Source organism: Cololabis saira, chromosome 19 (assembly GCF_033807715.1).
Source record: "Cololabis saira isolate AMF1-May2022 chromosome 19, fColSai1.1, whole genome shotgun sequence".
Taxonomy (NCBI): domain Eukaryota; kingdom Metazoa; phylum Chordata; class Actinopteri; order Beloniformes; family Belonidae; genus Cololabis; species Cololabis saira.
The window spans coordinates 33,635,266-33,779,444 of NC_084605.1; the positions used below are offsets into that span (position 1 = coordinate 33,635,266).

Genomic DNA, 144,179 nt, shown 5'->3' on the forward strand with positions numbered 1-144,179 from the left:
CAAAGTGGTGCTGTTGTATTTCTATGGCAAAAAAACTATCTCAAACTTTATCAAACTTTAAAGGGGACCTATTATGAAAATCACATTTTCTCTTGCTTTAACATATATAAAGTGGTCTCCCCTCAGCCTGCCAACTCAGAGAAGGAGGAAAGCAACCAAATTTTTCGTAGCGGTGTATCGTGTCATTCAGGCAGCCAATCAGCACAGTGCCTCATTATCATAGCCCCGCCCACTCAGAATCCTGCATAGATAATGAGGTTAGAGACTGGGAAGATAAAGACATAAAGGCTCAGAGGCTGAATTTCTAATTTATTTAGCAAAAACAATCAAAAGCTTGTTTTTAAGACATTCAAGGCCTGTTTAAAATAGGGATTAGATGCCATAATAGGTCCCCTTTAACTTTCAGGGACTTCAATTATGTCATAGGATAGTCCCAACTGGTCGGATTCTACCACCAATTAGAGGAGCGGGACCATTCATGAAAAGGACAGCTCTTTCTATGCATCATGTTACCACTGGTGCCTCCAGTTTGGGCTGTTACCCAGGCTGATGTGGCCTCTTACCATCTACGAGGTCCCAATCTCAAAGGTTGAAAAACTGGAGAGATTGGTCAGCTCATTTGCCAAAAAGTGGCTGGGACTCCCTAGATGCTTTAGCAACATCGGGCTGTACGGAAGAGGCATTCTGGAACTTCCTGTTTCCAGCCTTGCAGAGGAGTTCAAATGTTCCAAAGTAGGGTTGGAAATGACACTGTCGGAATCCCGTGACCCTTGTGTAGCCCAAACAGCTCCTACCCTAGTGACCGGAAGGAAATGGACCCCAACTGCAGCTACTCAGCAGGCGAAGTCAGACCTCAGACACAGAGACATTGTTGGCCTAGTGAAACAAGAGAGAGGAGGCCTTGGCCTGGGTGAGAGTATGCCAACCTGGCAGAGGGCAACTCCAGCTCAGCGCCGATGTCTGGTCGTCGATGAGGTGCGTCGGCAAGAGTAGGCAACAAGGTGTGCAAAGGCTGTCTCACAAGCCAAGCAAGGACAGTGGATGAGATGGGAGGGAGTTGAGAGGAGAAAGTTCTCTTGGAGGGAGCTGTTGGGCATGGAAGCATTTCACACCAGCTTCATCTTACGTGCAACGTATGATGTCCTGCCTTCCCCCTCTAACCTCAACCAATGGTACGGAGAAGACCCTACATACCCCCTCTGTCCATCTCCTGCAAACCTCAAACACATTCTGGTTGGCTGCAAGACAAGCCTGTCACAAGGCCGTTACACCTGGCGGCACAACCACATCCTACGGCACAAGTTCACACAACATCAGTCATCGGCCAGCTCGGAGGGGCACAAGACTGGAAGTTGGTAGCAGACCTGAACCACAGGCTATGCTTCCCGCCTGAGATCGCCAAAACAAACCTCAGACCAGACCTTGTGCTCTGGTCCTCCTCACTTCATACGGTCTATATTATAGAGCTCACTGTTCCTTGGGAGGCTGCTGTTGAGGAGGCCTTCAAACGCAAGAGTCTTAAGTACAGCGAGCTCGCAGCTGATGCGGAGCAACGCAGTTGGAAAGTCAAGGTTTGCCCAGTGGAAGTTGGCTGCAGAGGCTTCTTGGGCAAGTCTACCATCAGGCTGCTTAAGGACTTGGGGATTCGAGGCCAAGCCCAACGCCAGACCATAAAAGCCCTCTCAGGTGCAGCAGAAGAAGCAAGTCGGTGGCTCTGGGTGAAAAGGCGAGACTCCTCCTGGGCCCCAAAGTAATGACACAGGGGGTTGAAAGCAGAGGGGGCACAGCTGGGACGCCAGGTGTTGCCGATGAGCCCTCTGGAGGTGTTGTGGGCCTATTATCGAAACACCGGGGAAAGAGGGTGCCCACCTGATGACCCCAATGAGGCTTACAACCCCCACACCCACCCCTCCTCACACACACCCACCCCTCCTCATACACCATCGCAAACCACTCTGATGGATGCACCGTCACCACTCATGTCTCACCGTATATGTTCATTTAAGGGATTGTTTCACCTAGTCCTAAAACAGAATTGGCCCAACAAACAGTGATAACAGTGATATAGCCAGTCTAGTGTCCAGATATCCTCTCACCAGCCACCAGCATCCCTAATCAAGTGGCCGGTGAGGGGATATGGACCCAGTGCACATTTTAAAATGAAAGATTTTGACCGTGCACCAAGGAAGGGGCAAAGTGTTTCCATAATGTCTTATATTTACTTGTGAGGGCACAACAAACATTTTCCAACTTACGGGTTTTACAGCCACCCCAAACAGAGCAGGTAATCTTTGTTGCAGCGGTTCCTCCAGTGGACAACTTTCACACTCCGGATCCGAATCCGGTTTAAACATGTATGGCTGGATCTCTGGACTCGCCATCGTTGGGAACATTAGAAATCTCTCCAGATCTGAGTTTGTAGCTCTGTGTTTTATTCTTGAACATCAACAGGAGTTGCACAAGTTCATGAGGCACGCTGCCCCTCAAGGAAAGCTTACAGAAATTTGACCAATCAGAAGAAACTCCATCTCATTTTCAATCAAATTGAATACTTATGATACTTTTCTTTATCATTTTAAAGTACCGGCAATTACAAACCATTTGCAGGTATGATGGGTGCAAAACTAAAGTATGAGTGCCCTGGAAAATACAAAAATGACTTTCTTCAAGTTATATGCAGACATTCATACTTTTGTGTATCTGTTAAGTGATGGATAGTTTTGACTAAACAGGGAATTTAAAAACAAGATTGAACAAGATTATTTCATTTGTGCTGCACTGATGTTTCTCACCTGCAGCCATGTGAATAAGGACACTCTTGCCGGGCCTGAGATTGGCCATCTCAAACAGCATCATGTAGGCTGTCATGTAGTTAACAGGAAGAGCAGCAGCTTCTTCAAAACTCATCTCCTCTGGCATGAGGAATGTGTGCTCAGCGGGAACAACAACCACTTCCTGCCACATCCCACTGCGGCTCATTGCAATAACACGATCTCCCACCTGGAAAAAGAAAGAAAAGAAGAGGAGATGAAGAGGAGGCAAAGGCAGGTTAATATGATTAAATAATGCTGTCAAACAACAAGGCAGTAAGCGGTTCACAAGAGGTTAGATTCTTCCTGCAGTCACTGATGATAGTCAAGTCTGGATTAATCTTTACATGTGAGGCTTTAGGCCAATTCAATAAAAAGTAAAAAAAATAAAATAAAATAAACTCTGTGGCCCTTTCAGATTGGATGTGACAGTCATAATTCCAGCTAGGGCTGGGCTATATGGACCAAAAGTCATATCTCGATATTTTCTAGCTGAATGGCGATACTCGATATATATCGATATTTTTTCTGTGACATAATTGGGGTTTCCCCCAAAGCATTATAGCATAGCATCTCTGTTAGCTTCATTTTTTTCTGAGGCAAACCCTTAAAAAAACAGTCAGTTTTAATCCAAAGCCTCGTGCCAAATGTCACACAGGTTCCTTTATTAACAGAGGTCTGCACAATATCAAAATGTATAAAACAAATGAAATAAAAATAAACTGCCTGCATATATAGAATAAAAATGCTTCTTGAATAAAAGAAAACAAATATCCCTTTCCTGCATAACAATTACATTAAAATACACTGTGCAATTAATACAATGTAGACAGTAACAGGCAGACTTTTCCACTGAGGTTGACAATTGTGCAAATAACAAAACATTTGTGCAAATCTCAAATAAAACATTCAAGTCGATTTGTCACAAAATAAGCTATATCAAAATCATGAAAAAAAAAAAAAAAGCTATATCGATATAAACGATATTGTCTCGTACCATATCGCGTTTGAAAATATATCGATATATATTAAAATCTCAATATATCGCCCAGCCCTAATTCCAGCATGATGGAGGTAAGTGGAACTTTTTTCACCTAATGCTTAAAGTTTCTAGAGATCAGACTCTTGCCATTTGGACCCTCTGACATTGCCTTAGAGAAACACAAATGTATATCTAAAGTGATAGGGTCATTCACGTTCATTGCACTGGAAGGAAGTAAACCCGAACAAATCAGCCTGTATGGCTGAATACCGCCTGAAGCAATGGAATACGATGTTCTTACAATCCAGCATACCATTCACTTGAAAAGCATTAAAATACAAGAAAAAAATGAGCCCATGAACCTTTAATAATCTCAGTTTTTCTTGCCTCTATTAAACCCACACATACAGTAGCAATAAGGGGCACATCAAGGTCAAGTGGGGCAGGGTGAACTAAAGTATCTTAGATGTTGAATGACATGAGGTTCCTATTACTTTGTTAATATGATGGCAAGGCTATGTAGGCACTAATTAATGTTTTACAGAGCGGCCCCTAGACAGTAAAAAGTCAACATCTGGCCCACTGGTGGGGGTTCGTCCTGTAATTCTGCAGAGTTGACAGAAGTAAGTTCATGTTCGCTTCTTACAAAACATCTTAGGAGTTTCCCAAATAAATAAGAAACAGTTTAAGGTGAATTATCTTTCTCATTTTACCATGTCATTCTTGGATCTTATAAAAAAGGGAACATTTTAAAACAAAAAGTTTTAAAAATATAATTTGACACAAGATATCATGTGGGTTTTATACAAATGATTACTATATGCCACAGTAGACAGTGAAGTTCTTTAACCCGTCAGAGATTTGGGGTCACCAAAGATGCAGCTTCCTTGCAGTAGCTGGGCCAGAGAAGTTTATTTGAGGACAGTTTTGAGCAACATCCTCCTCCCCTTCCAACAACCACACGTTTCCTATTTGAAAAAAGTCGCTTGGTTACAGGAAACAGCGAATACTGAGCTACAACTGATTGATGATTTGAATCTTGCAGTGAGGCGGGCTGTTTGTTTCTTTTGCTAAGTGGTTGTAAGGATCTAGGAGGATTGTCAACAACATTTGAAGGGACTTTCTTGCATGTTTTATGTTCACAGGAGTCAAGGTGAAGCCTTTTTTGGGGAGAGATGGGCAGGGCCATAGCGGTAGGAACCAACTCTGCCCAACCCTGGTGAATCCAAAAATGGAGAAAAGGGCAAAACAGAAGACCTGTAGACTGCCTGGAACATCAGAGCTCAGTTACCACAGGTCTATCTATCTACAACAGCTGGAATTCTCCAAGGGGACACGCTTGCACCCTTTCCGTTTGTCATCGTGGTGGACTATACTCTGCGGCAATCAGTGGACAACATCAGAGACAACGGACTCATGGTTGGAAGAAGATCTGGTCGTCAAAGCGAGAAATATCTGACCGACCTCAACTATGCGGACGATGTCGCCCTGACCGCAGAGCACACAACATCTGCCCAGACCCTGCTCATCGCATTTGAAGAAGCCACGGCCAAAGTCGGACTCAAGTTGAACTCAAAGAAAACAGAATGCATGCTTATGAACGAGGACTCCAACCACCCAAGTATTACATCACGGGATGGATCACACATCAAATAAATCAAGGATTTTAAATATCTGGGTTCATATGTGGCTGACAGCAGAAAACACTTTCTTGCCAGAAAGGGACAAGCCTGGAACGCTTGTAACAAACTCCTCAGAGTCTGGCAGTCAGGTATTTCAACCTCCATCAAGGTCTCTTTCTTCAGGGCCTGTGTTGAAAGCATCCTATTATCTGGTGCTGAGACCTGGAATATGAAGAAGGAACTACAAGACCGGCTCAACGGCACATACACAAGACTCCTCATGTGTGTCAAAAACATCTCCTGGAAAACTCATCCAACCAAGGAACAGATCTATGGTGAACTGCCACCAATAACAACAACTGTAGCACGCCGTAGAGCAATCTTTGCCGGTCATTGCTACCGTGCTATGGATCAAGTAATATCCGACATCCTGCTATGGCGGCTCCCCCAATCATCCAGAGGAACCAGGCCTCATACTTATCCTGACACAATCTCTAGGGACACAGGACTTACTCTCCAAGAACTGGGAGCAGCAATGGCCGACAGGACCCGATGGAAAGAAGTGACATCTAGGATCTCCACGACAGTCGAAGGATGATGAGCTATCTATTCTAGCTTGACTTAGCTCATCTTGGGCTGTGATGTTAACTTGCATTATATTATACTAATTCTGACTGAATCTGTCCATCTGTATTTCGTTTGTCTCCACCAAAATGACATTTTAAGTAAGTAATGTTGCAGTTAACATCAGGACTGGCAGAAAGCCGATTAAAGCGGGACCCTTGTCAAGCTTACACTAAATGACTGCAGCAGGAGCCTCAACAGACCGAAGATAAATGACTGCAGACTCGGGGGGCTTCGTCACACCTTGCTCCCAGCTCCCGGCCTGCCCCTTTTCAGATTCATTAACTTTGCCCAGACCTCGGCTGAGAGATGGAGCTGAAGCTAAAGGAAAGCGTCTATTTGATTTAGTCCTGCTGCACACCCCCTTACGAGTCGAGAACCTTTGGGTGTCATTGGAGATAAACTATTTTTTGGAGCCATTTTTTGGTCAGTTGAAGCACTGCTAATTATAAAAATAAAATGAATATTGAAAAGAGTTAGACAACCAAACTGGATGTAGCCTCTTGGTGCAGCCAGACCATTTTCCAGCACCATTACAGCACTATGGAGGTTTAGCCAAACAAGAGCTAAGGTTTTGCCTTAATGTCATAATTGACTTGGACTTAATGTCCTTTGATTTAGCTGTCCAAAAAACTGTATCGCAAAAAATAAACAAGGGGCGCTGCATTGACAACAGACTTTTTTCCTTCAGTTTTCAAGACATACTTTTACACGCTTGCTTTTAATTGATCTTTTAAATTATTTTAAAATACTGTCTGTATTTTGATTATTTTAATCGATCTTTTGGGTTATGTGTTGGTTATGTCCTCACTATGCTGCTTTACTGCTATTGTTTTTGCTTCCACTATGCTGCTTTGATTTTTGTTTTATGCCCTCTATTTCTATGTTATGTTTTATGCCTTAAATTCTTCTTTTTATGTGAAGCACCTTGCGTTGCATTTTATGTATGAAAGGTGCTATACAAATAAAGTTTATTATTATTATTATTATCATTATTATTATTATCATTATTATTATTATTCAGTTAGTGATTCCAGCAGTACACATTCTCCAACCCTTCAGAATGTTTATATGTAGAACTACGTCGTACAAATCCAGGAGCTTCATATGATCCGAGATAGTCACTGTGCCACTTAGTGGAATACTCTGGTATCAGATTATTTATTTTTTTAAATGTAAAAAAAAAAAATACAATAAAATAGGCTAGAGGTTATTTGCGAACAATACTGCAATTGACACAGTTGCTTTGAGTCTGAGAAATGGGAGAAATATGAGTTACCATTCTCGAAGCATGAAAGGTGGGATCTTCAAATTGCTTGTTTGGCTGATGAGAATATAATTAAATCCTTTCCATCATTGTACAAGATAAAGTAATGACATCTCAAATTTAAACAAGAAAGTAAACTTCTAAATTACTGAATGGATTTATTTTAAGTCAAGTATAGCCCAATTCAACAACAAGGTTATTTAAAGTAGGCCTACCTTACAGATACATTAAAACATCACAAAGTAGAAATAAAAAGCATGATTCAAAATCCATCCATCCATTATCTATACCCGCTTTATCCTTTGCAGGGTCACGGGGGTCTGCTGGAGTCTATCCCAGCTATTTTCAGGCGAGAGGCAGAGGTTACACCCTTGACAGGTCACCGGTCCATCACAGGGCCACATAATTCAAAATTTAAACAAGATTAAGTTTTGAAATTCAAGGTTTAAAAGTACCAGTGCAAATTTGGAGCTTTATTCAAATGCAGCTGAAAATAGGTGTGTTTTCAACATTCAAATTTTAAGATTTAAGGAAAGCAATTATAATCCAACTCCAACTAAATGCTTTTCTCTCCTAGTTCAGCTCCAAAGAGGCTCGAGTCCAGTGTAAAAATATTGTCAGTACTCAAATAAAAACCTTCCAAAAATAGTGAAGGGTGCAGGAAAAGTGATCTGATTAGAAACGCTGCACTGCTTCCTTTTAAAAACAGCCTAAAGTGGTCCAAGCTCCACCCACTTCCTGCCCCACACAGCTCATGACATTAGACAGATCACACACACACACACACACACACACACACACACACACACACACACACACACACACACACACACACACACACACACACACACACACACACACACACACACACACACACACACACACACACACACACACACACACACACACACACACACACACACACACACACACACACACACACACACACACACACACACACACACACACCTTGTGTATGTTGTAACTCCACCTGACCCAGTTTTTAGGAGTTAATGCACATGTTTTAACTTCCACTTTCAGATGGCACAGCCCTTGTTGATCAAATGTCCCGATACTTGGATTTATGACACACTTATATCTTGCTGGATGAACTTAAAAATGCTTGATAACCAGTTTTTAAAAAGATAAGCTCAGTTCCTGTAAACTTGACTTGAAGTGAACCAACTGAAATAATGTGTGAAGCAGCACGGTGTCTCAACAAAACACGTCTCAACAAAAACTCACCCTGCGAGGCATGTCACTCGATTACAGCATTTATATTCTCACATCCTGCTGCCAAATAAGAAACAAACAAAACTTTACTGTTTTGTTTTTTTTCAGTGTGTTTTTTCAATAAATCACATGCACAAATGAACAGCAGTCTGAACTACACAGTGCTGCAGATGTGCTCTCAAAATTGGAAATGTACGGCAGTGGCGTGCAGACAGCCCGCAGAAGACGCACGTCATTTATTGACATCAAAACCATACAGGACTGTCTCAGAAAATTAGCATATTGTGATAAAGTTCTTTATTTTCTGTAATGCAATTAAAAAAACAAAAATGTCATACATTCTGGATTCATTACAAATCAACTGACATATTGCAAGCCTTTTATTATTTTAATATTGCTGATCATGGCTTAAAGTTTAAGATTAAGATTCCCAGAATATTCTAATTTTTTGAGATTTGAGATTTTTTAAGCTGTAAGCCATGATCAGCAATATTAGAATAATAAAAAGCTTGCAATATTTCAGTTGATTTGTAATGAATCCAGAATGTATGGCATTTTTGTAATTTCATTACAGAAAATCACAATATTCTAATTTTCGGAGACAGTCCTGTATGCATCTGAATGTCTCCAGCTAGGGGAGATCAGCATACACGTCAGTAAAGAGGTGTAAGGAGGAGAGCTCTTGCCAGCACACACTTGCAGTAAGTGTTCTGAAAGACTGACGGCTTCATTCACACACTGTTTTACTTGTTGATCTTGAGGTCTTAACTTGAAGGACTGAGTGGAAAATATCTGTCCAAAGCAAATGTGGGTGGAGAAAGAAAATCTCACAAGGCAGTGACCACCCTGCGGCGATATAAAAGTCAAAATCAGCACGCAGAAAGAAATGACTATGGTTCTTTTTGTTAAACCACAGCTTTGAAGATGTGCACAAGATGTCCCAATCAGCACCCATTTCTGCGACTGTGTGATGTTTCATGCATCATATGATGAGTTAATGTTGAATCAACTGATACTAAAGGTCACAGAAGAAGGTAGGAGGAAGTGTGCTAAAAATGTTTTTAAAAAAATCATTGTGCTGATGAGTTCGTGTCATCATTCCCTACACGGGACTCCCCTACATAATAACGGCAGTGTACTGTGCTAGAAGTGAGTAGTAGGTGATCTTGGACACAATCTATGACACTGTTGTTGTGCAAATGCCCTTCTGCCTTGACATTCATTTCTTTTATATAAGCAGCCCTTCACTATGGCCGAGGACTGCACTGCGTTTACACTTCTAAAAGAATGTAACCACATATGGACATGACCAAAAGTGGTTTGAGAGACTGGATCTCAATGCTCCCCTAAAAATGCACCATTTACACCACTTAAGGCTGTCAAGATGTGACTACTCAGGATAGAGTGTAAAACCACGTATAAACCGAGCCTTTGTCTGTGAGACCTACATTTAAGTTTTCAGTGTTGCCCCCCCCCTCCTTGCTGGCACGGACATGGGTGTTATTGGAGCCCCAACATATTTGCTTGGGATTGAGAAATAATCATCATTTGACTTAAAAAAAAAAGAAGAAGAAAAAAACCCTCTTACAATGCTGCCTCTTCCTCACAAAGTCCCAAGTGTGCAGTGACTCAGCACCATAGCAGTTTGACAAAACAATACCAGCATTTTATTTCAGCTACTGGGCTGAAAAGCAAGATGGGAGAATTTTGAGCAAGTTGCAATTGTTAGTCATATGAGTGTCGGCGACCCACCCGCCCATCTGTGAATCAATAGGCCCGTTAGCAGTTGTATCCAGTGCTTATTGATTGACAGATGCGCAGGTGGGTCACCGATACTCACGTGACTAATAATTGGATCTTGATGACCGACAACAGCCTATAAGGCTGGTACTCTCCATCATTAGGGCCCGAGCACTTACAGTGCGAAGGCCCTATTGTATCTGTAGGAATTCTTTCTTTATTATTCTTCTGACGAAATGAGGGCCTTTTTGCCCCCCTAAACGTGCCCAAAAAGTCACCAAATTTTGCACCCAAGCCAGGCCTGGCAAAAATGTTTATATTTAATGGTTTACATTAATGGGCGTGGCAAAATGGCTCAACAGCGCCCCCCGGAAAACTTTGTGCCTCAAGCCCCACAATACGGTTTGACGTACATGCACGAAAATCGGTACACACCTGTATCATGTCGCAACTTAAAGAAAAGTCTCTTGGCACCATGGCCGAAACCGAACAGGAAGTCGGCCATTTTGAATTAATTGTGTCATTTTCGCGAAATTTATGCCAGTCCTTCGGCAGTTAATACGGCCCGAACCGTAACGTGCACCCAGGTGTGTTATACATCAAAATGTGCGTCTCCGTCCTGCGACAACACGCATTACTTTTCTCTTTCAAAAGTGTTACCGTGGCGACGCTAGACGCCAAAAAGCGCACCCACCCTTCATCTGATTGGTCCATATTTGATAGTTCCCCAAAAGTCACCAAATTTTGCACCAAGCCAGGCCTGGTGATACATTTTATATTTCATGGTTTGAATTAATGGCCGTGGCCTAACGGCTCAACAGCGCCCCCTAGAATACTTTTCTCTGCCATAACTTTTAAATGGTTTGACATAAAGAGTCGTGGGTGGTGTCATGGGACTCAGTATTGAGTCCTTGACCATAATTGGTGAAAATTAGCCCCGCCCCTTCTTCTGATTGGTTGTCCCTATTTCCTGCTATAACTTTTGAATGGTTTGACATAGAAAGTCGTGGGTGGTGTCATTTCTGATATGCTTATGGGGGACGATGGCCATGAGTGCGAGGGTCCGTTCATCGCTGCTTGCAGCTTTAATTCAGTTTAGAACTGAAGAAGCCTTTTGGATGAGAAGCGAAATGTCTTCAAAAACCAGGCGATGTCCAGTCGCCTTCGTTTCAGGCCCCTTGGATTGCCATGAGCTGGATGATTGAGAATCTACACCGGCATGTACAGTAGCCCTACGAGCTGCTTAAAGAGATGCTGCTGCTCTAAAGAGATGTCATGTCAATGTTGTGAACCAGCAAAGATGTTGTGATCACGGCAGGTGTCTTGAAGCGGAATTTGATGTGAACTTTAATGTGTAATGTGATCATAAAAACCACTTTGAAAGCAGCAGCAAAAAAAAAGGGGGAGGGGTCTCCTGCACATGTTTCCATTTTTCAGAGGTTTCTCAATTCTTTCGTCGTATCTATTATTTATTCAGGGTTCAAACTGTTTTTAAAAGAAACAAAACAAAGTCTTTCAAAAGTCCCAGGGACTTAAGGTTACATTCTCACTGCTACTGATCCCCTTGTGTGATGTGGTAAAGGCTTGTTTTGACAGTTTCCATTAATCACTAGAAAGTATATGTCCTAAATCAGACTGATGTAAAAACAAAAGTCCTTTGGAAGTAAATGTTTGTAAAGCGAATCACTTTGAGCAGGTGCCATTTTTATAGTCCTCTACAACAATAGAGAATGGTTGTATTTGTGAAACTGTATTGGAGATTTGACTGAGGCGAAACGCTGACCAACAATGGCCTGTTTCTGGTGATAGAGAATGGCAAAAATTTGCCCAGCTGCACAGGAAAAAGTTTAAGGATTACTAATACCGTCCTCCTTTATTGCCATTTGATTTTTGACATGCAGTCAGTGCAAGTTGTTGACAACAGTGCAGTTATGCGTAAAGTAGAACAAGGCAAATTCCCATGAGAAATGTACAAGTACAAAAAACAGTATTTCATTTAAAAAAAAAAATAAAAAAAAATTCTTGTTTTAAATTGACCCCATAACATGAGGAAAAAGTGAACTGAATAGAGTTTGCTGCGATACAGAGTCTCATATCATAAGAGTTTTATGCAAAAGATGAAATACTTCCTTCTCTCAAAGCAACCAGTTTAACATAGAAACAGTTGTTCCACTTCTCCAGAAACATAAACGTGTCCAGGTGGGAGTTATAATCATGAACTGCTGTTATCTTGTTTGGAAACAGCTGTGACAGAATAGTGTTGGCTGCAGAATCTGGAAAGACAAGCTGTAATGGAAACCTACACAACGCATCTAATCTGTCTGTTTCCCCAAGTGTCTTATGAAACAGCCACACCCTGCTGTCCTCGTCTGGAGAAGTCATGCTACGGCTCTGCTCCGTCTCGTTTTCTCCAAAGACACTTCAGAGATCTTTTGTGTCAACAGTGACACCTTCACACACTCATGCACTAAACTTCACCAATCATCTTCTCATCATGTCCAATTTCCGTCTGTTCTTCAAACCTTTTTTTCATATTTTTCATTCTTGGCCTTAAAATCTGCAGGGATTTCACCCCTCTTCCTGCATCACTGGATCTGGGGTTTGGGGGCATCTTGTGTCTTGCTGCTTCCTCCCAAAAAAGGAGGTGATGGAACCAAGCACTCACTCTCTCTAAAGGATTCCTGCTCTCTGGGAATGGAGGGAAGGGTGGCAGGAGGAATGAGAGCAGGAGTGTAGGAAGTGGTGGAGGAGGAAAACTATTCCGACACCGAAGGGAGAAGGAGCAGCTTTAGTAACGCTCAGAAAACATATGTTACTCGTGTTAAGAGGCCACAATGACCACAGTGAAAAGAAACGCTTCAGATGGAAAAGAAGGTTGATAAGAGTCCAGAGAAAGGTTCTTATTGGCACGTCCTTTTATGTGCTGTCAGGAGTAGCTCTCTAGCTCCAGCTTCTGACATCATTCATTGGCCCATAGTTTTCCTCTCTTCTCTCTTTCAAGTCCATTGAGGCTCACATGAGGCATCCCCATATTTCGCATACAGGACTGTCTCAGAAAATTTGAATATTGTGATTTTCTGTAATGCAATTACAAAAACGTCATACATTCTGGATTCATTACAAATCAACTGAAATATTGCAAGCCTTTTATTATTTTAATATTGCTGATCATGGCTTACAAGAAAACTCAAATATCCTATCTCAAAATATTAGAATATTCTGGGAATCTTAATCTTAAACTGTAAACCATAATCCGCAATATTAAAATAATAAAAGGCTTGCGATATTTCAGTTGATTTGTAATGAATCCAGAATGTATGACATTTTTTTATTTTATTTTTTTTATAAAAATTGCATTACAGAAAATAAAGAACTTTATCACAATATTCTGATTTTCTGAGACAGTCCTGTACATTGAATTTCATAAAGAGTCCTTTTCATAGAAGGCTAATGTTCTTCAGAACAAACCCTCAAAAAACTGATAAGGATTTTTCTTTTTTATACCAGCCAACTGAAATCAGTGGTAAAGCTTTGGTGTCGTTTCTTAAGAATTTGATCTATATGGACCAAACTGTGCAAGTAACTTTCATTGAATCACAAAAACGACTGCGTCGTGGGAGCCAACCCTTTTCTTTGTTTGTTTTTTTCAAGGTTTGTTTGTGGCACTAGTGGCCGTTATTGAGAGAGTAGGTAGACAGGAAATGGGTAGAGAGAGGGGGGGAGGGCATTGCAGTGCAGTGCGACAGGCCGGGACTCGAACCTGCACTGCCTGCACGAGGACTACAGTCTTTACAAATGGCGCCCGCTCAACTCACATTCATCCAGGTCCCCGAGCCAACCCTTTTCATAGGTCACCAGGTTTTTCCAAAAAGGTTGGAAAGGAATAGCCTGGAAATCCAGACGCTTTCACTTCACAGAAGGTACTCTAGTAAAATGGGTCAGGTAGGCCCCCGGTACCCGTCGCAGCCATTTTTACCCATAAACAGACTGAACTAATTGGAACAAGAAGGGGATGATGATACAGGAAGGTCCAAGAGCCCCTAATCAAAATAAGATTGCTGCAGGATCGCTTACACCACCTTGGATCAACAAGATTGTTCTGCAAAACCAACAACACTTATTGACCAGCACTTAAGCTTGAGTTATGGTTCTGCGTCAAAACGACGCCGTGCCTACGGCGTGTGGTACGCGTCGACACGTACCACACGCCGTCACTGACGCCGTCACTGACGCCGTCACTGACGCCGTCACTGACGCCGTCACTGACGCCGTCACTGACGTGCACCTCCCGAAAGTTGTAACTACGCGTCGAGGCGACGCAGACCAAACGCAGACGAGAGTGCTGTGATTGGTTCGCTTGGTAGCAACGCATTTCCGGTTTGAAGCAGTCGTGAACTTTCAGCGCTCTTTTCTTCGTGTATGTGTGATTTTTTTTGTTTTGTTTTTTTGCACAATAGTTGTCCTTATCTCTTTGATTCACTGTGACTGGAAAAAGTTGGATAAACAATTCAGGAAAAGATTGCGAATTGCGGTCACGGGGGGTACTGCACCGCGGAGAAATGGAGTGATGGAGAAGTCCGAAGGGTTTACGACAGCGTCACGGCGACGGCGTGTGCTCTGCGTTGGTTTGACGCAGAACCATAATTCAGGCTTAACACTCCACTGCATGCAATTTGGATGTCTTTTGCCCTTTCTGGTTGTCACTCTACCTATGTCACATGCTCTTTTACTCCGATTGGTCGCATGTCTATTCAAAGGTGGTCAGAGGCAGTTTCAGCCGTGTCCGCTGGTCCTGGTACTGGCCAGGCTGGGAAAGGCAGGGTGGAAGAAGGGAACTCAGTTGCTTGCAATCTTTAACTTCACCACTAGATGTCATCAAGACCCACAAAGGGGAAGTTAAACAAGCATATTTGTTTTGTTTATAAAAACAAACTGAGGCAACTGCCAACAAATATCTCAACAAAATGTTCCCAAGAGTTCTTTATTTTTTCCCTGTCTTTGTTTGAATTGGTTTATAAAAAGCCTGTCTCCAGCTGCCAACAGAAAATTAAACCACCCCTCACCATGTATTTAACCTTACAAGGCCCATCAACACTGCATCCTCCCTTGAGGTTGTCACCAAAAAATTGGGTCAATCCAAAAACAACAAAAAGCAGCATAAAATAAATGTAACACAGACACAATTTGACAAAGACGCACATTGACAATGTTTAGGAACATTCAAGGATTCCAGAAATACTCCAATAATGAGTACTAATCATTTCAACTATACACAAATTATAAGTGACTTTTAAATTTAACTTTTTTCCTGCGAAATGCAGATGCTGGAAATTCTGCCAAAAAGATATTTCTTTGGCAGGAGGTATAGGAATCTGGTTTGGGGGAAATTAATGAATAATAATAATCATCATCATCATCATCAGCAGCAGCATTCCTGTTAAAGTTTTGCATTTAAGTAAGTAATTTGTAAAATTCACACACACAAAGCAAATAATGGACCTACTGAACCCGATTAGTCATTAAAATGTCAATGTTTTCTGTTTTCCACAATCATGTGCGTGGTTTCATACACTGAGAGCAACCGGCTGTACTTCACAAACATGGTGGGAGGTTTCAGCTCTACAGCTTTGTTTTCTTCATTTACAGTCATGGAGGTATGAATCATTTGGTTTAATCTTCAATACCCGGTTGTAAAAGAAATAGAATATTCTGCAGTTCTTTGCTCGCTGTACCAATAAATAACATTTCTGAGAACAAGCTGGTGCGGTATTACTGCAAAAGGATGCAGGCTTCAAGCAAACCAAAAGCTATTTCAATTGTGAGCATTCACAACCAAAAATATCACCAAATAGACTTAATAGTCTCTGATACGTGCAGATACAGTTAAGAGCTGTTAATTAAAAAGGAGGCACACACAAGCAGTGCATTGAATACGCTGTACCCGTTTATCTAAAACCTGATAGTGAACTAAATGGATTTATGGAAAGTTAATATGTGAGGAAGCAGAAAACGAGATACTATTGTGCAAGGAAGAACATTCAGGGACACACTATAAATCAAACAGTAGCAGCTTTCATAAAGCCACAATGGCAGATTCTGCAGGAGGGCTTCATCCCACGCAGCTCTCAGACACACCATATAGGCTTTGTATAAAGTTTAGCTGTCGGTTTATTACCGAGATCTACCTAGACTTCTAAAAGGATGTTTTTGAACTTTTATCAGGGTGGGATTTGAAAGGGCTCCAAGTCACTAAAACAAACAGGGATACAAATTATTAAGGCTGATTTATGGTTCCGCGTTACACCAACGCAGAGCCTACGCCGTACGGTGCGCGTCCTTGCGTACCCTACGGCGTAGGCTTTATGCCGGCTTTATGTCGATTTAACGCGGAACCATAAATCAGGCATAAGAGCAATCTGGTGAAAGCCTGCAGTATTCATACAGGAACCACCAGAGGTGTCAAAAGTATTCACATTCATTAGTGTTTAAAAATACTCCTGTAGAAGTTGAAGTATCAACTCAAGTTTTTTACTCAAGTAAAAGTATAAAAGTACTGGTTTCAAAACTTCTTAAAGTATAAAAGTAAAAGTAATGTAAGGGGGAAAAAAGCCATTAAGGACAAAAGCCATTGAAAATGAATGCATCTTAGTATAATGCAAATATATTAAAGAACCATATATGTGTACTATTGAGCATTAACATGTGTTTCAGAGAGCAGAAGATATGATGACTAGTTGCCTATAAGTATTGTAATGGTTCAAAAAGTCAAACTTCAGAGGCATGTTATCATTTATCCTAACCTTTATTGGAATGTACATCCAAGTTTAGTTGCAGGAATCTGAGGGAACGGATGTAAGAACAAAACTGGACAAGAACATCTGAAACAACCACAACCAAATTCACTCTATCCGGATGGAGCAATTTAACTGGATAGTTTCTTTTTAAAGGCCGAAATGAAATAGAGTAACAAGGCTGTTTTTAAAATGTAAGGAGTAAAAAGTACAGATAATTGTGTGAAAATGTAAGGAGTAAAAGTAAAAAGTCGTCTGAAAAAGAATTACTCCAGTGAAGTATAAATAACCAAAATTTCTTCTTAAAGCAGCACTATGTCACTTTTCCACCTTAATATCATATTTCCAGAGTCATTGTCTGAGGGGTCTGTATCTCCTTCACTGACACTATGTAACTTGGAGGTGGATGGTGGATTTTGCAGTCCACACTACTGGTAAAACACTACCGCTTTTGTCCAAAGGAGCCGCCAAACTCAACAAAAGCTGAAAGTTACATTGTGCTGCTTTAAGTACTTCGTTACTTGACACCTCTGGGAACCACTCATCTGCTCCTGGTATTTTGTTAGTGTATTTAAAAGCATTCCCTTTTTGACTCACTTTCCTGTCCTTCACATCCTCGGCCACCTCCTCCACGACCCCGGAGCCCTCCATCCCCATGGTGACGGGCGGGGCGGGCAGCAGCTCGTACAGCCCCTGCTTCCCCAGCAGCTCGGCGAAGTTCAGCCCGCACGCCCTGACGCGCAGCAGCACCTGGCCGGGCTGCAGCCGGGGCTTGCTCTGCGTCTTCACCTGCAGCTTCACCTTATCACAGCCCCCGTACCCGGAGAGGACCAGGGCCCGCCAGGAGACGCTCTCCTCGGACTCCTGCGGGGCTGCTGCTGGTGCTGCTGGAGCTGCTGCCGGGGCTGCCGGCGGGGCTGCCGGCGGGGGCTCGGCGGGGCTCCCTCCACCCCTCACCTGCTCGGGCTGCTCCTGCTGGCTCGGAGCCTCCTCACCAGACATGATCACCACTTTTATAAAAAAAAAGATTTACACTTTAAAACTAGATGTCTCTATCTTGGGGCGTTTCTGTATCCTCTGTGCACCCCAGAGAAGCAGAAAGAGTGGCTCGGTTGCAGAAATTACTGTTTACAAAAAAAAAATCTTCCTAAAACAGATGCTCCTTGCAGCCCTATCTCCTGCAAACGTGAGCGCTTCTCTGTAATTTCCTGAGTATGAGCTGCTCTGATATCAACAAGTGGTCTGTAGCAAGAGGGAAGCATCAATTAAAGGACATCCGGTGTGGGTTTTCAGAATAAAATACCTACCATAGCTTGCCATCCATCCATCCATCCATCCATCCATCCATCCATCCATCCATCATTTTATTGTGGCCTTAAACAGGATTTGTTTGGGGCCTTGTTTGTTTCCGTGAAAGGCATCAAATTGTGGAATTGCTGTGATAAGGATTTAAGAATGTGTACCTCAATTTATGTTTTCCAAAAAATTTTTTAAATATAAAACGATAAACAGTTATAAAGAAATCTGTTAGATTAACATGAAAATAGCATCACTATATACCCCTTTTTGCATTATTGGTATTACTATTTTTATATAATATAATGCAATGACAGTTTCTCTTTGTTTTCTTTTTATATATTTCTTTTCTTATTTGTGTATTATCATCCACCGGATGCCATATTGTGTGAATGATACACACTGCACAGGATAGGCTATAATAAGCCCTTGGCTTCAGCCTACTCCTTTTTCGGACATTTCTATTTACCTTTTATTTTATTTGTGAAATGAACATGTAAATGTCTCAATGTATTCTGTCCGAAATAAACCATTCATTCATTCATTCATTCATTCATTCATTCATTCATTCATTCATTCATTCATTCATTCATTCATTCATTCATTCATTCATTCATTCATTCAACAGACGAGTATAAAAGTCATGCAGAAAGGAATTATCAATATGTGATATAATATCAATTTTGTGCAATTTTACACAACACTTTTTCTATCCATATAATTCTTTTTTATGGCACCACACTTTTTATTTTTGTTCTTATCTTTTATTTTTATTTATATCTTTATTTTTAATTTTATTTTTATCTTTATATGGGTGTTTGGCTTTTGAGGTATTGATTTGTAAATGACAGTGCTGTGTGTGTGAGATGGAGTCGTCAATTTCCCCGAGGGAACCTCCCAAAGGGATTAATAAAGTCATTTGAATCTGAATCTGAATCAACAAATCTCTTACTTTAGTTGGGAATATAAAATGATTACTTGAATTAAGATTTGGAAGAATATGTCCATGTTAAATGAATCAAGAACCCCAGTTGAGACCCTTTTGATCACGTGTCCCCCCCTTAGCAGCTATGACCCTAAACAAATGCTTAGAGTTTATGCCAGGAACTGCCCCTGCAATCATCCATCCATCATCTATACCCTCTTATTCCTGTTTAGGCTCACAGGAAGACAAATAACCAAATTGTAAAAATCCAAACAGATACCAGGAACATCACATCAGAGAAGCTGATAAAAGAGGAAACTCAGATCAGCCCTATTATAGGGACCAAAGGAACTGTTGTCCTTAGACTAAACAAATAACTACTAAACCTAATAAAACAAAAACTCTTGAAACATCACATCACATCACATCATTGAAACAGCTAAACACCCACCATAGTGAACTACAATACATTAAATTAGTCATTGCTTCTTCCACGAAGGGCTGAAAGGTGTAAAAGTCTTCCGTAAAATAAGGGCTGATGAATTATGATCATGTTATGAGTTTCAGATGGATAAAATATTTACATGGGGGTTGTATTGCATTTCTGGAAGCAGTTAATTCTCTTTGCAAAACTTTTATTTCATTAAATACATTCAACTTCCGGTCTCTTCCTGCCTTTATGTATCTAACTTGACATATCTAATTAAAAAGTCCAGTGTTTTGCTGTCATAAAGCTGAGAGATGCGAGGCACAGACCAGCAGAGAGCTGCAAACTCCGGACAGCGGAGTCCAGAAGGAGAAGTGGGATTTTGATGATGTCACAGCTGGAGGGAAAATGAACAACTCAGTTAATTACTTTTTTCTATTGGATAAAGTGATTACATGAGGATTGAAGGTGCCCCTTAAAATGAAAGTATAAGAAATTAATTCTATTCTAATATAACATTTGAATGCATTTAGGATCTTTGTGGTTGTACTTATAGAAAGTGGCAGAAAACTAAATTACAGGTTTCATTATGACATTTATAAAAAGAGACCGAGCACATACAGTACAGAACTGAGGAATGCTAGGCATCATTGCTCAAAACGAGAATAATGCATGCACTTTGTTCTCTGCTGTTGACAGGATAACAAATCCCCCCAAGTCGGTAAGATCCTGAGCTTCTATCCAACCGGGCCTGCAATGAGTTTGCCTCTTTCTTTACAGACAAAATTCAGACAATCAGCCAGCCAGTCAGTGCTCTTATGCTGGATGCAGGATATGTGCTGCCTCTGTGTCCATTGAGAAAAACCATGACACAATTTTGTCCAGTCACCCATGACAACTTAGATGACATTTTACATGACCTGTTTTCCCCCACTTTCTGCCTCGATATGCCTACAAGCAGTACTCGAGTTGTAAAGAAAAATCAGGGGGGATGGTGGATTTTATCATATGGGGACAGATAATTTGTGCTGATTACAAATAATATAATATATTACAAATAATAGCACTGACCAAAACATCTGCAGAAATACTGCAGGAATGACATAGCAGCAGTTAAATGCAGCCTTCTGTAAGCTTTAAATATCCACTGGGCTTACATCAAATACATCAAAACACAACAATAAAAAACACTTTTCTGAACTTATCAATATGACTCTGTCCTTCACAGGATAAGTAAAATGGATCTTAACAAGAATATTTGTCTTATTTCTAGTTAAAATGTCTCATTTTAGTAAAAAAAATCTCATTACACTTAAAACAAGACTCGTCACTGGAAAAAACAACAATTTTCACCTGTTTCAAGTAGATTTTCTCTTGAAATAAGTAGAAAAATCTGCCAGTGGAACAAGATTTTTTTGCTTGTAATGAAAAGATAAATCTGATTTTTCTACTTATTTCAAGTGAAAATTGACAGGTGAAAATTGTCAAATAAGTTATTTTTCTGGTGATGACTCTAAATGTTGAAATAGCAGTAAAACCACATTCATTGATGAAATGACATAAGGGATGGAAAGGGGGGATGACAGTTTTACAGGGGGGATGATTTGGACCGTTTTTATTTCAGGGGGGATGCCATCCCCCCTCATCCCCCCTCAACTCCAGTACTGCCTACAGGGCTTTTAAAAAATGTTACACATGGCATGGCCTCAGATCTTCTAGATAGGCCTATTATAAATACATCTCTGCTTTCAGGTATCTTTCCTCTGTGCCTAAAAACAGCCGTCATTAATCCACTTTAAAAAAAGAATAGTCTAGACAGGTCACTCATGAATAGCTTTAGGTCATATCAAACCTCACATTTCTTAGTAAAATCATAGAAAGAGGCTGTTTTTCAGCAGCCATATAACTTTGTGACACTAAATGACTGTTTTGATGTCTTCCAGTCAGGTTTCTGGCCACATCATAGCACTAAGACAGCTCTAGGAAAGGTCTTTAATGACGCTTCTATTCACTTTTTATATTAATAGTCTTGGTCAAAATGTTCCCTTTTACACTTTTCCGAGCATAGATTGTGCAAGCTTTTGAAGGAGTTATCTCCATGACAACGTTGTTATAGTGACCTGTTTTTTAAATTCAGTGTATGTGCTGATTTCATGAGGGAAAGGCTTAGACAAACTTTGGGAGATGGAAGAGAAGCTTAATAAGGTAAAACCATCCATTTGTTTAGCGTCAGTAACCATATTTAAAGGAAAACAACCCGGGTTTCCTTGAGTTTGTGCAAATTTGGCAGACATCTTCTGGTCGTGATACACGTCACTCCAGGTGTAAGACGTGTTTACTTATTTTGGTCGAGTTATGCCTCCGCTTTTCTCAGTCTTTTTGTTTTTTAAATGAAAAGTTTGTTCGGTGACATTCTTTGAAATGTGTTTGTTTGTTTGCTTCATGAAGAGCTGAAGCCTGTGGTGGGCTAGTAATACTTCTGTTACGATCGCTCACACGTTACTGAAGAGGATTTGAGAACAGTGTACAATGTTCAAAAGCTGAACCTCTGCTGGATTTAGGTCAGAGGTGATCCTACCATCAAGTTTTAACAGAATATAAACTATGTTTCTAACAACAAAATCAAGTCAGGAGCTTTTTCTCATGATGGTATCTCTTATAAGAGTTTGTTGCAAAGCATTCCTAGTTTTTAGAGGGCAGATTCAGGAGACATATTTTGTGTTTTTGGAAAGACAACATCTCAAGTTACAGCCTAATCTGTTAGCATTATTTAGTTATTGTTTAACTTAAAGGCCAATCCATCTTTGAAGGATATGCAAAGTGATGCACCGTGGGTTGGAACCTGGAGGCCCCACCGGCCGAGAGTGCCGATATCTGCTCTCTATGGAACCCCCGGGCCAGAGTTTTCACTGCCTGCACTTACAGGTAAATCTCAAATGACCTTTTTTTTTCATAAGCAGTATAATTATGATTTCATCTCAGGATTAAGATTACCTCCCTTCAACCTTTGATTAAGATGCATACGAACATGATCCCACCAAACCGAAAGCACAGATGTTCTCTTTCGGACAACATTTTTGGGACAAAAATACTGACCGCTCTCCAGGACCAAAACATTTGATTCCTTCCAACATCACAAGACATGGCCACAGTTGTGCACCTGAATTTTCCCTGCACGGCCGTCCAGAAGAATGACAAATGGTTGAGACCCCTGGACCAGGTCAGTGAGGCCCAGTATAACAGTCTTCAAACAGATTTTGCAGTGCTGATATCAACATACAAGCAGTTTACCTGTTTACCTGTCAGCTGTTTCTCTATGTACTGTTTTTTGGGGGGTTTCAGGCCAGTACTACCCAGAGCATTCAGCGAACGTGAAATTTCCTTCAGCTCCTGCATATTCTCTAACTGGGAGGCGCAAGCTGGACAGTAATAATGGCGTCCCAGGTAACAAGCATATTTGGTGTCAGCTTTATATATGAGGAGAATATTAGCGTTTCACATTCAAAAGTACATCAGCAAATTGTATCCATTGCTCAGGTCCAGGTACGTACCAGCTGCCCCCTATCTTTGGGTCTAAAGCTGTGACCACACCTTCAGCACCCAGCTATACAATGACCAGTCACCTTGAAACTGGGAGCTTCTATAAGGACCTGCAGAAGGTACATATAAATAGTCATTAAAGGAACAGAGCCTCCCCAGTGTGGTGCTGCTCTCAGTACTGGGGTTTCTCCTCCAGACCCCGGGCCCAGCTGTCTATGGAGTTGTGGACCCGTACATGTCCAGGCAAAAACCTCCACAGTACAGCATGACAGGCAGAAATCTTCCTCCTCTTGATTCCAAAAAGACACCGGGTCCAGGAGCATACTATACTGAGCGTGTAAGCAGCATTTCAGTTGATCAGAAACTCCTTGAATTTTCAACTTTTGTTCATGTATCAACATTTCTTTCCATTTTCACAGCTTCACAAGCCCAAAGGCTCCAAGCTTTACATTTGGACTGTGTCATTCTCAGCACATCTTACCAATTTCCAAATAGATGTTTTTAATAAATCAGCAAACCTCTTAAAACTACTGCCTTAATCATTATTTCTTGCTCATTTTCTCTAAAGTCACAGCCTGGATCAGTTTTGACAATAAGTAAAAATCCCATTGTAATATGTTTCTTTTTGAAGCACAGATCTTTTTATCCTTTTATTTTCCTCATCATCGAATGAAAAAACTAGGGGTACTTAAGTTTCAGATCTATTTGCATGTCTTAAATCTATTTTGCCAATTATAAGTAACTTATGTAATATGAATAAATACATGTTTCACTAAGTAGTGAGGGGGTATACAGTAATGAAGATAAATGATAAATAAATGTATAAATGATATGGTGTTCTATTTGCATGATACGATTAAAATCATTTATCACCTAAAATGGTCTCTCCACATCGACACTATCAAGAAAAAGGAGCTGCTGACACTTTCTGTCGTCTGCAACTGCATCGCTGTCTCGTTTGGGTCTGCTAACAAACGGGACAGGGCCAGACTGCAACGGACAATTACAGCTGCAGAGCGGATCATTGCTATTGAACATGGGAAAAATGAACATTAGTTAGGGTCAGGCTTTATACCGTTACATTCTCACCGTGGTGGATGTGTTCAGTCGTTACATGTGGCTGAAACCATTGAAAAGAAAAAGTAGTGTTGAAATTGCCAAACACCTTAACAAGATTTATCGTGAACATGGACCACCCAAAGTGTTACGACATGACAAAGGGACTGAGTTTAAAGGGGCGGTGAAAATTTTAATGACATCTCTGCAAGTGAAAATACAGTTCAGCATGTCATCCACAAAGCCAAGGAAAGGTTGAGAGGACACATAGGTGGCTAAGAAAGAAGATCATGTATGATCTGGTGAAATTTCAAGGGAACAGAGTTAACTAGGTCAAGCACCTACCGGTCTATTCAAGAGTGCTAAATGAGGATCTTAAAGAAGTTTTAGGCTGGAGTTCTCCATTTGAAGTATACTATGGAAGAAAAAGCAACAGCATAAGGCATCCTTTATGCGGTTCTCCATCTTCTGTTCGTAAGGAGTCTGTGAGGAATCAACATTCAACTTTACCATCCTTGAGACATCGAGAAAAATTTGATACCAAATGAAAAATGGTGAGAAGAATGGCACGGAAGGCCTCTGAGCAGTGTGCTAAACTAATGATCAAGCATGCATTCAAACAAAACCTATCACAACACTACAATGTTAAGGACGCTGTTTTGGTCAGAATGAGGGATGATGCTCATCGAGTCTCCAAAAAGTATCATGTAAGGCGTGGTACAATTGTGAAAAGAAATCGAAAGCTCTCAAAATACAAAGTGAGTTTTAGGGACCCAAAGACCCTCCAACAGACACAAAAATGGTTCTTAGTGTCGAATATAACTAGTGCTACCCGGCTGTGAAAAAAGACACACTCCAAAAAACCCAAGACAGCACCATCAAAGAGAGGCCTAAACCCACTTTTGTTTCAGTACACACACACGGACAGAGGTATTTATGTCCATGGAGTTAAGCATTCGCTATGACCCTGACCCAGATGGAAATTGTCAATTTGCAGCCATGGCTGACCAGCTATCCACCCGTGGAATATTTACATCACCAGAAAGCTTAAGAGATGAAATTGTCCAAGACCTCAGGAATTATCCATACAATGGAAATGGAACACTCTTGTTCAACTTTGTCGAGGGCAATGACTGGGATGGATACTTGGAAGGAAGGCCCAAACTGGAACTTACAGTATGGTGACCACATTACATTGCAAAGAGCATCGGAATTTTTCCAGGTCCAGTTTCTTGTGATTTTCTCTTTGGGAATCAATGCCTCAACTATTGTATCAGAGTCAAACATATATTGTCACAACAATCCAGTGCTAGTACTTGGTCATGTGGGAGAGGGGCATGGAGAACATTATCTGAGTTTGGAGGGACCAGTCACACCATTTATAAAGCATGTTTTGGATGCTCAAGCAGGACAGTTATATTTATTTATTTATTTATTTATTTTTTATTTATTTTATTAGTTTGCACACAATAAAAGTAACACTTACAATCAAAATAGTAGAACAAATGTGACAGGAGAGGTCAAAAAGCCAACAGGCTTATGCAGCGGACCTCCCCTCAATTTAGGAAGTAAAACAGTAATTAAAAAAAAAAAAACAAAAAAAACACAACAAGACGAAAACTATAAAAAAAAATAGACAACAAAAAAAAAAGTCAACAAGAAAACTTCTGACATTTTTTAAATGTGAATTAAATGAGATGATAAATTTCTTTTAAAAATCTCTAGAGAAGCAGAGCTTTTGATAATGTGAGATTTGGAGTTCCATATCTGTTACCACGATATCTGAGGGAAAACTGGCCGTGTTTAGTTTTATAAAAAGGAAGATGAAGATGATTGACCTGTCTAGTATTATATTAATGTATTTGAGAATTATATTTGAAAAAATTACTAAACGATAGTGGTAAAGAAAAAGGCAAAAACATATGTTTGTATAAAAACACACATATCTGATGAATATTTATGACATATACTGAAAGAATTTTGAGTTTTCTGAACAGAGGAGTAGAGGGTTCCGTAGAGTCAGAAAAAGTTGCCAGTTTTACAAATCGTTTTTGCATTAAATAAAGTTGATGAAGACTGGAAGGGTATGTATTTGCCCAAACAATATTACCATAAATCAAATAAGGATAAATCATAGAATGATACAGAGTTAATAAGCAAGAAATATTAACGAGATTTCGCAGTTTGCTGATGATGCCCAATGACTTCACAGTTTTATTATGAATGAAATTTATGTTTTTTCCAATTCAATTTCTCATCAACCAAAATTCCTAAAAAAACGAGTATGTGAGACTTGGGAAATTTCATTTCCAGGACAGTTATATGACAACAGCACCCTTTCACCGCTGCAGCCTGCCTCACCAGATGAGTCTGAGCAACCGATCCAGCCTGATGAGCCTGTGGACCCTGTTCTGTTCAGCCTGTCCTACCAACTCAAATGTTTCAGTCTATTATCAAAATGACCCTTGAGGATGACATGTCAATGCTTGGGACGTTTAACAGAGCGTCTCAACATTTTAAAGACATTGCAGATCGATTCCATCCATCAATCTAAGGGAAACATTAAGCTGAAGCCTTGGGTTGGACGCACACAATTAGATAGATAGATAGATAGTTCTTTATTGTCATTATAACTTATGTACAACGAAATGAAAAGTGCTCTCCAGTCAGCGCATCATATATAAAAAATAAAATAACTGAAAAATAATCCAATAAAATTTAATTTAAAATATATAAAAAAAAAATATATATATAATATATATATATATATATATATATATATATATATATATATATATATATATATATATATATATAGACACATTCACCCTTCCACATCAACACACGGACCCCACAAGAACCTTCATCAGCATACAATCATTTTTGTTATTGTTATTGCACATTAGCTTCTGTTTTTGTTAAGAGTGGTTATTGCTGTTGGATAAAAGCTGTTTGAGTGTGTTTGTCCTCGTTTTCATGAGTCTCCTCCCAGATGCAGCAGTTCACACAGCGAGTGTCCGGGGTGTGAGGTGTCTTTTATTATATTTTGGGCTTTTTTCTGGCAACGGGAGGTGGAGGTGTTCCAGTGTGGAGAGAGGGCAGTACTACAGTACTACAGTACTACAGTACTGCAGTACTACAGTACTACAGTACTGCAGTACTACAGTACTACAGTACTACAGTACTACAGTACTACAGTACTACAACGGGAGGTGGAGTACTCCCGTTGTAGTGGAGAGAGAGGGCAGCCCATGATGTGTACAAAGGTTGTACAAAGCAGAGGGCTCTTTGGTGGTGCAGCATTAAAACTCAAGGAGCTGTTTGGGAAACATTCCAAGTGGTTTATGGCTTGGCTGGTAATTAGACATATTAGACATGGACAATTTGAAATTACGGACACATTTTGGAAATAGAATTTCATATTTGTTTAAAATGAATCTTACTGGAGAAATGTGCTGGTCACAGCAGCTCTCTAAACAAGCAGAAGACACTCATGTAGTTTAAGGTAGAACTTATATTCATTGGTTCATTATTATTTTAAATTGGCCTCAAGCCTGCATGTGTTGGTTGCATTTATTGTTGTTGAAAGGTTCTATAAATGCATAAATAAATCTGTTCTTTACCTATTCATCAGCGTTTCTATTTTGTATTTGCATATGTTAATGTTTACGAATGGATTACATTTTGATACCCAGAGTTTTGTTCTGTATTATAAGAAGCATAATAAGGTTTGTTGTATGTTTATAACTATTCTTGATGTGGTTTTGGTATGCCTACAGTAGCTTTTACCAATACTTTAAAGTAAAATAAAATACAATTATCAAACAAATAAACTATGCTTTAGAATTGTTATTACATAATGCACCATGTTATTACATTTTCTAGAATCTAGAGAATAAAAAAGTTGCAAGTGCATTTTGAAATAATCTTCTCAAAATGTAATAACTTATTACATAATGCGGCAAAATTTATTACAAAATGCGTTGGGGTAGTTTATTACAAAATGCGGCAGTTTATTACAAAATATGGCTTTATTACAAAATAAAATGAAAAAGTTATTACATTTTGGACGTTTATTACAAAATACACCGTTATTACAAAATGTGGCTCATCAGGGCTGCTGAAACTCTCAGTTGCTTTAAATTGAGGTTGAAAACCTTTTTATTTACTGCTGCATTTCAGTAATCTACCACAATGCACTGCAACCTTTATTTCCTGCATCTCATTTGTTTTATTCTTTTCCATTTATTTCTGTCTGTCTTTGCCTTGCCGAGAATTGGCAACCGTGCTGGCTCCCAATAATTTACGGACAAGCTCCTCACCATGAACCAAACTTGTTGAGTCAGCCACATGTGCTCACTCAGGTGCATTGACACACGTCCTGCAGCTGGAGCTGCTCAGTCTCTTCTTCATGCCAGTTCAGTTAGGCTGGCAGGAAGTGGTGGGTAAGGCAGAGCTGCTTTACAAAAAGGTATAGAGGTCAGAAGTCACCATTTTACTCAGAGACAGAGAACATGAAAGTGGGTCGTCGTCATGACGACAGTAACCTCTGCACACGAGAGGCTTGCTCAGCCAGGTGATCCATCTGCCGCTCATGAGCTGTCAAACTGATAGCTCTCTGTTTTTTAAAGTTTGTTTCATGTTTCACTATTAGACAAAACCCTCAATGTGCAGTTGAATCTAGTGTTGCAGTCCCCTTTTTGACCAGAAGATGGAGCTAAAATACTTATCAACAATTAATTCAGATGTGCCGGGCCATGTGTCTGATGTGATTGTGGCCGACAAAACACAATAACTGATCATTCTGTCAAAACTAATGATTATAATCAATAATAGTCAGACCAACATCCCGCGTCAGAAGAACTGCTATGAATTGTAAAGTTCAGATACTTGTAAAGGAGAGCTGTCTCACATCTGCGCTCTCATACCTGTGATTAACTCGCTAGAGATGAAGGAAACTCAAGGTGGTGCATCAAGTCAGCCGCAGTCAGGGAGAGAAGAAGCGGAAGTGCAGTGACCTTGCCCTCCAAATTAAAAGAAAATTTGATAAAAGCTTTATTATAACTATAGCAGAGTTCAAATATGCCCTGAAAATGAAAGTAGTGTTCGTTTAAAGTATTTAATATGATCACGAAACTCCACCAATAGCAGAAAAATAACACAGACAAACTTTGGCCACTTTGAAATTAATGGGGTTAGGTTTAGTCACTGATGTCAACACAATTCATGGCTTTTTTCCCCATCAAATCCAACATCCTAAGAAGGGTTGACAGAGTAAGCAAAGATGCCACAATTCAGGATGAAACAATGACTGTCGACAAATATCCATAAACACATTGAGAAGATGGTGCCTGATGATAAACTGTCAAGTGAATGTCTCAGACAGCAGAAATACAGAGAAAGTAAGAAATGGAAAAACCATGGAAGCCTATACACGTTATGCACCATATTACCACTCCATTTTCTGTTTGTAACCAAATAAAAAGGGTGCTGACATGAGAAGTGCACACTGCTCATCTTGTCACAGAGCAATTCTGGTTCTGGTTGGAAAACCTGCATCCTGGCATTCACGTCAATGGGATTCATTTGGGCACCTACATTTTAGCAGAGCAGTCACAAACCTCCAGGCAATATCATTCTCCTGCAGCAGCCGCCTGCCTCAGCAGGTCAGCAGAAAGAGTCTGAGGTGTTCGTTTGATCTCCAAACTCCTCTGATACAAATCTGATGGGAAATGATGGCAGACAATCCAAATCCCCCTCAATCCCCAACCCATCATACTCCAGGACATCAGATGTGTCCAGAACCTCAGGTGAGAACTACAGGACTGTCTCAGAAAATTAGAATATTGTGATAAAGTTCTTTATTTTCTGTAATGCAATTAAAAAAACAAAAATGTCATACATTCTGTATTCATTACAAATCAACTGAAATATTGCAAGCCTTTTATTATTTTAATATTGCTGATCATGGCTTACATTTTAAGATTAAGATTCCCAGAATATTCAAATTTTTTGAGATAGGATATTTGAGTTTTCTTAAGCTGTTTTTTTAATTGCATTACAGAAAATCACAATATTCTAATTTTTTCTGAGACAGTCCTGTATGTTTGAGAGCACAAATAACATCTTGCTCAATATGAAGTACAGGACTGTCTCAGAAAATTAGAATATTGTGATAAAGTCCTTTATTTTCTGTAATGCAAAAATGTCATACATTCTGGATTCATTACAAATCAACTGAAATATTGCAAGCCTTTTATTATTTTAATATTGCTAATCATGGCTTACAGTTTAAGAAAACTCAAATATCCTATCTCAAAAAAATTGAATATTCTGGGAATCTTAATCTTAAACTGTAAACCATAATCAGCAATATTAAAATAATAAAAGGCTTGCAATATTTCAGTGGATTTGTAATGAATCCAGAATGTATGACATTTTTGTTTTTTTAATTGCATTACAGAAAATAAAGAACTTTATCACAATATTCTAATTTTCTGAGAGAGTCCTGTATGTTTGAGAGTACAAATAACATCTTGCTCAATATGAAGTAGGGGAGCGCTGTAACTGATTTTTGTCTATGCTTTTATATTGATAAGGCCAAGCAGGAAAGCACTTGTAACTGACGTCAGCCTAACAGAAACAGCGTGACTGGGTTGACTGGAGCAGCAGAGAGCGCAGCTCTGCGCGCAGTATGAGGCCGAAACTCACAGAGTGAGCTGAACTTTTACTCCGGAGTGGTCCATCATTTGTTTTAGGAAACATTCACAGCTTGCTCTCCGACCTTTATACTCGCCTAAAGGAGCTAAATGACAAGAAGGCAGCGACCCAGAACCACTCAGTGACAACGCGGACCGAGATGGAAAGCAAAGGATTACTTCACTGTAAGATTGTGGTTGTCGGCGATTCCCAGTGTGGGAAAACGGCTCTGCTTCACGTTTTTGCCAAGGACTCGTACCCAGAGGTGAGTGAGGGTGTTTAGTAATGAACATGCGGCTGCTCAGGTGCGCAACATCCCTGAAACACCAAAGTACAGTCTCAGTGATCTCAGCCGGACATAAAACCACATATGTTTAAGCCAAATGGTTGCATTTACTGAGCATTTAATGTCTTATAGATATCTTGTTATGTAGTTTAAATCTTACCTGGTTATATTACCGGAGCTCTGATGTTACTTGCAAAAAAAGAAGAACAATGTGATGTAGAAATGTAAAGATTAGGCTGATCAGTTGCGGCTGAAATCTCTCCTCGGTGCGCTTTTACGCATGGCTTGTATCTGAGTGCCGGTGTTGTGCCAAAAAGTGATTGCCTGCCAGAATCTGATTTCTTCTGATTTTTTCATTAACTGTATTTGGCCTTCAATCAATTTTTGGCAGGTGAAAATGCCTATTTTATGTTGTAATGGTCCTTTAAAAGAGTTAAAAGCAATCCTGTGAGCTCTAGTGTTTATATTATGAAGCTCAAGAATAAGATCAAATCATATTTAGGTAAAAAACAACCTTTCATTAACTGTATTTGGCTTTCAATCAATTTTTGGCAGGTGAAAAGACCCATTTTCAGGGGAGAAATCAGATTCTGGCAGGCAATCACTTTTTGGCACGACACCGGAGCAGATCCAGTCAAAACACACTGGAACGTGATCGATATTTCTAAATGTTTCAGTTTGCATATTTTATCACCGCCTGTATGTTTCAACTGCATGTTTTTTTTAAATTTAATGCGATTTTTTACACTCGTCTAGTTGAAGCAGGGGGCATAAAACAGTGACAATTGAACTTTAGTTGTAAAAGTTACAAATGCCATATGAAGTGATCAGGAACAATAATGGTTTGGCATTTCAAGAACATTTAATAACTTAAGATTTTGAATGAACTAATACGATAACTTTTTTTTCAACCTCACTACTCTCAGTATGTTGATGGAAATTCATTTTCAGTCACCTAACAGCAGCAAGAAATGTTGTCAATTTCTATTTTGTATAAAAAATAAATGAAATAGAAAGATATGTTATAAAATGTTATGTTTTTACACAGTCTGTCTTCCAGCTGGAGCTCTTGAAGTGTTGAGGATAATAAAGTCAATGCTTGTTGACCTACATTTTAGAATTTGGAAATGGGTCAAAGCTGAGAATTGGCTTCATCTGCTTTACACACATGCAAATAGACACTCGTGCACACACACTGTCTCCTGCCTCTTGATCCCCACACTTTCCTCCACACCACAGCAAATTTGATTTAACGAGGAATTTGAGCGTCTTATGTGCAGAAAAACATCACCACATTTTCCAAGGTCCTTATCTCTTCAGAGCTGTGATCTCATTTCAGCCACATGTCTTGTTTCAGAATTATGTTCCCACGGTGTTTGAGAATTACACGGCCAGCTTTGAGATCGACAAACAGCGGATCGAGCTCAACATGTGGGACACCTCAGGTAGGAAACATTTTCATCCTTTTTTGTTGTCTCTTTATCAGATTGGTGGAATCTTCCTTTTTTGACGAGTAGTTTATTGTAAAATTCCTCCTGACACATCTGGACCAGCTGAGTCAAGTTTGTAGACCTTCTGTTCTTGCACTTGCCTTTTTCTTTAGTTTTGAGGTAGGAATGTTTGATGGTCACCTTAATTCCCTTCACTTTGCTGTCTTTACATTATTTTTCAACTAATTTGAGCTCATTTGGAAGACCGATCCACTAAAGCATTGACCTGTTTGGCTGATGCCTTTTCATTTTGCCTCAGTGTTTCCCAGAATTCTTTTCAATGACAAATATTTTGTGAAGTGCAAATTAAGTCCTGGCCCAGCCTCACAATTTGATGCACTTACCTGATGCCACATGGTTTTGAGCCCCCCTTCCTTCACACAAACATAACTATGGCCAAATGCTTATATTTAACCTACGCCGTAGGTTCTGCGTTGGTGTAACGCGGAACAATAAATCCCTTTATTCTGGCGTGATCTTCGGCAACTTTATGTGAAAGTGTGTAAATTACCCAGATAACAGCTGGATTACTTTGTGGTTTCTGAAAACTATTATATCAGAAACATCCAAAACAAATCTGACAAGTCACAGGATTATTTCTCTCTATTTCTCACAAAAAAATGCTTGCTCCCTCGGTCACAATCTGAGACGAGTCTGCCTGTTTGCCTTCGGTCGGCGAGGCAAATCGACGCAGAGCCTACGGCGTAGTTTACGTAGCCTACGGCGTAACCTAACAGCCTTTACTCCGGCGCGATTCTTCGCGAACAACGGACAAAAAAGGGATTATGTACATTCACTGAGTGAATATTATGAAAGTAAAATATACATTTGTCACTAGAAATGTAATCAAAACGCATTTTTATGCATAAACTAACTCAAAATATTGATTTATTCACTAAGAAATGTCCGCCATGTTTTTTTTTTTTGATTCAGTCCACAAATGACGACGAAAAGCATTCTGGGAAATTTTCATAGCCCCTCGCTCGCGAAGTCAGCATGTGAAATCACTCGCTGTGAAGGGGCTATTTTCAGCCCCTCGCCCTCGTTATGCCCCCTCCCCCTAGGTGAAAAGAGGAATTGGGACACCACTACCTTCACGGGAACGCGCAAAAGTTAGGGGTAGTGAAGAAAACGAGGGCGAGGGGGAGAATTGGGACGCAGCCTTAGTCTCATCAGACCACAAAACAGACCCCTGCAAGCGACAGTGTGCCTTTTTTAATGTTGGAGCAGTGGTTGTATTTTCTTTCTCATCGCTGCCTTGGCTTTCAGCTCATGTTTTACCGTGAACAACGATACTCTCTTCCTGGTTTAAAGTCAGCTCAGAGCTTTCTTTCATAAGATCTTTTGTTTTTAGTCCATGGTTCGTATTTGGGACACAGATGGCTCCGTGTTCCTGTGATGTTTCTACTTGCGTATTATTGTTTGAACAGAGCGAGACATTCAGGAATCTGGAAAATGTACCCAGGGGTGAAACAAGCTTGTGAAGGTCCTCAGTAGTTCCTTTCCTGATGTCTTTGTTGAGTCTTTTCATTTTCCCATGATGCCTTGCAAGGAGGCCCATGTGTTTGAAGGTGTAACTTTTAAGGCGACCTCCACAAATGAACTCCGGCAATGTGAGTTAATGCAGCTGTGATGGACTGGCTGTACCTGTGCTCCAGCAGACCCCTGTGACCCTGAATAACAAGAGGCGGGTACAGAAGATGGATGGATGGATGTTGAGCCCTTTGTAAACATGCAATGCCAAAAACATTGACTGCGTTTACATGCATCAATAACCCTTTTAAAACCCGAATATTGGCAATAACCCAAATTTGCACGGCCATGTAAACACCAATAACCCCTTTGAATAACCAGAATTTGCTCATATTCGGGTTTTTAACCCCTGGGTTACTCCTTTTAAAACCTGAATATTGGGTCATGTAAACGCCAAACGGAATATCCCCATCAAACGGAACAGGAATCTGTTTTCTGCACATGCTCTGTTCACAAGGAATCCTGGTCTTTTGAGTCCAGGAAGTTCTTATAAACACGGAGAAACCAAGACCAGGAGGAGACTAATCACTTCATAAATGTAATGAAGGATATGAACATTTCTGCATTTGTAGACGGTAGAAAGTACCGGGATAGTGAGATTTACAAGAAGGTGAGCGAAAAGTTGCGCAAAGCAGCATTTGTTTTGAATTTGGATACAGGAAGAAGAAGCGTAATTGCGTCATCACGTTCTCCGCGCGTTGCTGGTTTGATCGAGATATCCCAAATGATTAATTACCATGTAAACAGGGATAACCCTGTTTGCTCACGCATGTAAACGGAATATTCCTAATGTTTCAGTAACCGGAATATTAGCAATAACCCGAATTTTGACTGCATGTAAACGTAGTCCTTATTGGCCATATTAGCCATATTGGTGAAATCATGAAAACTATTCTTAAAAAAAAAAGCTTTACATTTACAGAAAATAAAAATAAAACTTGATAATTCTAACCAAACAACTACAGGAAAGGTTTCCTCAACTTTAAATTCAGACATAGATAAAAAACTAAGTATTTTGTGAATGTGTGGTTGCCACTGCAGACATGGGTGTGTTCATAGAGCTCTTACTGCAGACATGGGTGTGTTCATACAGCTCTTACTGCAGATAACTTCCTTGTCGTCACCTGTAGAGCTAATGTGTTGCATGTTGTTAGTTTTTAACAGCAGCCCGACAGTCAGATCAGCTCTGTGGGAAGATGAACAGCTTGTCATTCCTCACTCGCCTGCTCTGAATTATTGTCACACCATCACACATTCATGCTAAAAACAAATCTGATTTATAAATATAATTTGCCGTTTTTGATTGAAAATCTGGAACAATCCAGTTTTGCTCATTAGTGTTGACAAATGTTGATCATCTATTCAGATGAAGAAGAAGAGGAAACGTGTCAGAGCCGACATTTGTGTCTTCGTGTTGGGTTTTAAACTCACTGAATGAACATTGGACTGCTTTGAATAATTCCAAATTTAATAACTGGGAGCAGCCAGACTGTTTCAGTCTGCAGATGGGAACCAACTTTCTCTGACTGAAAGCCTTTAAGCCCCTTTCACATTTAATTTCCACCTGTAGCAACACCCAAAAAACTGGTTCTCACACAAGTGGAGAGCGACTTTTAATGCGCAGCGTTCCATTAACCTCCACCCATGCAGATGCTCAGACCAGCTCGACAGGCTGGAGATTAAGAGCTGCAGCTGCCGAAGAGGCTGCTGCTCCGTGTGCTCGCTGTGGGCGAGGCTGCTGTGTTTAAACAATACTCCAAATTACAGGCTGGTTTTCATACAAACACGCACACACACACCCACACCTTTCTCTCACGAGGTACAGTAGGTATCAACTACAGCAGTGAAACTCCTAAACAGTCATTTACTCCACCCCTCTCAAATATTCAGTTCAGTTTTCTGTGTGAATCACTTGTCATTCAGGATCTTCTATGTATTTACTGAAATCCTGGCTGGATATGTAAACAGCGTTCACAGGTGTAAGTGCATGACATGAGAACCCTATGGTGCTTCAGTTCTCAGCTACATTTGAAAAAAATCACCTTAAATGACCAAAACAGACACGCATATTTCAGAATAAATACTACAGTTAAAAAAAGAGAGATTTTATTTTTAAGTAGGAATAATGCAGTTGAATTGAAGTATATACAGGACTGTCTCAGAAAATTTGAATATTGTGATAAAGTCCTTTATTTTCTGTAATGCAAAAATGTCATGCATTCTGGATTCATTACAAATCAACTGAAATATTGCAAGCCTTTTATTATTTTAATATTGCTGATCATGGCTTACAGCTTAAGAAAACTCAAATATCCTATCTAAAAAATTTGAATATTCTGGGAATCTTAATCTTAAAATGTATGCCATAATCAGCAATATTAAAATAATAAAAGGCTTGTAATATTTCAGTTGATTAGTAATGAATCCAGAATGTATGACATTTTTGTTTTTTTAATTGCATTACAGAAAATAAAGAACTTTATCACAATATTCTAATTTTCTGAGACAGTCCTGTATACTACCTAAGAGAGATTTTATTATCATGACAATCCCGATGCCACCTTTAACTTATAGACTTTTCACAACATTTGAAAGCTGTAAGAACTGATTTAACGTTGCAAATGCAACAAAAGGGACTAATTCGAGGGTAATGAGATGGTCACGGTAGCGACGACGTCTCCAAACTGATCCGGCACTTGAGAAATCACTGCTGAATACTGATTGGCCCATGGTGGGAAATGAAAAGGCAAGCACGTGTGTTTAACCAGCGTCCCACAGGAACAAGTGCTGGCTCCAAAAGTCAACGTTCACACCTCTTTGTCCAAACCCGTCACCCATAAATTTGGATCGCTCTTACTGTAACATTATGACAAACATTTACAGCTATTTTTTTGTTTTTGCTTTGGGCGTATAAATTAAGTTTCTTCCAAGACTGGTGCTCCCAAGAACTACTGATAAGCTCCAGCTGATCCCTAAATAGGAATAAGTGGGGATAGACTCTTCTGAATTCCAGTGGAAATGCTACTTAATGAGCATTTTTGGGCTGAAAACATCTTTTTCAAAACAATAATGTAACAAACGTCAGAGCAAAAAAAAAAAAAAAAAAAAGTTTCAGTCCCACACACTTTAAAGCAGCACAATGTAACTTTCAGCTTTTGTTGAGTTTGGCGACTCCTTTGGACAAAAGCGGTAGTGCTTTACCAGAAAGAACACTACTTTTCCCATGAGCACCAGCGTGTTACTGCCGGAAAACTCCTGTGCCCGTCGCGTGCATTTGTTTTGATGAGAGAAGACGGGACGGACTTTCAAAACTACTTTTCTGTTTCACCAACAGAACAGATGGAACGCAAAAAAAAAGATGTTAAACTGCTGGAAAGGAACTGGAATTTACCGGGATACCTTAAACAAGGAAGCCAGGGAGCAGTATATGGAGAAAATAATGATTATTAACGGTCTGGATCCATATGAAATCCCTATCAAAGAGTGGAGCTCCGATGAGGACTTACTGTCGCAGTTCTGCAGAACCCACGTCTTACTACCTTGTTTAGGAGTGTTTGGCAGCTGCTTTGGTAAATGTTTGACTCGCCATGTGTTTCAATAAATTAGTATAATAGTACAACATACAGTAGATGTTTTGTATCCCTCTGACTTCTCTTTTCTTTTTTTTTTTACTGCTATATTATGCTGAAGAGGCTCCGAGGCGTGAGCAATATTTTTGTTTTCCTCGTGAGATTATTTTTTTCCTCTGCAGCTACAAATAGAGTTAATATCTTTTCCTCAACAAACTAGTTTTATCTGAAGATTGGGGTTAATCGCACCGCAGAGAGCTGGCCAGCAACTGCGTTTAGCTGGAGAAGTGGGGAATAAAACCCGATCCGACACGCGTGTCTGTGTGGAAGGTTATGTTTGGTCGTTACAGCCGCGATCCAACCGAGCCGACGACTCTTTCACTCTTTTACTTTGTTATCTCAGATTATCGGCCTCCGTAGTTCTGCCTCCGAGCAGGAAAGCGGTGAAAAGTTAAACCATTAGCGATCTTTTCCCCACGTCTGTTGTGTGGAGCTGCTGCAGCCACAACGCAGCAACGGGTTACCAGCTTCTGCTGAGCTCTGCGCTCCACGCCCCGCCCATTTTCGTCTCCACTACGAATCGGGAAGGAGGGGGAAGTGACGTATGCCGTAAAGCAGTCAAAGCCGTAAAAATGTGTAGTTTTTTAGTGTGGCAGGGTTCCTACCATGCTCCTCAAAGTTACATAGTGCCAGTGAAGGAGATACAGACCCCTCAGACCAAGACAGAGGTTCATTAAACCTGTTGGAAGTTGATGTACCATCACAATGATGATGATGAAATATGATATTAAGGTGGAAAAGTTACAAAGTGCTGCTTTAAATTACCAAGCTAAAGTACATTTTGAAGATGCAAAATGAACCAAGCAGTTGAAAGAGTTTGACCCACTAACAGCTGATATTGCTGATTGTTAAGGACATGACAGCTCATATCTTAAACTGTTGTGTACGTCTGTTCATGTTACAGTAACGCGGATGCTACATGTCGACAGTCCAGAGCTGATGTAGCTGATGTGGAGCATCAAATGTGCTGTAAAATAGTCAGCGGAGACTAATTTCATCCACCAATGCTGCAGGACTTTCACATTAACTGATATAACTTCTCTTTGAACTCACAACTGAACAAGTTATTTTGATAAACAAACCAAACTGGGGTCTTGCAACATCCAAGTTCAGAAAGGTGGAAAAAAGATAAAAAGAATAATTGCGGTCTAAATATCCACCAACTTTCATCGAGACTGAACTAAGCTCTGCTTCTTATTTACTGTGCTGAAATTTGAATAATCTCATTCGTTTTATCTCTGTAATTAGTTGCATTTGTGCTAAAGGCCCAGCTGTTAAGTGATGTAGACTTTGGCAGATCATTTGTGTCTGGCTGCCTTCAGCGTCCCCTATTTAAAAAGGAAACATGTGCATTTACCTCGCGGCGTTCCTGCCAGCAACTCCAGATTTGTCTCGGGAGTCAGGTGTTTCTACATCAGTATCACCACAATCCTCTCCCGTACTTTTCTCATCTTACTTTCGGAGGATTACAGTCACTTGGTGCTTTACAAGGACGCTTTTCTGTGTGAGCTTAAGTTTGGCTGTTTCTTATGCAGGAATGTTTGTGTTTAAGGATATGTTAAGATAATATGTGAGTGTGTGTGTGTGTGTGTGTGTGTGAGTGTGTGTGTGTGTGACGGAGAATGCTCAGGCATGCGTACGTGACAGCTGGGCGAATATTTGGAGGTATTCACTTTGTCGGTGTGTGGCATTGTGCCATTGTGTGTGGCTCGCACGACAGCGGGGACCGAAGCTGTGGATGAAATTCAGTCACTGAAGCTGCGTTTTAGAAGGAAAGCTTTTTTTTTTTTAGTTTGAAATGTAATATTTAACTTAGGGCTGGGGATTGATTCAAATGTCAACAATCAATTCGATTCCGATTCTTAAGATTTAGAATCGATTATCAAGATTTGATCCGATTCAATTTGATTCTGATATTGATTTGGGTTGGTGTTATTAAAACTGTTTTTTGAGCTGTTGCATGAATGATATGACTGTAGTTATGCAAAATATTACTACTAGTATTATATTGAGATTCAACAGCAAGTATTGCAGCTAATGATGCTGTAAGGACCAATCAGCTCCCAGAATGCTGATAGAACTGCTTTCAGAAACATCGTGTGGGTCAGAATTACCAAACAGATCCAGGGAGGAAACGGAGACGGATGAAATCGGTTTGATTTTTTCCCACATTCCGTTTTTATTTGTTCCATTTTCGGTCTATTTGGGTTTTTAATTTTTGAGCATTTGGTTTTTAGCATTTTTTGCAAATGTAACCCCAAGACAGTATATAAAGTAATGAAATATAGACAATTTATGCAATTATAACCTAACACTTTAATGTTTTCATACCTTTAAACATATTTAAAGGCAAAAACATGGCAGTTATTTTCGTGTCCAACAAAACATTCCTTTTTTGGGAATAAACAAAAAAATAACCAAAAGTTAGAATGTAATGTAATGATGAAAAAAAACAAAACATAAATAAATAAAAGAAAAAAAAATCGATCTTTAGACATATAAATCGATTTTTAGGAATTAATATGAGAATCGATTTAGAATTGGGAAATCAATTTTTTCAACACAGGCCTAATTTAACTAATGTTTTACATCTGACTCGTAAGCGACATCAAGTGCTGCAAAGGCCAGAGTTTCTGTGAGCAGCAGTGGGTGAGTTAAGGTAAGAATGAGGGGCAATAAGGAGAGCAGGAGCGAAGCTGAGTTGCTCGGTGTTACAGATAGCGGAGGGCGTTGGGCGAGGTGCCAGACGAGCATCTGAGCCGCCCGCTCTTTGTGCAGGCACAAACAGAGAGTTTAATTAATCAGGCACTGGCTGTGTGACCAAACACTTGCCCCCCATCTCCTCCATTCTTCATCTCCTCTCACCACCCACCGGCTCCTCAGCCTCACGCCTCCCTCCGCCGCAGCCCCACATGTGTGGGTTCACACTCCCTGCCCCGAAGGTTCAAATGCTTTTTTTATTTCTTTCCTCCCGCCAAACTGAATTCCTCCTTCAGTCTATTCCCTTTTCATGTTTCTCTCCAGTCTTTCCACCATTATCAAGTCCTTTTATCCCAGTATTATTCAGTGATGTGGAGGTGAAAGATTCAAGATTGTGTATCAGTGAAAGGTTAGTCAAACTCATTTTAGGCTTTTTGAACAAAACCCCCGGCTCGCCTCGAGCTGTTCTTCAAATCTTTTTCTGATAATACCACAGTCATTATATAGCTTTAGCTCTGAAAATATCAAATCTCTGAGCATTTTGAGGACTTTTCATTGTGTTTAAACAAGCACATTTGATCAGATTAACCTGCAGAGTCTGACACATGCAGGTCAGACTAAACATTTTCAAATTTCCACATTTTATTATTATATATTTTAAGGAGAATGAGGCTCCTTTTAAGAAATTAGACTCTCTAGCGCCACCCTTCACCACGACGGCCGTTGGGGGTACTGCAGCCAACAGTGAAGCCGGCACAGGAGAACGGGGAGAACGCACATGCAGCGTCATTTGAAGTCACATCCGCAGCCCAGCGCGGGAAATTTGGGCCCGAATTGCAGCACATTTTGCAGCACACAGCCTGTTCAAGACAACGGAGAGATACACTAGAGGGCTCATTCTTTTGGGTTTGGAACGCTTCATCTGACATTATTACTAGAAAACTTAAAACGTATACGAATTTTTTTCATAAATCCTGCCTCAATCGTGCCTCAAGCTCCTTTAAATCTCACAAAGATTCAAGTAATTTTTCTTTACATTACAAACTACTTTAGTGCTTGCTTGAGGCATCATTGGCAGAAATTGACAGCCTTAAGTTTTCTTGAGAATGATCCAGAAACCTTGCTGTGCACTTTCATTTGGAACTTCCTTCCATTCCTGTAAACAGGAACGTTCATGTTCAGCCCCATCAGGTGAGGTTTCAGCCTCCTCACATAAACCACTGCCGGCTCTCTCCTGAGATCCCCGAGCTTCTCGTGTGTGTTGTGTTTTCAGACGTAAACCTTGTCCTCAGTCGAGGATTCTGGGAACATCAGGGGAAGGCTTTCACTACGGATTTCACTAGATTTTACTGTAATCCATCTTTCCAAGCCCCAACAAGACAAGTCATACTCTTTAAGAGTAGTTCATGAACCACAGGGTTTTGTTGGATGTGTTTTGTTTTGATTTGTATTACTGTACAAGACCTTTTTTTGTGTGTGTGTTCACGAGCACAAGAAGAATTTCTAAAGGGGAGTGTTTCTGGTTTTAAAGAAACAACAAGTCACAGATTGTAACCAGCTGAAAAAAACCTCACCCTCCTTTTCCAAGTCTCTTGTAAAAGCTCCAGTGCCGACCAAACACCATTAAAGTTGTAAGAGGCTCTTCTGTATTTGGTCTGCTACTTCTAAATGACTGTTAATGCAACGTGACAGACTTTGCAGAAAAGGATCCACTTCATTTTGAACTTTATTTAAACTATAACACACGGCATCTCATTTTCATTTAGCAAAATTGTATGAGTCATTTAGATCCAAGAAGAAAAGACATCAGCATCAGCAGATTAAGTTTTGAATTTCTGAAATGCAGCATACAACTATACAACTATGTTAAAAGGAACCCTGGTTATTAAGACTTGTAGTCCCTAATTAGCCACAATTGTTCTCTTATACTAAAATATGTTGTTAGAAACACATAAAATAATCTAATTGCTTTAAAAATCTACAATGTTTATCACATATTTTGACCTGCGGGAGGTGCCATGTTTTACCTGCGCAATGCATTCTGGGGGCGATGACGTAGAGCGGTGGCTCTGGGAAGATAAGCCCCATTAGTTTAACTGGGACAGGTATCCAAAACATAGATGAGCAGCTCTCTCCCGGCCGTGGAGGCTGACGAGGGAGCCCATAAGACGTCTCGGTTCAGGCAAACTGGATCAAAGTTCTGTGATGCACGGGAGATCTGCAAAAATGATCAAAGTCGTGCGCATCTTACCAGTGCATTAGGCTCCTGCGTAGACGGCGTAGCCTACGGCGTAGGCTACGCCGTAGACGGCGAAGCCGGGGCTTTAGAGCCTGCAGCGCACCGCCATCCGCTCTCCGCTCTCCGCCGCCGGGATGGAGACGCCGGTGTGCAGGATGCACGTTTGGGTGGGCATAGCCCACCCCTGCCCCCCCTAAAACCGGCTTCGGTGCTGGGTGATGACAGACCAGAGGCTGAGGGGACTGGCCCGGGACTTTGACGAAACGGGAGGCACAGACTTCGCTTCAAATAGGCAAGAACATCTTTATTTAATTTAATGACGCCAGATCTGGCTGGGGTTTTTATTGTAGCATCGGCTATCTGCTAGTTTAAACGTGTGGTCGGTTAGTCTATCTGAGTTTTATGGTGTTTTTATAGTTCATGCTTTATGGTGCGGCACTTTTTTTTTTTTTTTTTTTTACTTTTTTTTAGGTGCGCCGTCACCTTAATGTTCAGCTGTGTTTTGATCTGTGTTTCTGGTGCGCCGTCACCTGTTTAGCTGTGTTTTCATCTGTTTCTGGGTGTCAGAACAGTGGACGGGGGTTAGCAGGAGCCACCGTGTGACGTACTACCCAGAACGTAAAAAACAATGGCGACCTACATGTTAAATTATATTTTCAAATTTTATAAAAACGAAGACATCAAAAAGGTATTTTTTATCACATTGTTATAATTGATACCAACATTTATCTTTTAAGACCTACATGTCTTAATAGCCAGGGTTCCTTTTAAAGTCTGTTTTGATGGAAGAAAGAAAAACACAATCTTGCTCTGACTGGCTCTGTCATTTCTGAAAAACCAACGATGCAGGCCGTAGTCTTAGGCCCAATCCCAATACTGTACTTTCTTCCACTAGCCCTCCCTCACTATCACTACCCCTAAAAAAGAAGAGACAGATTTTAGGGCACTTGAAATCTTCCCAGGTCTGTCCCAATACTCCCACTACTCCTACTTTCAGCACCACCACTAATCATTTCAGCTGTAGCGCTGTTAATATGCCACTTTATTAAGTTTTAATATTTTTTCAGGCGTAAAAGTAAAGATCCCCAACCTGGGCTCAGTTTATCCAAATAACGCCTGTTCAGAAATTTGACCCGATGTTTTCGGAGATGAGAAGAGCCGCCGGCTCGGAGCAGCAGCAGCAGCAGCAGCAGCTCAGTACAGACGTGATCGCCAGGTCAACCTGCACCGTCGTCCCGGGGAGAAACCTGCAGCTCTGTGGAGAATTACGCTGGCTGAAATAAATAATTTAGGAAGATAAATGTTGGTTTAATAGATTAAATCTAACAGTTGTAGCTACGCCTGTTAAGAAATTTGCTCCGAAAATTTCGGGATTTCTGCCTGCCGGCTCGGGAGCTGATTTATGGTTCCGCATTAAATCGGCGCAGAGCCTACGGCGTAGGGTACGGCGTACGGCGCGCGTCGCCGCGTAACCTACGTCGTAGGCTCTGCGTTGGTGTAACGCGGAACCATAAATCAGCCTTTATTCTGGCGAGGTTGGAAAAAGACTTCGCAACAACGGGCAAACGAGTGATTATATACATTCACTGAGTGAATATTATGAAAATAAAATGTATATTTCTCGCTAGAAATGTAATCAAAACGCATTTTTATGCAGAAACTAACTCAAAATATTGATTTTATTCACTAAAAAATAAGAAATGTCTGCCATGTTTTTTTTTTTATTCAGTCCGCAAATGACGACGAAAGCATTCTGGGAAATTTTTCTGGCCCTAGTTCAGCTAGTCGGCATCCGAAAACTCTCGATCCGTAGGGACAGATTCATAGTCACTACCTTCGTTTTCTCCACTCCCCCTAGGTGGAAAGAGGAATTGGGACACCACTACCCTCACGGGAACGCGCAAGATTTAGGGGTAGGGATGAAAACGAGGGGTAGTGATAGTATTGGGACAGGCCCTTAATGTCCTTACCCAGATCTTTAGTTTGTTCAGTATTTGTAGGATGTTAGGAAAATTCCTGAGACGATAGAGTCATCAGAAGACAGTTCTTGTAATAGCATAGCCGTGCTGCAGTAAGAGTCTAACAGTTTAAATATAAATGAAAAGATATCCATTCCTTCATTATCCATGCTCACTTATTCTTTTTCATGGTAACAGGGGTTTATTGGAGTCTGTCCCAGCTCTCTGCAAGGAAAAGGCAGGAGATAAAAAGATATGAGATTTTAAAACCTCATCTCAGCTGCACTAAAAATTGTAACACAGTTTATACGTCTCGATTCGCTTCTCTCTGCAGTTTTCTTCTCGTCTCTTTGATTTGATTCATTCTGTCTAATATTCTCTGGCTGCCAGCCTCTCGCCAGTCCTTTTCAGTCTCTCCGTCTCCAACAAGTCAAGGTCAGGAGACCTGCTGTAATGGGGCAGTGCCCTCTCAGCACTCTCTCACTCGATTAGCTTACCTAGTGCTTTCTTTGTCCGTATCGCTATCCGTCTTTATGCCTTTCCCATCAATTCTCACTCAATCTCTTTCCCATTTTGTGTTAATCCCAAACTCCTATCGTTATTGAATCCTGGCAGTCCAGAATCATTGTGTCCCTTACTGTAACCAGTCTTCATTTGCTACAGTAAGAAAAGAAGAAAAAAAAGGTTACGAGTGGTCTGAAGATGGATCTATGAGTATTCGACCCCTGGTATTTATTTAGCCAACATATATTGTAAGTATTAGTTAACGAGTAGGGCTGGGGATCGATTCAAATGTCAAGAATCGATTCAATTACGATTCTTAAGATTCAGAATCGATTATCAAGATTTGATTCGATCCGATTCGATTCCGATATTGATTTGGGTTAGGGTTATTAAAACTGTTTTTTGAGCTGTTGCATGAATTATATGACTGTAGTTATGCAAAATATTACTACTAGTATTATATTGAGATTAAACAGCAAGTATTGCAGCTAATGATGCTGTAAGGACCAATCAGCTCCCAGAATGCTGATAGAACTGCTTTCAGAAACATCGTGGGGCAGAATTACCAAACAGATCCAGGGAGGAAACAGAGACGGATGAAATCGCTTTTATTTTTTCCCACATTCCGTTTTTATTTGTTCCATTTTCGGTCTATTTTGGTTTTTAATTTTTGAGCATTTGGTTTTTATCATTTTTTGCAAATGTAACCCCAAGACAGTATATAAAGTAATGAAATATAGACAATTTATGCAATTATAACCTAACACTTTAATGTTTTCATATCTTTAAACATATTTAAAGGCAAAAACATGGCAGTTATTCTCGTGTCCAACAAAACATTCCTTTTTTGGGGATAAACAAAAAAATAACCAAAAGTTGTAATGTAATGATGAAAAAAAAAAAAACATAAATAAATAAAAAAAAAAAAAGAAAAAAAAAAGATCTCTAGACATATGAATCGATTTTTAGGAATTAATATGAGAATCGATTTAGAATTGGGAAATCGATTTTTTCAACACAGGCCTATTAACGAGGCATCAGCCCCTGGTTATTTTTTCTCCCTAGAAATAAAAATGTAGAGTTCAATGTTCAAAAGCATCTGTGTGCATCTGAGTGTCAATTATCGGTCAAAGTTTTTAACACAAGGTGCGAAAAGTTCATAAATCAGTTTTATACACCGACTCCAGAGGGAATGTTTACATTATTGAGGAACTGTCTGCTGCTTATTATCACCAACTTATTACCATCCTGTTATAATATTAAACTTTGCATTTCAATAGACATTCTGTTTCACCTTAAAACTACACGACTGTTGATCAGACTTATTCAGTGTAGATGTTTTATCTCCTGTGACGAGCCAGATTTCATATGGCTGATTTATTTCCAATGATTGGATTCCTGGCACTAATTTGGCCGGTCCAGCCATCCCTAACTCTACAGTTATCTACGATCATGAACGCTGGGTAATGGCTGAGAGCAAGATTGTGAAGAAAAGCTGCAGAAGTTAGTTGTTCAGAAGTGTTTTGGGCATCGGGACAAGGGGAAATGGATTGACCCAAACATCACTGGAGGTATTCTATCTCACAGCTGGCCAGGGAGCAGCTTTGGGATTTCACTTGTGGAGCAAGAGGAAGGGGCATAGACAGACCCGACTTTTCTGTTTGACTCCTATCGCAGCTTCGAACCTGAAATGTACACATAAAGAAAAGCCTTGCATATACTTACAGTGTGTGTGAAGTGCACAAGCAAGACACTGATTGGTTTAAAGCAGCTAAACGTGTAAAAAAACACATATGACTTTGCTGTTTTGCGTAGTTTTGCCAGGGTTGTTTTGGCTCCTTTAGTTCTTTACTTTGATTTTTGTGGTCTGCAGCTTTTTGTCACATTTTTTCCTTCATTTACAGTCATAAAAAAACAACTAGATTCAGAGAGAAAAATCTTAAAAACCCACTGCTCACTTACCTGGAAAAAGGGCTTAACAGTTGACAGAATTCAAATTGAAACCCAAAATTTTAATAATGAAGTTATTTGAAACTGTGCCACTGAGTGGCACGTCTGACAAAGACCTAAAAGATATTGAGCTTTATAATCACAAAATGAAATCCCAAATCAAAAATTGCTATTAGATATTTTCCCTGAATCGATCAACCCTACTCCTAACTAATGAAACTGTTGAGGACTGGCTGGTGAACAACAAAAAGCAGCAGATTCCAAGCTGAACTCAGAAAGGATATTTGATATACTCTATATTCTTTAATTTTCTGCAGCATTTTTCATATTTTGACTGAAGTTAGGCCTTGATACATTTTGATATGACTAAAATTGTCGCTGGAAAGAAATTATGCCCAGCTGAAGTGTAAAAATCCTTTATGGATGGATGGATGGAAACAAACTTATTTCAAATATGTATTGTAAACAAAAAAAAGGGAGAAAAAGGAAACAAAATTAAATTAAAGCTGCAAGCAGCGATGAACGGGCCCTCGCACTCACGGCCACCGCCCCCCATAAGCATATCGAAAATTACACCACCCACGACTTCCTATGTCAAACCATTCAAAAGTTATAGCAGAAAAAAGGGACAACCAATCAGAAGAAGGGGCGGGGCTAATTCAGGCCAATGAAGGTCAAGGACTCCATACAGAATCTGATGACACCACCCACGACTCTCTATGTCAAACCATTCAAAAGTTATAGCAGAAAATCGGGACAACCAATCAGAAGAAGGGGCGGGGCTAATTTTCACCAATTATGGTCAAGGACTCAATACCGAGTCCCATGACACCACCCACAACTTCCTATGTCAAACCATTCAAAAGTTATAGCAGAAAAAAGGGACAACCAATCAGAAGAAGGGGCGGGGCTAATTCAGGCCAATGAAGGTTAAGGACTCCATACAGAATGTGATGACACCACCCACGACTCTCTATGTCAAACCATTCAAAAGTTATAGCAGAAAATCGGGACAACCAATCAGAAGAAGGGGCGGGGCTAATTTTCGCCAATTATGGTCAAGGACTCAATACCGAGTCCCATGATACCACCCACGAGTCTTTATGTCAAACCTTTCAAAAGTTATGGCGGAGAAAAGTATTCTAGTGGGTGCTGTTGAGCCGTTAGGCCACGCCCATTAATGCAAACCATGAAAAATCAAATTTATCGCCAGGCCTGGCTTGCCCATAGGAAAAACAACACCAACCGCCGCTGAGTTTGTGTGCAGTTTCCCATTGAAACAATATCTCACACTACTGAGGTTAGATGAAAAACATTAATTAGATGAAGTTGGTAATTAAAGGAGCATGAGGCAGGATTGAGGCAGGATTTATGAAAAAAATGTGTATACGTTTTAAGTTTTCTAGTAATAATGTCAGATGAAGCGTTCCAAACCAAAAAGAATGATCCCTCTAGCGTATCTGTCCTTTGCCTTGAACAGGCTGTGTGCTGCAAAATGTGCTGCAATTGTGCCCGGAATTTCCCGCGCTGCCCTGCGGATGTGACGTCACATGACGCTGCATGCGCGTTCTCCCCGTTCTCCCGTGCCGGCTTCGCTGTTGGCTGCAGTACCCCCAACGTCCGTCGTGGCGAAGGGTGGCGCTAGAGAGTCTCATTTCTTAAAAGGAGCCTCAAGCTCCTTTTAAAGATTACAATATTTAGATATCACTCATCACACCAGTAAACAGGAGAAACCACAATGGTCAATTCTGGCCAAATTGAGTAAATTCCAATTGTCCCTGAACGCACCAGTGGATGAAAGATGCAGTGGATGAAGAAATAATCATCAGTTTCCGAATTCCGACGGTGTATATTTTTATTTGCACCTTTTGCTATAAAAAAAACAAAAAACAGTCAATGAAAAATGGATAGGAATAGTAAGCCAAGAGGACTTATAATATTACAAAGTTCACTCTCACTCTCAAATAAATAAATAAATAAATATATATAAATAAATACAACAACACACCCCTCTCCCCTTCAAATAAATTCAAATGAACAATCAAACTTGTTTCTTTATACAATTAATTAATTTATACATTTATCAATATTCCATACCATGTCTTTGTAAAAGAGCATAATACAAAGTCTTTCAGCATAAAAGTACGTATTTTTAATGTGTGACAGCGTCCTGTTTCATAACTAAATCTCTGCCAGCCTCTCCAAGATGGCCGTCGGTACCTTATCCAAGATGGCGGCCGCGCTGAACGTCAGCTCCAATGCCCCGCCCCCCCGCGGGAGATGCGCGCGCATAACAACAACCCCCCCCCCCCCCCTCCCCACCCCCCCCACCCCCCCACCCCCCCCACCCCACCCCACCCCCCACCCCTCCCTCCGTCCCCCGCGGGAGCACCCCTCCTTTCTCTCCTCTCCTCCTTTGCTGTCACCCGCTGCAGGCAGTCAGTCAGAGTTAAGAATCCAGTGAATTTAACATAAATATTAATCTAAAATCAACGGTCCCACTCAGGCTTATGAAATTCACAAGATATTTTCTCATTATAGTAAACAACATATCTATGAAGTCGGATGTCAATTTTGACATTTTGTGACAAAGACATAGCTTTTTATGTTATTAGTTCATTTTTTTAATTTTTAGAGTGACGGAGTTCTCAGAAAATAATATGTTCCAGTGTATGATTTTTTAGTCCTGTTGTAAGCTATCTGAAACTGCCATTTAATTTTCCTTACACAAAATCTCTGATTTTTAATTAATATTTTACCAGAAATACAGAGTGATATAAAAATGCCAATTCCTTTCAAATTATGGCCACGATACGCGACACGGTCAACAAGGAACCTACTGCCAATCAAATGTGTCAATTGCCTTAAAGATTGGATAAACCAAACAGCAACTAAAGCACATAATTTGATGAAAAATGTATACCTGACCAAAAGGTGGCGCTATAGAGTTCATCCAAGATTGTCATATCCACTTGTTCAGAATGCAAGCCCGATTAAATGTATTGAATTTGGGTTCATTCTGACCAATTATGTTTAAGTTACAACAACTTTTATGTTCATGGCGAGATCCCGAAATTTGACAACCTCTGACAGCGACGCCCTTTGACACAAACTTACAGTTTTCTCTGTCACTCATCGTCAATGTCTTACCTATTATCTCACCAACTTTGAGATCAAGAAACTGATCTCGTTTGGAGCACAGATGCAAACTAGAAGACATGACAATTCCTGGTGCCAACAGGTGGCGCTACAACCGATCCTGAATATTCCACCACAGATGTCTTCAGGCTCAAACTACAATCATGCACATACGTTTTCGACCACATCAAATCATGTATTGCTGAATTACAGCCAATTGATGTTTGATGGCGAGGCTTAAGAATGACCTCAAACTTCGCCGAATGACTACGGTCAAGCCCTCTGGTGAAAACTTAAAAGCTTCGCAATTTAGCGTCGGCCATGTGTCTAGATTGTACAAACCAAGTTGTGAGCCAATTCGATAAAATCTCTAGGAGGAGTTCGTTAAAGTACGAGGTCTAGAAATGATCAGAATTCATGAAAAATGACATTTTCTGTTCAAAATGCCGGACTTCCTGTGTAACTTAGACCATGGGTCCAAAAGACTTTTTTGTAGCTCTTTGTCTAAAATAATACTCACATAAAGGTCATTGCTGTAAGTCAAACCATATTGTGGGGCTCGTCAAAAAACATAAAATAGGTGGCGCTATAGAGCCCATTCTTGTGGACCCATGCCTGTCGCCCATAAAATACGTAATTTTACGCGACTCTGGAAGCGTGTGCAAAATTTGGTGAGTTTTCGAGCATTTTAAGGCCTCCAAAAAGGCAATTTATTTACGGCGAGAATAATAATAATAATAATTAAAGCTGCAAGCAGCGATGAACGGGCCCTCGCACTCACGGCCACCGCCCCCCATTAGCATATCAGAAATGACACCACCCACGACTTCCTATGTCAAACCATTCAAAAGTTATAGCAGAAAAAAGGGACAACCAATCAGAAGAAGGGGCGGGGCTAATTCAGGCCAATGAAGGTCAAGGACTCCATACAGAATCTGATGACACCACCCACGACTCTCTATGTCGAACCATTCAAAAGTTATAGCAGAAAATCGGGACAACCAATCAGAAGAAGGGGCGGGGCTAATTTTCGCCAATTATGGTCAAGGACTCAATACCGAGTCCGATGACACTACCCACAACTCTTTATGTCAAACCTTTCAAAAGTTATGGCAGAGAAAAGTATTCTAGTGGGCGCTGTTGAGCCGTTAGGCCACGCTCATTAATGCAAACCATGAAATATCAAATGTATCGACAGGCCTGGCTTTTCTTCAAGTTGCGACATGATACAGGTGTGTACCGATTTTTGTTCATGTACGTCAAACCGTATTATGGGGCTTGAGGCGCAAAGTTTTTTCTGTCTGAACCAATCAATTCAATTCAATTCAATTCAATTTTATTTATATAGCGTCTAATACAACAGAGTTGTCTCTAGACGCTTTACAGAGACCCATACCCAGAACATGTAGAACAATCAGATGAAGGGTGGGCGCGCTTTTTGCCGTCTAGCATCGCCACGGTAACGCTTTTGAAAGAGAAAAGTAATGCGTGGTGTCGGAGGATGGAGACGCACGTTTTGATGTATAACACACCTGGGTGCACGTTACGTTCGGGCCGTATTAATGACCGAAGAAATGGCATAAATTGCGCCAAAATTACACGATTAATTCAAAATGTTCAAAATGGCCGACTTCCTGTTCGGTTTCGGCCATGGCTCCAAGAGACTTTTCTTTAAGTTGTGACATGATACAGGTGTGTACCGATTTTGGTGCATGTACGTCAAACCGTATTGTGGGGCTTGAGGCACAAAGTTTTCTAGGGGGCGCTGTTGAGCCATTAGGTCCCGCCCATTAATGCAAACCATTAAATATCAAATTTTTCACCAGGCCTGGCTCAGTGTTTCGAGAGGAGGTAGTAAAACGTTAATACCTGAAGCAACAGCAGGACTGGTGTCATCACCATCACCACCTTTGAACAGCCAATATGCTTCCAGTGTTTTTTCATACACGTATAGTTCATACAGGAAGATAGTGTAGCCTTTGTCTCACTTGATTTGGCCTTGTATTCATATACATACTAATTGAATGATTATAGGCTATCCCATTTGTTGCCCAAATAAATCATTTCAAAATCAGTAAATAATTAAAATCAGTACTGGAGTTGTAAAAAAAAAAAATCAGGGGGGATGGTGGATTTTATCATATGGGGACAGATAATTGTGCTGATTACAAATAATATAATATATTACAAATAATAGCAGTGACCAAAACACCTGCAGAAATACTGCAGGAATGACATAGCAGCAGTTAAATGCAGCCTTCTGTAAGCTTTAAATATCCACTGGGCTTACATCAAATACATCAAAACACAACAATAAAAAACACTTTTCTGAACTTATCAATATGACTCTGTCCTTCACAGGATAAGTAAAATGGATCACTGCAAAAACTCACAATCTTAACAAGAATATTTGTCTTATTTCTAGTTAAAATGTCTCATTTTAGTAAAAAAATCTCATTACACTTAAAACAAGACTCATCACTGGAAAAAACAACAATTTTCACCTGTTTCAAGTAGATTTTCACTTGTAATAAGTAGAAAAATCTGCATGTGGAACAAGATTGTTTTGCTTGTAATGAGAAGATAAATCTTGTCCCATTGGCAGATTTTTCTACTTATTTCAAGTGAACATTTACTTGAAACAGGTGAAAATTGTCAAATAAGTTATTTTTCTGGTGTTATTTTTCTGGTGATGACTCTAAATGTTGAAATAGCAGTAAAACCACATTCATTGATGAAATGACATAAGGGATGGAAAGGGGGGATGGCAGTTTTACAGGGGGATGATTTGGACCGTTTTTATTTCAGGGGGGAAATCCCCCTCATCCCCCCTCAACTCGAGTACTGATTATAATAAAGTGTCTTATAAATCAATAATTTTAAAATCTCAATCCTTATTTTTATTTAACGGCCAGGGTTTATAGGCTGCATACTTACACTGTGTAGCCTGAAAGTGAACTGCAACTTACGTGCGGACGCATCTTTGCTGTGGAGGGGGCTGAATAAATCAACCAATTTTTGACATTTGGCCGTGTCTTCCTCCAGCGCCTTTTTTTTCTCTCTCCCTCTCGGCACCGCCTTGTCGAGGCAAAACCTCATTTTAACTCTCCCTCGCTGTGGAAACAGCCCCTGCTTGTAATAATGGCTGCAGCTCGAGCGGCAGAGCTGGTGGTGGGCGTGGTTTCAGCAGCGGAGGAGACCGAGGGGTGGTGTGCATTTTGGTGACGTAAAGAAAATGCACCAATCTTAACGGCTCACAGAAACCAGGTGACACTGGGGGACTCTGTAAGGGTGGGGGCGAGCAGATCTTGCAGATTTTCATGGGATTTCATCTTTTCTGTGTTGGCAGGCTGAGGGGAGACCACTTTAAATATGTTAAAACAAGAAAACACGTGTTTTTCATAATAGGTCCCCCTTTAAAGATTTTCTAACAGTTTAGTTTGTTATGAACGTCAGAGATGTAGTTATAACACTGCATACTTGTGAATAATTATAAACATTGAAAAACGTACTTTTACATGAAAATAACCAGAAACAGATAGCTATAACATGGTATTTATATACTGCTTTAATGAACATTATTTTTATAGCCTATAAGCTATAAATATTATTTTTCTATTTTAATAAAATTAAATGTTTTTCTCTCATTTCAATTAAAACAAATAGGAATATTATCGGTTGTACATCACAGCTAATTGTAAAATACATTGATTCAATTCGATTATATACAGGAATTACAGGCTATGATAATAATAGAAAAGAAAGAAAAATGACTCAAACAAAAAAAAAACTGAGTGAGACAGGCAAGACAGCGACAACCAATGCAAGTCAGACAACAACTTCTGAGCAAGTGGTTTGTTGAGCAGATATTGGAATTAATCTCAGATATTTGCATGAGGTCACTCTCACTCTCAACTAAATAAATAAATAAATATATATATATAAATACAACAACACACCCCTCTCCTCTTAAAATAAATTCAAATAAACAATCAAACTTATTTCCTTATACAATTTATACAAAAACCATATGTCTTTGTAAAAGAGCATAATACAAAGTCTTTCAGAATAAATGTACGTTTTTTTAACGTGTGACAGCATCCTGTATCATAACTACATCTCTGCCGTTTGTACAAACCAAACTGTGTGGAAATCGGGTAAAGAGTCTGGGAGTTATGAATGATTGTAGTCCGGGAGAAACCTTGCTCAGTAGAAATGATGCACTAAGACGCCCTGTCCAAGATGGCGGCCGCATCGATCGGCGCCCGGTCCAAGATGGCGGCCGCGCCCCACCCCCCCCTCCCCCGAAGAGCTGCGCGCGCATTCCAAACTGCACTCATCCCCCCACCTTCCCCCCGCGGGAGCTCAACCCCTCCCCTCCCTCCCAGTGCTGCTGCAGCAGTCTTCTCAGCTTCTCAGTCCTGCTGGATCTGACTGAGACACAGTCTGATCACACATAAATATTCATTTAAAATCACGTCTAATGATTAGGTTTATCAAAATCACAGGACATTTTCAAAATACAGTAAACAATATACTTATGAAGTCCCATATGTCTATGACATTTATTGACAAAGACATAGCTTTTTACGTTATTAGTTCATTTTTTTAATTTTTAGAGTGACCAAGTTTTTCAAACACAATATGTTACAGTGTATGATTTTTTACTCCTGTTGTAAGCTATCTGAAACTGTCATTTGATTTTCCTTACACAAAATCTTTGATTTTTAATTAATATTTTTCCAGAAATACAGAGTGACATAAAAATGCCAATTCCTTTCAAGAAATAACCACGATACGCGACACAGTCAACAAGGAACCTACTGCCAATCAAATGTGTCAATTGTATTAAGATTGGATAAACCAAACAGCAACTAAAGCACATAATTTGATGAAAAATGTATACCTGACCAAAAGGTGGCGCTATGGAGTTCATCCAAGATTGTCATATCCACTTGTTCAGAATGCAAGCCCGATTAAATGTATTGAATTTGGGTTCATTCTGACCAATTATGTTTAAGTTACAACAACTTTTATGTTCATGGCGAGACCCCGAAATTTGACAACCTCTGACAGCGACGCCCTTTGACACAAACTTACAGTTTTCTCTGTCAGTCATCGTCAATGCCTTACCTATTATCTGACCAACTTTGAGATCAAGAAACTGATCTCGTTTGGAGCACAGATGCAAACTAGAAGACATGACAATTCCTGGTGCCAACAGGTGGCGCTACAACCGATCCTGAATATTCCACCATAGATGGGTTCAGGCTCAGCCTACAATCATGCACATACGTTTTCGACCACATCAAATCATGTATTGCTGAATTACAGCCAATTGATGTTTGATGGCGAAGCTTAAAAATGACCTCAAACTTCGCCGGATCACTACGGTCAAGCCCTCTGGCAGAAACTTAAAAGCTTCGCAATTTAGCGTCGGCCATGTGTCTAGATTGTACAAACCAAGTTGTGAGCCAATTCGATAAAATCTCTAGGAGGAGTTCGTTAAAGTACGAGGCCTAGAAATGATCAGAATTCATGAAAAATGACATTTTCTGTTCAAAATGCCGGACTTCCTGTGTAACTTAGACCATGGGTCCAAAAGACTTTTTTGTAGCTCTTTGTCTAATATAATACACACATAAAGGTCATTGCTGTAAGTCAAACCATATTGTGGGGCTCGTCAAAAAACATAAAATAGGTGGCGCTATAGAGCCCATTCTTGTGGACCCATGCCTGTCGCCCATAAAATACGTAATTTTACGCGACTCTGGAAGCGTGTGCAAAATTTGGTGAGTTTCGGAGCATTTTAAGGCCTCCAAAAAGGCAATTTATTTACGGCGAGAATAATAATAATAATAATAATAAACATCACAGATACAATAGGGTCCTCGCACTTTCAGTGCTCGGGCCCTAATAATAATAAACATCACAGATACAATAGGGTCCTCGCACTTTCAGTGCTCGGGCCCTAATAAAGAACAATTCGCGTTTTTGATGACACAGCAGATTGATGCCTGCAGGAAGATATTTCCACATAAAAACAAAACGTTCAGGTTGTACAGGTGAGAATGCAAAAGTGTGAAGGGAACGGTCAACACAACAACCGGTTGAACCTGCAGGATCACAGCTCCAAACGCTGAGCAGTGAAGGAATGCTCTGAGCGTTGCCGCCTTGAACTCTCCCTTAGGCTTCCAGTTCAGAGGGTCTGAAAATGTGAGCAGAGACTATGCATACATGTATGTTGGCTTGCAAACTCACTCTTCACATGCTGTGCAAACATCTCCAGTACCGCCCGCCTTTTCAAAACCCTCCCGAATGCCCATCCATCTATCCATGCATCCATCCATCTATCCATGCATCCATTAGGGATGGGTGGTATGGACTAAAGAATTTATCACGATAACGATAAAAAGGACGATAAAAAAAATACCAATTCAACTCCACCTTTTTAACTATAAATCTATCACCACATTCAGTCTTTGGAGCCCCCCAAAACAAGTTTTCTTAGCTTATAAAATCACAAAGTAGAAAAAAAATACAACTTGATAAATAAAGAAAAAGGACAAATAAATAAAAGTTCACTGAAAATAAAATCCTATCAGTGATGACCTCTTCTAATATAAATAAAATGTGCAAATTAACCTGTGGTTGGAACATGCCACAAATTAGATACTATTGCAATTTTCTTTCGTAATGGTCAAACGTTATATCAAAATGTAACAACCATTTCCTTCTGTTTTTTGCAGACTCTGAACATAATAGATGATGTTTGCTCCTTGTCTCTCTTTAAATCCAAACCAGTTCCAGATAACGGAGCTGGAGCCTCGTTTAACAACGAGCTCCTCGTTCTCAGATCCGCCTTCCGCCATGTTTGTTACACAAAAACGTCATCAACGGGAATTTATCGTTTTTACCGCGGGGAATTTTTTTGACGGTATATCGTGAAAGATAAAATATCGCCCATTCCTAGCATCCATGCATCCATCCATGCATCCATGCATCATCCATCCATGCATCCATCCATGCATCCATCCATGCATCCATCCATGCATCCATCCATCCATCCATCCATGCATCCATCCATGCATCCATCCATGCATGCATCCATCCATGCATCCATCCATGCATCCATCCATGCATCCATCCATGCATCCATCCATGCATCTATCCATCCATGCATCCATCCATGCATCCATCCATCCATGCATCCATCCATGCATCCATCCATGCATCCATCCATGCATCCATCCATGCATCCATCCATGCAGGTCATCAGTCTGTGGTGAAGATTGCCATAACATTCCATCATTCATTAATGAGCAGCTTTTATGATCCCACTTACATGTTAGCTTGTTGAAAGCACTACCCACATGAGCTCTAACCGAGCATCTGTGTGAGTGAGTGGTCCTGGCGCCACGACAGGAGGGAGCACAGAAAACAGCCGGGCGTGCTGAAGTGCTTCAGAGGCTTTTTGGAAAAGAGAGCAGATATGGCAACCTGTGTTTGTAGTCCAAATGCTTTCTCTGTCTGGCATGTGCATATTTGTGTGAAAGTAATAGAGACGTTAGAGAGAGTTGAGGAGATGGAGGGGCGTTGAGGCGGGCCAGGGCTCAGTTGGAGGAGCTCGGGTTTGTGTGGGAGAGTGTGCGTTCTGAGTGTGTTTGTTTGATTCTCCACTGGTTGTGCAGCCCATTAGAAAACCAAGGTTACATTGAAAATCAATGGCCTAGATGCGTCCCACCGTCCCCCAGGGGACTCCCCGTCTGTCCGTCAGCCACTAGTGCTCGTGTAACTCAGCAGTTTAAGAGACACTCTATAAGAAAATGCCCTCTTGAACCTTTAGAAACCACTTTTTTCCATCAACAGGAACAACTATAAAAACATAAACACACACTTAACAGCTTGGCTTTCTACTTATCTCTTTCTTATATCAGCACAATAGGAGTAACTCAGCTTTCAGAAATACCTAGATGTTCTTAAGTATGCTATAAATAGACAGACGCATTGGTGAATTACACATTAAAAACAGTGAATGTCTGTTGAAACAGCTCCTCCTCATGTTTAAAACAAAAGTCTTCTGAAAACTTGGGCTTATTATCAAGTCTGTTTCATAAAGATTTAAGTTTGTGTTGTGCAGTAATGAGCAGGTAAGAAAAAAACCCGATCTAACAGCAAAATGTAAAATAGGCACTAGACAGGATTTCCAAACATAACTGTCACAGTTTGTGTATGTAGTGTTAAAGTGGAGGTCTGGCTTGAGTCTCCAAGCAACAGGAAGAGAAGGATTTCAAAATCTAGTAAAGATATGACACAATGGAAATAGAAATATTTCTCTCCAAATTGTAGCTTTATTAACTGTTGAAAGTTCTATTTTCTTACAATTTAATCGTGACACCTTCACAAATATCCATGAGACTATGTTCACACACAGACACATTATGACTCATTGGGTTTAAAAGGTACAGAAAGGTATAAAAACATTTGACTCACAAATCAGATGTGTCGGTATCGGTTTATGTATGCATTGCCTGCTTTTTCTTTTCTTTTCATGTGATTTGTTGCGATAAATAATATATTATACTAGAATAGACATTTTTATGTGACAAGTCCAAATTATAAATTGCAAAGGACAAAATGATACGTAGTAATTCAAATAAATAGACAGGTCGTTCTCAACAGCATGCTCTCTTAATGAAAAGCTGCAGAAATAGGCTTTTATGAGACCGTCAGATGTGTGTCCACAGCGGCGCTGAAAACTCCCTGTCCAGGCTCTCAACAGTGTCGCACTTTTTTATTTTGTTTTAATTTATTTTTACATTTTAGTTTTCTAATCACTAATATTAAAAAAAAAAAAAGTTAAAATATAAGGTAGTTTTGTTTTCTTACTTAAAGATGGAGAAAGTGATGCTCTTCCTTCCATCCTCTATCAAAAACAACACAGGTGCAGGTGTGGTGCAGTCTAGCCTCGGTTAGTGCTTAATGTGGTGTGTTTCATTTGAGACCAGGTATCAAACCACCTGAACCGTGAGAAGTATGTTAAAACATAAAAGGACAGTTACCCATCCAACAGAAATACACTTTCATGCTGTGTTTTAGTTGTTTAGTCAGGAGACATAAATGCAGGATTTCAAACAGCTGATCTGAAGGTCACAAGTCTTTCAGAACAGTCGTCTGTTTTCTGTGATGGTCCAAAGTCCTGGAGTGTATACCAGGCATAAGAGATATGTAACACTAAGAAACAAATAGAAAACATTTATGCACAAAATGAGTCCTCAAACTGATTTAGATCAGGATGGCATGCATGGACCCTTCATGTTTGGATGAATGTTGCAGAGAAGCGAGCTCAGTTATTTACATACGGATCACCAAAACCTGGTATAAAATCCCAAAGTTTCCATTTTGTCATATGGAGTCTTTAAAAACAAAAACAAAAAAACCAAAGCACTGGATCATGAAAAGCTCTTCCTAATTGCCCCTTTGCTAGTATTAACTGTTCGTTTTATACAGTGTATAACATTACCATGTGCCGCAAAGTGAAACCGACAGTTGGTTCGGTATGAGATTGAGAACAGTAATTAGATTTGGTTGTACACGTTGTTTGGTCTCACTCACACACACACACACACACACACACACACACACACACACACACACACACACACACTTAAAAGGCCTATCCACCCACTTAAGACCTTCTCAATCCCTTATCTATAATGCAAGACTATGACCACTCAGTTCAACCCCCAACTCCTCAGCTATTACTCTGGGGGGCAGCAGGTGGTGGGTGATGGAGCCCTTCTTTCTTCTGCTTTGTCGTACACTCATACGAATGCACATCCACTTATGCTTCTTGTGCATCGGGGGTGCACGGAGGAACATACGGCTGTGCTGAAGAAGACGAAAAGGAGCCGGGAGGTTTAATGTGAAGTGGAGATGCCCAGATGCTCGTCCGTTCCCTCTGTCATTAATTTTAAGGGCCCCCGCTGAATGACTGCTGATTCCACACTAAATTGTGCTCACTGGCAGCTCTCTCCCTCTGTGTCCACTGACATCACAAAAAAAAAGTTTTCTGCCAAATCCATCTGGTTTGTAGCTACAGTAGTAGACGTCACACTTGAAATGAATAACACATGTCAGACATGTTTAAAAGTGAGGCAGAGAAGAAAAATGAACTGAGACTAGATGCAGCGAGTTGTTTGCATGGCAACAAGCTCAGTGTGTTCTCCGGTCACATCCGTCCCTGAGTTATGATGTACCCTGGATGAGAATAGATTACAAAGTTTCAAAAATGAATTTCAGTTAAAATGAATCTAATTAGCAGTGCAGCTTTGCTGTTAATTGATTTACATACATAAGCGGTTGAGGCATGTGAGGTATTGTATGTGCAGCAATCCTTCATTTCCCATAATTCAACTGCAATGGCTGTGTGTACCTTGTAGAAACTCAGGGATCCAGCTTCAAGATACTAAATTAAATTATTGCAACAAGTATTTTTGAATTGAATTGAGGCACCTTGCACCTCAACGTCCAAAACGTTGTGGTCACGGGGAACCAGCAAGCGGAGGTGAGTCGTTAATGTCTGTCCCTTCTTTATTATATAAGATAAAGCTGTTCATGTCACTGACAAACAGTGTTGGGACTAACGCGTTATTTAGTAACGCGTTAAAGTAACGCCGTTAGTTTTGGCTGTAACTAATACTCTCCGTAAAATTACCGTTACCAAACGGTGCGTTACTCCGTTATTTCTTCAGCTACAGTAAAGCTTTTTTTCCCCACACGCGGAGACCAGAGGAAAGGTAGTGGGGATGTGTGTTTGCATTCAAAAACATGACGGTCATGGCGAGCCAAGAGAGAAAGCGAGTTTCGCAACGTGGAGATATCGTCATTACAGTAATCCCTCGTTTTTCGTGGGGGTTACGTTCCAAAAAGAACCCGTGATAAGTGAAATCCGCGAAGTAGCAACCTTTTTTATTATACAAGGCTTCAAATTGCGGAGATCAGCACCACCTCGCACGTATTCCACCCGCTCTTCTGAGCCGCTGCATCCTGACTCTGTAGCTTCTCTTTCTCCTAAAGCCTGCGGTGCAGGTGTGTTTTTTCGAGAGAAAAACATGGTTATAGGTAGTTGTTGTCGCTCTTTTTTCTTCTGGGCAAAAAGATTCTTATAAACCGACATGAGGGTCCCGTTCTTGAGCTGCTGCTCATTGGCCATTCTCAGCTTGTTGCTAAGAGACCAACGTTTTTGACACAAGAACTGAAGAAGCGGGGAGACTGTTTAGCCAATCAGAATGCAGAACACGATGCACAATGCAAATCCATACAATACCTGCTGAAATGAAGGCTAGAGGGACATTAATGGGAGCATTTAAAATCATGTTTTTTTTTAAAGTAACTAAAACGTTACTTTTCATAGTAACTCATTACTTTTTGGTCTAAGTAACAGACTGCGTTTACATGCAGTCAATAACCCTTTTAAAACCTGAATATTGTCAATAACCCGAATTTGCACGGCCATGTAAACACCAATAACCCCTTTGAATAACCCAAATTTGCTCATATTCGGGTTTTTAAAAACCTGAATATGACCCCTGGGTTACTCCTTGAATATTCTGTCATGTAAACGCTAAACGGAATATCCCCATCAAAAGGAACATGAATTTGTTTTCTGCACATGCTCTGTTCACAAGGAATCCTGGTCTTTTGAGTCCAGGAAGTTCTTATAAACACGGAGAAACACAAGACCAGGAGGAGACTAATCACTTCATAAATGTAATGAAGGATATGAACATTTCTGCATTTGTAGACGGTAGAAAGTACGGGGATAGAAGATTTACAAGAAGGTGAACGAAAAGTTGCGCAAAGCAGCATTTGTTTTGAATTTGGATACAGGAAGAAGAAGCGGAAACTACGGTAATTGCGTCATGACGTTCTCCGTGCGTCGCTGGTTTGATCCAGATATCCCAAATGATTAATTACCATGTATACAGGGATAACCCTGTTTGCTCACACATGTAAACGGAATATTCCCAATGTTTCAGTAACCGGAATATTAGCAATAACCCGAATTTTGACTGCATGTAAACGTAGTCACTGAGTTACTAACTGAGTTACTTTTTAATGAAGTAACTAGTAACGGTAACTAGTTACTATTTTTCAGTAACTAGCACAAAACTGCTTACAAATAACTAACTTCTGTCAATGTTGATGTAAAGCACTGAGTCATTCAGTAGCCAATGAGCTACTAGATCTCATGTCCCGCCTCCCTGCTGCAATCTGACGTGGCGCATACTTATTCGTTTCTGAATTGCAAAAGTAAAAAGCGCAAAGGGATGGGATTTTAGATCTGATGTCAAGATCAGAAAACTGTAACTGAGAAAGATGTCTGCACTAATGGTTTGAAATTTGATACTTTGTTACAGATTCTGGATTTTGGTTGTCAGATTTGGGGTTTTGATTTGCAATACATCTGGCATTGACTTGACGCCATAATAATGACTCACGCATGTCTAGATAATCCGGGAGTACTGGCTCACACTTGATGTGAGGTAGTTTTTTTGTTATTGTTGTTGTTGTTGATGGTTTTACCGATATGACTGCTAAGAAGAAACATCCAGACATGTCTTGCTGGATTTCAGCTGCATTAGTCATGAACCATTTCAGCTGATTGTGCAACTTGTTTTATTTACACAGCAAACAGCGTGAGAGTACTGTGGGAAATACATCAGGAATAACACATTTACGTTGAGGGGCTGACTTTTCATGGCTGACTTAGTTGCAGCACAATGTGTGCACTGTGTCTCAAGGTGTTTGTTGAGGCACGCTTAGTGATTAGCAGAGTATTGATATTTATAACCTGGGTTCATGTGAACACATCTTATTCCATGTTGTCATCACATTTCACGCAGGATAAATGTGTAGCAGTACTTTTTAATCTCTGTCGTTGGCGTGATTGTTACGTTCAGGTTGTCGCTAAAAATTAATTAATCAGTAGCGTTTAATCTTACTCACGTCTCGTCAGGAATTGTTTTGAAAAGGCAGAAATATTTCCAGAAGGGCATGACGAGGACAAACAGGATTTCAAAAATTAATGAACATTATGGGGCTGTGATGGAGTCTGTCGGACACAAGTGCCATAAGTGAGGATTAATGATGATTTTTCGTGCAGACATCTCAAGGTGCGTGCATGTGTTTCTTCTGAATCATGCAGCTCTTGTGCAAGATATGACGCTTGTCTCTTATCAGCCGCTTCACAGCTTTGAGCTGGACTAAGCAAAAGCATTTCTGAAAATACAGCACACCATTTTTATTAATTACTTTCATGAGTTCAGGCAAAAGGAGAAAAAAGGAAATATCTCCAGAGTTTTAAAATCCACTAACAAGATTTGCCATGTTTAACGCAAAGTAGATACAACACTACCTTCATTTCATAATTGAGAAACATGCCTGGTGGGGCTCATTAAAGTTTGCTCATTTACTGTAGGAATTCTGCTTAGTAAAAAGCTGATGTCCCGATAAATCAAGCTTTATTAAATCATACAGTCACCTGAAAAATAAAAAATGCCCATAGACAGTGAATGAAGAAGCGAGTGAGTGAGGAGCAACAGTTTACAAATGGTCTTAAATCAAAACACCAGACGGTGATGGTTTTGGCCTCTCATGATCATCGTTCCTGTGGAAAACTGAAGCTGTCTTTGTGGCTTATGGAGGGCAAACGCATGATTCTGTGTTATGTCTTTTATTTACACCATCAGCGCTGTGTTCATAAACAGTGTAAATTGTTGGAAGTTCAGGTCCTTCCATCTGTCATCTCTCTATGAGGGTGATACTGTAGCTGACATTTGTGACCAAATCTTACACAACGGAGTGTCTGTTCAGAAACTAAGTGAATTTGGAAAATCATCACACACTTGTGATATCATTCCAGCACCGCCTTACAAAACTCTCTTACATGCCTGTCTAAAATTAGCAAGGCTGCATTCATTTGTCATTTCCCTTGAGGACATTTTCGTCTTTCAGCTGAGGAAAAAGCCGTGCAAACATCTATCTTTGTCTGTTCTCGCCTTCATCGCTTTGTTTCATCCTCAAGTTGTTCTCCTAAACATCCGATTTCCACGTCATCTGAAATTATATATATATATATATATATATATATATATATATATATTAGGGCTGTCAAACGATTAATTTTTTATATGCGATTAATCGCATATTAATCGCACATTTATTCACACATTTTTTGCTGTTCTAAATTTCCTTTAGGTATTTTTTAAATGTTTTTAATACTGTTAACAACATGAGAAAGGGCAAATAGGCTTGCTTTATGCCATTGTTTATTCAACTTTCCACAAAAAAAAGCTTTTGACCTGAATGTAACATTCCTTCATAAATACAAACACAATGTAGTCCCCAACTTTACACTTGTAAAGACTAACTTAAGATTCCTTGTTTTTTCTAAGCAGCTCAATGTAAAACAATGAACCATATGCATCACAAACATTGTACAAGAAGTGCATTGGTCAGTTACATTTTCCATGTGATTATGTCTAACCGCATATGGAGGAAAATAAAAGGCTCAAAAAATATCCCCTTCTCCTAAGTGGGATCAAAACAGGGTGAAAATGTAAATGACAAAAAAATAAAATGCACATGTAACAGCAGGGAGTGTAACTCAACCTATAAAGTGCAGTTGGGCTATAATTAGCTAATACTTTAGATTCTTTGGAACAGATCTCTCTTTGCTCATCTAAAGTATTCAGGTGAGGAACCTCCTTCCCTCACATCTATCCAGTGTTGTGTGCTTTAGATGGGGGGGGGGGGCGGAGGGAGTGGTAGTGAGACTCGACGTACTTCCATGGTAATTCATTTCAAAGGACAGTACATGCAAATAACTTCAGTCTTGTCCAGCGAACCATCTGCATCTTTTTGAAAGTGAACTAGTCGTTCAAAAGTCGCGTTAACTTTGACAGCCCTAATATATATATATATATATATATATATATATATATATATATATATATATATATATATATATATATATTAATTGACGTGTGATTGTTTGCTGTAAATCTTGATTATACTAAAAAAAAAAACATCCCTGGCTCATGTTTTCTGAATGCTGAGGGGAGTGGGAGGCAGGAGCTATAGGTCTCTGTGTTTTGTTAATGTTTGGTTCAAAATCAAAAGATGTGACATCATCCAGAAATTACTTACCTCACCTTTAATTGGAAAAAAAAAGAATATACCCAATACTGTTACCCAGGCTGTGAATAATATTTGTTCAGTGGGACTTTTTTCTACGGTAGTTGTGTGTACTCATCTCACACACCGCACCAGTGGAATAGAATAAAGATACAGTTAATCACCAAGTACCTGTAAGTGCAGCTAAGTCAGCATTCAGATAAGTGCAGCTAAGATGACATCCAAGTGCAGTTTAGGAAGTTTACGACAGGAAGTCTTGAAAGAGGAACGTTTTTACCTACTTGGTGCTGGTGTGGTTGCCAAGCAAGGTGGAACTGCGGTTCCCAGCAATTTGGAGTGTCGCAAGGCAATGCAAAACAAGGCAAGGCAAGGCAAAACAATGCAAGGCAATGCAAGGCAAGGCAAGGCAATGCAAGGCAAGGCAAGGCAAGGCAAAACAATGCAAGGCAAGGCAAAGCAAGGCAAGGCAAGGCAAGGCAAAACAATGCAAGGCAAGGCAAGGCAAGGCAAGGCAAAACAAAGCAAGGCAATGCAAGGCAAGGCAAAACAAGGCAAGGCAAGGCAAGGCAAAACAATGCAAGGCAAGGCAAGGCAAGGCAAAACAATGCAAGGCAATGCAAGGCAAGGCAAGGCAAGGCAAAACAAGGCAAGGCAAGGCAAGGCAAAACAATGCAAGGCAAGGCAAGGCAAAACAATGCAAGGACATGCAAGGCAAGGCAAGGCAAAACAATGCAAGGCAATGCAAGGCAAGGCAATGCAAGGCAAGGCAAGGCAATGCAAGGCAAGGCAAGGCAAGTTTATTTATATAGCACAATTCAACGCCAGGGCGATTCACAGTGCTTTACAAAGACATTAAAACTAACGTCAAAATCATGATTTAAAGTTTAAACAAACAAACAAAAAATACTACTACTGGTACTATTACTACTACTACTAGTAATAATAATAATAACATAAATAAATAAAATGAAATAAAACTAAACGTAGCAGACAAGTTGAAATGGCTGGAGTTCACGTGGTTTTTGGTGGAGGTTATAAGGTATCCTTTTAAAAATTCATCACATTCTTCCAAATGTTTCAAGTATTTCCTATTCCTCCTTTAAAGAGAGATTTATCTATAGTGCTGATAAACTCTTCTCCGGTATTTATCACCTGGTACTTAAACACGCTTCTACTGCTCTCTCTTTCCAGCTTTTTGAGGTGGGAAATAAAATTTAAAAATAATCATAAATTCAGTGTCACTTTTAGTTCTTGAAAATTGAAGGAAATAATTGGTAGTTGAATCCCACATCTGCTTCCCGGATCCGCACATCCTGCCTCTTTTGTCTGTCTAATGTGTCTGGTTTGTGCCCTGCTTGTCAAATTTCATTCGAAAGTGGCAATTATTTTGTGACGTTCCCAGTGTGTCATGCACTTTAAATATTGTGTTTTTAACTGCAGCAAAGACTTATCATATTCCAGCTTACGTCCTGGCCTCTGTGCACCTGACTTTCACTGCGTGTATCGCATCGTCGCGAATGCTTGAGGCCTACATCACCATTCTAACATTACATCTCATGGAAAAGATATGAAATATATCAGCCTGAAGAAGCATCAAAGTTAATCAGGATGTGAAAAAAGGCTCCATGGTAACAAACAGCAGACAAGAGAAAAGTCAGCTTTTTCCATCAAACATCTAACGTATGAAAACCCCATCAGAGGTCACAGCGTGGTGATGCTGTTACCTCTCATTTAGAAACAAACAGCCACACATCAGAAACACACTGGTATTTGGCTCTTGTGCAGAGGTGTCAAAAGTATTCACATTCATTACTCAGGTAGAAGTATAGATACTACAGTTTAAAAATACTCCTGTAGAAGTTGAAGTATCAACTCAAGTTTTTTACTCAAGTAAAAGTATAAAAGTACTGGTTTCAAAACTACTTAAAGTATAAAAGTAAAAGTAATGTAAGGGGGAAAAAAGCCATTAAGGACAAAAGCCATTGAAAATGAATGTATCTTAGTATAATGCAAACATATTAAAGAAGCATATATGTGTACTATTGAGCATTAACATGTGTTTCAGAGAGCAGGAGATATGATGACTAGTTGCCTATAAGTATTGTAATGGTGCAAAAAGTCAAACTTCAGAGGCATGTTATCATTTATCCTAACCTTTATTGGAATGTACATCCAAGTTTAGTTGCAGGAATCTGAGGGAACGGATGTAAGAACAAAACTGGACAAGAACATCTGAAACAACCACAACCAAATTCACTCTATCCGGATGGAGCAATTTAACTGGATAGTTTTTTTTTAAAGGCCCAATTGAAATAGAGTAACAAGGCTGTTTTTAAAATGTAAGGAGTAAAAAGTACAGATAATTGCGTGAAAATGTAAGGAGTAAAAGTAAAAAGTCGTCTGAAAAAATAATTAGGCTACTCCATTGAAGTATAGATAACTAAAATTTCTACTTAAGTAAGATAACAAAGTATTTGTATTTTGTTACTTGACACCTCTGCGCTTGTGTAGTATTTCATCCTTTAATTTCAGGTCTTAACTACATTTCAGTGTCAAGGTGCCCGTACTACCTGTGAAACATTGAGGCAAAAATCAAATTCTGCATGATTGTTGGAAACGCTCAAGCAGAACCTTTAAATGGCAATGATATCGACCTTTGAGACAGCTGGATACGCGCCGCACTCCTGCGTCTTTCATGAGTGTGATCAGAGAGTTTTAAACAGAGACAGATGGACTGATCCTGATACAACAGCAGCAATCCTCCCTGGAGGGGCATCAACCTACAGACCCCAGCGGGGGTCACAAAGTCTCACAGATCTATACACATTAGTTGCTGCTCGACCGCTGAAACATGGATTAGCTGACATCATGAAACATTGAGGCGTGTGATCTGGGCCCACGTGTGCGTGTGTCAGTGTGAGTTTGCTCATGTGACGATGAGTCAAGTACTGCCATTGTCCAAGATTATGCTAATACCATTTTTATGGGGAACTGAAGCTGAATTAATTCATAAGCATGAAAGATTTCCCTGTTTCACATATTTGAAGTGTATAACTCACATCACATATGTGAATTTATAACATTAAATGCTACCCCCTTTTAACTATTTTTCCAGATTTGCTGTTCTATGTGGCTAGCAGACTGAAATTTCAAAAAACAGCAGCTGCCCAGAAGCAGGAGTGTATATATACTTTATAAATGGCATAGTTTTTTTTTCCTCATTTCAGGGAAAAATAATAATCTGAAATCAATAAAGACCTCTTTAAATCATCTCACAAGTACATTCTAGTTAAGATTTTAGTTGTACATACTGTACAGCTACGGCAGTTAGTTCGGCTTGGGAAGCGCTTTCAGCCATGGGACGTCAGTTTGTGGCTTCAGAAAACAATATGAATGAATGAATGAATGAATGAATGAATGAATGAATGAATGAATGAATGAATGAATGAATGAATGAATGAATGAATGAATGAATGAATCTTTATTTCGGCTTGTACACACTTTTTTACAAAACAAGATGAAAAGGTAAAAAAAAAAACATTTCTTTTGCCGAAAAGCTTATAGTGCCGACCCTTTTTTTGTTATTATCAGCTTAAATATGAGACATTAGCATTACTCCGTCGAAACAAATAATACATACACAGACAAAATATAAAATTGACGTTTCACATTCTAGAATGTTTTTGAAAGTATACTTTATAATTATAGTGTTTTATATTTATTTACAGTATTTTCTTTAAACATTTCCTTAAACTTGAAGATAGAACTACACATTTGTAGGTTGTTATTACAACTATTCCAAATGTATCTAGCCTTGATTGATGTACATCTCTTTTTAATATTAGTTCTTGCTGTCGTCGTCTCAAACATGAGTTTCCCCCTCAGGTCAGAGCGGGTTTCTTTTATCTGGAACAAATCCTGAATGCAGTTTGGTAGCAGTTTCTGCTGGGCTTTAAAGGCAAATAAAACAGTTTTCTGCTCTACTATGTCATGGAATTTTAAAGTATTATATTTAATAAAAACATTATTTGTTGGTTTATAATAGTCAGATCTATTAATTATCCTTAACGCTCTTTTCTGTAACAGGAAAATAGGGTTTGTATTTGTTTTATAGGTGTTACCCCAAACCTCCACACAATAAGTCATGTATGGAACTATGAGTGAGTTATACATCAAAAACTGTGCTCTTTGACAGAAAAAATAATTTGTTTTTATTTAATATTGCTAGGGTTTTAGACATTTTTGATTTTACACTATTTATATGTAATTTCCAGCTAAGTTTATCTTTTATATTACTTGGTTATGGTAAGAAGTGAAAATGACTATATTGTGTATTGAAAACAACAGGGTTCACTAACAGCTACTTAAAGTGCATTGTGCCATGACTAAGCACGGCTCCCTCTCCCTTCAGATCCCCTCGCTGGCCCGCTCTCACATGACCTCAGCCTCAGTTGTACTTGAGCATGATTGCCGCTTGTACATACGGCATTATGTTGTTACATTAAGTGCCCGTTTGGTTGCGGGAAGTGCACACATCCTCAGAGAATCAGCACAATGGAGAACAGCCCAGAACACGTGATGTTAACACTGATGAGTTAGAGGCTTTTTTTAAATTTCTTCCTCTGGTTAGATACAGGCCTTTCATGTTTTTAATTGTCACAAGGAGCTGCTGCATTTACAGGACTGTCTCAGAAAATTAGAATATTGTGATTTTCTGTAATGCAATTAAAAAAACAAAAATGTCATACATTCTGGATTCATTACAAATCAACTGAAATATTGCAAGCCTTTTATTATTTTAATATTGCTAATTATGGCTTACGGCTTTAGAAAACTCAAATATCCTATCTCAAAAAATTAGAATATTCTGGGAATCTTAATCTTAAACTGTAAGCCATAATCAGCTATATTAAAATAATAAAAGGCTTGCAATATTTCAGTTGGTTTTTTTTTAATTGCATTACAGAAAATAAAGAACTTTATCACAATATTCTAATTTTCTGAGACAGTCCTGTACGTGACATGGCATATGTCGTGTGCACGCCTTCCTCCACGTACATGTGCAACCATACCATGCCCCGTCGCACCTGTTCCAACGGTGCACGAGGGCAGGAATTGCACTCAGGATGGTCCAAACGAAGCAGACTGTGGGGTCAGAAGTGTGTGGGCCCGGTACGGAGTACTTAGTGTGAGTGCAAAGACTAATTGAAAGCGCCCAAAAAGTCATTAAGTTTCTCCTCACTTGAAGACATTTCTAAATCCAGCTACTTCAGAGGAACCTCTGCCAGCAACGGAAACCATCTTCACCCCACCCACCTTCTCTTTCTTCTGGGAAGTGCTTCAGACCTCTAAAAACTTAACTGCCAAAATCAATCAGTGTTTTCCCAGCAGCAGCACACACATCCTGACTGGACTCAAATAACACTCGCACTGAATGGAATTATGGGCAATATTCCCAAGAGGAACATTAATGTGCTTTAATGTATTATCTAATGTATTTATTCATGTGTGGAATATGCTGAATATGTTAATTTCATTGTAATGTGTTATTTCTCTTTAAAACGATGTGATGACACTCTGACTTTACTTTGACAACAACCCTTCATGTCAGTGGAAACCGTTTCGGTGGCTGGATTAATAAAACATAAATACCTGAGCGCTTTTGTCATATTTAGAAATTACGGAAGAGTATTAGGGCCAGGCAGGAGAAAAATAAAAATAATATTTTAGAGGAGGAAGATTTTTTTTTCATTATGCACTTCAAGAAAAAAGTCTAAATGTCGGGAAAAAAGTTGAAATGGCGAGAATATTGTTGAAGTATAATTTCGAGAAAAAAGTCGAAATGTTGAGAAAAAAGTTGAAATGTTGAGAAAAAAGTCGAAATTTCGTGAATAAAGTTGAAATGTTGAGAAAAAAGTCGAAATGACGAGAATATTGTTGAAGTATAATTTCGAGAAAAAAGTCGAAATGTCGAAAAAAAAGTTGAAATGTTGAGAAAAAAGGCGAAATTTCGACTTTTTTCTCGAAATTGTATTTCAACAATCTTTACATTTCGACTTTTTTCTCGACATTTCGTATTTTTTCTCGAAGTGCACAATAAAAAAAAATCTTCCACTCTCAAACTTTTTTTCTCTTGCCTGGCCCTTATTGTTCCATAAGAAATAAACAAAAACTTGGTTAGGAATAAAATTAGATCATCCTTAGAGCTAAACAGATTTGTATTTTTTCTACTACCATCCACCACCTTCATTGGCTCCATATTTATATGTCATACACGGATCATGGACAGAAGAAGTCACGTATGAATAAATAAATGATTCATGGGCTTGTTTGGGAAGGAGAACAGATACAGGAACTGATCTACTGAAACATCCCATCACCTCAGGGAACATTCCTGAAGATCCTGAAGGCTCCAAATTAGGGCTGGGCGATATATCGAGATTTTAATATATATCGATATATTTTCAAACGCGATATGGTACGAGACAATATCGTTTATATCGATTTAAAAAAAAAAAAAAAACATTTCTTTTTTTTTAATGATTTTTATATAGCTTATTTTGTGACAAATTGACTTGAATGTTTTATTTGAGATTTGCACAAATGTTTTGTTATTTGCACAACTGTCAACCTCAGTGGAAAAGTCTGCCTGTTACTCTCTACATTGTATTAATTGCACAGTGTATTTTAATTTAATTGTTATGCAGGAAAGGGATATTTGTTTTATTTTATTCAAGAAGCATTTTTATTCTACATATACAGGCAGTTTATTTTTATTTCATTTGTTTTATACATTTTGATATTGTGCAGACCTCTGTTAATAAATGTACCTGTGTGACATTTGGCACGAGGTTTTGTATTAAAACTGACTGTTTTTTTAAGGGTTTGCCTCAGAAAAAATGAAGCTAACAGAGATGCTATGCTATAATGCTTTGTGGGAAACCCCAATTAAGGCACAGAAAAAATATCGATATATATCGAGTATCGCCATTCAGCTAGAAAATATCGAGATATGACTTTTGGTCAGCCCTACTCCAAATACACAAGTACAGTTTACTGTTTGAGGTTTGGTTTACAAATCAAAAGATTATTGTAAATTTAGTGTCAATTAATATTACAGCAGCGGGAACATTCCTCATGTACAAGAACTCATAGCATTCTTGTCTCCGTCTTCTCCTATTCAATTTCCCCCACATTCCTTAAAACAACATTTCAGCTGTTTGACCTTGCTTCGCTGCATCTTAGCATTAAAGGTTTCAGCATTCTTTAGCCGTACGCAGTTTAAGTCAAACACTTATGTCAATTAGGTGAGAGATATTTCAGAGGGCCTGGGGTGAGGCTTGATATCCTGAACATTTCTGATTAATCAAGGACTCTCAGCAATTTTATTTTATTAAGACAGCTTCAGTCGTCTCATCAACATCACCCCATCTGTGATAAACTGACGCCTGCTGCAGATTAATTACTGCTCTGGCTCTAACTATCACGACTGTTGCCATTTATTCTTCTTTTCTGTAGGGACTGAAAAGTCCCCGCTGTGGATATTCACCCACTTTAAGACAGTCAGAGACACGGGAGAGAGCACTGAGGTATATCTTGTGTAATACCATAAAGTGTGTAGGTAAATACATCTTTTGTCATTTTGTCAGCTGTAATGATGGTGGCTGAATAGAAGACATAACTCTGCATGGATGCAGCGCACACACAGACCTGGAGTTACTGCAGAAGCGCTCAGTCAGCACATCTGCACATCGCTGCTTTCACACTGTCTGACTCTCCTGCTCGGACTATTTTTTCATTAGATACATTTTAAACTGCATGGCTCAGATCTCTTGTTTTATTTCCTTGAGTCCTTGAACTTTACACCCGTCTGTTTGGTCACAGTTGCTCGTCTGATACAGAGGTGGTGCTAACGGTGAGACGCAGAGCAACAGCTGTGTTTGTTTGTATGGAGACCAGGGATGTAATGATTATGGAAGTTTAGCACATAATTAACTACCATATAAATATTTCAGTAATGATTTTATTGTCTTTCTGTGTTAATTTTCACGCCACTATTAGCCTACAGTGGTAAGCCTATGAGTCAATAATTAAGTTAACCCTAATGAGGAAATAAAGCCATTTATTGCTAATTAATCCAGCAAATTTAATCATCTCTTTGCCCGTGAGGCTCTAAAACAATCAAAAATGGTTGAAATGTCATATTTGCAGTAGAAAACAGATTTAAAATGGGGTAAAACAATGTGGAAATATTTACTTAGTTAGTTTTGTCCTCATCTTCAAGAGAGAAAATTCTGATCATTATTTATTATCTGAGATAACTGATTATGTTATTAATTGTGAATCGTGACAGTCTTCTCGTTCTTTCAGTCACTACCCACACCTTGTGAGCATAAGTGAGGGTAGGAATGTAGACAGACTGGTAAATGGCTGATACAAGTGGCTAGGGAGCCACCTGTCCCTTAAAATACGGAATCTTTACGTAATTGGGAATTAAAAGTTGCGTTCCATATTGAACCAATACAGACACATATTATGCTCTTGTTTAGTGATGTCATAATATACAGGTGGAGGTCTGAAAATTTGAATATATTGCAAAACTTCATTCGTAGTAAATTCAACTAAAGGTGAAACAAATATATTATTTCCCACTACATTCAAAGTGAGATATTTCAAGTCTTTATTTGTTGTAATTTTGATGATTATGGCGCACAGTTTATGAAAACCCCAAATAAAAAATCTCAAAAGATTAGAATATTTTATGAAATCAACAAACAATTCAATCATCAAAATTATAACAAATAAAGGTTTAACATATCTTGCTTTGCATGTAATGACACTATGTAATGTATTAGTTTTGCCTTTTAAGTTGAATTATTGAAATAAATTAACTTTTACACCATATTCTAATTTTCCGCCCTTCATGTATATTATACATCTTGGCTGATGTGGACATACATAGAATAGGAGCAGAGGATATTTCAGTTGCTATATGGTTGTCTGTCTGTACAGTCGTGCAAGTTCAATGCAATTAAAGCACTTTAGACTTTAAATCAAAGCATTTTATTTTTTCATATAAAATAAATACATTTCTATGCAGTTTAGAAGTTTTGGGGATGTCCCTTTTTTTTTGCGCCTGCGCTGCTGAAATCGGGACATCCCTTATTTCTATTTCTGAAAGGTGGCAGCCTTACAAGTGGCATACATACGTTTCCTCAGTAGGGTGTCTCCCCTAGAGACGGGTGAGGAGCCCAGAGTAGAGCTGCTGCTCCTCCGCATCCACAGCATCTATATGAGGTGGCTTGGGTACTGGTGAGGATGCCTCCCGGGTGCCTCAGTGGTCTTCCGTCCCATTAAGAGGAGACCCTTGGGATGGCCCAGGACTTGCTGGAGGGACCGTGTCTCTCGGCTGTCCTGGGAATGCTTTGGAAAACCTCCAGATGAGCTGGATGAGGTGGCTGGGGAGAGAGAAGTCTGGGCTTCCCTGCTTAGGTGACTGCCCCAGCAACCCGACTCCGGATACATGGATGGATGGATGGATGGATGGATGGATGGATGGATGGATGGATGGATGGATGGATGGATGGTCTTCTATGAACACTTAATCTCACCTTTACTTTCTGCTCCAACAAAACCCTAAAAAGGAAAGTGGATGTGAGTCTCCCATGAACCCCAGGAGCAGGAATTATTGAAATAGACATCAGATTGTAATTTCTTTATTTTTCTTTTTACCACAGTGAGACGAAATACATTCATAAGACATTTTTCGCTTCGGGGCAAAATGCTAACAGCACAGCTCACAGAAAGGATGAATGTGTCGGCTTCTTTTTTAATGCAGTGCTTGCTATCACCTTCCAGGTGGGTCAGTGCAGCGCCTGTTGATCCTGATCATTTAGAATAAGACAATTGGGGTTTTGTTCCTTTTTCTTTAGCTGTCTAGGATAAGATTTGAAGCCCACTTTAATTTCCAAAACCTGGAAACAATACAAGGCAAGACCTAACAAAATCTGTAGTTACCCAAATTTAATATTGTTGGTTAGATGCCTTTGTCATTATTCTAAATAACAAATTGCCTAGTTTAATTTGGTTATATATATATATATATATATATATATATATATATATATATATATATATATATATATATATATATATACTTTATGTAAATAATAGGAAAGAATAGAAAAACAAAGATAGATGGAATTTCCAAAAGGCATCATTTTTTGTACTTACAGTTGAATGTCCAAAAACAGACATATTTAAATTTTGATATTTCTTCCAACTCATTTTACATGTCTAATTTAAGAAAGTAAAAAAGAAAATCAGTTTCCACTAATGAGATGTGGGGGAGGGGGTGGGGGACCACTCCTCCGTGGAGCTGAGGCGCTGCCGTTCCCAGTCACAGACCTTCATATTGTGCTCATAAATGGGTCTCTACGGAGGGAAACTGCTCGGGGTTCAGAAGGTTAAGGTCGAAGTGAAATCTAATTTGGCACGTATTTCAGCTTCAGGCGTGTGCCACACTGAAATATTTCATGGTCAAATAGAATATCCTAGTGTTTGGCCACCACCAAATTGTCCAGGGATCTGATTTATTCAGTAATAACTCATTGACATCTGGTTTGGTGGAGATGTGCTCAGCTCTGACTGACTCCTTCAGCAATGAGACAAGTTGTCCACGACTACGCACAAGTGGAACACGCAAATGTCTGGATTAAAAAAAAAAAAACAGCCTCTAGATCAGGGCTGGGCGATATGGACCAAAAGTCATATCTCGATATTTTCTAGCTGAATGGCGATACTCGATATATATCGATATTTTTTCTGTGCCATAATTGGGGTTTCCCCCAAAGCATTATAGCATCTCTGTTAGCTTCATTTTTTTCTGAGGCAAACCCTTAAAAAAACAGTCAGTTTTAATACAAAGCCTCGTGCCAAATGTCACACAGGTTCCTTTATTAACAGAGGTCTGCACAATATCAAAATGTATAAAACTAATGAAATAAAAATAAACTGCCTGCATATATAGATTAAAAATGCTTCTTGAATAAAATAAAACAAACATCCCTTTCCTGCATAACAATTAAATTAAAATACACTGTGCAATTAATACAATGTAGACAGTAACAGGCAGACCTTTCCACTGAGGTTGACAGTTGTGCAAATAACAAAACATTTGTGCAAATCTCAAATAAAACATTCAAGTCAATTTGTCACAAAATAAGCTATATCAAAATCATAATTTTTTTTTAAATCGATATAAACGATATTGTCTCGTACTACTGTATATCGCGTTTGAAAATATATCGATATATATTAAAATCTCGATATATCGCCCAGCCCTACTCTAGATATTGCTATTTTTGTGTCTACATTGCTTTAAGTGGGAATGGTATTCATTTGGGTTTTATGGTAATTTACTGGTGAACACTTTTTTTGTGAAGTTGCCTAAGCTGTGTGTTTGGTGACAAAAGCATTTAGTGTGGTAGACAATGAGGGAACGGCAGAGGGACTGTCGTCCTCGGGACAGGAATGTGTCCCCTTGCCCTGGTCATAATACCCGATTCAGTCTGCCCCCCCCTCAAACAAAAAAACAACGTGCTGCTCTGAAATACCAGGTGACGCTTTGTGTGAGCTGTTCATTATAGCACTGTCACATGTCAGACTTTTGGCTTATTGAAGACCATCAGGCGCGGGGCAGAAATTGCAGACAAAGCCCCTCTGTTTGTTTCAAAAGCAATGAATCGCACCCACTCGTCGTCATCTGCAGAACGGGGTAATTAAATTCAGTCATCATCGTTACCTCAATGGCTCGTTTTGGGTTAAAAAGTTAACTGTTCACACAGTAATGAACGCACAATTCATCAGTGTTTTACTTTTTCCCCCACAGGTTCAGCCTACTACGACAACGTGCGGCCATTAGCTTACCCGGACTCAGACGCCGTGCTCATCTGCTTCGACATCAGCCGTCCCGAGACAATGGACAGCGTGGTGAAAAAGGTCAGTGGAAAGTTAGTGGAAATGTGAGCGTTCCATCTTTGGCCGACACACCTGACATATCAAGGTACATTATGGAAACAAGAGCAGCCACCGGGTTTATTCTGGTAAACGGCTCTTATTCTCCTCATTATATCAATGTTTCATTTATAGTGCAGCTACACTTCAAGACATGGGATCCAAACTTTACAGTGCCCCTTAAGTTTAGTTTAGTTTAGTTTAGTTTATTTATTTAGCAATATAAGACAAATATGAACAAAAAATTAAAAACAATGAAATAACATGCAAGGAAAGGAAGAAGCCTGGTGGCTTATATAGAATCCTTTCCTTATATGAATAAAAAACAAAACAAAGCTACACAAGGGAGAGTAAAAAAACACAAGAAAATGTAACTCAGATCAAATAATGAACATTACAAAGATGAAACAATAAGAAAGTTCTTTAAATGTTTTTTGAATATTGGCAAGGATGGTGATGATTTAAGAGATTTATTGAGTGAATTCCACAAGTGGGAGCCTCTGTAAGTGATGAAAGATTGATGTTTCCATGTTCTACAAAACGGTACATTAAAATCATCTTTGTGCCTTGTGGCATAAGAATGAATATCGGAATTAACACAAAAGCAATTAACTTTACAGTGCCCCTTAAGTTTAGTTTAGTTTAGTTTAGTTTAGTGCCCCTTAATGCAATAGATCCACTGTAGCTCCTCCCGGTAGAAAGTATGAGACCCGAGCTCGTTTTAAAAACAGGGTTTATTCCCGGTCACCGACCGACCCGTGAGAACTAAAGAAAATAAAAATGAACAAGCAATCATGTCAATACACGTGCAAAGGCTTGTAGCTTAAAGGTATTGTGACATGAAAAACAAATTTTTCTTGATTTTTTGTGTTTTGTTGGGTGTCTTGACATCAATTACACCCAAAAAACAACGAAATTTTAACATTCAGTGTATTGTGTGCTTTCTGGGATTTTCCGGTTTGGTGGCGGATCGTTACGTAACAATCCGCTAAATCACCGCCCCCTCCACCCAGCTCCCTGTCTCCTCTCCTCTCCAGCGCACCATAAAGGCTGATTTATGGTTCCGCGTTACACCGACGCAGTGCCTACGGCGTAGGGTTACGCGGCGACGCGCACCGTACGCTGAACCCTACGGCGTAGGCTCTGCGTCGATTTAACGCGGAACCATAAATCAGGGTTAACAAGGAGCTGTTTAGAGCCTCTTTTGTTCTAATCACCGGAGGAAAACTGCTAAGAAGACCCGCGGCCACTGACTGGACTTAAGATAAGGGGACACTTTATTTACATGCCTTTATTTTTGTGATTGTTTGCTGTGGACTGTCTGCTTCGCCCTGCTGCTTTTCCGTGCATGCTTCGCCTGTCGCTCCCGGCTTAACTCTCCGACGCCGCTGTGAGCGTATTGCTCGCGGGGAGCTGCGGTCCCGGTCCTCTGGTCCCGGTTGGACTTCATCCCCGGGCTGTAGTCGCCCTGTCTGGGCTGTGTGTCGGTGTTTGTGGTTTGGTGTGCGCGCGTGTGTGTGGAGACGCTGGCAGAAGTGTGTAGCGGTTGGTTGGAGGAGGTTTGGAGGAGGAGCGGCGCAATGATTGACAGGAAAGGGGGAAAAGGACCCGTTTCTCACGGCGCAAAAAAACACTGTCATAAAAAGGACAGAATGGAGTACTAGAGTGAAGTTTTTCTTGTTACACTCTTTTAGACACATTTAAGGGATGTTGGCCAAGACTTTTAATAGTGTTAAAAGCATGTTAAAAATGATGTCACAATACCTTTAACATAATTACACAGACACACAATTAACACACCTCGTGGGCTGCACACTACCAAAAGGGCTGAATCTTGTCCTTTCTTCTTTCTTTGTCTTCTTCGTGTATATTTAATTTTGTTACTAACATTAAATTTGTTGCTCGTGGAAACAACCATCCGTTTCTCCCTTACCATGCTGTGCCAGTTGGTGTTGCTAAAAGTGGTACCGTCTAGAACAGGGGTCGGCAACCCAAAATGTTGAAAGAGCCATATTGGACCAAAAACACAAAACACAAATATGTCTGGAGCCGCAAAAAATGAAAAGTGTCGTATAAGTCTTAGAATGAAGGCAACACATGCTGCATGTATCTATATTAGTTATAACTGGGGGAAGATTTTTTTTTTCCATTATGCACTTCGAGAAAAAAGTGAAAATGTCAAGATTAATGTTGAAGTACAATCTTGAGAAAAAAGTCGAAATGTCGAGAAAAAAGTCGAAATGTCGAGAAAAAAGTCGAAATGTCGAGAAAAAAGTCAAAATCTTGAGGAAAAAAGTCGAAATGTCGAGATTAAAAAGGAAAGGAAAAAGGAAGAAAAAAAAGAGAAAAAAGGAGAAAAAAAGAGAAAAAAGAAGAAAAAAAAGTCAAACCTTTTTGAAAAAGCTCCAGGAGCCACCAGGGCAGCGCTAAAGAGCCCGTTGCCGACCCCTGGTCTAGAAACAAAAATATAAACAATGCGTCCGCACAATATTGGGCAGGTAGGAACCAAAAAATATATAAATAAATGAGAACATTAAACTGATATATGCAGTTACATCCACATTTGAGTTTCTTTGACCACAATCAAGCAGCAGCAGGGTCGGGGTGGGCTCAGTCCTCAGGTCTGCATCTTGCCCATCCAGTCTTTTAGATGTATTGATTGGCTTTACTTCTCTCACAACCGCTGCAGGGGGCTGGTGTTAACGTTGAAAGGTGTTTTTCTTTTTATGAGCGTAGCTCTCCTAGGATCTCGTCAAGCAAGACTTTCTTCAAAAAAGAAAATAAGATTGAAAAGTAGATAAAGATGGACAGAAACATCTTTAGTTTTTGGACAAATGATTGCGATTGCAGCTATTGCTGTTGCGAAAATAGTCAACAGAAGACGAAGGCAGCGGATGATCATCCAAATATTTATTCAAAGGCAAAGCCCTTATGTAATCCAGTAATGCATAATGATTAAGAGGTGTTATAGCACAACAACATCATATTAATGAGGCAAAAAACTGCTGGAAAACCAGATTCTGATGGCTTTAGATTGATTGACTACGTCACATCCAGTGCTGCCGAAGGTCTATAGCTGATATTACTTCATTCCAGTTTGATGTGCAGGAGGATGTTTTGTGTGTTTTCAATATCATCTCCACCAGGTTCCATTGAAAAACATTACATTTAGTGCTCAAACTTGGATTCAATTGCCTCTAAGACAGTAAAGTTTGCATAAAATACAGTTTTTGTTTTTTTTAAACCTTAAAATGCAGTAATCTTAAAAGAAGTGGTCTGACCTTTCACCTTCTCCCAAATCAGAAGCTAAGTCCAGAGTCGTCTTCCTTCTCCACACAATTGACGGTCCCAATGCGCGATCATTGCACCATGTCACTGAAATGTGTCTTATGTGCATCCACCATTAATAGATTGTTATTGATGACCGAATTATATATTATAGATTGTAGTCATGGGTACTGTTTCTTTTTGTTCATTAATAGATTGTGTTTTACAAAGCGATACATTATGCAAAGGTTGTTGGTATTAATGAATAAACAAGAGTCCTATATTCCCTCACCTGATGTCAGCTGTAAGTATAACCATGCTTTTGGATGCATCTCTCACTTATTCATCTCTCAGTCTTTAAGTTTCATGCTCATGTATATAAAAATCACTTTTGCTTTGGAAAATATCAACCTCACTTTGCAACATATACAGTTAAAATGTCAGGTGTTGCTAAAGGTAAACTTCTTACAATAAGGCAAACCTGTCTGGTTCATTTGGTGAAAATCAAGTTTTTAACATATACATGTGGTAATTTTGTATTTCCTCAAAGAACAGATAGCTTCATGGGTATCAGTTGTACAACAACTCATATTTACATTGGAAACACTGGACTTACCAATAGGGAACTTTGAACTGTTTCGTTATTCAAATTTTCATCTTTAATGTACTTTGACTAAACTTCAGAAGAGAGAAGATAATTTAGATTTTGTAATGCACAATGACTATAAATAATCTTATGAACCATAGGCCTTTAGATGTGAATGATCTGAAAATATCCAATTCATGTATTAACAGCTTGATGTTAAATATGCATACTTTAACTTGATGCAACACTGAGTTCAGGCTTGAGATGTCAAAGACACGCTTTATTTAATTTACTTAAATTAAATACTGAAATGATTTACAAGGAAAGATGAACATTTAACTTCTTTAAGCTCTCTAAAACTTTTTAAAGGAACTGAAAAAAGCCTCTGGCTGTTATCAGTTAGAATACACTTGGAAAACTGCATTAAATGAAAATTAAAGCTTTCATTATATGAAAACAGCATAAAAAACGGTTTGTTTTTTTTTACTTTCATTTTCATTATTTTTCACTAACGTTAAGACGGAACTTTTAGCGCCAACCATGTGTGACTGCAGAATATCAAAGACATTTAGCGGGCTGTTTGAGCTCCTTTCAGTCCGCAGACATTCCTCCAGTCTGGGCCATCATTCATCAGTGACACCATCAATTCAAGACAAAACACTTATCTTTCATGGTGGACAGAATTCTCACATTTACAGGGGGGTTTACTTGAAAGGTAACTTGAACTGTGACCTTGTTAAATGACAACTGTTTTGCATAAACTCATTCGACAATGGATGCCAAAGTGACATTTTGATAATTCACTTTATTTTAAGTTTGGAGGGAACGAAGGAGTCACTTAGGCCCAATCCCAATACACCCCCTACTTTTCTTCACTAGCCATACATTCTACCACTAACCCTCCCTCACTCTCACTACCCCTAAAAAAGAAGGCACAGATTTTAGGGCACTTGAAATCTTCCCAGGGGTCTGTCCCAATACTCCCACTACTCCTACTTTCAGCACCACCACTAAATCAGGAAGCTGAGAGCCCAAAGCTGTTTTAATTTCAGCTGTAGCGCTGTTAATATGCCACTTTATTAAGTTTTAATATTTTTTCAGGCGTAAAAGTAACCGTTAAGATCCCCAACCTGGGCTCAGTTTATCCAAATAACGCCTGTTAAGGAATTTGGTCTGATGTTTTCGGAGATGATAAGAGCCGCCGGCTCGGAGCAGCAGCAGCAGCAGCAGCTCACGGCCGGAGTACAGACGTGATCGCCAGGTCAACCTGCGCCGTCGTCCTGGGGGAGAAACCTGCAGCTCTGTGGAGAATTACTGCTGGCTGAAATAAAAAATTTAGGAAGATAAATGTTGGTTTAATAGATGAAATCTAACAGTTGTAGCTACGCCTGTTAAGAAATTTGCTCCGAAAATTTCGAAATTCCTGCCTGCCTGCCGGCTCGGAGCTGATTTATGGTTCCGCGTTAAATCGACGCAGAGCCTACGGCGTAGGGTACGGCGCGCGTCGCCGCGTAACATCGACGCAGAGCCTACGGCGTAGGTTACATAACCTACGCCGTAGGCTCTGCGTTGGTGTAAATCAGCCTTTATTCTGGCGTGATCTTCAGCAAACGGGCAAAGAGTGATTATGTACATTCACTGAGTGAATATTATGAAAGTAAAATATATATTTCTCGCTAGAAATGTAATCAGAACGCATTTTTATGCAGAAACTAACTCAAAATATTGATTTTATTCACAAAAAAATAAGAAATGTGCGCCATGTTTTTTTTTTTTGATTCAGTCCGCAAATGACAACAAAAAGCATTCTGGGAAATTTTTCTGTCCCTAGATCAAACTAGTGTGCATCGGAAATCCCTATATCCGTAGGGACAGATTCATAGCCACTACACTAGTTTTCTCCACTACCCCTAGGTGGAAAGAGGAATTGGGACACCACTACCCTCACGGGAACGTGCAACATTTAGGGGTAGGGATGAAAACTACGGTTAGTGATAGTATTGGGACAGGGCCCTAAGCTCTGTTAAGATCCTCTGATTTTATTCTTCAGTGCGCCATTACATTTTGTGGCTCTTCTCTTGAGTTTTTTTTAGACGTATTTTCCATCTGCAAGCTTTGATTCTCAAATAACAATCCTTGCAGTAACACTTTGTATTCTACCATTCCTGACAGCTTTCAGCCTAATCAGTGTTTGCACTCTTCAATTTCTTCTTTTGGAAGAGGCTGTTATTTCTCAGCATTGCACAGCCACAAAAATACCCCTCAATTCCTTATCACTTGATTTTTGGAGGCTTTGTTTCCATTCCCAATCTTTTCATCAATCTACAACTCCCTTGTTAGACTTCAATTGATGTCTGTATATTTTTAACCTAAAAGCTAATCCAGTTTACTCAGCTATCACGCCATTTAATGCTTCAGTCCTTCTGTGTCTGCCTACATTATCTCATCATTTATCTTTTTTCCGACAGCTTTAGCAGCATCTTCTCATTCTCCCTACACCCCAGCTTAATTTAAATGTCAGGTTATCTGTGAATGAAATGTTAAAGAATATGAAAGACGATACACATCCTGTCACATCCTGTCCCATGTGATCGTACGACCGAATAGACCAAAACTGAAACAAGTACCGTTGAATTAACATAAACAGCGGCTGATCAGACTCTCTACAGTTAGATCTCAGTGACTACACTTCACATTTAGACAAGTGACATAGGTGAAAAAATTGACATATCGGCCATTGTAATAGTCAACGTATCGATTAACATAATAGAAGCTAAATTGGCTTTTGAGTTGATGGAAAATAAAAGCGTCATCTCATTGTTACTCTTGTGCTGATCTGGGCTCTCTTATTTTTATGAGTCTCTGTGTGAGACATAATGCTGATTCATTTCTTTATATTTATTCACCAAACATATATAATTACATTATATGTGGTGTATATTGGCTAAAGTCATTATATAAAATCACACTAAGTACCGCAGCTGTCATAGTTACACTGGGAGAGAGGGAGAAAAGGCAAGTGGAGGAAACTTTTCAAAAACATTCTCACTCTCAAATCACTGTGCATTTTCACAGAACTAAATGATCTCATGTCCTGGGTGTTGCCGAGTAGGTGATTTGCAGCAGAATTTTTACTTTTTAAATCACAGATACGGCGCATTCGCACTGGGTTAAAATCCCAGATGCCCTCCGTCATTATTACAAATTAATCTTTAATCCTTTGCAAATTCTGGGCATTTGAAGAACATGATGTCAACTGTTGTTTTTTTTTAGACAGAGAGCCACTGCTGAAGATAAAACATGAAAGCATTTGTATAATTAGTGTAAGTGGATTATTTTAGACTATTTTGGTAGGTGTAAGAATTCTAGTCAAGACAATTTGTCTTAATCCCTTGGTGGAGATATTTTTGCTTAAAAGTTTTGACTAGATTTAAAAATAATAGGGTTATTTCTAAAGGGGCTGTGTATGCATTGTATGGGGAACACTACAGACCACTTATAAGTCAGACAAAAAACTCATCCATGGTTGTAAAAGAAGACTTTTCTCTAATTGTTGAATACATGTGAGAAATTTTAAATGTATCTTTCTGCAGACATCTTTACTCCATTTGTGCACACAACAATCTTATCTCACAAACATGAAGGCAAAAATTCAATTTCAGTTTTCGTGTATAGCACCTGTGGAGTGGAATAATAGACTTAGACAAAATGTGACATAAAATGATTATGCTGTCTGTAACACCAGTAACAGCAGCGCTGTGGGCTAAATACTAATGTCAGCAAACTAATAGGCTAAACATGTCACTGTTAGTCTTTACACCGATGAGCCACAATGTGACAACAGCTCATAGATGAAGTTAATAACTCAGTCTTTTCTTACAGTTTAACATCCTGCAAAGAAAGAGGATAATTCTGACGTTAAAGTAGATGTTGGTGCTCTCAAGCTTCCTGTTTTGGGATGTGAGACTTTAAAGATATGTCTTTCACGGCGTGAACAGGACATTCACACACTTTTCACATGTTCCCACAACATCGTGGTCTTTTTTTTCTTCTTTTTATTAATAAAACCAATGACTAGTGAGAAAACTAACCAGTTATATGTGAAACATTTCCAGTTCTGCCCCAGAAGAGCGAGGTCTGTCCTTCTTTGTTTGCTCCACAGCGAGATGCTTTAACTGTGAAGCTTTGTGAGACAGTTGATTAAATGAGAACACATTTTTAGACATTCTGTCATTTTTGTAATATTTATTCTGACAGATAATCATACATGCCAGCATATGATTGCAAAATGAATCGGCCCATGTTGCCTTTAATGCCTTTGAATAGTATGTTTGTATGACAATGTTACTCTGATGTTGGAGGTTTTAAAGAGCAGAGTAATGCTCTTTGAGTGGCTGCTTGTTTTAATGAAAATCAGCACTTTCATCAGTCACTATAACAGACTTGTTTCACCATCTAGAAAAAACAACCTCAATATGGTTTGCAGCATGTTAAGAGCCGAGATGCTATTGTCTTTTCTTTTAATATTGGCCTTGATAATTTTACGGTTAACAGCTGAGCAAGCTGACTTTTTAAAGTGAAAAACAAAGCATGCTTAGAAAAATATGAATGTTGTTCTTGATTTTACTATTAAGAACGTTTTTGTTCCAAGATGTTATTAAAAATTAACAGCCGACTTTGTTGTTTGGAATAGTGGCTCTCGAGATACTAGACAGCTATTACTAGTTTCATCAACTTTCTTGTGGCCATCTTGAAAAGAGTTTCCACAATTAAGTTAATTTTTAGGTTGAAATTAGGTTATCGTTCTCAAGTCAGGGTTCCCAAGTATCATTCAGTTCATTCTCCTGTCTTTCATCCAAATTATGTAACTTCTGGTGTGAAGAAGATATATTTATATCCGTTTTCTGTTCACCCCACTGTTGAAGAGAAAACAGTGGGAAAATGAAACTTAGTAGAAAAAAACCTGTTTCACATTTTCAGAAATTATATTTGTTCAATTTTTTAAATGTTTTCTCTTAAAGGACCAATGAGGAGAGAATGGATCAAGAGTCACATCACTGGAATCAGTCTTAAAAATATACATGCATTTTTTACTTGACAACCCTTTGAATCAAGTCTCTGCTTCTGCTTTTATTTTAATGTTTCCCGCAGAGATTTAGGCTTCATTTCCAGTAACTCATTATTTGAGCTATACAAATCAATCAATATCTGGCTTCCTGCCCTCCAGTTTTCCATAATGGTGCTGCCACAGTATATGTCATGATATAGACCTAACTATTCAATTATTAAATTAATTGACAAGTGAAGAAAATAGACCAGATTCACTGTTGACATCCTGATTTCAATTTCCCGACAAATAAAACATTTCAAATTCCTTTAAATATAAATGAATATGAGTCAGTTGGCTTTAGTCTTATCGACATCTTTGCCTGAGTGGTTTTCAAATGGGTATTTTGAAAGCACTTTATCTTGGCGCACACATATATTTTAAAACTAAATCCACAATTGAGGCTATATATATGAAGTAACAAAACTCAGTTTTCTTCTTCTGATAAAGCAGACTCTCTGCACCAACAGCTCGCATTGTTTTGCTTCTTTATGCACAAGCTCTCAACAGAAATGCAGACAATAAGTTGCTCTTTCCGTGGGCTCTTTGTGACTCATCTAAACTGCTACTGTTCACCAGTTGATCACAGTTACGGAGAGAAGCCTATTGAAAAGCAACAGCACACTCTGCACAACAGCTCGCTGAGGCTCGTAACAGCAGCGAGACGCACACATCCAGGAGAAAAGACGTATTTGTAAGACAGAACAAATGGAGCTCAGTCCACAAAGTGTTGCTTCTGCCATGGTGTGAGGAGGTAATTAAAAGAGATGAAAAAAAAGAGTGTAGGAGCCATGGCTATGTCTTCATCTGAGGTTTAGGACTATGAGCAAAACAGCTACAGTGTAATAAATCTGTATTTTTTGTATTGTTGTATCTGTGTAATTTGTTGAGGCCACTTATTAAGTTGCATGTTTCCCCTTTTTCGAGGTACAGCAAAGGCAGATTGATGTGAAATTGAAGGTGATAAAGATGGAGAGGGTGGATAATTCTACATCATGCATAGTACACTGTAGGGATGGGCGGTATGGACTAAAAAATGTATCACGATCATTTATGGCATTTATCCTGATAACGATAAAAAAAATACCAATTCAACTCCACCTTTTTAACTATAAATCTATCACCACATTCAGTCTTTGGAGCCAAAACACTGCTCTAAAAGATACTAAATGCAACTAAACTACACCAATTAAATTGAATTAATAAAAAACAATTAAATGAGTAACACCTGTACTGCAAAACTATCATGACTCAGATCCGCCATGTTTGTTAAATAAAAACGTATCAATGGGAATTTATCTTTCTTTCTTTCTTTCTTTCTTTCTTTCTTTCTTTCTTTCTTTCTTTCTTTCTTTTTCTTTCTTTCTTTCTTTCTTTCTTTCTTTCTTTCTTTCTTTCTTTCTTTCTTTCTTTCTTTCTTTCTTTCTTTCTTTCTTTCTTTCTTTCTTTCTTTCTTTCTTTCTTTTCCTTCCTTCCTTCCTTCCTTCCTTCCTTCCTTCCTTCCTTCCTTCCTTCCTTCCTTCCTTCCTTCCTTCCTTCCTTCCTTCCTTCCTTCCTTCCTTCCTTCCTTCCTTCCTTCCTTCCTTCCTTCACGTACGTTGTGCGTGGATTTAACACAGAACCATAAATCAGATTTACACAAAAACGTCATCAACGGGAATTTATTGTTTTTACCGCGAGATGACAAATTCTTACCGTTTTTTTGACGGTATATTGTGAACGGTAAAATATCGCCCATTCCTAGTACACTGTATACTGTACATGGAGTGTAGTATACAATATGTACTGCATACCAGTCCAGCCGTCATCATTAGGAAGTAGCGTACCACATTAAAAACACTACTGTACTATGGCATCAATAGGAGCATCACATGACCGCTCTGCTGTAGTGGTGCATTGCATTATGGTAGACTGGTTAGTTGCACACTGGAAACTTGGATCAATCCCCAACTCTGTCACATGCCAAAGTCTCCCTGGGCAGGACTCCAATTACCACATTGCCACAACTACTTGAGCGACTCAGTGCCAGTCCTAAACCCAGATAAATAGACATGGGGGGGGATGTGTCACCAAGGTTCATCTGACATATAAACTTGTGCCAGATCAATATGCAGAATACAATAATCTGTTGTGACAAAGTCAGAAAAAGAAAAGAAAAACTTTCTTTTCACGTACTAGATAGTGTAAATGTTTATTTATTATGTAGTGCATCAACATGCTTTAGAAGAGAAGTACACTGTTTTCAAGAAAGGACAGTCTAGGGTTACAGTTTAACATCAGCAATGGTTATCAGTCCTCTGAAAAAAATAGCATAAAATAAGATGCAAAGGAAAAAACACCCACGGTAATGATTTTATACCAAATGGAGTCAAAGAAATGGTGAGACATAAATAACAACCAGAGTTTAATTAAAAAAGGTAAAATATGAGCCAGCCTGCTGACACTAAATAACACATCAGATCAGATTGATCACTTAAAAAGATTCATTTAAAGTAACATTACGTGTCAACTTTAGTATTTGCTCAGACTGACCTTGTGGACCTACAGGACTGTTTCAGAAAATTAGAATATTGTGATAAAGTCCTTTATTTTCTGTAATGCAAAAATGTCATACATTCTGGATTCATTACAAATCAACTGAAATATTGCAAGCCTTTTATTATTTTAATATTGCTGATCATGGTTTACAGCTTAAGAAAACTCAAATATCATATCTAAAAAAATTTGAATATTCTGGGAATCTTAATCTTAAACTGTAAGCCATGATCAGCAAATATTAAAATAATAAAAGGCTTTCAATATTTCAGTTGATTTGTAATGAATCCAGAATGTATGACATTTTTGTTTTTTTAATTGCATTACAGAAAATAAAGAGCTTTATCACAATATTATAATTTTCTGAGACAGTCCTGTATATGAGCAAATCGACTCAGCAAGATAACTAAATCTTATGCACACCGTAAAGTAGTCAGTTCTAGGTAAGGTCTGTACCCTTATGTGTATTTGTGTGTGACATCCACAGTGGCAAGGTGAGACGCAGGAGTTCTGTCCCAATGCCAAAGTGGTGCTGGTCGGCTGCAAGTTGGACATGAGGACGGACCTGAACGTCATGAGAGAGCTTTCTAAGCACAGACTCATTCCTGTCACCCATGAGCAGGTGAGGAGAAAACTTCACTGTGTTTGTCTGTAGAGAACGAATAAGTAGTCATTTATTTGGACCATACACAGTACTGGAGTTGAGGGGGGATGAGGGGGGATGGCATCCCCCCTGAAATAAAAACGGTCCAAATCATCCCCCCTGTAAAACTGCCATCCCTCCTTTCCATCCCTTATGTCATTTCATCAATGAATGTGGTTTTACTGCTATTTCAACATTTAGAGTCATCACCAGAAAAATAACTTATTTGATAATTTTCTCCTGTTTCAAATAGATTTTCACTTGAAATAAGTAGAAAAATCTGCCAGTGGGACAAGATTTATCTTCTTATTACAAGCAAAAAAATCTTGTTCCACTGGCAGATTTTTCTACGTATTTCAAGTGAAAATCTACTTGAAACAGGTGAAAATTGTTGTTTTCTCCAGTGATGAGTCTTGTTTTAAGTGTAATGAGATTTTTTTTTTTACTAAAATGAGACATTTTAACTAGAAATAAGACAAATATTCTTGTTAAGATTTAGAGTTTTTGCAGTGATCCATGTTACTTATCCTGTGAAGGACAGAGTCATATTGATAAGTTCAGAAGTTTTTTATTGTTGTGTTTTGATGTATTTGATGTAAGCCCAGTGGATATTTAAAGCTTACAGAAGGCTGCATGTAACTGCTGCTATGTCATTCCTGCAGTATTTCTGCAGGTGTTTTGGTCAGTGCTATTATTTGTAATATATTATATTATTTGTAATCAGCACAAATTATCTGTCCCCATATGATAAAATCCACCATCCCCCCTGATTTTTTTTTTTACAACTCGAGTACTGACCATACATGACATAATGTTTAAATTCATAGTCCTTCTCCCGAAGTAAAACTGATTTTCCTGCTAACCTTATAGTGTCAATCCAAAAAAAAAGAAGCCGTCTATCTTTTCCCCTTTGTGCACATAAACAAAACTTGTGGAAATGAATGTGGAGAATGACATTTTTCTTCAGATCATCACTTTCATAAATATGGAAGCACAGAGTATAAAAGAGATAGAACGAAACAAAGAGGGAGACGAACAGTGGTTGTGCGATAATACAATTGTTTTGTTTGTGTCTTAGAGCGATGAACAGCAGCATGAATTTTAATAGCCTATTTCCATGTAAATGTGAATTTCCACTTCCTGGCAGCCATTTGTCAACAAATTAATATTTTTTTCATATCTCCAGCGAAGCAAAAGTAATGGCCATTTACTGTCCAGTTAGTGACGACAACAAATTGGTGCCTCAGGATCTCAGATTAGGTTCATAGCATTTATTAATTGGGTCCTAAATTCAAAGAAGCAGCTGATTACATCAAAACAATTAAATCCTTTCCTAAAAATGTACTGCAGTCATGCAGAGTGGTTCAAATTATCCACCGACAGGGAGCAAAACTCCATCTTTTTAATGCATTCATAATGAAATCCTTGACATTCACACATTCTTGTATTTTGAGCTTTGATAGAAGTTTGTAATCAGCTGATGACACGGGTTTGTATAAATAACAATTCTATAAAGTGAAAACTGACCGGGTTTTCAGTTAAACTAGTATAGAGTCTACGAAGCTTTCAGAAAATACCTTTTATTAGATTAGCTTTGAGTGATCATCCATGACGTGACAAGGCTGAATGTTTCTGACTAAAACCATGAGTTATTAAGTGCCCAAAAGTAACCAGGTTTGGGATTATTAGCTATAACTGGTACTATTATGACTTCCCAGCACTGGAAAGCCGGATAACAAAGACTACAGATGTGTAAGACTAACGTTATGTCCCTTCATGCACCGAATTTCCTATTTTTTCTTCCTAAAATCAATACAAACACAAGCAGAAACTTTGGTTTTCTTTTTTGGATCAGGGTTGTGTTCTGTTGGGAGCCTGTCATTAGTTAATATTAAAGGACTCTATTCAGAGTTAATAAATGGCTTCCATGTGTCTGCATGGGCTGTATATTATAGCATTCCATTCCATCATGAAAGAGCAGGGAAAACGAAAATAGTCACTGGATATAATTCCACTCAGTGTGTAGATGGTTCTGAGAGAGGAGCTTTGCTTCTCTTCAGCTGGGAATTTCCTAATAGAAAGCAGCAGCATCACAGACCAACATGCACCATAAACTGTGATGATGAATGGAGCCAAAATGCATGCCCACCGTGTGAATTGAAGGATGTGGGAATGAGCAAAAGGATTTCCACAGAAAATGTAGAAAATGTATTCTAATGCTTTTACTTAGAAATTAGTTCCCAAACTGTTAAAGGCAAGTATGAAAATGGGGGAAGCAGTCAATTGGAAAAAAAAAAAAAAGGCATTACAACAAGTGCAGGGGCAACAAAAACAAAATCCATCCATCCACATCCTCGACTCTACTCCAAGTCCTCTCCCGGGTGATAGAACTGCTTATCCTGTCTCGGGGAGAGTCCAGACGCCCTGCAGAGGAAACTTATTTTAACTGCTTGTATCCAAGCTCCTGTTGTTTCTTGTTCTGTCACTACACACAATTTGAAATCTTATGTGAGAGGAAAATGCCAAATTCATAGCTGAAACACGGCAGAACACAGACCAAGTGGTAACAAGAGAGCTTAGTCTTTTGGTTTAGATGTCTCATTATCACAAAAGATCACTACAGTCTGCATTACTGCAGATGCTGCAATGATCGGACTGTCAATCTCCCACTCCAATCGCTTTGGAACAAAACTCAGACATACTTAAAGGGGACCTATTATGAAAAACACGTTTTTTCTTGTTTTAACATATATAAAGTGGTCTCCCCTCACCCTGCCAGCACAGGGGAGACAAAATCCCATGAATTTCTGCAAGGTGTCTGACCCCCGCCGGACAGAATTCCCCAGTGTCACGTGATTTTTTTTTTTTGAGCCGATTAAAATCTGCGCCTAGGGTGACGTCACCCTAGGCACAGAGGTTCAGCCTCCACTGCTGAAACCACGCCCACAACCAGCTCTCTACGCCGGCTGGAGCGGTCCGTCCTTGAGCCAGTCGGACGCGGCACCGTGGCGGAGCGGATCCGGGTTAAATCATCCAGGTTCCCGGGTGGTTTGGGAGCTGGGTCCTCGGGGGTCTGTCCCAGGTCGGATCAGCTTCACCCTCCAAGATTTTCAGCCAAATCTGTCGGTTTGATCACCGGTAACGGGAGATGCGCATAGGATGCGCCCCAGAGCCGATCTGTGCGCCCGCCGTGGGGTTGCGGTGCCAGCGCACAGCATCCGCCGGGCAGATCCGGCTGAAATTCCGCTGGTCGGTCCCCGGGAGTCCCTGCTACCAGTCCAGGCCGGTTCCTGCGGTCCCGGCCGGTCGGAACCGGTCAGATTCCCCCGTTAAAGCCGTGGTGATGCGCGCTGCTCCAGCCTACTTCCTGGTTCCCAAAGCGGGGTCCGTCCTACTAAATTGTCCAGGTTCCCGGCCGCTTTGGGAGCAGGGATTTCTGGGGTACGTCCCAGGCTGGATCAGCTTCACCCTCCGAGATTTTCAGCAAAATCTGTCGGTTTGATCACCGGTAACGGTGCCGGAGCCATGCGCCGGGCGCCCGGCGTGGGGTTGCGGGGCCAGCGTTCAGCATCCGCCGGGCAGATCCGGCTGAAATAGTGCATAAATGTTATTTATATACAACTCATATTTTATTTTTTTAACAATAAAGTTGCCATTTGTGAAAATTCAGTGTTGTGATTTATTTACAGGCTCGGGCTGCTCTGGCGGAGCGAGGTTTATTCTCCTCCCCTGCTACAAGTCATTCAGGGAGCCAATCAGCACAGAGCCTCATTATCGTACCCCCCCCTTCCCTTAGAATGGAGCACAGAAAAAAGGGTTAGAAAAGGTAAAACTAGTGACAGGGCCCACAGGCTGGATTTCTGATTTATGTAGAAAAAACAAGCTTTAGATTGTTTTTAAGACATTCAAGGCCTGTTTAAAATATACATTAAATGCCATTATATGTCTTTCTTTATTATATTTTAACGTTACAGTCAGCTGTTCGGTCTCTCTCTACATCCTGTGTGTCTGTCCATTGAGCTGTTACACCGAGAGCGCCCCCTGCAGGTTTGGAGCACTTCTGGTTGTAGTGACCGGTTATTCAGCGTTTTTCTTTTGAAGATGGTTTCTTGGATGGATGGATGGATGGATGGATGTTTTTTTCATTTGCACCACGTTCCTCTTTTTGTACCTCGTTTTGAGTTTATGAATTTGAATCGTTTCTGTACTTGAAGCCGTTTTCCTTAACTGAGACGCATTAGGCCGTTGCAGTGCGTTTGGCCCTTGTCGGCCACCGTAGTACTGTATATGCATGAGAACCATGGTCTCAGGTCTGGAGAAACTTAACCTCAGCCCTGCCGTTTTAACCTCGGCTGCAGACTGCTCCAGTGAGAGCTGATGGCGTGCCTCGATAACACCAACAGGACCACATTATCTGCAAAAAGCAGAGATGGAATCCCGAGACCAGCAAACTGGATCCCCCACCCATAACAACTCTATACAAATGGTACAGAGCAAACTCTTGCACCGTTTGTGTAGAGCCTGGATAGCCCATAACAATGGACCCCCCTACAGAGTGCACCATGAGGGACATGTTTGAATGCCTTCTCCATGTCCACAAAGCACATGTGAACTGGTTGGGCAAATGGCTATGCCCCCTGGAGGATCCTAGCGAGGGTAGAGAGCTGGTCCCTTGTTACACGGTCAGGACAGAACCCACATTGTTCCTCCTGAATCCAAGTTTAGATGACCGGCTGGTCTCTCTTCAACAACTGAAACACCCCCCCATGACCCCAGCCTGCCAAGCCTCCATGTACAAACAACAAATTCATGCATTTCAAGTGTCTCTCTTGCTTATTTAATGTAGCATTGCGACAGCTGGAGTCAAATAGTTCAGGTGTGTGCTTCGAATCAAACAACCCTAAATGAGTAAACTGCCACAGACAGAGATCTTTTCATTTCTCCCGCTAATGGATGGTGACCTGCATTTACTGGAATAAACCAGTCGTGGACTGTTAGACCACTGTTGTCATAGGTTGCAAGGCTTTGAAATAAACATGAATGTTAGAGTATTTCTATTGAAACACAAATGAAACAGCCGCCCTGGTAATACAGCTCAAACTTTACTGAATCATATTGCCCCATGAGGCAGCAGGAAAGTGGGTTGTCTCAAACACTGATGGGCAAACACCTACACTATCACTCACTGTAGTTTTCCCATTGCTGAGGAACTGAATGACTGCATTTCCATGCATCAATAACCCTTTTAAAACCCGAATATTGGCAATAACCCGAATTTGCACGGCCATGTAAACACCAATAACCCCTTTGAATAACCCCAATTTGCTCATATTCGGGTTTTTAAAAACCCGAATATGAGCCCTGGGTTATTCCTTTTAAAACTGAATATTGGGTCATGTAAACGCCAAACGGAATATCCCCATCAAACGGAACATGAATTTGTTTTCTGCGCATGCTCTGTTCACAAGGAATCTGAGTCCAGGAAGTTCTTATAAACACGGAGAAACGCAAGACCACGCCACACTTTTGGAGTGAGGAGGAGACTAATCACTTCATAAATGTAATGAAGGATATGAACATTTCTGCATTTGTAGACGGTAGAAAGTACCGGGATAGCCAGATTTACAAGAAGGTGAGCGAAAAGTTGCGCGAAGCAGCATTTGTTTTGAATTTGGATACAGGAAGAAGAAGTGGAAATGAAGGGAATTGTGTCATCACGTTCTCCGTGCATCGCTGGTTTGATTCAGATATCCCGAATGATTAATCACCATGTAAACGGATAACCCTGTTTGCTCACGCATGTAAACGGAATATTCCGAATGTTTCAGTAACCGGAATATTAGTAATAACCCGAATTTTGACTGCATGTAAACGTAGTCAATGATAAAAAAAAAAACAAAAAAAAAAAAACAATTTGATGATGATGCATGTATCCTTTTCATAAATCCTAAAGACGCATTGACTAAATGACAACACTTGTGCCTCTTCTGCTGGGACGGGCACACAGAGTGGATAAGGTTAAGGGTAAGAAAGCACTGTGTGCAACTTCAACCACTCAAATTTAAGATTGTGCTAAGCAGTATCAGGAATAAACTGGGCTTTTATGCTTTGAGTTTTACAGTTGCAGAGACAGGTCTTGAATATTTCATGACTGTGTGCAGCATTTTTTTTCTGTTTGACTCAACAAGCCATCAGGCTTTTATTATAGTAAGTGGGTTTTTTTTGTTGTTGTTTATTTTTTTTTACTATGCGACCGAGCACAAGGGTCTGGTGTTGACTAAAGCAAGGATGATCTAATATAATGAAACAAACGCTTCCAGTATCGCAGTTTTAGAGTGTTGTTGAAAGCATGTACCCTGCATGCTTGTTTGCACTCAAAGTGGCTTTTAAAAATCGAATTAAGAGCTCAGCAAACACCAAATGTTACACTCTGTAAATGCTTTATTTTAGCTCCACAATATTACATGAGGTCCAGCCTCTGAATTACAGAAGACGTGCATCGCATTCAGGGACATTTCAATTTCTATCATAAAATGAGGATGACTGCATTACTGGTCTCGCTCAGTTCACACTCACACACACACACACACACACACACACACACACACACACACACACACACACACACACACACACACACACACACACACACACACACACACACACACACACACGTTTGCCATAGCCTGATAGTAAGTGCTAGAGCGCCACAGACCAAAACACAAGCTGGAACTTATGGATTTGTCTGTTTGATTTGAAGTGCAGATTTTTATAGGAGTCAAATTACCTCTTTTATTCTGAAATCGGTTTCATCCTGTATAGGGACCATTTAGGAGTTAAAACAACCCTACATTTATTATTAGATGGCAAGGAGGATAAACTTAAATTAGGGAATGAAATAAGGGGATTCAAAGCAGTTTTGTGTTATGTGTTTGCAGTGAAATTGCAACTAATGTTAACGTTATGTTATGTTAATGTTAATGTTAACTTGTGCTGTCTTCGGGTCAAGGAAGGAGGAAGAGAAGAGGGGAGGAAAGAAGGAAGGAAGGGAGAATGAAAAGGAGGAAAGAAGGAAGGAAGGGAAAAAAGAAGGATGGAAGGAAGGGAGAAAATAAGGAAGGGAGGATGGGAGAAAAGGAAGGGAGAAAACAAGGAAGGAAGGGAGAAAACAAGGAAAGAAGGAATGAGGGAGGGAGAAAAGAGGAAGGGAAGAAGGGAGGAGAGAGCAGGAGGAAAGAAGGAAGGAAGGGAAGGAAGGAAGGAAGGAAGGAAGGAAGGGAAGAAGGAAGGAGAGAGCAGGAGGAAGGAAGGAAGGAAGGAAGGGAAGAAGGAAGGAAGGAAGGAAAGAAGGATGGAAGGGAGAAAAGAGGAAAGAAAGAAGGAAGGAGAGAGCAGAAGGAAGGAAGGAAGGAAGGGAAGAAGGAAGGGAAGAAGGAAGGAGAGAGCAGGAGGAAAGAAGGGAAAAAAGAAGGAAGGAAGGAAGGAAGGAAGGAAGGAAGGGAAGAAGGAAGGAGAGAGCAGGAGGAAAGAAGGAAGGAAGGGAAAAAAGAAGGAAGGAAGGAAGGAAGGGAAGAAGGAAGGAGAGAGCAGGAGGAAAGAAGGAAGGAAGGGAAAAAAGAAGGAAGGAAGGAAAGAAGGATGGAAGGGAGAAGGAAGGAGAGAGCAGAAGGAAGGAAGGAAGGAAGGGAAAAAAGAAGGAAGGAAGGAAGGAAGGAAGGAAGGAAGGAAGGGGAGAAGGAAGGAGAGAGCAGGAGGAAAGAAGGAAGGAAGGGAAAAAAGAAGGAAGGGAAAAAAGAAGGAAGGAAGGAAGGAAGGAAGGAAGGAAGGAAGGAAGGAAGGAAGGAAGGAAGGAAGGAAGGAAGGAAGGAAGGAAGGAAGGAAGGAAGGAAGGAAGGAAGGAAGGAAGGAAGGAAGGAAGGAAGGAAGGGGAGAAGGAAGGAGAGAGCAGGAGGAAAGAAGGACAGGAGAATTAGGTCATTTTGTCCCAAAGACAGTACAAGGGTTAACATTTGGAGTATTCAACCGATGTTAAAGTAAACAACTGTTTATTTTGACATTGTACTGTATGTGTAATGTTTAATGTCAGTTCAAAAGGATGGTTGGTACAGGGCAGCATGGTGGCTGAGTGGGTATCACTGTTGCCTCACAGCAACCCTCCGGGTACTCCGGTTCCTCCCACAGTTCAAAAACATGGATGCTGGATTGATTGATTGATTGATTGATTGATTGATTGATTGATTGATTGATGATTTCCTGTGATTTCTGATCACTGCTACCTTGTTATGAGACCATACAGGTTGACAAATTATTAAGAGTAAAATATTGCCAGTTAGTGCTAAAAGATGACAGATCAATGTCTGCTTCCACATAACTGGATTATACTTATATATTTATAACAAAATGAGAAGGTGTTACAAGTGGGGGCCCTCTGTTTACAAACGGTGCTTAAAAAAAAAAAAAAATGTGTACACATACAAAGTCAAAAACAAATACAAAGTCAAAAATAACCCTTCCACTTCCACTTCACAAGTGGAATGTCACTTTTGAGTTATCGGGGGCATAAGATCACCTCTGATATACAGTGGTAACATTGATTGATGTTTTGCTGCAAATACATATTCAGCTCAAACTCAAAACTGCTTTAATTCATGTTTTCTTTTTTCTTTTGGTCCCTAGAAAAAAGGTACCTTCCTTACCATCTAATAAAACTGCTTTAACTCTGGAATGTTGCTTTAATGACCACACACCTGAAACTTTGACAGAACTAGAAAATTTCAATACAGCAGCCAACTTTTTAAAAGATGAGCTGTTCTGGTCTTACTTAAATGAAGAATGAAGAGGCCATCATATCAAAAAAACAGAATAGAAAGTTAACATAATAGTGCTAACATTTCTGCTCTCTCTTTTATTAGTGGAAAAATGTGTTCCTAACGCTGAAATACATTTCCACACTTTTCTTCACACTGGAAAGAAAATAAGAATTTTCTTATGATTGTTCAGGTTTTGCTCTTGTAGAATGACTATCTTCTAGCAATTGTTCTGCTTTTGTTATCCTCAATTTCAATGTTTTTATTTTAATCTCATACTTTCTGAGCATTGGCAGGTTTTGCATGCAAAATTCAAGTAAACCTGATATAAACAAACCAAAAATTCCTGTATTTTCCTGTATTGTGTTTTTAGGGCTCTACTTTGGCAAGACAGATCGGCGCCGTGGCCTACGCAGAGTGCACGTCAAAGTACTCGGAGAACAGCGTCCGCGACGTATTCCACGTCACCACCCTCTCCTCCGTGTCCAACATCCGCCGGCCTCAGCTCAAACGTGCCGGCTCTCGGCGGGGCCTCAAGCGGATCTCCCAGCAGCCTCCTCGGACTGAGATTCTGGAGCCCCCGCCCGTTATCAGAAAGGCCCGGGCCAAAAGCTGCGTGCTCATGTAGGGCCGGAGCCCGCCACTGACTCGGCTGCTGTGTGCGGATGTGCACATGAACTGCACTGCACGTGGACTTTATTTATTGGTGAATTCTTGTCCGATCATTGCACTGCTTGAAAAAGGACATTGTGGTGAAAGCAAGAATGATTGCTGTCCAGTGGAGCTCTTTGAGGGATTGTTTGTTCATTTTTCGCAGAGCGCTACTTGTTTATTTTCTCCGTGGCTGTGTTCTCATCAGGGGAGTCTATTGTTGTGACTAAAGCTATTTTTCTTTAAAGCTTTCACACGATCAAGAGGACAACCACAGGCTGGCATGCAAATGAACCAAAGGACAGAAATTATTGTGTGGAGATTAAAGGAAAAAATAAAAATAATAATTTGAAAGAGTATGTTTCAGGACGCAGCAGCAACAGTGCTGGTTTGACCTCTTTTGTGTTGTTTCCTGTTTGAAATGCTATTTTGTCTTCAAGTGTTTAAGTCAATGAAGCACAACGATGCACAAAAAGAGTTCTGACAAATTTGCAAATGTCAGGGAGTGGACTCTCCGCTAATAATGATGAATTAAAAAGAAAAAATCTGGATAGAGAAAAAAACTAAAACTCGTGGGCTGAGATGGCAGTAACTTTCTTAAACCACAAGTGCTTTAATGTGGAAAATGAAATAATGACTCACTGTATAATACTGAAGTGTTGTGTAATTAATGTTGTTCTAATATTCCACTCAGAAATAAAGTCTCAGAGAGTGTAAAGAGGATGAATATTATATTGTACATGTAATAATAAAATAATAATTAAAAAAAATGGTCTACATAAAAGTTGGAACATCTTTAGTGTCATTTTTATTTTAAGTTATCGATGCAAGTTTCAAGAGAAGGTAATGGGATGGACACTTTCATGAAAAGCAGAGAGGCTTTGTTACTGATGAGCCACTGGGATTTACAGGCTTTACCCAAGGATTTCTAGTACTTTGTTTCTTTGATTTTTACAGGTAGAGATTAAAATTATGTTGAATGCAACACTACACAAAGTCCAGGGTTTAGATTTTCCCATTCCTCTCTAACAACCCCATGATTACAGTTTAAAAATGCATGTTAACATCTCAGTGCGACTGAAACTGGATTACACCAAACTTTTTACAGCCGTACCAACAGTGTAAGTCTGTCCAACTCACCACTCGCCTTTTTATTTTTTACCAATTTGCTACGACTGGCAAAACTAAAGATTTATCTGATGTTTCGGTTACTTTTGTGTGACATGCTTTGGTCAGTAAATTTGTGCATATACAATATAATGGGACAAAGAAAAAAAAGTTAAATAAAAAGCTGAGTTGAACTATAGCTGGAGCTCAAATAATATAAAGGCATTCTGGCATCAAGGAGACCTAGGGCCCGATTTACTAAAGGTTTGCGTGCTTAAAACCTGTGCAAACTTGACAGCACCCGCAAACCAATGTGCGAGCTGATCTACTAACAGCGTGCAAAGACGACTGCGTCTCTGAAATGCGCAAAATTGCACACGCAATTCATTTAGTACTTTTGCCCTGATGAATAATCAATATGGGCGTTACCCGGCAGAGAGCGCTAAATACTGGGAGGGGAAGATGCAAATATGTCCATTTACCACGCACAATGAGATTTACCAAGCCTGAAAGTAATTGCGCGTATTGTGATTGCGTCTGTATTTAATACGTTCGAAAGGAAGGTGCTAATCTGCTGCTGCTGTTATTGTGGCAAGGAGGCGACATCCAAAATCAAAGAATACGCAGAGAGAGAGTCTTTATTCTGCTGCATGCTATTTTAAAAATGGTTGCACAAGTTTTATTAAAGGCCACTTTTTCTTTAGTTCTTCTCCGCCTTATATCTTGCCACCTTCTCTTATTGTGCCCCCCTCCACTCGCCCACAAGCAGGCCAAGCCTTTGTGCCAAAACTTTGTATTTTATTGATTACTTATCTTATTGAACGTGAAATCATCCTTCGTAAATTACATTTAATTAAAACCCATGCTTATTAATCACAAAACACAGGTTAAACATCATGACCAAATCCGCTCCGACCCGCTGTGTCAGGATCAGCGCAGAGACTGCAGCTTCGCCTGAATTATGCTTCTGCATTAAATCGACGGCCATATGATGGTCCCGTCTGTCACACATTTACTGTCAGTGTTTGCTATATAATATATAATATTTGCAATATACTGTGGACATCTGAATAAAAACTTAACTCATAAATAGATGAATCAAAGCGCTCTCCAGCTCTGTGTCTGATTGTCTTTTTCTCCTCAGATCATGCCGAGCACCGCGGGGTCACGCAAACCCGACCAATTCAATATTAAAATCAAATTCGGTCCTGTGGCCCGTTTTTCTATTTCGTATTTTTGATCTGTGCCTAAAATTGAAATATGATAAACCAGACGTTTTTCCGTTTTTGTGTTACCAACTGCATTTATTCTATCGCAGGTTTTCTCCGATATTGCGTTTCTTTCGGTAATGTTTAAATTTATTTGCTGTAGTTCATTAATGTGTTTATTTGCCTCTTCCACTAATATCTCTAACTCCAACTCGTCAAATTTCATTTTGCGCTTGTGACTTGTGACTGTGCATTCCATCCAGACTCCATGGCGCAGTTTGCGCTCGCAAACCGTAAGACACGCAACACCTCATTTAAATACTGCTGTTTGCACCTGTTATCAATTGCGCACGCAATCTTAGTTGATCACCTGCAAACCACACGCAAACAGCATGCGCAAACTTTTTCAGTGCACACGCAATTTAGTACTCTTTATTTAGGATCTTAGTAAATCGGGCCCCAAGTGTTTTCATTAATTTGGTCTCATTCTCCCTACAAACATGTGTCTGTGGGTAAAACAGTACAGGGCCATCCCATAATTTGTGTGTGTGTGTGTGTTTTAAAATCTGCTATTCTGTCATAATGTGAGGTTTAGAGAAGACAGAAATGCAGCAGCTCCATATGCATCAGAAGTACAGCGAACAAATAACACAGGAATCCAAACAAATATATGCAAAAGGCCCTCAGACAGGAAGATGCAAACAAGATACAAAAAAAAATACAAAACAAGCACGATGTTAACAGGCAAACAGAAGGGACTCAAATACAGATGGATCAGCAGGGAGGAAGGGAAAGACAAGACAACATGTACTCACAGGACTGAGGAGACAGGGGAACTGGGGAAGTCAAAATAATAACTAAACACAAGGACAGAGGTGTCAAGTAACGAAGTACAAATACTTCGTTACCTTACTTAAAGGGAAAGTTCCGTTTTTTACAACCTGGACCTTATTTCTGGCATTTTTTATGGTCTTATACTCACCCAGGCAAGTTTGGTGTCATTTGGAGTCCTTCGGAAGATTTTAGGGGTTTTGTCCGAGCTGCTTCTCCATATAACGGTAGTGAACGGGGCACAGCGGGACACAGACGATGCAGCGTCTAAATAACACATGATTGCCGCGAAACTCGTTCATTTATTTTATGAATCACTAGATCTGCTTCCAGGACCTGTTGTCTACATCCGGGGCTGTGTGTGTAACAAATAAATCAGTTTGTAAACAAGACCTCTGAACTCATGACGTCATCTCTGTGCGCGCACTCTGTCCTCCGTTCAGTGAGCTCTTCAGCCGTATACTTTGGCTCAAAACGGTAAGGACGTCCATCATATTCAAAGTCGTCGTCCACAACCTCAGAATTTGACAAATATTCAGACATGTTTCAAATAACTAACAGTAAACTAACAGTAGCGAACTCCAGCTGTACACAGAGCTGTGTCTGGGATGCGCGCACAGAGATGACGTCATGAGTTCAGAGGTCTTGTTTACAAACTGATTTCCTTGTTACACACACAGCCCCGGATGTAGACAACAGGTCCTGGAAGCAGATCTAGTGATTCATAAAATAAATGAACGAGTTTCGCGGCAATAATGTGTTATTTAGACGCTGCATCGTCTGTGTCCCGCTGTGCCCCGTTCACTACCGTTATATGGAGAAGCAGCTCGCAAAAAAAACCCTAATATCTTCCGAAGGACTCCAAATGACACCAAACTTGCCTGGGTGAGTATACGACCATAAAAAATGCCAGAAATAAGGTCCAGGTTGTAAAAAACGGAACTTTCCCTTTAAGTAGAAATGTTGGTTATCTATACTTCACTGGAGTAATTATTTTTCAGACGACTTTTTACTTTTACTCCTTACATTTTCACACAATTATCTGTACTTTTTACTCCTTACATTTTAAAAACAGCCTTGTTACTCTATTTCATTTCGGCCTTTAAACAAAACTATCCAGTTAAATTGCTCCATCCGGATAGAGTGAATTTGGTTGTGGTTGTTTCAGATGTTCTTGTCCAGTTTTGTTCTTACATCCGTTCCCTCAGATTCCTGCAACTAAACTTGGATGTACATTCCAATAAAGGTTAGGATAAATGATAACATGCCTCTGAAGTTTGACTTTTTGCACCATTACAATACTTATAGGCAACTAGTCATCATATCTGCTGCTCTCTGAAACACATGTTAATTCTCAATAGTACCGGTACACATATATGCTTCTTTAATATATTTGCATTCATTTTCAATGGCTTTTGTCCTTAATGGCTTTTTTCTCCCTTACATTACTTTTACTTTTATACTTGAAGTAGTTTTGAAACCAGTACTTTTATACTTTTACTTGAGTAAAAAACTTGAGTTGATACTTCAACTTCTACAGGAGTATTTTTAAACTCTAGTATCTATACTTCTACCTGAGTAATGAATGTGAATACTTTTGACACCTCTGCACAAGGACACGGACTTTCAAAATAAAACAGGAACAAAAATAAAGCCCAAACCATGACAGTAGTATTGCTAAACGATCAAGGAGCTGCTGTCATACAGTCTGCCTGGAACAGAAACTCACATCTGCAACTTCTCATTTTTCAATCATGTCAAACTAATGCAGACGTGACTCTGGATGAAGATAACAGCTGGCTTCTGGCCTCCAGATGAAGGGAAAAAAATCTCTTGGCAAAAAAAAACCCACACTTTGTTGTGGGTTATGCTGCTTATGTCTTGCTGCGAGAGAAGCTCAGTCACTCAGGACATGCACAGACATTATGCTCTATTCAGTAAATATACAAATTGTTCCCTGAAGTGTTTAGGAAACAACTACAGCATGGTGTTACCTTCTACGCTACCTGATGTCTACGTGATCAGCTTGATTTGTATGAATGATTTCATGGTTTCTGAGAGATTTCAACACAGTTGTTATGATACAAATGTAAATGTAGAGTTCTATGTTCAATAAGAATCAAAATGAGAATGTTTTCACATTCGTCTTGGGTTTTGGTAATTCTAAAATTACTGACAATATCAACAACAGACACAGAATAATAATAGTGATCATAAAATTGTGTAATTGGCAATGAGGAAGCTTTATAAAATAATAATACAATTGAATAGAATTACAGCACCAGAGGAAAGAATGCAATGCAAAGAAAATGTATAGAACATTTCTACTATTACTGTAAACTGTAAACTGTAAAATTGTGCAGGGCTGGTCTGCAAAACATTCAGTTATTCACAGGTTATAAAGTATTTTTTTATTTTGTCAATAAGTATGTTGGACTACTAATTTATGACGAAGTCCCTCTAAAAAACGTGACAGGAAAAAGGTGCCGTAGAACAAAACCAGAGCGCATTATCAAATGCACGCGACAGGGACAGGAGTTTTCCAGCAGTACGCGCTGGTGCTCATGGGAAACGTAGTGTTCTTTCTGGTAAAGCACTACCGCTTTTGTCCAAAGGAGCCGCCAAACTCAACAAAAACTGAAAGTTACATTGTGCTGCTTTAAGGTTACAGCGTGAAAACAATAAAAGCAGAAATGTTGTATTCTCCCTATACACCTTGCCCCCAACAGAAGATAACAATTGTAATTTGAATTTTGCAAATGTGTCTCTTTATGAAATTGTATGGACTTTACTTTAACCTACATGCACACCCATAATCTATAAGACCACGTTTTCTTGATTCTAAAAGTGAATGCAGCTTTTCTAGTCTTTATTCCTAAGCCTTCTGGCCTGACCTTTAACTGTGACTTTAGTTCTAGTTTGTTTTCCACCAGTGTGGATAAGACCCCACAGCAACTCGCTACCTCCGTGAGCTACAACAAAGTGACATTTCACAGCATCGCTGCTATGTTCTCTTGGATGGAGCGTGAGGTCATGCCACATGCCCAAGGCCAAACCAGGGCAGAGCCCGAGTCAGGGGGGAGAGGATCTCCACTCAGACAGAGCAGAAACAATCCTGTGTGTGTATGCGTGTGGTCATTTAATCACTAGCACTAGTGGTGATAATTATAAGCTCATCACAATAGTGGGTAATAATTCTCACTGAAGTGCGGTTTAAGTCTAAATGCTCAAAATATAGTGTGGTATGTAAATACAAAGCCCTGCTCTGTTTTTGCACTGAAATATCATGATTGCTTTCAGTCCTCCCTGACATAATAGAATATAATTCTATTCGATTTTCTTTCTTTCTTTCTTTTGAATTCAGCAGCGGCCCTCTAGAAGGAAAAGTCAAATTGTATTAAAGGACAAACTTGCAGGCTGAAACGGAGCTCGGCTGCAGGCATGCGCTGCAGTCACGTGACCTTTAAAAAAGTGAAATTACTGAGGTACTAGACTTAAGAAATATATGTTAGTATGTTAGATTAGCTGTAATGATACTAAATTGAATTTAACAAAGTTAGACTAACAGGCCCAGGAAATTGGATGGGAGTCATATTACTCCTCTATAGGTATAAGAATGTTGCATGCACTACCTGTAAGTGAACTCAGAACGGCCTCTGCGGCCGGAGCATGATCCAAAATTCACCGCTAGAGATTTGGATTTTTGTACAAAGAAGAAGATGCTGTTTTACTGCTACTACTACTGTCATTCTTACATAATTCATTTGTAAAAAGCAAAGCAGACAGCTCTGCTCTGCTTTAAAGTACAGAGATGTAAAGTCATCTAAGTCCCAGTTTGACTTTTCACCAATTCCTCACCAGTAAAGCTGCTTGTCAGTAGTTTTGCTGTGTGACGTTATGGGCAGAGGTGTCAAGTAACGAAGTACAAATACTTCGTTACCTTACTTAAGTAGAAATTTTGGTTATCTATACTTTAATGGAGTAATTATTTTTCAGACGACTTTTTACTTTTACTCCTTACATTTTCACACAATTATCTGTACTTTTTACTCCTTATATTTTAAAAACAGCCTCGTTACTCTATTTCATTTCGGCCTTTAAAAAAAAACGTATCCAGTTAAATTGCTCCATCCGGATAGAGTGAATTTGGTTGTGTTTGTTTCAGATGTTCTTGTCCAGTTTTGTTCTTACATCCGTTCCCTCAGATTCCTGCAACTAAACTTGGATGTGCATTCCAATAAAGGTTAGGATAAATGATAACATTTGTTTATTTGTTTATTTATTGAGATCCCCATTAGCTGCAGCAGAAACTGCAGCTATTCTTCCTGGGGTCTTAACAAGAAAATGCAATACAAAAGAAAACATAGAAAAAAACTTAAAAAAATAAAAACACAGAAAGAGCAAGAAGAAAAAAAAAATATGTATACAAAATCAAGATATCTTAAGGATCAAGACAAGAACAGAAACCAAGTCAACTATATCCTCCCCACATATACCTAATATATACCTCATATATACATTATATATACACATATATACATACACACATATACACACACACATATACCCATCATATAATACTCTATCATATTCAACATTCCAAGTCAAATTCTATATTATATTCACAGACATTATATATATATATATATATATATATATATATATATATATATATATATATACACACACACATACACATCCACACATACATACCTACATATGTATACACACATACATACATACACACACTCATATAACATGCCTCTGAAGTTTGACTTTTTGCACCATTACAATACTTATAGGCAACTAGTCATCATATCTGCTGCTCTCTGAAACACATGTTAATTCTCAATAGTACACATATATGCTTCTTTAATATATTTGCATTATACTAAGATGCATTCATTTTCAATGGCTTTTGTCCTTAATGGCTTTTTTCCCCCTTACATTACTTTTACTTTTATACTTTAAGTAGTTTTGAAACCAGTACTTTTATACTTTTACTTGAGTAAAAAACTTGAGTTGATACTTCAACTTCTACAGGAGTATTTTTAAACTCTAGTATCTATACTTCTACCTGAGTAATGAATGTGAATACTGAAGACACCTCTGGTTATGGGTCACGTGGAAAAATCCAAGCTTACATGAAGAAAGAATGACCTCTCCTGTCAGCTACTTTAGGGGACTCTGGCATCATTTGATCAATAATATTCCCTTCACAGATATTTTATACTTGGTTTTACATAGTCAGAACCCACACAGGACCCCAGGCTTTACATTTCATCTTTTTATCTGTTGACAGGTAATGTTAGCTGTATTATATGCAGACACCGACCAAATTTGTAAAAATTTAAAGCAGCCAGGTTAAATGAGATGGAATAGGTCATGTTTTCACTTTTGGGTAATACTGTAGCCAGAGGCCCTTAAAATAAGTAGAATATAGTACAGGTCTTGACATAAGATTAACCAGGGTTGGATCCTGGAGAATGTGAAGGTGTGAAGGACAGACCGTCTATGCCACTAGAATTAGAAAAAGACAAAAGTAACTGAAAGGGATAAAAATACAAAGAATTCATACAGACATGAGGCCATTTTTAGTTTTATGTCAACAAATGAAGAAGGATGTCATTCAGGTAGCAACTTAAAGCAGCACAATGTAACTTTCAGCTTTTGTTGAGTTTGGCGGCTCCTTTGGACAAAAGCGGTAGTGCTTTACCAGAAAGAACACTACGTTTCCCATGAGCACCAGCGCGTACTGCCGAAAAACTCCTGTCCCCGTCGCTGCATTTGTTTTGATAGTGAATGAAATAAGACGGGATGGACTTTTAAAAATACTTTTCTGATTTCAGCAGTCGTTTGCAGGATGGAAAAATAAAAAAATACTTTATAACCTGTGAATAACTGAATGCCCATTCCTTATATTTCGTAGATCAGCCCTGCACAATTTTACAGTTCTCAGGAAAAATACTAGAACCCAAGACAAATCCCCTGTATGTGAAAACTAATTTTGATTCTTATTGAACATAGAACTCTACATTTACATTTGTATCATAACAATTCTGTCTCTCTTGTCGGACATCCCTCCTCGTCTTTCAGCTCACGCCAGCGAGTGAACGCCGGGCCAATGTTTATTCTTGTCCGGGCATTTAGCTTGTTACTCTCCCGCTTTGTTTTTTTCGCCTTCTCCGTTAAAACTTTTATTTTCTTGGTTTTTCCGCTGCTTCGGCCATGATACCAGCTTCTGCTGAGCTCTGCGCTCCACGCCCCGCCCAGCTTTGTATCGACTACGAATCGGGAAGGAGGGGGAAGTGACGTATGCCGTAAAGCAGTCAAAGCCGTAAAGATTTGTAGTTTTTTAGTGTGGCAGGGTTCCTACCATGCTCCTCAAAGTTACATAGTGCCAGTGAAGGCGATACAGACCCCTCAGACCATGACAGAGGTTCATTAAACCTGTTGGAAGTTGATGTACCATCACAATGATGATGATGAAATATTATATTAAGCTGGAAAAGTTACGTAGTGCTGCTTTAAAAAAAACTGCAGGTTCTTCAGGAAAATGACATTGGCCCGGTTTCCCAGATCAGTTAAGTAGCTCTTAACAGCGAAAGACTTCTTTCAAACCTTCTTAAGGAGCCTGTGAAAGAAGTCTTTCAATGTTAAGAGCTACTTAACTGATCTGGGAAACCGGGCCATTATCTTGTGGTGAGATGACTTGGTTTTCATAGTGAAGGTAAACCTGTTTTTAGTAACTTAGATACGATGTAACGTGTGCCAGTAATATCAACAAGTCAAACATTGCCTCTCTTCTTAAGCCTGCATGATGCGATGTGTTTTGTCAGGTTATAAGTGGTTCCTTGTTTTACATCAATCATTATGCACTCATGGATACAGTGACAAACTTAGTGTAAATAGTTTTATTCATATTTTATATTCTAGGCGTGGTGCCTAATGTCTCAGCAGTTTTCCGATGGATTGCCATAAAAATCTGTCCCAGACATTTGTAATCCTGGATAAATTGTTATCTTAATTTCACCTTTAAACCTAGCCCATCATGAGGTCAAATTCATTTATCCAAATACTTTGGCTTACACATTTTTCTGAATTAAAATGCAGACTAGCCTAGATATTATAGTAAAAATGTCAAAATATTGGTGCAGAGGGATGAAAAGCCAAGGGTTCTGTGACATATTTCAACCCCTGGGAAATATGAGTGTCTGTACGATCTCTAATTATAGGTGGGGCCCAGCTGGTTAATTTTCTAACGTGAAGCATATGTTTCTAAAATCATATGGGACACACATAATTCACCCCTTGCTTAGCCCATTCCCATTTAGCTCACTTACATCTCTAATGGGCACCAAATATTTGGCTCATATAGACTTCCAATTTGGGGCCCATAATATTGAAATCACTAGGGACTCGTGTCATTTCAAGCCCAAATTCGCTCTGTACTCAAGCAGCCCATTTTTAATCCAGATGGGGCCCACATGGACAATTAGAAAACTTCTTTCTCAGGTACGGTTGAGTGGAAATGTCAGTGTGCATGTATTGATCCTCCTGTAGTACAACACTAATGACAGCGCTGTGATTTATTGCTAAAACAATCAAAGAATATGAGTATGAATATGAATATGAGCCTGATCTTGACACCCCAAGCACAACACCTCGGTTACAGAAGACAATCCACTTAGTGATCCATGCAGCTAATTATAGGAGACATCAGAAAGGGTAAAGAAGGGATTGAGGATTTCTATAAAAAGTCTAAAAAAAGGAAATGATTCATTAACTCGTGCATTATATAAGAAACTCTATTATCAACAGACGTGGGTAGAGGAGCCAAAAATTGTACTCAAGTAAAAGTACTGTTACTTCAGAATAATATGACTCAAGTAGAAGTAAAAAGTAGTCATCCAAATAATTACTTGAGTAAAAGTAAAAAAGTACTTGGTGAAAAAACTACTCAAGTACTGAGTAACTGTTGAGTAACGTCTGATTTATTTTTTTAACACAACCATTCAAACAGAAAAAAGTACAAAATAATCATCTTCAGGCAAATTAAATCAATAAAATAATAAAATAAATTAAAATTTATAAAAAATTAAAGTACTTACTTAAGTACCTTACTTAAAGTAAATTCAAGTACTTTAATACATAATAAAATAAATAAAATAATAACAGAATAAAAAAATAAATTAAGCACAAAATTTCAAGCCTTTGTACTTTTCTTTTTTAACCAGGCAGAACTAGAACAGGCATGAACTCATAGAAACTCTGTGTGTGTTTGAGTCTGTGTAAATGTGACAAAACATGCAAAAACAAACATTTTTCCCAAAGAATCACTCAGTGATGTCATGAGATTGACGCGTACGTGGATAAAAGGGATAAAAGAAAAGTAACAGCTCAACGTAGCCTAATGTAGCGGAGTAAGAGGAACAGTTTCTTCTTCATAAATCTACTCAAGTAAAAGTAAAAAGTATAGTGATTCAAAACTACTCCTAAAAGTACAACATTTCCCAAAACTTACTCAAGTAAATGTAACGGAGTAAATGTAACTCGTTACTACCCACCTCTGCTTATCAAAGAATGCATTGGACTGGTTTATGCCTTATAGCTAATGTAAACATTTCCCTTAAAGCCTGTCTTTGGGACAGACACCAGTTTCCAAGAATGTTTTAAGCATTTTCAGGCCCCGGTGGGACTGAATTAGAGCCCTTGCCCTTGGGTAAAGTGAATACAGAATATGTGGCTTTAAATCCTGTTCCCTGGGATTCAAAGCCTGTTTGGGTCTAACTTCCCAATCAAGAAGCATTTACCTGGAATGGAAGGTGAATGAGCTGCAGATAAGGTACAACTCTCCAGAGACTTGTCTTATCCCTCCTATTACTTGCATTGCAAGTGCCACGTGAGCAAAGGCAGGAATATCTCTGTGCAAACCGTTCAAGCTGCATTATTGTTATGCGCACCATTATCTTTTTACAAACAGATTTTGCTGGGGGATCCATTTTTCATTTTGATTCTGCTATAAAGAAGCAGTGATCAGTGACCACCGAGGCTCAACCCTTCTGCATCTTTAATGCCCTTCCTCCTTGTACAGTGTCAGTAGCCATAAAAATGCACCCTAATGCCCCGAGGGTGGAAGATGGCTGACAGAGTCCCTCCATCATCAGTTTAGCTTTAGTAAAAAAAGCCTGCTTTTAGCATCACAAAGAAGGAGAATTTAGTGACATGTGGCCGGATAAAAAGATCAGCCTCCGTATAGAATCAACTGAATAGTAATTTCAGGATAACTGTTCCCATGTCAGTGGAGGAGTCATAAAAAATGCAGGAGCCATTTAAACAGTATGTAAAATTGAGCTGATTAAATATATATGTGCCCTCTGTCCATGAGGGGTAACACTTCCTCTGGTCTGTCTGTGTAACAACAAAGGCAGGAAATAAGCGAAAGCACACAAACCAAAATAGAGCTGCTCGTACATTTTTGTCCTCTACATGGATGTTTATACCAAATGATTGATGAGTATTGGCTCGGGCATTGCTGTCTAAAGGTTTTGGACGCAGATATGCTCTTGTTTGGAAGGAAACCAAACCGAGTGGTTTTGCAAAGCGTGCCTGGCTTGCAGGTTGCTGTTGTCGGCTCCAGGCCAGAAGGTAACGTGTAGCGTATCACAGCAGCAAAGTGTGAGAGCAGTGAGGGTCATCGTGGACAAGTGCACACATTATTCACAGCAGCCTGACTACAGAGAGCTGACAGGGACGTGCACGTAATCTGCACAATCACATCTGAAAATATCTGGAGCAGATGAATTCAAGTCATTAACCAACATACAGTAGGAGCGTAAGAGTTAGGATCGTGTTCTTATGAGGTCTCGCTGCTTTTTCACTTGGGAACTGATGTCTTGTGTCTGACGTGAATTTTCTTGTATTGTCTTATCAAAGCTTAAATCAATTTTCTGCCTCTGGCACCTTTGAATATTTTGGTTTTTACATCACAAACTATTCTATGAGCTCTGGAAAAAAGATATAGACTAATCTTTCCTATTAAAAACTGCCGAATTTATCGGAGGAATAAATCAATGCCCTTGGGTGTTGGAAGCAATTTACTGGTCTGCTTTGTGCACGTTTGTACACGTGCACACAGATGTGCTGTTTCAGAAATAAACAACATCATGCTGAAATAGCCCATATGGTCCAGCAGACTGCTTTGTGTTACAGTCATGTTAAGAAGAAAAAGATGTTATCTTCTCTGATCATAACTTAAAATTCGGCTTTGGATCCCTTAGTGGAAGGATGTGTGCGGTGTGGGCAACGTGGGGTTCAGTGTCCTGCCCAAGGACACTTTACAGCATTGTGGGGCTGCAGATTCAACTAACTAACTAACTAAACAAATAAATAAATACATATCAAATACAACGCATGATTTGAAGGCAAGGAATGTTCACTTGAAAACAGGCAAAAGACATTTGTTTATACCAAAATGTCCCATTACAGTGGCTCTATGAGTTAAATTAAGTCTGTTGAGTTACAGCTAAAGACTGATAATCAAAGAGATTTAAGCAAAGCAAATCTGTTCTTGTGGCAGATGTTAATGTTATTTGATCATACAGAACAGATTTTCTTTAAAGGAGCTTGAGGCCGGATTGAGGCAGAATTTATGAAAAAAATTCGAATACGTTTTAAGTTTTCTAAGAATGTTTCCTCTAGTGTATCTCTCCGTTGCCTTGAACAGGCTGTGTGCTGCAAAATGTGCTGCAATTCGGGCCCAAATTTCCCGCGCTGGGCTGCGGATGTGACGTTCTCCCATACCGGCTTCACTGTTGGCTGCAGTACCCCCGACGGCCGTCGTGGTGAAGGGTGGCGCTAGAGAGTCTCATTTCTTAAAAGGAGCCTCATGCTCCTTTAAAAGACATAATTAAATGTAAAAAAATTGGGATGAAAACGAGGGGGAGTAGGAGAATGGGACAGGCACCTGGGCCAAGTGCCCTAGATCTCAAGTGCCCTAAAATCTCCCCCTTCTTTTTTAGGGGGTAGGGAAGAAAAGAAGGGCGAGTGAAGAAAAGAAGGGCGAGGGAAGAAAAGAAGGGCGAGTGAAGAAAAGAAGGGCGAGTGAAGGGGAATTGGGATTTGGCCTTAATAACTCATAGAGCCACTGTAATGGGACATTTTGGTATAAACAATAGCTGTGTCTCAATTCAGGGGCTGGTCCTTCTGAGGACGCGGTCTTCGTAGGCCACGCCTTCCAAGACCGCGAAGGCCAATCCGAAGGCTAGACGGACGCTGGTGAAATGAGACGGTCTAGCCTGCGGGGGATTTCCTGGTTGCGTCACCAGCTGTTCCCGCCCTTGTCCTACGTCACTAAACAAAGTAGAAAGAAAGAAAGACGGACGGACGGACGGAAGGAAGGAAAGAAAGAAAGAAAGAAAGAAAGAAAGAAAGAAAGAAAGAAAGAAAGAAAGAAAGAAAGAAAGAAAGAAAGAAAGAAAGAAAGAAAGAAAGAAAGAAAGAAAGAAAGAAAGAAAGAAAGAAAGAAAGAAAGAAAGAAAAGAAAGAAAGCACGATAAGAAAGAAAGAAAGAAAGAAAGAAAGAAAGAAAGAAAGCACGATAGAAAGAAAGAAAGAAAGAAAGAAAGAAAGAAAGAAAGAAAGAAAGAAAGAAAGAAAGAAAGAAAGAAAGAAAGAAAGAAAGAAAGAAAGAAAGAAAGAAAGAAAGAAAGAAAGAAAGAAAGAAAGAAAGAAAGAAAGAAAGAAAGAAAGAAAGAACGAACGATAGAAAAGAAAGAAAGCACGATAAGAAAGAAATAAAGAAAGAATGTTTTTCATTTTTTTGGAGGAGGAAGAGAGGCGTGTCCGCCAGCGCCGGCGGAAATAATATATTTTTCTGAAAAAATTTTAATCTGAAAATATATTTCTGGAAATAAATATTTTTCTGACTAAGCGCAATGCATCTTGGGATATGGTGGGCCGCGCAGGATACAACCGATGGATCCTTCAAACAGCGGGAAAAGAAGGCTGCATTTGAAGGAGCCTTCGAAATGGGACAGCCTTCGGCGCGCCGCTGTGACGTAATCGGCCTTCAAATCCAGCCCTCGAAGGACGCAGCCCCTGAATTGGAACACAGCTAATGTCTTTTACCTGTTTTCAAGTGAACATTCCTTGCCAGGGTCACGCGCTTTGACACAGTACGGTTGTCAGGGTGATGGGTGATATTTTGTCTAGTTCCCAGCTTCTCAGCTATAACATAACTTGTCTCTAAACATGTTCAGCTCACTGGGGACTGACTGTTGGACTGTGTGGCTCCATTCATGAATGTACATTTTCCTTCTTTTCATTAAAGCATCAGAAAGACAGCTGAGGTGTCCTGACATTTATTTTTAAACAACAATTTTTGCCACCACAATTTGGCGACCACGAAGGGACCTCATCTGTGGGCGGATTCTTTCTTCTCTCCTCCGGGTCGGAAGGTGATTTAAGCGCATGCAAACAACCTTGTACTCCCCCATCAAGTGAAGGTCGAGAAGAGGGCCTGACGTCCGGAGAGGGTTGAGAAGGTCCCCCCATCGACTGGGGTGAAGCGAACCCGGTGGCTTCAGAAACACCTCGCTGTTCTTTCAGGTGAGTAGCAGTAAAAACCCGGAGTACTTGTTTTCAGAAGAAGTCCAAGTCATCATCTCTTGTTTTGCCTGACATGACCCTGTGCATTAAGGCCAAAAACCTCCACTTTGGTCTGTTTAATGGACATTGTTTCAGGAAACTTGCAGTTTATTCAGATGCAACTCCGCAAGCCTGAGCCTTGCTGCAATGATTGCATGTTTTTTAAGAGAATGGGTTTTCTCCTTTCAACCCAAAAAACTTTTGGTTTTGTGGAGTGTCTGAGCTTTGCAAAGATCTGGCCTTTGAGACAAAGTGGGACAAACATCACATTTGTATAGATTTCAGTGTTGGAAAATGGCCTCATAATCATTTTCAGATGGATGGGGCAGCAAAACTGTTTCTCTAAGATCATTACTGATGTCTTTTCTACTTGGCATTGTGTTGACGCATGCCATGAATGTGCCAGGCCAGCAAATTGCCAGAATCTCTGCTTTTGTAGGTGGTCACAGTTGCTGATGATCAATTTAATTAAATGCATTACCTGCTTACTTACTAGCTTTTCTCACACAACCCATGAACAGTATATGACAGTGTGATACGGCATATACTGTATTGTTGTTCAACAGAACTCCGATTTACTTCATTTTAAGACCTTGTGAGGATCAGTTGATTTTATTATTGTAATCTAGGTAAAAGTTAAGAACTGAAAGAAGGTCAGAGACTTATGAAAGTCAGGAATGAAGCAACTCAATGACTGCAAATTTACAAAAAGCAACCGACTTTTACACAAATACCTATTCACTCAAGCAGCCTTTCCTAACTAGCCTTTCCTAACTCGCCGTTAAAAGGGGACTAACAAAGATCTGTTTTTCTCTGGGGAAAGAGTATCTTGTGACCAATAAATTATATCAAACTTACTTATTCCCTGTACTGTAAATAACTTCAGTGTTTTCTTTTCTTTTCTTTTTTGCAATATTGATGCCCAAGTCTAATACAAGTCTTTTGACTTTATATAAGCCCTAAGTATAACTCATTAAAAGCAGAGGTGACCTCATAGCAAGGGAACTAGTTTACCCAGAATTCGCTGCAACTCTTAAAAGCTGGTCGTTTATATTGTTATGCCATGCGCAGCTCTATAAACTAACATCTTCACATAAATATGCGGAACCTGTAGGAAAGATTTCTGATTAGATTTCAAGAAGTACCGACCTGTTATGTTTGAGCAGGCTTTGATAATACACTCAAAAAATTGAATGTGGACAACAAAAGATGCAGACTACACCGGTAAAAATAGAATGTGGAAACCATCAGCTCCTGTATCATCTGATGGCCATGGCTCTTCTCTTTCTTATGTAGCTGGATGAAAAGAATGAAAATAATGTAACATAAATTCTTGATTAAAAGAGAAACCCTGGACATTGCCCCAGAGGAAATGATTAGACTAAATCGATAGGTTCCAGATTTTGGTGCTACACTGTAAGACTGTAAGACACTGTTGTTTTTACGGAAAAAAAACTGGCAGCTGTGGTTGCCAGAATAATACTGTAAAAGATACAGCGGATTGTAAAACACATTACAGAACAACCTGTAAATTTTGCAATTTCAAACTGTAATCCTTTACAAAATAACATTATACAATTTACGTACAAAACTGGTCAATTCAACATCCATCCATCAGCCAAATTAGCATGACTATACCTTCATTAAAGCTATTTTCTCCTGTACAATTTACGTGCAGCCATTGCTTATTTTACATCTAATCCCATTAAATTTCACTTGAAAACATCAAAATAGAGGCATTATTAATCGGTAAAAGCCTCATTATTATGGAGGATTTTTTGTGCCAAAATTAAATAAATAAATACATCATTAATTAATTAAAATGGGAATGAAATATATCATTAATTAAATATGTCATTAATTAATTAAAATTAGAATGAAATATGTCATTAATTAATTAAAATACAATTCATTTTAAGTAAAAATATATATTTATTATTTCAGCATTTAATTAATTAATGACACATTTAATTAATGATTTCGTGTTACGTGTGAATCATGAAATGTAAAACTGCATTTAATTAATTAATGACACATTTAATTAATGATTTCGTGTTGCTGAATCATGAAATGTAAATGTAAAACTGTCAGTTTCACTCGTCAAACTCAGTGGGCGGGGCTAACGCGAATCCAGCAGAGGAAGCAGAGGAACTTCCTCTGCTTTACGTGCTACATGCTCGGGGTCAGCAGGTCCTGCTTCCACATACTCTGCAAGTTCGAAGATATCGCTCACCAACTCTCTACAAAGTTCACGAAAATCCTCCGAACTCACAGCTGTAATGTTTAGAAAGGCTTCTACCTCCAGTTTCAGACCAAAGCAGTGGATTCCACTGGATTCGCGTTAGCTCCGCCCACTGAGTTTGACGAGTGAAACTGACAGTTTTACATTTACATTTCATGATTCAGCAACACGAAATCATTAATTAAATGTGTCATTAATTAATTAAATGCAGTTTTACATTTCATGATTCACACGTAACACGAAATCATTAATTAAATGTGTCATTAATTAATTAAATGTTGAAACAATAAATATATATTTTTACTTAAAATGAATTGTTTTTTAATTAATTAATGACATATTTCATTCTAATTTTAATTAATTAATGACACATTTAATTATTAATGATATATTTAATTCCCATTTTAATTAATTAATGATGTATTTATTTATTTAATTTTGGCACAAAAAATCCTCCATACATTATAAGACAGTAATTTTACTGAATGTTTCTGCTTATTTTATTAAAAGATTGTGTGTTGTGTAATATATTTTGCAGTATTAATAGCGTTGTTTTGTTGTGAAATAAACATCTACAAACTATCATAAAATTCTTTGAGTAATGTCTTCATTAAATGAGTTATTACAAGTTAGACAGACAAACTCTGACACAGTGTCAACAAAGATTTTCATCTGTAACATTTACGGTCCTTCACCATTGCTATTTCACAGTTTTTTACGGTAATTTCTACGGGCCTTTCTTACAGTGTATTTTCTTCTTTGGCTTTGACCATAATGTCTTCATTATTGGATTGACCTTGACAGATGTGCCAACTTTTGTATTCCTGCACAGAGCCTGTACATGGATAACAACCTCCAGTGTGGACTACAGACAAATTGCACCTAAAACCTGTTTTGGTCGGTGTCAGATGCCGAGAGCTTGACTTCTCTCTCTGCAACAAATTGACAGCTGGAAGAGCAGTGAGATGGATTTGCGTAATTTAACAAAACTCCTGAGAATATACTGTAGCTGCTTTACAAGGTAAGGATTGCCAGAAAAAACTATTTCACTGAGAATGACTCTCAAACACAAAGACAGTCCCCTAACATTTGCTAAACTATACTATTACACGATACACATTACTTGCAGCGTTCATAAGTTTAATTCTCAACAGATGTAGAAGAACATGGCCCCACATTTGGTGTTTGATCAGCTAAACTCTCACGCGTCCCTCACTAACCACCACGAGCTTCCCTGACCACTGCTGGGCTGCATCCACTGAATCCAATTCATAATGGTTTCCTACATAGTTATTACAGGCCGCGCACCCGGCAATCTAAACACAAGTCATTCACACAACCTTATACTCTTCCTAACCTCTACACTCACAGAAATATCTTCAGTTACTGCCGTCACTACAAACACGGCAGATCAAGCCCTGAATGTTTTCATTTTTTGTTCTCACGATGTTAGAAAAGGCAACCAGATTCTGTCAGACAAGAGGCGTCCCTTTTTATTTAAGTGAGGAAAGCTGCTCTTTAAATAGCCATAATCTGCACTTCCTTTGCACATCTGAACTTATTTTGCTTTTACTTTGTTATTTAAATTGACTTAAAAAGATTTAGGACTCTATCCAGGCACCAGGATCGCTGGAATGAGCTCTAGCAACAGGATGAGGATAAAAAAGACAGATAGATGGAATCTTACGTCACGGTTTCTTACTTTAGGCTGAATGTTTTTCCTTACTTGTGAGCTGCTTTGGTTAAAAAGTATCTGCTAAAAGAATATGATGTTGAAGTTAAAGTAAGTAAGGTAACAAATACTTTGTTACCTTACTTAAGTAGAAATTTTGGTTATCTATACTTCACTGGAGTAATTATTTTTCAGACGACTTTTTACTTTTACTCCTTACATTTTCACGCAATTATCTGTACTTTTTACTCCTTATATTTTAAAAACAGCCTCGTTACTCTATTTCATTTGGGCCTTTAATAAAAACTATCCAGTTAAATTGCTCCATCCAGATAGAGTGAATTTGGTTGTGGTTGTTTCAGATGTTCTTGTCCAGTTTTGTTCTTACATCCGTTCCCTCAAATTCCTGCAACTAAACTTGGATGTACATTCCAATAAAGGTTAGGATAAACGATAACATGCCTCTGAAGTTTGACTTTTTGCACCATTACAATACTTATAGGCAACTAGTCATCATATCTCCTGCTCTCTGAAACACATGTTAATGCTCAATAGTACACATATATGGTTCTTTAATATATTTGCATTATACTAAGATACATTCATTTTCAATGGCTTTTTTTTCCCCCTTACATTACTTTTACTTTTATACTTTAAGTAGTTTTGAAACCAGTAATTTTATACTTTTACTTGAGTAAAAAACTTGAGTTGATACTTCAACTTCTACAGGAGTATTTTTAAACTCTAGTATCTATACTTCTACCTGAGTAATGAATGTAAATACTTTTGACACCTCTGGTAACAAGTCAAAGTTAACAAATCCTGAATTGTTTTTATTAACTCGTAAAGACTTGAGGCGCCGCTGAACTCACATTTTGCTACAGGTCTTAATAGGTTAAAGTGGGACATGCTTTCATGTTCGTCCTTAAGAGTTTAAATCATTCACCTTGAGGAATTATCAAGCACAAATTTAATTTGCCCAATTACCAAATAATGGCTCCAAACCCTGTTGTACTTTAATTCGCCCTGGCACACATAGCATGGCTGGTGACTCTTTTTCTTGTTTTCAAATGAAAAATAAGTTTAAATTGAAGCAAAAAGACATACCCAGTAAATATCTCAGTGATCTTTTCTGAAATGGGTTCAGGTTACCCCCAACTCAGCAGTTGACAATCAAAACCAGCCTCTCTAAATGGTATTAAGCTGAGACACTTAGCCTGCATTCATTCAGACAATTGTTTCCCAAAAAAGGGCAAACAGTGTGGCATTGTGAGCACATACAATATACAGAGACCCATGCTATAACCCCGGGTCCCAATAGAGTAACTGAACTGAAAATACGCATGGATGGAGGTCTGCAATGGAGAAGAAAGAAAAAAAGAATCAGCTGACGAGGACAGCAGCGTCCTGGCACACTGGGCTCTGGCACCGCACATCTGGCATTTAAAAGGCCTCAGGGCAAACATGCTGACATTATTGTGTCGTGTGGGCTGTTTCTCTGTTTACAGCCACCTGCTTTTGGGGATCCGCCGCTGTCATAGCAATGAATGAGACTAAATGCACCCTTTGTATTTACCCTGGAACCAAAAGTCACCGACTCAAATGACAAAACAGTAAACGTGAAGTACTGTGCAAAAGTTTAAAGAAACCCTAGTCTCCTTGCTTTAACAAGGTTTTAATGATATCTGTATGTATTTTAGATTTTTATTGTCATTTTGTTCTGAAAGTGTATTTTTTGGGGGGGGTTGTCATGACAGTTGATGGAAATGTTTTGTTTTTTTTGTTCTTTTTTTAGACAATGCCGATTATTTTCAGCTTACTTTCTGTTTGCATCTTGAAGCCACTTGAAGCCACATTTCCATTAGTGGGAATTCAGAGTAAACCAGCCAGACAGGAACCTTAAACAGGTCTGAGCCGCTCCTCAGCCCCGTCAGCCGGTGTGTCTCCATTACACTGTCCCAACACACAAGAGCCGACTAAACAAATAACATAGCTGACCACCAAGTGGTGGTAATACTCTTTTTTTTTTTTTGTTCGCAATTGCCCAGCAGCATAAAAGGAGATGACAAAACAAAAAGACGAAAGTGAACAAAACACGTTAACAAGGGATACTTGCATTTGTTTGCTTTTCTTTTAACAACGGTAGTGATTGAGATTAAAAGAAAACTCTCCACTAGTTACAGGAATGTTTTTCGCCCTATAAAAGGTTCCTGAAGGCCACTTTTGCAGGGCTGTTAATATAATAATGGAGACACGTATCAACAATACGGCCCCAAAGATTCTACCTGAAACCTCCGCTAGTGGAAATGTCAGTCCATGTTGTTAGACCAAGAGGCAACCTCTGGTTTTCATATATGAAACCAATATGGAGGTGCAGTTCCACAAATAACCACTAGAGACAGGCTCCGTATTTGAATATTTCGGCTGTAAAGTTGGACAAACATACAGTAAAGAAAAAAACAAAAACTAAAGGTTTTGTTCTCAAACAGATTTCAAACCTAAAACAAGTGTATGGGGTGAGAATTTGTATGTATGTTGAGTAGAATTATACAAAGCTACAAAGTTATGCACAATTATGGTTGGTTATTTGTAGTTTTTTTTTTGTAGGGGGGGTCAGTCTATAGTGGGGACAGATAGCTTTCTGAGTTGTGAATATTACGGAAGAGTATTAGGGCCAGGCAGGAGAAAAATAAAAATAATATTTTAGAGGAGGAAGATTTTTTTTTTATTGTGCACTTCGGGAAAAAAGTCGAAATGTCAAGATTAATGTCGAAGTACAATTTCGAGAAAAAAGTCGAAATGTATTTCAACTTTATTCTCGAAATTCCGACTTTATTCACGAAATTTTGACTTTATTCTTGAAATTGTATTTCAACATTAATCTCAACATTTCCACTTGCACAATAAAAAAAAACTTCCCCTCTCAAATATGTTTTTCTCCTGCCTGGCCCTGATTCTCTTCCGTAGAATATAGACCTAACAGAGCATAATTGTTATTTGAAGAATAATGAGGCTTGTTGTGCTACAATTGCACTGACAGACCCCCAAGATCCGTCCTGGGTTGGACTGGAACAGAATACAAGGCTGATACAGTAGCTGTGCTAAACAGAAGATCCTTTCACACAGAAAACAAGAGACCCGACAAAGTGCACCTCTACTGGAACACAGTGGCATTACAAGGCTTGTTGGCCCGTCCTCACCCGTTATCACAATATTTTCAGCAGCTCTTTTGGAAACACTGCTGATATGCTTTTAACATGGTGCCCAAACTGCTATTGCTCTTCTTACATACATTAATTTGGTTGCTTTTGAATTTGTTTAAAGAGTAAATCTTACACATAGCAGTTTTAATACAGGTTTCTAAAAATAAATACGGATGATCATTTAAAACTTTGATAAAACAAGACTTTTGATCAGTCTTACTGCAGAGTACTGAATCATAATGAACTGACTCACATTTTAATATTGTAAAGTAATTCATCCATTAGTTAATGTATTAAACTACTAACTCTTTCAGCTTTAAAAAACACTTTTATCACTAAACTGTTCTATTGATATTGAAATGAGAGGGTTTTCCACATGATGTGCAAAAACAGTCAAATTTTTTTAGGCAATACTGAATAACAAAGAACTGGCCCAACAGTCCCTTTACTTTAAAGGGATTGTGACATGAAAAACAAATTTTTCTTGATTTTTTGTGTTTTGTTGGGTGTCTTGACATCAATTACACCCAAAAAACAACGAACTTTTAACATTCAGTGTATTGTGTGCTTTCTGGGATTTTCCGCATAACTGTGCAAAAACGGCGCATGTGGTTTGGTGGCGGATCGTTACGTAACGATCCGCTAAATCACCGCCCCCTCCACCCAGCTCCCTGCCTCCTCTCCTCTCCAGTGCACCATAAAGGCTGATTTATGGTTCCGCGTTACACCGACGCAGAGCCTACGGCGTAGGGTTACGCGGAGACGCGCACCATACGCTGAAGCCTACGGCGTAGGCTCTGCGTCGATTTAACGCGGAACCATAAATGAGGCTTAACACGGAGCAGTTTAGAGCCTCTTTTGTTCTAATCACCGGAGGAAAACTGCTAAGAAGACCCGCGGCCACTGACTGGACTTAAGATAAGGGGACAGTGCTGTTTGCATGCCTTTATTTTTATGATTGTTTGCTGTGGTTCGCCCTCCTGCTTTTCCGTGCATGCTTCGCCTGTCGCTCCCTCTCCGACGTCGCTGTGAGCGTATGGCTGGAGGAGGAGGAGGTTTGGAGGAGGAGCGGAGCAATGATTGACAGGAAAGGGGGGAAAGGAAGCATTTTTCACGGCGCAAAAAATCACTGTAATAAAAAGCCAGGAAAAGAGTACTAGATTGAAGTTTTTCTTGTTACACTCTTTTAGACACATTTGAGGGATGTTGGCCAAGACTTTTAATAGTGTTAAAAGCATGTTAAAAATGATGTCACAATACCTTTAAGGAGATGGTTTTTCACAAGTATATTACAATATAGTGCTATATTATATCATAGTAAGTACTACAGTATAAAGCCTTACAAAATCCCTTTCACTTTAAAATATAATGAACGCTCCTTGTACAACAAGGCTGGGATTTGCTGACATTGCACATGGTATCAAAGAGCTTGCATCCCATGCTGTGTCAAATGAACTTCAAGCCCGGGAGGAAAGTCCTCTGATAAAATATAGAAAACAGAAGTGGGCAAGAGCTGCGCAGGCAAGAGTGATGAGAAGAAAAATTGAAACAAAGTTAGTCTGCAATAAAAAGATTCAGAGGATCCACTCTGAAGTGTAACTGCTACGACAGCACACAATCATGTCAGCATGAGTTTCATTTTAAAGCCACCTCTTGATGTACAGGACTGTCTCAGAAAATTAGAATATTGTGATAAAGTCCTTTATTTTCTGTAATGCAAAAATGTCATACATTCTGGATTCATTACAAATCAACTGAAATATTGCAAGCCTTTTATTATTTTAATATTTCTAATCATGGCTTACAGTTTAAGAAAACTCAAATATCCTATCTCAAAAAATTTGAATATTCTGGGAATCTTAATCTTAAACTGTAAACCATAATCAGCAATATTAAAATATGACTTGCAATATTTCAGTTGATTTGTAATGAATCCCGAATGTATGACACTTCATTTTTCTGTAATGCAATTAAAAAAACAAAAGGACTTTATCATAATATTCTAATTTTCTGAGAAAGTCCTGTATTACTAACGGAGGCGGAACCATCATATATTAATGAAAATTAAACATAAATGAAATCTTAATTAAATATAATTTTCCAAAAACCTTTCGTTTTGAACAGTTTAGGAGACACAATGTATGGATTCAAATAAAGATTATATATAAATGTGTATGTGTATGTATATGTATATATATATATATATATATATATATATATATATATATATATATATATATATATATATATATATATATATAAATAAAAAATTGATCAAATTAGGAATATACAGTATGAGTGATGTATATTGTAATAGACCTGAAAACTGTCCGGTCGTGAACAAAAGACTTGAGAGCAACTTAGCAGGTAGGAATGTGGGCTTTTAAAATGAGATAAGGTTTAATTTACTGCAAAGTAATTTATGTTGCCATGGCAATTCAGGTGTTCCTTTTTGTATCACATAACGCTCGCACTTAACATTTGAACTTGGATATGTAAGCAGTCAAATTTATTATTTTACCTGCACCTGCAAAATCTGTCTAGTGATGTATTACTGCAGTACAAAGCATGAAAACAGCCTTAGTCTTTACTAATGCTGATCAACAGAATGTTTTAATAACTAGATATTTTAGTCCATCCACATCCTTCAGCAAACATCCGTCTCTTATTTGGATTTTTGTTTGTTTGTGGCTTATGTTTGAAGGTTGATGTTTGATACAACCATTCTTGTAAATTTCTTCGTCTTATTTTGTTCCCACACAAAGGCTGATTAATAATTAACGAAAACCCTGAGCAGAACATGTCACAACTAGAAGATCCATGTTGGGAAAACCTACTGCCATGAGGGAAAACAGCACTTGCAGTTGTGACAGTGGTGGAGCAGTGGAGAAGAAACTTTCATATTTACTGCACAGTTATTGTAGTTTGCATTTGACTGATACGTCTTTATACTAACATGTTTACAGCAGAACAGAAAAACAACTTGATTCGGGCATTTTCTGTTGATTTAACTTTATATACATTACATCAAGCACACATATTACACAGGATCAAGTTAGAGAATCCAACATTTAAAAAGACAAAGGGATGATAAGATGAGTCATGACTGGAAAGGAGCGTGGGTAGATGGTTCCTCATGTTCACTCCATGTGTAATTGTTGAGGTTTTTCAGAGTGTAGGTTGCAACTGTGTCTAACAGCCAACCACGGGTCACGACTGTGGCTTTTCTGGAAAGACCTACGGAGCAGAAAGCATTAAAGTACTTCAGAATTTCACATATGGACAAATAAATATTGTAGCACGAGTGCAGGTTGGTCTAGCTCAGGGGTCGGCAACCCGCGGCTCCAGAGCCGCATGCAGCTCTTTAGCGCCGCCCTAGTGGCTCCTGGAGCTTTTTCAAAAATGTTTGATCTTTTTTTTTTCCTTTTTTTCTCTTTTTATTTCTTTTTTTCCTTTTTTTCCTTCTCTTTTTCCTTTTTTTCTTCCTTTATAATTTTTTTCTTCTTTTTTTCCTTTTTTCTCTTTTTATTTTTTTTCTTCTTTTTTTTCTTATTTTCCTTTTTTTCTTTTTCTTCTCTTTGTTTCTTCCTTTTTCCTTTCCTTTTTAATCTCGACATTTCAACTTTTTTCTCGAAATTTTGACTTTTTTCTCGAAATTTCGACTTTTTTCTAGACATTTCGACTTTTTTCTCAAGATTGTACTTCAACATTAATCTCGACATTTCGACATTTTTCTCAACATTTTGACTTTTTTCTTGAAGTGCATAATGAAAAAAACATCTTCCCCCAGTTCTAACTAATATAGATACATGCAGCATGTGTTGCCTTCATTCTTAGGCTGATACAAGACTTAGTCATTTTTTGCGGCTCCAGACATATTTGTTTTTTGTGTTTTTGGTCCAATATGGCTCTTTCAACATTTTGGGTTGCCGACCCCTGCTTTAGCTCTACCGAAGACAAACTTTGGCATGAAGATGAAGATATTGGGTCTTATTATCAGAGAAAAATGCGAGTCCTATTGTGTATTTTTTTAATACCAGTATGACTGCAATTCAAAAGAGATACAAGTGAGATGCCCAGTAACCTGGAGCATGTTATATTTAGATTTCCAGTGACAGGGAATGAAGTTGCTGTAGCTAGCTGCAGAATAGGAAAGGGAAATCTTAATCAAAATTGGAATCGGTAGGCGAGAACTTTACAAGAAAAAAATTGGAATCCACCTACAAAATTGCTGTTGGTGCATCCTGAGAGGAAAGAGCATAAAAGAAGTGGAGACTGGAGGGGCTGCTAAATTACCTGGACAACGACAGGCAGAGGATGCAGGAGGATGCAAAGCCACATTAAATATGCAGTAGTGTAAATTAGGATGTCAAGAGGTGGGAGGAGGTTGATTTTTATCCACTTGCTTCCTTTCCATTTCAAACCGTCAGGTCTCTGTGCGCTATGGCAGATGCTCTCAAAAGCGGCCACGTTGTTTTGACATTTCCCCCCGCTGCAACCTGACATTTTGTCTTGGCCCTCTCTCTGCTCCCTGATTTCCTTCACACTTTCTTCCCTGGCAAGTCACTCTCGTCGCTCTTCTTGGGAACCTGCCTCGGCTTTGCTGCCTGCATCTGCCAGTTCACCATTTGTTTGGCCACCGTCCTCCTGCACCTTTAAAGGGGCACGATTGGATCCACGGAGTGATGCACAAACAGGTGCAAAAACATGCCCGGCAGTGCCAGCGTCCACAGCTGCAAGGAACCTCCACTCACTACAGTGTACATGTATGGTAGGGGTGTAACGATAAACTAATCTCACGATACGGTACGATACACCATATTGAGGTCACGATAACGATAGATATTATAGCAGTATTTTTTTTAACAACCTTGAATGAGGAACATATGACAAAACAATACTGTACGTTTGCCCTATTGTTCCAGTTTGTAATGCTTTATAACTGTTTAAGTTTTAAAGAGAAAGCCAGGCCAACCATTTTCCACAAACTGAACTAAAAGTAAATGTCAGGTTTGCATTATGATCTTCAGTTTCATACAAGTACAAATATTTTGCCACAAACTGAATAGTTTCTCTCATGTATGACTTGACTTTTTTCTTTTCCAGAAATTTAACAACTAAAATTAAATGAATAAATAAAAGTAAATAAATACATACAATTCTACATTACATTAATTTTACGAGACAAAGATTTTGGTCCGCGGGTCAAGGTGTGGTCGGATGCGCGTTACAAGTCAACACAATAGATTAATATTAATCTATTAAACCAATATCGCGATACACTTTGTCACCTCCACGACACGTATTGTGATGTTTTTGTATCGCAAAATTTCGTGGCACGATATATTGTTACACCCCTAATGTATAGGAGGGCTATCCTTGGAAAACCCTGCAGCCATCCACCAATTGACATCATTCGTCAAAAGGAATTTATTACATAAAATACATATTTTTAAGTAAAATTGTCTGCGTAACTTCATATAAAACTTGAAATGTAGTCCTATATAATAATTCACGTTATATATATCCTATATATATATATACATATATTATACTGTACGTTATACACGTATTGATATTTAGTCACTTGCTCAAACGTCCTGTCTCTCAGAGCATATGTCCTGCATCTGTGTGAGCTCTAACCTCTGAATGAACCTTTGCATGAATTATGTAACCTGCTGGTGCTGTCAGTCCAACCATTTGTGTTAGCACTGTGTGTGCAGGTGTATGCATGTGCGACGGATTTATGAAGTCAGTTCAGAGTGGCATTTTGTGGTCTGATATGAAGGAGGAAGGAAAATAAAAAATTCATTTTCAGATCAGACTCACTTCTGTATGTGGAAGACGACGACTCTGACTGAGGCTGCACGATGATGAGCTGACGGGATTTCTACGCGACACAAGAGAAAACAAAATCAACATGTATTATAGATACAGAAGGTTTAAAAGTAACTGGTCAGTGTATCACCAGTATTGGATAAAGACCTTTTTTTATATTCAGGGATGAGCAGAATAGTTAAACAAGAATATTAAAAAAGACCTTGTTGATGAGTTCCCTGACTAAACAGCTCATTATTCACCTGAAAATCTACAAACACTTGATAATCTAATTTCAAAAGGTTCACTACGAGGGTTTTTCAAGTGTTATCAACAAACTTTTTTCTTTGTACCTGTTTGCTGTCGAGGAGAAGTGGATCTTTAATAACAGCTGCTCCACAGAGCTCCACCATCCACTCCATTTCATCTACGATTAAAAGGAAGGAAAAAAAGATCAGCAATTACAACTATCTTCTTTAATCATCTTAACCCAAAAGGGACACAATGAGCTCCTTTGATGAAAGTCACAGAAACTGGTCGAGTTTCCGCTAAATACCATTCATTCAAAACTAAATACCATTCAATCAAAACACATTTAATCTACTTAAGAAAAATGAGCTCAAATAAATGTGCTTTAAGGGGCTGTGAAGCTGCATTATGACCTGCTGATAAGCTTGTCGCGTCCCATAGAAGAAGTTGAGCAGTTAAATAATGAATGAAACCCTGTTGGGCTGATGAACACAGACTCCATCCCCACGTTTGTGCCATGTATAAGAAAGTCTTTAAAGTACACAGGCAAGCAGATGTCAGCCCATTAGCAAAGCTCCATCGATCGGGCAGTCAGCGGGAGGATGCTGCAGGGAACCTTTCACATCCCCAGGAAGAAGGAAACCAAAGAATGCTGCCTTGTGAGGATTCAAGCAACGTGTACACCTGAGACTTACACCATGTCCTTCCAGCCATGTCGGAAGGATAGAGAAGAAATAGGAAAAAGATTCCTCATAAAAAGGACGCATTCTTTAAGCTTACACATTCAAACAAACTTTAAATCCTCTACAATAAAGTTCAAAAAACAAGACTCTGACTGTTTTTCTTTTCCACACCTGAATGCTCATTTTTCATTTATTTTCAGAAATGATATCTAGGCAGCCAACTGGCGCCATGGCAACCGCCGCGCAACGTGACAAACAACACACCGGAAACATCTAGCACAACTCCTTAGTCTGTATTCAATCCACCCACTCGCTGGAATCGCTTGTCATTGTTCACCGGTGCTGAAATGACAGAGGTTAAAAGCTGCACGCTTTTCAAGTTGTTCTTGGTGTCAATCAAATGCTACATGAGTTACTTCAGCTGTCGTCCTTTTATTGTTATTTTTTTCCCTTCGAGTAGGGCGGGTGATCATCAGAGTCCTGCAGGACAGAGATATTAATGAGTCTAAATGTGGCTGTGTTGCATCTATAAAAACAGACCGGTGCACACACGCAGCAGCACAAATGCTATGAAACAACACCTTAAAAGGGGACGTATTATGAAAAACAGGTTGTTTTCTTGCTTTAACATATATAAATTGGTCTCCCCTCAGCCTGCCAACTCAGAGAAGGAGGAAACAACCAAATTCTGCAGTGTCTGTACAGCCGCCCGGATGAGCCGTCCAGTGTCCCGTGGCTTGTACGAGCCAATAAGATTCTGCGCCCGTTGTTACGTAACGACAGGAGCGATGCGTGAAACCACGCCCACAACTAACTCCGCCGGCCGGAGCTTCTGCCATTTTTTCGTAGCGGTGTATCACGTCATTCAGGCAGCCAATCAGCAGAGTCCTCATTATCATAGCCCCGCCCACTCAGAATCCTGCATAGATAGTGACTACGTTTACATGCAGTCAAAATTCGGGTTATTGCTAATATTCCGGTTACTGAAACATTGGGAATATTCCATTTACATGGCAATTAATTATTCAGGATATCTGGATCAAACCAGCGACGCACGGAGAACGTGATGACGCAATTCCCATCATTTCCGTTTCTTCTTCCTGTATCCAAATTCAAAACAAATGCTGCTTCGCGCAACTTTTCGCTCACCTTCTTGTAAATCTTCTATCCCGGTACTTTCTACCGTCTACAAATGCAGAAATGTTCATATCCTTCATTACATTTATGAAGTGATTAGTCTCCTCCTGGTCTTGGTTTCTCCCTGTTTATAAGAACTTCCTGGACTCAAAACACCAGGATTCCTTGTGAACAGAGCATGTGCAGAAAACAAATTCCTGTTCCATTTGATGGGGATATTCCGTTAGGCGTTTACATGACCCAATATTCGGGTTTTAAAAGGAGTAACCCAGGGGTCATATTGGGGTTTTTAAAAACCTGAATATGAGCAAATTCGGGTTATTCAAAGGGGTTATTGGTGTTTACATGGCTGTGCAAATTCGGGTTATTGCCAATATTCGGGTTTTAAAAGGGTTATTGATGCTGGAAACACAGTCAATGAGGTTAGAGAATGGGAAGATAAAGACATGGCTCAGAGGCTGAATTTCTAATTTATTTAGCAAAAACAATCAAAATCTTGTTTTTAAGACATTCAAGGCCTGTTTAAAATAGGTATTAGATGCCATAATAGGTCCCCTTTAAGTTCTAATTGGGCCTTTTCTTTTTATTGACTCTATATCAAGCAAATGTTTTCAAAAGGTTTGGTTTTGTGTTTAGCCATCACATGTTTGGGTGTGGTAACGTTTGTTTCATTCAAGATTGAGCAATAGCTACTTTTCTTTCCTGGGAAAAGTAAGAAGTCAAACGATTTTGGACTGTTGAAAGCTGTAAAAGGCTGCTCTTTAATTACTCAAGGTTTATTAGTGACAAATAGTTTTGTGAACCTGTTGCAGTGTGTCCGTTGGCCTTTACTGCAAGCACTGTATAACAGAAAAATATGATATAAAGCTTTTTCTTTTTTAAATAAACATAAGAGTCAACCCTGACGGCAGCCTTTTCACCAGGCTTGTTGAATATTGGACCAGAAAGACGATTTGATGGTTTCACATTTCACTTCTGTTTAGGTGGATGCACTTCTGCAGCAGAAGTTCTGCTGAGTGAAAATGTTGAAATAGATGCCAGGGCTTTCATGTCTGTGCATTAACAATGACAATGCAGGAGGGAGTCGGAGGTCTTCGCTCAGCAAAGAGCCTGTACTAACATTTCTCATTTGTTGCAATCATTTGCTACAAGTTTATTATTATTCTGCTGGAATCACTGAGTTCCTAAAGTCACTGCATAATTTAAATATCACTTTACACTGAATGTGAATATGAATATTTCCCAAACGGTCTCTATAAAAACTGTGATATTCAGAAATATCAATACTGATAGCATCAACCAATCTAGTTTTGCCCAAAAGACTACAGTACATTAAATACTCTGAATAAAGTATCTTGACTGAATACTGAACTGGTTCACTTTTATTGATCTGAATTAATAAGAACAAAAATCCAAAGCAGAGAAGACGACTTAAATCTGCAGAAGAGGCGTCTTAACGGCTTCATGTTGCCATTTCAATGTACCTGTAGTCATGTCCGTGAACGGTCCATGGAAGCAGATTTTGTAGCCTCTCATGAGCAGCTGAAGACAGAAAGAAGATTTAGAGTGAGAAATACAAATATTGACTGTGACATGTTTGCAATACTACAACCGACATACACAGAGGAACATTTATTCTGTGAAATTAACCTTCATGTTCTGCAGAAGTGCGTGAGAGCATCCACTACTCTCTGACTAACTTCAACAACTGTTATTCTGAACTCTTCACCTGAGTGAAGGGAATCACTGGGGGGGTTTGAAACTATTCTGGGTAAACCCTTCTGCTTACAGCTGAAACTCCTCACCGCCAGTTTATAACGAAGCCTCTTGACCTAAGTCGCTTTTTTTTTTGGCTCCAGTAAAACTAAAAGTTTAGGAATGAGTCAAACTTAAGCCCGGAAGATAAGAGCAGCATGCACTTCTTCATGGACCTGCTGTTTTACGGCATTCAGGTTCAAAAATTGATTTCTTTTCCTCGTATACAGTGTGTGGCTGGATGGAGGTGTTTGAAAGAAGGATATAGAAAGATAATTTCTCAATAGGCCTGTGTTGTAAAGATCGATTCTCCGATTTTAAATCAATTCTCATATTAATTCCTAAAAATCGAATCATATGTCTAAAGATCGATTTAAAAAATTGTTTTTTTTTTTTTTTCATCATTACATTACAACTTTTGGTATTTTTTTGTTTATGCCCAAAAAAGGAATGTTTTGTTGGACACGAGAATAACTGGTGCCATGTTTTTCCCTTTAAATATGTTTAAAGGTATGAAAACATTAAAGTTTTCAGTTATAATTGCATAAATTGTCTATATTTCTTTGCTTTATATACTGTCTTGGGGTTTGCATAAATTTGCATAAATGTTAAAAACCAAATGCTCATAAATGGGGAAAAAATAAAACCGATTTCATCCGTCTCTGTTTCCTCCCTGGATCTGTTTGATAATTCTGACCCACAATGTTTCTGAAAGCAGTTCTATCAGCATTCTGGGAGCTGATTGGTCCTTACAGCATCATTAGCTGCCAATACTTGCTGTTTAATCTCAATATAATACTAGTAGTAATATGTTGCAGAACTACAGTCATATCATTCATGCAACAGCTCAAAAAACAGTTTTAATAACACTAACCCAAATCAATATCGGATCGGATCGTGATAATCGATTCTTGACATTTGAATCGATTCCCAGCCCTATTTCATACGTCATTATAATTTCTGTACATCCATAATGATCACTGACCAGAGGTGCCTGATGACACAGAAAATGTTTTCTATTACAGATTTATAATTTTAAACATTAGCTGATGTCCTTCAGGGGGATTAAATTGTGATAACACACACTGCCCGCGCACAAACTCAAAGTTCCTTTGATTTCCTGAACATCTGCATTCTGGTGACGGACCTGCCCGCCACGACATTTCATCTGTTAATCTGTCACAGGTGACGGAAGGTGAATATGAACAGCAACATCAGTCTGGCTGCATCAAAGGGCCGACGCTTCGTTCAAGCCACTTAAATAAGCCTGAAATTACCTGGATAATTCAATTAGCCACGGTTCTCAGAGGCATTTATACAGCCAACATGGCATCTTACCATTTCTAATTTACCCCCTCAGTGGCAACGAAGTCGACCCCGCTGGCCTTACACCAAGAGGAAAATTACAATCAGCTTTTCACAGCAGGTAGGTGCGTGTGTGCCGAGAGGTTGGTGCAAAAAGAAGAAATAAGTTCAAGGGTCAGTTGCGTTCACAAATAAAAGTCGATTACCGCAGAAGTTAATGTGTTGTTTAGCTTGTGTAAACCGCTGCTGTATCAATGAGTTCTTTAGTAAAGACGACATGTTTAAGGCATTAAGGTCGGGCTTAGCGGCCGACTGCCTCTTCAACACGTCGATAATGTACAGGATTAGTGAGGGCCAATGATCTGATGGGATGAACTCAAGTGGAAAATAATATCAGTCTTCATGATGAAGACATTAGTGGCCCAAAGGGTGAAAGAAATGGAGAGCAAAGAGCTTTGATATATTGACGTGGTGAGATGGAGAGGGAGGGGAGGAGAGAGAGGTGCCTCATCCGTAGAAACAGATCTGTTTTTTTGGCTGACAGCGCTGCTAGAATTTGCAGTTAAATTACTTCTTAATAGGAGCAGTCTTCAGGTCCAGTGATCAGAGATGAATACAGTGAGTAGGAGATTTGAGACGGGTGATGGGAATACCGTCGCCCTTGTTAGCAAAATGACAATGCAACCCTATTTATTAAACATCCATCCCCCTCATCTTCTCATCGCAGCACTGACGTTGATGAGTTGCATGTCATCCTATTGACTCAATGATCCATTCTTTTATTTAAACTTTGTATGAATTATCAATGGTCTTAACTGTTGCTCTGAAGACAAGTCAGTAACTTAACTGGACGATGATAAGCAGTGTCTTTGGTGCTAAATCTGCAGACAAAGCCCTTTTCTCTCTGCTTTGTACTGGAGCTATTATATCATTTGAACAAGACATCATTAAGACTCAATTTTATACTATATTGTAGCCTATAAATTCTTGAGTGTCTAACAATCACAGTCATAATGTCGAGGAGCGACGGGTTGTCACACAAGTTATAAAGCTAGAGGTCACGGACGCGTTGTTGCCTGAAATCTTGTCATATTCCTTGGATGGAAACTGAAGCTGACAGCGAACTACTCCGACTTCCCCGTGGGTTCATTTATATTGTACCGATCAGACATCATGTTTGTACTATCTTTAGCCATTTCCACAGTTATAACAAGTATTTAGCATTAATAATTATCACAAACCCACTGACTGCAACTGCATGACAAGAACACACACCAGAATGTACTGTATTATAATGACTAATGGCATTTTAAATGGTTGTATGTGGAATAACTCTTCACTGGACCGCATGGTTCAGTTGCTGTTTTTTAGTGGGTTTTTGTTTTGTTTTTGGTTTTTCCGGCTTAGAAATGCAACAATTTCTCTCATTCTCTGTGATGCAGGTAGAATAACACAACAGTCTTTATTTTTTGTCTTTATCTTTGTTTTGGGAGCAATTTGAGAGAAAAACAAATTACCTCCTGAACACAAAAGGGGATTGGGTTAGTTTGCCACCAGGACCAGCGTAATGTGGTCTTAGTGCCTGTTGTTCCTGTTTTTTCCAATCCCCATTTCCTGTCTCTCAACTGTTCGTGTCTAATGAGAGCACACTCGGAAAGGTCGATAAATACTTTGAACTTTATGTTTCGAACAAAAGCTGAATTTAATTTGAGTAAAAAGGCAGGAGCTTGTATAATCAGAGTAAAGTTCTGGTATTTTTAAAGGGTAGGTTTATGTGAATGTTTCAGGGCAGTTTGTGTTTCTCTGGCCAAGTGTTACCAGATATCTCTGCTGCTTACTACTAGGGGTGTAACGATACACTAATCTCACGATACGGTACGATACACGATATTGAGGTCACGATACGATATTATAGCAGTATTTTTTTAACAACCTTGAATGAGGAACATATGACTGGAAAAAATGGTCTTTTATTTGAAAGACACAAAATACAAAACAATACTGTGCATTTGCCCTATTGTTACAGTTTGTAATGCTTTATAACTGTTTAGGTTTTAAAGAGAAAGCCTGGCCAAACATTTTCCACAAACTGAACTAAAAGTAAATGTCAGGTTTGCATTATGCATCTTCAGTTTCATACAAGTACAAATATTTAGCCACAAACTGAATAGTTCCTCTCATGCATGATTTTACTTTTTTCTTTTCCAGAAATGTAACAACTAAAATTAAATAAATAAATAAAAGTAAATAAATACGTACAATTTTACATCATAAAACAGATTGATTCATGCTCACCTTATAAGTGTAAAAGGAGATTTATTTTTGTTAAGGTTATTTTGGTAATTCAGGGGCCATTATTTTATAAATATATTCTTTATATTCTGATGTAAATCAGGGACTATAATTACACTAGTCAGTTTATCTGTAGTGATTAGTCTGTTTTAGATTGGGCGGAGTGATACAGCACTAGGTGCTGTGTTGATGTTCTAAAATCCTACACTGTTGAGGGACATTAAAGTACACTGGAACTCAGCAGAAGTTGTCCCCGTGTTTATCCTACTCACGACCCCAAAAAGGTTTAATTTAATAAGGTAAGGCTTAACTCTACACCAGCCTTACATGAGTAAAAGTTCAGAGCTCAAAACCCTGCAAGAGTCCCATGATCGGGACCGCAAAAAGGTACTAGTTTCTTCTGAGCGGAGTCAGATTTTGGTCCGCGGGTCGAGGCACGGTCAGATGCGCGTTACTAGTCAACACAATATATTAATATTAATAACCCAATATCGCGGTTGTCACCTCCACGACACGTATTGTGATGTTTTTGTGTCGCGAAATTTCGTGGCACGATATATTGTTACACCCCTAGTTACTACCTCAATGAAACCTCAGGAAGTTCTTCACTTACACTTCGTGGCCCGTGTAGCACTGCAAACAATATTTACTTACCTTATGATGCAATAGCCACAAGTGTCAAACTAACACACACTGTTACGAGCTCAACCACTCGATTAGCAGTTCTGTTATTCAAACATGACTTGTTTCTACACCACACCTCACCTGCTGCACATGCCCAGAGAGACATGGACTTCCTTCTGTCTAGTTTGAACTGTAGCATGACTAAATGAGCATGCAACTCCATCGTGATTTATTTCTCTTCTATTGGTTTAAATCAGTGACTGAAACGACCCTGAACACCCACATCAACATGACTGTAACTTTGTCCAGCTTTGAACAACTGAGGCTATTTCCCAGCAGGTTCCCGATTCATATTGATCAAGTACGACTATAGACTTGTTTAACTTATTGTGTGGGGTTACTTTGCTAACCCAATCAGACGTGTTTCCGGCAGTCACGCGCCACGGCAACAGAGACAATCAGAACTGAGCCACTTCTACAGGGGGCGGAGCTGACCCGTCTGGGGAAAGATGAATAGGTTGCACTGATTTGGTTGAAGTTCAGGTGGCCAATCTGCAGATGCAATCACTGCTTACATGAGAATAAAGTGCTGTTGAGAAAATAACTATCATGTAGCTCCTAATATGGTTGCTCTTTCAAAACGTATTTATCGATTAATCATTTGTGGACCTCTTAAAATGACAGCTTGAAAAATGGGTACATGACAGTTTGATACAATTACCAACCTTTGAAGGTGAAGAAAAGCACAATGTGTGTCATTTAAGTCAGAGGCAGCGCTTCACAGCAGCCTTCGGCTTAAAAGGCTGGTCTAAAACCTGGTGTGTGCTTTTATTTTTAGTTGCTTTGTTAACAAACTGAGTGCCACACAGATCACAGTCGTGGCATGAACTGCACGACCGCTGCTTGCCATCTAGAGTTTTAAGGTCTTGACTGTTTTCATGCACAAGGTAAGTGGTGATCTACAAAAATAAAAAGCTGAAAAATGTGTTCTAAATTCAGCTTACTGGTTGAGACAGGGATTATCTCTTAATGTCACAGTTTTTACTGCTCATTTTTACAATTTTATCAACAATGGATTACAAAATACACTTAAATAATGACTGTTAACAAAGGAAAAGGCTATGTAAAATAACTGAGCAGCAGCTGCACTGCAGCAGTGCCACCACAGGAAGGTGTGTGTCATGGAAACACGGAAGCAGCAGTGACATAGCAGTCGGCCAATGCAAATGGGGGGCAGCTGGTGTGAAGCCAACCAAAGCCTTTTTTACTGGCTTTAATAAGGCAGCACTACTTTGGAAAAAAGCTCTGATATTTTGTGCCAGTTGGAACTTAAAAGCATTAAAATCGGATGTCTGGTCATAGTGTCATTTCCTTGGGAGCAAAGAAGTATAATTCCTCCATCCACAGGGCCTCCTCTGGTCCTCCGGACCCCTGTGCAGGCCGTACCGGGGAGGCCGAGGAGTGTGCTCTCCCCTGTAATTGGATCCCGCCCTCCAGTCCTCCTTAAAAAGCAGACAAGATCCCACTCCAACTCTATGTCACCATGGAAACCTCCAGAGTGGAACAAGGTCCAGCTCCTCTCAGGGAGATTGGTTCCTGAACCCACACGCAGGGTCAGGGGACACTGTGCACCTTGATTTGACATCTGCATGTAAGCCTGATCTAAAATAAACTGAACTGGTTATTTATTTCTTAAAAGAATACATTTGGAAAGGATCCCTGAAATCTTTCCAGAACAACTGGGACCCCCTGTTAGTCCTTATAAGAAAACTTACTATCATTCCTGATGCTGACGAGGTCTCCTAGTTATAGTCTTCTGGAGAACAGGTGACCCTTCCTCTCCTTTCTTCATAACCTTTCTTACCATCTTGCTATACTAATTTCTCCTTCTTGTCTAAGCCGATATTTTTTCTTTTCCCTTTTTTTTTCTCTTGTTGTCCTGAGGGTTTTTTTTTTTTTTAATTATTATTATTTAACCATTTTACTTATTCACTTTTTCCCCTTTATTAACCTATGATTTTATTTCTATTAACTTAGTCATTTTATTATTTGTGGCTCAACATACCTAGGGGCGAGGGTGGGGGGAGTGGGTAAAAGTTCACTATAAAAATGGAGAAAAAAAATAATGTAAACAGGATTCGATGTGAATCGAAATGTATATAGTAATGTTCTACTCACTTTGTTGCTCTTGTTATCGTTTTTATCATTGTCCTATTACAATAAACACATTTATAAAAAAAAAAAAAAAAAAAAAAGAATACATTTGCAGCTTAAACTGAGCCTGCAAGGTTGGGAGAAATTCAACAATTCCTTTTTCATTGACATAAATGTTCTAGTGTTAGGAATCCAACATTTAAAAGAGTGAACATGTATTCATCAAGTGAAATTAAAGTACTCACATTACTGTCTTCAGTGGTACGAGCTCTTGAGGGGCCCTGGTGGTTGGACCCATTGACCACATCACCCTTCACTTCAAATGGACTCTGATGTTCAACACACAAAATAACTCAAACATGAATGTCCATTACGGCAAGCAGAAGGCTTTCATGTGGATCTTATCATTTAAATTACCGTATTTTCTGGACTATAAACCGCTACTTTTTTCATAGGTTTTCAACCATGCGGCTTATACAAAGGTACTATATATACTATATACTATTCTGTGGATTTTTCTTCCACCGCTCGGGGCGCTCTAACCGGAATTAGAATCAAAACTAAGACAAAATAAATGCAAAGAAGAATACGCTACTTCTTCTTTAGCAGATAGAAGCAGATTTCAAACAGATAAATAGATAAATAAATACCGGTTATTTTCTTTTGGTTCTGTCCCGTTTTAATCAGCAAAGTTGCTGCCGTGTTAAAAGACACTGTTAGGAAAGGATCTATTTAGGTACAAACATGTACATCATTTACAGTTCAAAATCCTTCTGTACATGTAGTAAATGTCTAATGTAACAACATAAATATCTGCGGCTTGTATATCTTTTTTTTTTTTAAATAGAGCGGATGCGGCTTGTATGCAGGTGCGGCTTATAGTCCAGAAAATATGGTAGTACATTTTCGGTTTGATACAAGAAATGAATGTAAATGAAAACATCTTTAATAGTCATTCTACTTCTGCTCATTTTTTTAAAGACTGCATTGAACATTTTTATATTTGACAGGACATTTTTTCTACACACATTGTATGATACATATAAATATTTATCAATTAAATGGCAACATTAAACAAATTCGGGGAGAAACAGATTACACCGGCACCTCAAAAAACAGGTTCCAGGATTGCCGGAGCAAATGGGCGACAAATAATTTATGGGGTATCACAGCAAAGCCCATGGAGATTCATCATACAGCCTTAATTCAACATTGAGACGTACAGAGATGAGACTGGAAATTTCTAGTACACACAAATTCAAACAGCACACGGGCGAACGTACCTCATTTAAGAGTTTCTTTTGTTTGAAGCACTCAGAAATCCCTGTAGTGAGAAAATGAGAGCTCAAACATACGTACTCTATTTTAGAGCCACTAACATTATTCTGATGGCTATGTCATTATGCAATCCTCTTTTTATTGCTACCCTACGGCTCCACATCACACTGCTTTGTATTTCAGGTAATTGTTTAGAAACTCCTCACTGATGGAGCTTGGCAACATGGTACGGTCACACTTACACTGGAGACTCAGCACCCACTTCCGGCCTGCTATTCCAAGGAAGTATTTCAGTGTGCGCTCACAAACCAGCTGCTCATCTAGCGGGAAAAAAACAAACAAAAAAACTATTAAAAGTAGTTATAGTAGATAACAAAAGGATTTAGCATTGCTTCTGATAAGTTAACTAAGTAAATCTTGAAGTTTGCAAAAATGGGGGCGTGTCTGGAGGAAACAAGTCAGAAAATAACTCTCCATGAGAGTGACTGCGTTTACATGCAGTCAATAAACCTTTTAAAACCCGAATATTGGCAATAACCCGGTTTTGCACGGCCATGTAAACACCAATAACCCCTTTGAATAACCTGAATTTGCTCATATTCCGGTTTTTAAAAACCCCAATATGAGCCCTGGGTTACTCCTTTTAAAACCTGAATATTGGGTCATGTAAACGCCAAACGGAATATCTCCATCAAACGGAACAGGAATTTGTTTTCTGCGCATGCTCTGTTCACAAGGAATCCTGGTGTTTTGAGTCCAGGAAGTTCTTATAAACACGGAGAAACCAAGACCAGGAGGAGACTAATCACTTCATAAATGTAATGAAGGATATGAACATTTCTGCATTTGTAGACGGTAGAAAGTACGGGATAGAAGATTTACAAGAAGGTGAGCGAAAAGTTGCGCGAAGCAGCATTTGTTTTGAATTTGGATACAGGAAGAAGAAGCGGAAATGACGGGAATTGCGTCATCACGTTCTCCGCGCGTCGCTGGTTTGATCCAGATATCCAGAATGATTAATTACCATGTAAACAGGGATAACCCTGTTTGCTCACGCATGTAAACGGAATATTCTGAATGTTTCAGTAACCGGAATATTAGCAATAACCTGAATTTTGACTGCATGTAAACGTAGTTAGTGTTAACCCTTTAATACCTGATGATTATTTGATAGGTACATTTCTGACACCTCTGCACCACCCTCAGAATCAAGACAGTAAAAAATAACGTTAAAAAAAAAAAGACAAATTCAGGGAGCAGGGGTAATTTTAATATATGATAAACACATTTTCTGTGTAATATTTCCTGTGTCAGGCATCAAGGGGTTAAAGAATGCGCATCTACTGTAAAATTGTAGAAATATATCACAAAAAATGAAAAGAAGTTGGCAAGATTTAACATAAAACAGTGATACTGTGTGCAATGATAAATATCACTGTAAATGTATAAGAGTTACTATTTTGTTTTGGGTTTATTTTTTTGCATTTTTCACATCATCCAAACTTATTCTGGTTTGGGGTTGCAGCTCAACTATAGAGGGCTGGTTGATTATGATCATTATATTATCTGTTACAAACGTATACAGGTAATTTAAAACCAGTGAGTCAGGCTTGCCGCACTTCTTGCTGATAATAACCAGTTATCTTTTCTGTTTCAGACCTCTAAAATATGATCTTATCAAACAATGAGTCACATCTCATTACCCGTGGGAATAAAAAGACAAAAAACCTGGTTCTCAACAGCAAGAGTCAAGTGTCTGTCAATTCATAGTCTTCAAAAGAAATACATTCTAAATGGTTCAAAAATGAAAAAGAAAAACTACACAACTGGTTCTAATGAGAGGCCTCCTGCTCCTTCCCAACAGTTAATCATAAAGATCAAGAGGCCTACCAGTTTTTGGTTACCCAGGAAACAAGTGCCATTAAAAACGGTTTCTCAGTTAATATAATACTTTGGAGAAAGCAAGCTTTGAAATGAAAAATAATCTATGAGAGAGGGTAATTAGCAACCAGCGGGAAAAAAAAATGGAGGGGCGAGAGTGTGTGTATAAAAGAGAGGGCTTATCTTTAGGAAACACACATAAATGTATGTAGACATAAAAATGACTCCACAAAATGCAAATGTTCTTAGTCAAGCAATCCTTTAAAAGCAGGAAATGGAAACAACAAAAGTGAAACTTTAATTGCTCTGCTGTATTAAACCAACTTTTAACGCGCAATTAAACTTCAAAGCATCAGTTCAGCACTTCAAACAAACACGACAATTTAATGAACAGCTACTTTCATGCGGGCGTACGTACCGGTGCGCATTATGATGTGAGTCACCTCCGGTGTCACACGGGAAACCACACGGCCACCAACTCTCTTGGCAAACTTTTTCACCATCATCTGTCGACAGCAACATCTGATCAGTTCATTTTTTTCCAAAAGAGATCATCAATAAAACAGCCGTTGATGACTGAACATGTGAGCGGGCACCTGTTCGTTGGGACCGAGTCCAGACGACACAAGCACGAGCTTAACTTTAGGAATGTCAACCGGAGGACTGTTGTTTTCTTTGTCTTCTTGCTCGCTTGAAGGGGAAGTGCACTTCTTTGGTGTTTTGGCTACTGACGTGGTATCAGGTGTCTTAGGGGCTCCAGCGCTTGTTGCAGCCAGTCCTGTATTTCTGCAGAGCTCCACGGCTGTAAAAAAAAAAAAAAAAAAAAAAAAAAAGTAAAAGATCATAACCGAACAATATGTGACCGTCATTTCTCTTGCAAGCCAACCAAATCTTAATTACCCAATTTTCTGCACTGTAAGACGCACCTAAGAGCCTTCAATTTTTTCAAAAGCTGACCATGCGCCTTATAATCCGGTGCGCCTTATATATGGATCAATATTGAGCCGTAACAGGTCTTGCAACCACAGACATATATACCGGTACGTAGACGCCTCATGACATGCTGGAACGTAATCCAGCATGGCCGCCATATTGGATGGGTCTCCTCACTCCAGGCTAAATGAACTACACTGGAGTTACAGAGTGCCAGTACACGCAAGAAGCTGCAAAACAGTTCTTTTTCAAGGGTATACTACACTCTCACACTGAAACAAAAAACTGCAGCAGGAAGCGATCAAAAATCATGTGAAAGAGGAGGCATGGGCTCTAAAACTAACATGTATTTAGGACGAAATGACAAATCATCTGATCTTAGAATGATTTAAACAGATAACATTGTGCCATTCTTTGATTTAATTAAAAAATAAGGCAAAATTAAGTAGCGTTTGTAAAGTAAATATATCCTTATTTCTTCCATAGGAATTAAAAGGACAAGGAGCAGTGATGTTAATAGTCAAATGCTTTTTTTTATTAACTGGTCATCTGCAACTTCTAGAAAAGGAAACGTTTTTGCATAAACCACAAAGTCCTCTATCTGTGAAACAAACTGTCTAGACACAAATGTGACGAGCATCTGTCCGAAGCCTGAAACTGGGCGATAGTTGTGTCTGGCAAGAAAACATTGAAATCTCTAAGAAAAAAAACAGAAAAGGGACAAATGTGTTACAATGACCCAGTCAAAGTCCAGACCTCGAGCTGATTGGACAACTGTGAGGGGACCTGAACAGAGCCGGGTATAAACAAATGCCTACAAAACCCAAATGTACTGAGGTTACATTGACAAGAAGACCGGAGGAAAAGAGAGACTGTTAAAGTCATAAATAAAACAATTACTTTCTGTTCTCTCAGTAAGAAGCGTTTCAAGAGTGATCAACAGTGTAGTGTGTCATTGGTGCTTGTTCATGTGAGGTTGAATTTATCTCCTGTTGAGGACCAGGTGATTTGTGAACCACAGAATTTCTTTTTCACATGAAAAAGCATTCTATGATGAAATTAATAAATACATTTGTTTATTAGCTTGCATGCTAATAACCTTTTGTTCCAGCACTACATTCAATTCAAGTTTATTTATATAGCGTCTATTACAACAGAAGTTGTCTCCAGGCGCTTTCCAGAGACCCAGAACACGACCCACTATACCATAAACATAAACACATCAATAATCTTACCCATATCTGTAATGCCATCATGACATATCGAAGTGCCGTCAGTCACAACTTTGTCGTCGCGTGGATCTGCATTTGGTTTTCGTCCTGCATCTTTTCTGTTAAGAAAAAAAAATGAAAGGGAATGAAAATCTTCTATAGCAGGGGTTTTCAATTCCGGTCCTCAGGCCTCCCTGCCCTGCATGTTTTAGATGTTGCCTTGCATCAACACACCTGATTCTAATTAATGGTCCTCATTAGCTTGTCATCAAGGTCTGTACATCTCTGTTGATGACACAGCTCCTCGTATCACGGTGTGCTGAAAGCAGGGTGGCATCTCAAACATGCAGGACAGGGGGGCCTGAGGACTGGAATTGAAAACCCCTGTTCTATAGTTTAATAGAAGAAGCCTTCGATCTAAAATGAAATGAGAGATAATAATTGTCCCAGTCCTTCTTCAAATATGTCTCTCAAAGGAGAGAAAAGATGTTTACTGGCTGAGTTATTGTTACCCAAACATGCAACACTGCTTCAGCACCATTAAGATCACTGAAGGACTCTTCTTCTTTGTTTTGTGAAATTTCAAGGATGCTCCTGCGTATCGCCGACATTCTCAAAGTACCAAGAATCCAAACAGACGTTTGAATGAAATTGGTCATTGTGAATCTTTGGCAAATTGTGGCCTTTAACAACATTTT

At 39.2% G+C, this 144,179-nt stretch overlaps 3 protein-coding genes and 1 pseudogene across 4 annotated transcripts in view; 2 read left to right on the plus strand and 2 right to left on the minus strand.

Annotated features, from left to right (window-relative positions):
* Positions 1–18,282, minus strand: part of LOC133419469 (synaptic vesicle membrane protein VAT-1 homolog) — a 24,578-nt gene extending 6,296 nt beyond the window's left edge. For both annotated transcript variants that reach the window (XM_061708663.1, XM_061708662.1), the window contains exons 1-2: positions 17,667–18,282; positions 2,793–3,000 (exon numbers count right to left, since the gene is read on the minus strand). In XM_061708663.1, coding sequence (XP_061564647.1) covers positions 2,793–3,000; positions 17,667–18,071 — 613 coding nt within the window. In that variant the 5' untranslated portion in view covers positions 18,072–18,282. The remainder of the gene's footprint in view (positions 1–2,792; positions 3,001–17,666) is intronic.
* A 4,248-nt stretch (positions 18,283–22,530) lies between these two features.
* LOC133419121 (ciliary microtubule associated protein 1B-like) lies at positions 22,531–23,752 on the plus strand (annotated as a pseudogene).
* A 7,215-nt stretch (positions 23,753–30,967) lies between these two features.
* Positions 30,968–100,045, plus strand: LOC133418784 (rho-related GTP-binding protein RhoN-like). Its single transcript, XM_061707617.1, has 5 exons — positions 30,968–31,277; positions 32,656–32,743; positions 77,531–77,640; positions 89,638–89,772; positions 98,974–100,045. Exons 1-5 carry the CDS (start codon positions 31,173–31,175, stop codon positions 99,226–99,228), a joined length of 693 nt encoding a protein of 230 aa, XP_061563601.1. The 5' UTR covers positions 30,968–31,172; the 3' UTR covers positions 99,229–100,045.
* Positions 100,046–124,855: 24,810 nt separating this feature from the next.
* The window catches only part of LOC133419513 (breast cancer type 1 susceptibility protein-like), a 35,336-nt gene continuing 16,012 nt past the window's right edge, over positions 124,856–144,179 (minus strand). Inside the window, exons 13-22 of the mRNA XM_061708720.1 lie at positions 143,506–143,600; positions 141,934–142,139; positions 141,756–141,843; positions 139,699–139,776; positions 139,462–139,502; positions 138,424–138,507; positions 131,533–131,590; positions 128,333–128,406; positions 127,992–128,052; positions 124,856–125,399 (exon numbers count right to left, since the gene is read on the minus strand). Coding sequence (XP_061564704.1) covers positions 125,263–125,399; positions 127,992–128,052; positions 128,333–128,406; positions 131,533–131,590; positions 138,424–138,507; positions 139,462–139,502; positions 139,699–139,776; positions 141,756–141,843; positions 141,934–142,139; positions 143,506–143,600 — 922 coding nt within the window. The 3' untranslated portion in view covers positions 124,856–125,262. The remainder of the gene's footprint in view (positions 125,400–127,991; positions 128,053–128,332; positions 128,407–131,532; positions 131,591–138,423; positions 138,508–139,461; positions 139,503–139,698; positions 139,777–141,755; positions 141,844–141,933; positions 142,140–143,505; positions 143,601–144,179) is intronic.

Bases quoted from the DNA above. Each gene is read 5' to 3' on its own strand.
- LOC133418784 (XM_061707617.1), top strand. From the start codon at position 31,173: ATGGAAAGCAAAGGATTACTTCACTGTAAGATTGTGGTTGTCGGCGAT. The intron at 77,641-89,637 runs GTCAGTGGAAAG...TGACATCCACAG, and splicing joins TGGACAGCGTGGTGAAAAAG to TGGCAAGGTGAGACGCAGGA. The intron at 89,773-98,973 runs GTGAGGAGAAAA...TTGTGTTTTTAG, and splicing joins TTCCTGTCACCCATGAGCAG to GGCTCTACTTTGGCAAGACA.